This window comes from Salvelinus alpinus, chromosome 35, assembly GCF_045679555.1.
Source record: "Salvelinus alpinus chromosome 35, SLU_Salpinus.1, whole genome shotgun sequence".
In the NCBI taxonomy this organism is placed as follows: Eukaryota; Metazoa; Chordata; class Actinopteri; order Salmoniformes; family Salmonidae; genus Salvelinus; species Salvelinus alpinus.
Window position 1 is genome coordinate 11,893,805 of NC_092120.1, and position 105,263 is coordinate 11,999,067.

The 105,263-nt window shown below is 45.9% G+C and overlaps 5 protein-coding genes across 24 annotated transcripts in view; 4 read left to right on the top strand and 1 right to left on the bottom strand.

Moving 5' to 3' along the window:
• LOC139564491 (chondroitin sulfate proteoglycan 5-like) overlaps positions 1–19,719 on the top strand; it is a 34,596-nt gene extending 14,877 nt beyond the window's left edge. Inside the window, exons 3-7 of one of the 12 annotated variants that reach the window (XM_071384054.1) lie at positions 10,448–10,636; positions 13,943–14,099; positions 16,176–16,232; positions 17,571–17,672; positions 18,870–19,032. In XM_071384054.1, the coding sequence (XP_071240155.1) occupies positions 10,448–10,636; positions 13,943–14,099; positions 16,176–16,232; positions 17,571–17,657 (490 nt within the window). In that variant the 3' untranslated portion in view covers positions 17,658–17,672; positions 18,870–19,032. Of the gene's footprint in view, positions 1–10,447; positions 10,637–13,942; positions 14,100–16,175; positions 16,233–17,570; positions 17,673–18,869 lie in introns of all 12 variants that reach the window. The other 11 variants (XM_071384057.1, XM_071384059.1, XM_071384058.1 and 8 more) reach the window with 11 other exon arrangements.
• Positions 19,720–34,753: 15,034 nt separating this feature from the next.
• elp6 (elongator acetyltransferase complex subunit 6) lies at positions 34,754–38,175 on the top strand. The gene is made up of 7 exons (XM_071383717.1): positions 34,754–35,315; positions 35,403–35,481; positions 35,677–35,747; positions 35,918–36,042; positions 36,363–36,561; positions 37,185–37,346; positions 37,478–38,175. Exons 1-7 carry the CDS (start codon positions 35,262–35,264, stop codon positions 37,598–37,600), a joined length of 813 nt encoding a protein of 270 aa, XP_071239818.1. The 5' UTR covers positions 34,754–35,261; the 3' UTR covers positions 37,601–38,175.
• A 107-nt stretch (positions 38,176–38,282) lies between these two features.
• LOC139564302 (sterol regulatory element-binding protein cleavage-activating protein-like) lies at positions 38,283–72,241 on the top strand. Of its 4 annotated transcripts, none has more exons than XM_071383709.1 (21): positions 38,283–38,494; positions 49,339–49,545; positions 53,257–53,377; positions 53,593–53,750; positions 53,857–54,077; positions 56,850–57,128; positions 57,882–58,008; positions 58,568–58,680; positions 59,467–59,561; positions 59,724–59,822; positions 60,235–60,447; positions 60,896–61,290; positions 61,483–61,629; positions 65,268–65,469; positions 65,634–65,749; positions 66,117–66,618; positions 67,244–67,412; positions 68,233–68,399; positions 68,521–68,601; positions 69,167–69,373; positions 69,533–72,241. In XM_071383709.1, the coding sequence occupies exons 2-21, from the start codon at positions 49,424–49,426 to the stop codon at positions 69,776–69,778; spliced, it is 3,780 nt and encodes a 1,259-aa protein (XP_071239810.1). In that variant the 5' UTR covers positions 38,283–38,494; positions 49,339–49,423; the 3' UTR covers positions 69,779–72,241. The 4 variants fall into 4 exon arrangements, with proteins under 4 accessions (XP_071239810.1, XP_071239811.1, XP_071239808.1 ...); XM_071383710.1 differs by having other exon boundaries at positions 38,283–38,394; XM_071383707.1 differs by lacking the exon at positions 38,283–38,494 and adding an exon at positions 47,630–47,852.
• Positions 72,242–72,345: 104 nt separating this feature from the next.
• Positions 72,346–98,157, bottom strand: LOC139564301 (tyrosine-protein phosphatase non-receptor type 23-like). The gene is made up of 23 exons (XM_071383706.1): positions 97,935–98,157; positions 87,176–87,250; positions 86,924–87,051; positions 81,723–81,799; positions 81,558–81,607; positions 81,247–81,378; positions 81,030–81,110; positions 80,666–80,797; positions 80,515–80,562; positions 80,322–80,378; positions 80,120–80,178; positions 79,848–79,927; positions 79,575–79,755; positions 79,318–79,463; positions 78,913–79,233; positions 78,581–78,735; positions 78,125–78,276; positions 75,414–77,895; positions 74,928–75,112; positions 74,734–74,838; positions 74,482–74,620; positions 74,192–74,308; positions 72,346–73,564 (listed from the first exon to the last, which is right to left on the bottom strand). The coding sequence occupies exons 1-23, from the start codon at positions 98,016–98,018 to the stop codon at positions 72,989–72,991; spliced, it is 5,562 nt and encodes a 1,853-aa protein (XP_071239807.1). The 5' UTR covers positions 98,019–98,157; the 3' UTR covers positions 72,346–72,988.
• Positions 98,158–98,440: 283 nt separating this feature from the next.
• On the top strand, positions 98,441–103,854 carry LOC139564303 (GA-binding protein subunit beta-1-like). 6 transcript variants are annotated; one of them, XM_071383711.1, is made up of 9 exons: positions 98,441–98,590; positions 99,461–99,568; positions 99,770–99,937; positions 100,134–100,331; positions 100,588–100,720; positions 100,878–100,958; positions 101,146–101,310; positions 102,098–102,216; positions 102,303–103,854. In XM_071383711.1, the coding sequence occupies exons 2-9, from the start codon at positions 99,461–99,463 to the stop codon at positions 102,768–102,770; spliced, it is 1,440 nt and encodes a 479-aa protein (XP_071239812.1). In that variant the 5' UTR covers positions 98,441–98,590; the 3' UTR covers positions 102,771–103,854. The 6 variants fall into 6 exon arrangements, with proteins under 6 accessions (XP_071239812.1, XP_071239816.1, XP_071239814.1 ...); XM_071383715.1 differs by having other exon boundaries at positions 98,442–98,590; positions 100,588–100,693; XM_071383713.1 differs by having other exon boundaries at positions 98,442–98,590; positions 100,137–100,331.
• Positions 103,855–105,263: the final 1,409 nt, after the last annotated feature.

Here is a 105,263-nt window from a genome sequence, read left to right on the forward strand (position 1 = left end):
CATTTCATTGTAAAAGGCAATTACTTTATATGAACATGTATTGCAATGTGCAACATGTTTTTCTAGATTAAACACTGATTAAGTTTGGTGAAAGGGTGGTTGTGTGATTTTGTGTGTTTTACAAGGTTCCCAATCCTGGTGCATTGATACCAGGCCAACAGATCTTTATGGAGGTCACCACGAGGAGAACGTGTAAGCCAGGTTACATGAGTAGGAAAAACCATGACATGTCATCATGTTAGGTTGAGGATTAATACGGTTACTGGGGTGGATGGGGGAGGAGGGGCTGGTTGGTTGGAATAAGATGTTAGACAGAGAAATCTTGTGGTATTCTGCCTCAGCCATCAAACGAGCGGCATTGATTCATCCATTACATCAGGTAACATGGTGTTAGGTTCTAATTATCAGAGTAAGAACTCGACGGACACTATGAAAGATAAAACCAAGTTTATTCATCCCAAAGGGTCAAACAGCTGTACAGACAAAAGACATATTCACACAAGCACTGATATTTAATCCTTTCTCCTATGCTGAGTCTCCTACACATCTGAACAGCCAATGCACCTCTGTTGCTAGACAGAACCTTAGTGATACCTGTTCTTCCTCACTTCATCTGACCTGACCTCTGCCCCAAAGTGCTCACTCCTCCCCAACTCACGGCTGTCATGTTGTCTCGTACCAGACGGTGTCTTTCCTCCTCCCATAGGATCCCTGATGGCTAACAATAACATATTGACATGATGTAAACATTATAAATGACCCTCTCTCCCTCAGTGAAAGGAATAAATATATTTCATGATTTCATAAGTCAAGAAATCAGAACCCAACAATGGCATTTGAAATGAAACCTTCCCATTATGTAGATTGTGTTTCAGAAAGGGTTTCAAATCCCATGTCTGATTCAATTTCGGGTATTAGCTTGAGTTTAAATGGAATGAGGCACTAAATCCCTAAATGTCTAAACTGTTGAGGGGCACAGCAGTACCTCTGTCTAAGACCCTTCCTTCAACAAAACCCCCTCCTCCCCAAACTCATCCAACCCATTGTTATAAAACCCTTCTGCCGGTCATTATGCAGATCTATGCCAATATATTTATTTCCCTTAATCCTGTAACTCACCGAACGAACCAATCAGCAGGGAGAGATCAGAAATTAGCAAACATCTTTGTGGATTAGCATGCAAATGTATGCGCGGTAGTTAGTCCCTGGATGACCATCGCCTCCTGACTAGCGCTGATGGAGATGATGATGGCAATGAGAGCTGGCACAGATGTTTCGAACAGACAGGGTCACCATGCCAACGGAATTATGTTCACACGACAGGAGAGCTCACACAAATGTATGTGTGCACATACACTCAAGTTGAGACACACACACACACACATGCAGGTACGCATACACACGGACGCACACACACACACACACACACACACACACACACACACACACACACACACACACACACACACACACACACACACACACACACACACACACACACACACACACACACACACACACACACACACACACACACACACACACACACACACACACACACAAAAAAACACACACACGCTTTGCTTTTACCATGAGCCCAATAGAACCTCTCCCAACTCAAGGCCCTAATCATGACATAATGACCCACTGTTCTCCTCCCCCTGCAGACACACAGTTTCTCATCAGTGTGCAGCTACACAGTTCAACTGTTCAGTGATCTTGACGCTGACCTCTTGACTCTGACAGTTTCCTGTGGCAGGTCAGCAGTAGGTAATCTCCCAGCAGGCCTAATGGCCAGAGATGAGGTGTGTGATTGAGATGGCAGATGCCCGATCTTTGCAGAGATTGGTCTTATCCTTTATACTGGTTTATAATCATTGGAGCCACGGTCCATATAATCCTCATTTACAATCATTGGAGTAACAGTCCATAGAGTTGGAAAGCCAAGAGCAATATCGCAAATCACTCCCATAAAACTTAACTAGGATATTACAGCAATGTGGCGGCAGGTAGTCTAGTGGTTAAGAGCGTTGGGCCAGTAAACGAAAGATCGCTGGTTCGAAATCCCTGAGCCGATTAGTTGAAGTCTTTTAATGTGCCCTTGAGCAAGGCACTTAACCCTAATTGCTTCTGTAAGTCACTCTGCATAAGAGCATCTGATAAATTACTCAAATGTAAATGGTTATCACTGCACTTTTAGAAGACAAGGTCTTTGGTAGGCTTAAAGAGATCATAGTAAACCATAAACAAACAGTAAACAATGCACTAAGTACATTGATTTTGATGTCTGTGAGAAGTCCATATTAGATGACACTGTCCCACGAGACTGTTGGACTGAGTCAGTGAAGATCTGTGTTACACTGAGGGACAGTCCAAGTTCTGTCTGAGGTTGGGCTAAGAGGCAATATGGGTCAGTGGAGCTCTGGCACAAGTGTCTGTGTGTGTCTGTGTGTAATGGTGAACTGAGGCTGATTCATACACCAGCCCAATTGAATCACAGTGGGATGAATGCAAAGGGCTCTGCCCTCTGTTATAACACACTCCAACAAGTAGTTGGTTGTGTCTGCCCTCCACATCTCTCTCTGGGGTTTACCGACAAAGCCATGTCCTGCTGTGTGTGTGTGTACTGTAAGCGTTTGCATTCTACACGTGTGTGCACATGTGTGCGTTGGTTGGGATATGAAGTGGTTCTAATTTGAATGTTTGATCTACCTAACGTTGTCAATAGTTTACCTCTCTCTACTGTCCTAACTGACATGGCCTGAGAGCGCTAACATTTTTTATAGTTACCCCCAAAGCTGGAGGACTGAGGACAACACTCTGTAAAATGGAGTGTAGGAGGGAAAGAGAGAGAGATGGATGGAGATAGACATGGCAGAGAAAGAGAGAAAAAGAGAGTAGGAGGGACTGAGAGAGAAAATGAGTCAGAGCTCGTCCTGCCTGCCAGTATGGAAACAGATCAGGACGAGCCAGGTTGAATTAACTGTGAGCATGTGTGTGTGTGTGTGTGTGTGTGTGTGTGTGTATACAGTCATAGCTGTGTTTGTGTTTTAGTGTGTATGTGTGTGTGTGTGTCCTGCAGCTTGATTTAATTAAAAAGAGGTATTACCACTAGGAGTCCTATGTAGTCATGGCGATTTAACATTTTGGGTCGCATTATGACAAGCATACACACAAATAAACATGCATGCGCATGCACATACACACACACACACACACACACACACACACACACACACACACACACACACATACGCACGCATGCACGCACACACACACACACGCACACACACTCCCTCTCCTCTAGGATTATGGCTATATTAAGACCCCCTCCACCAATAAGCAGAAGTAAGAGAGCACAGGGTCATTCAAGAGGTCAAGAGGTCAGACACAGGAGATGAAGATCTAGTGAGAGGGCTCAGATCAGGGAACACACACACACACGTGCAAACACACAGACCCACACAAACACGGACACAGTAAGGTAGTCCAATGTATCTGATGAGCCATTCCGTGGCAGTAGAGTCTGGTTTGTTGATTTGTGTTACACACACACACACACACACACACACACACACACACACATACGCACGCATGCACGCACACACACACACACGCACACACACTCCCTCTCCTCTAGGATTATGGCTATATTAAGACCCCCTCCACCAATAAGCAGAAGTAAGAGAGCACAGGGTCATTCAAGAGGTCAAGAGGTCAGACACAGGAGATGAAGATCTAGTGAGAGGGCTCAGATCAGGGAACACACACACACACGTGCAAACACACAGACCCACACAAACACGGACACAGTAAGGTAGTCCAATGTATCTGATGAGCCATTCCGTGGCAGTAGAGTCTGGTTTGTTGATTTGTGTTACACACACACACACACACACACACACACACACACACACACACACACACACACACACACACACACACACACACACACACACACACACACACACACACACACACACACACACACACACACACACACACACACACACACACACACACACACAGCAGTTAAATGGAACATGGGGCAGATGTACTACAGTTATTTCAAATTAGGGTTCATGGCATTGTTATCACACTATGGGGAGGACAGTATTTGGTAACACTTTACTTGACATCTAGCGTCCAAACCTGTTATGACACGGTCATAACCTGTAATAATAAGGTCATAACACTGTCATGATCCATATATTTACACCTGCTGTGACATTCACTTTATATACAAAAGTATGTGGACACCCCTTCAAATTAGTGGATTCGGCTATTTCAGCCACACCCGTTGCTGACAGGTGTATAAAATCGAGCACACGGCCATGCAATCTCCATAGACAAACATTTGCAGTAGAATGGCCTTAATGAAGAGCTCAGTGACTTTCAACGTGGCACCGTCGTAGGATGCCACCTTTCCAACAAGACAGTTTGTCAAATTTCTGCCCTGCTAGAGCTGCCCCGGTCAATTGTAAGTACTGTCATTGTGAAGTGAAAACGTCTAGGAGCAACAACGGCTCAGACGCGAAGTGGTAGGCCACACAAGCTCACAGAACGGGACAGTCGAGTGCTGAAGCGCGTAGCGCGTAAAAATTGTCTGTCCTCGGTTGCAACACTCACTACCAAGTTCCAAACTGCTTCTGGAAGCAATGTCAGCGCAAGAACTGTCCGTTGGGAGCTTCATGAAATGGGTTTCAATGCCGAGCAGCCGCACACAAGCATAAGATCACCATGCGCAATGCCAAGCGTCGGCTGGAGTGGTGTAAAGCTCGCCGCTATTGGACTCTGGAGCAGTGGAAACGCGTTCTCTGGAGTGATGAATCACGCTTCACCATCTGGCAGTCCAACGGATTAATCTGGGTTTGGTGGATGCCAGGAGAATGCTACCTGCCCCAATGCATAGTGCCAACTATAGAGTTTGGTGGAGGAAGAATAATGGTCTGGGGCTGTTTTTCATGATTCGGCCTAGACCCCTTAGTTCCAGTGAAGGGAAATCTTAACACGACAGCATACAGTGACATTCTAGACTTTTCTGTGCTTCCAAATTTGTGGCAACAGTTTGGGGAAGGCCCTTTCCTGTTTCAACTTGACAATGCCCCAGTTCACAAAGCAACGTCCATACAGAAATGGTTAGTCGAGGCCTCCCGAGTGGCGCAGCGGTCTTAGGCACTGACCAGAGTGCTTGAGGTGTCACTGCAGACCCAGGTTCAATCCCAGGTTGTGTCACAACCGGCTGTGACTGGGAGTCCCATAGGGTGGTGCACAATTGCCCGGGTTAGGGAAGGGTTTGGCGGGGGGGCTTTCTTGGCACATCGTGCTCTAGTGACTCCTTGTGGTGGGCTGGGTGCCTGCAGGCAGATTTTGGTCGTCATTTGAACTGTGTTTCCTCTGACACATTGGTGCAGCTGGCTTACAGGTTAACCGGCAGGTGTTAAGAAGTACGTTTTGGCGAGTCATGTTTCGGAGGACACATGACTCGAACTTTGCCTCTCCCGAGTCCGTTGGGGAGTTGCAGCGATGAGACAAGATCGAAAATGGGGGTAACATATATATATTTTTAAATAGCAATTGGTTTGTCAAGATTGATGTGGAAGAACTTGAATGGCCTGCACAGAGCCTTGACCCCATCGAACACCTTTGGGATGAATTGTAACACCGACTGCAAGCCAGGTCTAATCGCCCAACATCAGTGCCCGACTTCACTAATGCTTTTGTAGCTGAATGGAAGTCCCCACTGTTCCAACATCTAGTGGAAAGCCTTCCCAGAAGAGTGGAGGCTGTTATAGCAGCAAAGGGGGATCAACTCCATATTAATGCCCATGATTTAGGAATGAGATGTTCGACGAGCAGGTGTCCACATACTTTTGGTAATGTAATGTATATTATGACACCTGCTAAAGAGTGTCAAAACCCACATTTATTCAAATGTATTTTTTTCCTGCGAAGAAGTTTCCTTTTGTTTGAAAGTTGGTTTCTTAAATCTATTGTTGTTGTTGTAGTAATGATTTCTTTACAGTCATGTTTTTTTCATTGTATCTTAAAGAACTTGTAGAAAATACACTTTATGACACCGTCAAGAGAAATTATGACCATCCTGCGTCACTTTACTTGGACTAAAGAAATGCACTTTTTGACACTGTCATGAAGCTTAATGACTATACTGTGTCACTTTACTTGGACTAAAGAAATACACTTTTTGACACTGTCATGAAGCTTAATGACTATACTGTGTCACTTTACTTGGACTAAAGAAATACACTTTTTGACACTGTCATGAAGCTTAATGACCATCCTGCGTCACTTTACTTGGTCTAAGCATTATAACCATCAGAATCATGTTGCCAGATAGGCCTATCACGTACATGCCCTTATGTCAGTCATCAGTTAAAAAGAGGGTGTCTTGTCCTGCTCCTGAAATCTGCTCCTGCATTCATCCCAGTCATCAGCGACAGAGCATTGGTGTAGGTGCATGTCTGACATCAATGTGTGCGCAATTACAATGATAATTTAATATGGCCAATTTCTGAAAATATTATAAAACATAAAAATACTGTTGACAAGTCGGTTATGGTGTAATGGAGTGAGGTTTGACACTCTTATGTAGGTGTCATAACCAGCCATAAAATAACGCAATATATGTCACAACAGGTCTAAATATATTTGTCATGACAGTGTTATGACCATATTATGACAGGCTATAACAAGTTATGTCAGCTGTTATGACATGGTTATGTTATGACGCTAGGTGTCAAGTAAAGCGTTACCCAGCAGGGTAATGGGTTTTGTATTGCCAGAGGAGGCATATGGGTGATAGTTTGACTGATATGTTTCCTCTATCGATAACATTTTCCCGGTCATGGTGCCACCCACCTAATGACTTCCCACATCTTCATTTGTCAATTAAATGAGTTTCAATTTATTATTTTAGTATCGATTCGGGGGCCGCCTAAGATGGGGCTCTAGTTGTTAAACTAGGGGAAACACTGCTCAATGTGGTGACAGTCATGCTGGGCTCTGATTAATGTTGCTGATCCTCCCCTCCATTTACCCTCCATTACCCTTTCATTATCCCTCGTTCTCCTTCCCTTTGTACAGTACCCCCCACTAACCTGCCCCCAACCCCCTTTCCTTCCTATCCCCCATCTACCCTTATCCTCCGTCAACCTCACCCCACAACACTGTGGGGGGGCCTCCCAGTAGGGGGGCGTCCCATCTGTGCCCCCCTCTACCTTCCAACCCACTCTGTGCCCCCCTCCTCTTGGCCAGGTTAGGGTATCTATCCCGGGGGAGTTTGGCAGTCGAGCAGCCTTTACAAGCCTAATCAAATTAATATTGAGGGGATTTGTGAGCTCTTTGTAATGTGGCTCAGGCACGGGTAATTCCATTGTGTCGCTGGGTTAGAGGGCTGTATTTGGTGGCGATTGGAGGTTGTGGTAAACCTTAATTGAGTTAAAGATGGGGTAGGGAGGGAAGGCTCTGTGGTTACACTGGGTAACTGGTTAGGGTAAAGCTGTGGGAGTCGTGAGTGTTTAAACGAGGAGCTCAGAGAGAGAGAGAACCAAGCATAGCAAGAGCCAAGCCTTTTAAGGTAAAACAAAAAAAGAGCAATGGTGAATGTTTCTACTGGGTTTATTTCAGTTGGATTGTTTCGGTTTGATTTTAACACTTGAGAAAACTTGCAACCAAAATCTTCAAGTCAAATTGTAGGGTTTTTAGGACACTGCTGTTTTAGGACACCATTTAAATGATGTCAAAACCGAAGTCAGTCAGCTAAATGGAAACAAGATTACACTCTGCTGGAGGCAGCTGGCAAAGAGCAGGAGAGCGGATGGGTAGATAGAGACATAAGGATAGTGGGAGGAGGAGAAGAATCAGTGATAAATTGGAGAGATGGAGAAACTCAAGGAGCAGAGTGATAGAGGAGGGAGTAGGAGGACATTGAGAATGAGAAATAAAGAAATAAAGAGTGATTACTAAAGCGAGAGAGAGTCTCATGAGAGCTCTGTGTGTGTGTGTGTGTGTGTGTGTGTGTGTGTGTGTGTGTGTGTGTGTGTGTGTGTGTGTGTGTGTGTGTGTGTGTGTGTGTGTGTGTGTGTGTGTGTGTGTGTGTGTGTGTGTGTGTGTGTGTGTGTGTGTGTGTGTGTGTGTGTGTGTGTGTGTGTGTGTGGTGGAATTACATATCAGTGCTGCATCTGCTTCTTGTGTGACTCAACTGGATCGCCATGGCAACCAACCATCCTCCTTACCCTCTCCTTAAATGTACTCTCTCTCTCTCTCTCTCTCTTTCCTATATAAACTACCTCTTTGTACCAACATACAGTACCCTGGCACGGAGGGTACCCTGGTACCCTGGCATGGAGCCAACGCCCCTCGGTTGGCACGTTCGGCTCAGACAGAAAGGAAGAAGGATGCAGGAAGTGGTGCTGAAAGGAATCGAGCCCCCCATCACCCGCTTACTGGGCTGAATTGAAACTGTGAATCTGAAAGGCCATACTCACACCTCCATTCATTCTACACATTTACATTCATCTGTGTGAGTCTGTAGGTCACTTGGCCTGTGTTTGGGGAACAGGGGAAGGGAGAGGTGCATTTCTGTTGCATTTCGTATTTCAAATTCTTCCAAGTGAATGTGTGTCCGTCCGTAAGTGGTGATTTCCCCCTAAAATCCACATCCAGACGTTCAACCTGGAACCTAAAGGGTTCTACCTGGAACCAAAAAGGGTTCTTCAAAGGGTTCTCCTGTGGGAACAACCAAAGAACCCTTTTAGGTTCTAGATACAGTACCAGCAGGAATATACATAGTATCTGGTTACTATTGTTTCATTCAAGTTATAAGCAGTGAGAGACTCGTCATTACCATTTCCCCTTGTTAACAAGTGTGATCGACCCAGTTTATAGAGTCTATGTCTTCTTATGCAACATGCCATACAACTCATTCTCGTAGTGGTTACAAGCATGTGAAGCAGCACATTTGGTTAGTAAGGTTCCAGTCTTGTTAAGAACTGAGATATTTAGATGCCAGATAGTCAGCAGACAAAGCCATCTGCCTCTGTCATTTTTGTCCCCAGGCGGAAACCGTACACTGGCAAACTGGAGAAAAAAGAGTCTAGGGCTCAGATGGCGGGAAGTGTGTGTGTGTGTGTGTGTGTGTGTGTGTGTGTGTGTGTGTGTGTGTGTGTGTGTGTGTGTGTGTGTGTGTGTGTGTGTGTGTGTGTGTGTGTGTGTGTGTGTGTGTGTGTGTGTGTGTGTGTGTGTGTGTGTGTGTATGTGTGTGTGTGTGTGTGTGTGTGTGTGTGTGTGTGTGTGTGTGTGTATGGAAAACAGCCTCTGGCTCTTTGTTTTTTTTCTATTTTCTTTTCTGACAGAATGATCACATTATCCCTTCAAATAGAGCCATGTTGAAGGCCTGCTGGTAACACTTAAGGCATCTGAGAGTCTGTTTTAGACTAGGAGTTGAAATTTCACTTCCATAAATGATATACACTGCTGCATATGTGGGATGTTGAAGAGCATTTTTTAGACCCCACACTCAGGGCTGGATTTAATCTGTATTGTGGAAGATCTGCGATATAGCTCGATTTAAATTGAAAGACAATGTTCCCGCATAGATTTTTATATTGTGTTCTATGATTGTACGTTCGTTTATGTGTACCTCTGTCTTGTTGCTTTTGTCGCATTGCTTTGCTTTATCTTGGCCAGGTCGCAGTTGTAAATGAGAACTTGTTCTCAACTGGCCTACCTGGTTAAATAAAGGTCAAATTAAAAAATGTAAAATCTGAGATTGTCCACGATACATTCATGATATTGAATCCGGATTGAATCCAGCCCTGAAAGCTTTCAGACTCACATAATGAAGCACTTGGGATAATTATAAACAGAAATTCTTGATTTTCTTAAACAGAGCAAATGTATGTAAATGTAAATGTGTGCCAACCATTCAAGCTTGAACTATGAATGACACAGTGGTACTGCCCTCACCCTAATCTAAATCATTTAGAGCCTGCACACACACACAGACAGAGACACACACAGACAGAGATACACACAGACAGAGACACACACAGACAGAGACACACACAGACACACACAGACACAGACACACACAGACAGAGATACACACAGACAATTTTGTTGAAGTGTTACATTTGGTAAATAAACCCTCTTCCATTTCTCACCCGCCTTCTTTTCTCTCCATCCTTGATTTATTTCCCTTTACCCTCCTCTCATGGCCTCTCTCCACTCTTACCTTATCTGGCCATTTCATCTGTCACCCATCTATCTTTCCCTGGCTGCTCTTCTCTTTTCTCTCCGTATTCCATTACACATGCCTCATTGTTTCCACTACTACTACTTCCCCTCTTCGTCTTCGTCTTCCTGTTCTTCCTCTTTCTTCTACTTTTTGTTTTTCTCTCCTCTCCATCCCTCCTCCTCCATGCAGGTGTAATGTCCAGGACTACATCTGGCACAAGGGTTCCCGCTGTGAGTCGGTGGTGACAGAGTTCCAGGTGCTGTGTCTGACCATCGGGGCGTCGGCCCTCATGGTGCTGCTGCTTTTCATGATCATCGTCTGCTTCGCCAAGAAGCTCCACGTGCTCAAGACCGAGAACAGCAAGTTGCGCAAACGCAGGTAAGCTTACGGCGTGGACCTGGACAAATACAGGGGAGTTTATGGACCAGATGAAACCAGTTAGCGCAAAGGTGTAAGAAAACCAGGAAAAACCAGGCAGTGCAACCATAGATCATAGAACCCATGGAACCTGGCTGCGCAAACGCAGGTGAGCTTATGGACTAGAAAAACCAGGCAGCAGATAGACAGGTATTTCAGCTCTTGTATTCTCACAGCATATGTATGTGAAATAAAGAAAATCACACTCACTATCAACAAAGCTTAGCATTTCTAGCACTTTTGAAAATGATCATATTTAGTATTCGAGAGAAGAGGCTGAGAGAGGGAGGGAGCCTGGACTGGAAAGAGGAGGATGGGGGATGGGTCACAAACAAGAAGAGGCGATAGACAGAACAGACAGAGGGGGAGAATTGGATGGATCAGATAAAGGGGGGAGGATATTAAATGAGCGAAGGAGACAATGAAGGAATGCGGAGGAGGAGGAGGGGGCGGAAAACACGATGACAAGATAGATGAGAGAGGAAACGCAGAAAGCGAGAAAAGATAAAGCAGAGAGAGAAAAAAAGGGAGGGATTGAGTTTGCATTGAAAGAGAACAGGATGAGGATAGCTAGAACAAGTGCAGTATGAGATGCGGCTGTGCCTTCGCTGGTCGTTTTGCCTAGCAACAGTGAAGTCATGTAGGAGGGTGGATGAGTGTGGATGCTTCCATCAGCAATGCACATTTCTTAGCTGAGGATGATGATGTTAGCATTATGATGATGATGAAGAAAAGTGGAGCAGTCATTGCGGTGGATAGCGTGCTGATGGCTAGCGCGCGGTGCTAGCTGAAAATAGTGATGTCATTGCTGCTCTGGCTCCAGCTGAAAGTAGGGCAGTCTGATCAGGAGTGTATGAGAGGGGAGGGGAGGGGGAGACAAGGCAGGGGAGGTGAAGTTGACCTACATACAGCTGTGCGACCTGAGGGGGGGGGTGTATGTGTGTGTGTGTGCGTGTGCGTGTGCGTGTGCGTGTGCGTGTATAGGGCACTGCTGATGAGGCTCATGTATCCATGAGACACCCACCTCTCTCTCCCTCCATCTGCTGCAGATAATTGCAGTGGGCTGCACAGTGTATGTGCCACAGTCAAGATGGGGTCTGCTTCCCTGTCAGAGAGAGAGGCAGGGAGAAAGATGGAGCGAGAGAGAGATGGAGGGAGAGAGGTGCTGGGGAAGGTGGGGAAAGAGAGAGGTCATGAATGGGAGGAAGGGGGAGAAAGGGAAGGAAAAATAGTAGGGATTGAGGGAGGGAAAGAGAGAGAGATGCTGGTAACGTTATCTTTGCAGAGAGGAGAGTGTGTGGGTTCTGGCTGAAGAGCCAGATTAAAACTGACACATCCTGGCTTTAGTCCCTTTTCTCCTGTGCCACGGCTTAGAAATATCTCTCTCTCTCTCTCTCTCTCTCTCAGCCCTGTAGTATCTTCCTTTCAATTCAATTAAATTTGCTTTATTGACATGATATAACAATGTATATATTGCCAAAGCTTACTTTGGAGATTTCAATATTAACATAATTAAAATAATAATAATCAACATTGTCAACTTCTTTCTGTCTCTCTATTTATTTATTTCTCTACTCCATCTCTCTAGCACACTCTCCCTCATCATTACTTGAGCTTTGATTGGCCTGTCATATGAACTCATTAAATATAGATATTGGCGCTGCATCTCAATCAGACAGTAGTAGGTTCAGAGTAGTTCAGAGGCTGTTTAACTGTGGATATGATGAGGAGAGGGAGAGAAGGAGATCGAGAAGAGACAGAGAAACTGAGAAACTCTTTCCAGCCAGCAGAGGTTTCTAGAATAACACAAAATGACAAATGACTGTTTGGGAAGTCTGTTTTGGATATCATGTTTCTCCAAGTTTTTAATTGGGTACACAAAGTGAATCACAGTGCTTCAATGGTGAGTCATTGTTGCCTGTTTGGAAAGTACCTCTCATTTTTGTTTTCAGTTGCAAAACATTTTGCTATACAGTGTGCCCTATTGAATGCAACCCAGGAGTGGGTGTCAAAGTGGCCATAGCTGTAGTCTAGTTTTGATTCACAGCTGATTTGTTGCATCACAGAGGGTATCTGTCTCTCTGTCATCTGCAAACTGAAGTCTTACACTTGCACTATACTGTAACTAACACTGCTCTCTCTTGCTTTTTCTCTCCCTCCTTCCTCCTCTCCCCACCTCCTTTACCCCCTGTTTTCACATACTTTCCCCTTGTCCTTGAATCCTGATTTTTCCCTCCCTATTCTCCGTTCATCTCTCTTTTTTCTCTTCTTTCCACCTCTCGCTGCATCCTCTTTTTCAATTTCCCCATCGACACTCTCCTTTTCCTCCGCAATGTGACCCCTCCTACTTTCCTCCTCGTTTAATCCTCTTTTACCTGTTCTCCCTCCTCCCTTCCTCTCGTCTCTGGTCCCCTCCCTGTTCTCCCTCCTCCCTCCCTCTCGTCTCTGGTCCCCTCCCTGTTCTCCCTCCTCCCTCCCTCTCGTCTCTGGTCCCCTCCCTGTCCTCCCTCCCTCTCATCTCTGGTCCCCTCCCTGTCCTCCCTCCCTCTCGTCTCTGGTCCCCTCCCTGTCCTCCCTCCCTCTCATCTCTGGTCCCCTCCCTGTCCTCCCTTCCTCTCGTCTCTGGTCCCCTCCCTGTCCTCCCTTCCTCTCGTCTCTGATCCCCTCCCTGTCCTCCCTCCCTCTCGTCTCTGGTCCCCTCCCTGTCCTCCCTTCCTCTCGTCTCTGGTCCCCTCCCTGTCCTCCCTCCCTCTCATCTCTGGTCCCCTCCCTGTCCTCCCTTCCTCTCGTCTCTGGTCCCCTCCCTGTCCTCCCTCCCTCTCATCTCTGGTCCCCTCCCTGTCCTCCCTCCCTCTCGTCTCTGGTCCCCTCCCTGTCCTCCCTCCCTCTCATCTCTGGTCCCCTCCCTGTCCTCCCTTCCTCTCGTCTCTGGTCCCCTCCCTGTCCTCCCTTCCTCTCGTCTCTGATCCCCTCCCTGTCCTCCCTCCCTCTCGTCTCTGGTCCCCTCCCTGTCCTCCCTTCCTCTCGTCTCTGGTCCCCTCCCTGTCCTCCCTTCTTCTCGTCTCTGGTCCCCTCCCTGTCCTCCCTTCCTCTCGTCTCTGGTCCCCTCCCTGTCCTCCCTTCCTCTCATCTCTGGTCCCCTCCCTGTCCTCCCTTCCTCTCGTCTCTGGTCCCCTCCCTGTCCTCCCTCCCTCTCGTCTCTGGTCCCCTCCCTGTCCTCCCTTCCTCTCGTCTCTGGTCCCCTCCCTGTCCTCCTCCTCTTCCCAGCAGTAAGTACCGGCCTCCATCGGAGCAGCACAATGATAATTTCTCCCTGTCCACCATCGCTGAGGGCTCCCACCCAAATGTAAGGAAACTGTGCGACACCCCTCCTAACGTCCCTCATGCCCGTGCTTTGGCTTACTATGATAACATTATCTGTCAGGTAACGTGGTTCTCGTCTCTCTCTCACCCTTTTCTTCCTTCCCTCCTCCGCATGGGCTTGAGTGTCACCTCTCCGGGGTACAAGGCGGGTGTTACAGTGGGGGCGTTCTCTTTCGCTATGGGACAAGTCTACAGCCAGATAGGCAGGCGTAGTACTGCACCCGGTTACTGAGGCAACACTGTTACCATGGCAACAACGTTGCTGTAAAGTCTCTACTGTGTATTGCTTCGTTGTCAGTTATTGGTTGAGTTTTTTTGTTAGCTATTGATCCCACTTGAAGGTGACACAAACACACACATGCATGTACACACACTGCAGATGTGAAAGATGGAGCAAGGAAATAAGTTGATCTTGCCTATACAGCTGCCTGACCCGGTGGTGTGGTCAGTTCTGCCTATCTGCCTAGGCTAAGACTTGACCAAGAGAGAACTCCTATAGCCCTCACTGTAACCCCCTCCACCCCATCTATCCCTGATCTGCTCTCCCTTCGATCGGTATGTCACTGCATGCCTGCTCTATCGCTCACATGGTGGCCCCCCCTGGTGGCCATGTCAGCCGCTGCAGCAGCCTGTCCGTCGCTCTGCCTCTGTATCTCTGTCCGTCTGTTTCACTCGTTTATCCTGACTTGGGCTGGATAGGTTGGAAAAGTGAAGAAGGTCTCTTGATTGGTCGATAACAGGGCTTTGGGTGGAGCGGTGAATCTGGGGGCATGAAATGTATTTAGTTTATGGGGTTATTATCAGGTTGATAGCGGATGGTGTGCGAGATGTGTGCAAGGTGGGCGGAGCTATTAAGTCAGGATAAGCATTTGAGATGCAACGTCCCCCTGCTGCCTGTAGGTGGCGGGGGAGAGTATAGACCTAGATGCACAACTAACGGAAGCATGTGGTAACATAGCGCTAACACGGTCGTAGCAGCATGAGTAGAAGTAGCGCTACGACATAAGATGTGGTGCCACATTCTCACAACTCATCAAATAGTTCTGGTCGTCATACTTGGTATAACCACAAGCAAATTGCTTCACTTAGCTTTCTTTTGCTCGTTTTTTTGTTTGTTTGTAGATGCAGTGTTATTCTTCCTTCCGGGTAATTGCGATAATGTTTCTGTAAATATAATATAGTGACAACTTGGGGGGCATCATATTGCAGTGGTTCATACCATGATACAGAACACTACTAACCGTAACCACAACCCGATACCATCCACAACCAAATAAAACACCATACGACACCCCCATCTTCCAGACATCTTCTAATCACTGAAACAGGATAGCTCTGCTCTTTGAGTCTCAACCTGGGTTTGCAGCTTAGCTCTAAGTCAATGTATTAGTACATCTCTCTATCCATAGGAGTCAATATAGAGCACCACTATAGAGAATCTGAAAAAAAGGTCCATTAAAATACATTGTAGATTCATCTGCCAACACCATGGAGACATACACTATCACTAAAAAAGCTCAGAAAACATAAACTAATATTGTGAATAACCAATACCTCAAATCCCTCCATCTAGTTCATGAACTAAAATCCCCTGTGTTTCTATGTCAACACGGTATCCTCAGAAAAGTTTCATCCAACATTTACTATGGTAATGTCAAGGCCACAAAGCACCATAGTTACTGAGCCAAATCCTTCAGTGTCCTTATATGGGCAAGTCTCTCTCTCTCTCTCTCTCTCTCTCTCTCTCTCTCTCTCTCTCTCTCTCTCTCTCTCTCTCTCTCTCTCTCTCTCTCTCTCTCTCTCTCTCTCTCTCTCTCTCTCTCTCTCTCTCTCTCTCTCTCTCTCTCTCTCTCTCTCTCTCTCTCTCTCTCTCTCTCTCTCTCTCTCTCTCTCTCTCTCTCTCTCTCTCTCTCTCTCTCTCTCTCTCTCTCTCTCTCTCTCTCTCTCTCTCTCTCTCTCTCTCTCTCTCTCTCTCTCTCTCTCTCTCTCTCTCTCTCTCTCTCTCTCTCTCTCTCTCTCTCTCTCTCTCTCTCTCTCTCTCTCTCTCTCTCTCTCTCTCTCTCTCTCTCTCTCTCTCTCTCTCTCTCTCTCTCTCTCTCTCTCTCATATATATATATAACCCTCTTCCCCCCTTCAGAAGACCATGAGCAGATACACCTGGGAGTGTAAGACCAAAGAGGAGCCCGACAGTGAGGTAAGATAAACCCCCTCAGATGGCCCGCCCCCCTCTCCCTTAAACGGCTCTCATTGTACTGTGACCCTCTCAGTCACCCTCTCGCAACTCAACGGACCAATCCACGGCCCCAAACTTGGTTAGTCAGAACCTAGTGCTGTTACTTCTAAGTGCTGATCTAAAGTCAGTTTATAAGTTAAGTTAGCCATTACCTCTTAATGGATAATTTCCGGATTCGAGTAAATGCTGATTTTAGACATGATCCATACCACATATTGTGGGCTCTTAAAATAACAACTACGAAATAAACAGATTTTAAAATATGAAATGTACAGTCTTTTATCTAGGTTAAATGGCACAGGGATAAACATTGTAGCAGAAACTCTCTTCAGATAAACACACGGTCAGAAGCTGTACACACTCCAACATGCATAAAAACACTATCATATATGCAGAAACACAGATAATACAACTAGAAAGTAAAATATTGTTGGAGGGAGAAACGTTTCTTTATTTTCAGCATTACATGGACCGAGTACAGTGGATTGTATCCGTTTACCCTTAATCTCCTATCAACATTAATACCTGTCCTTTTTATGGACCATGCTGGTTTACAGTACTGTATATATTTAACTATGGCTTGTGTCAATTCCATTCTAACTCAGTCAATTGACAAAATGATAAAGATGATAAGTAAAAGTCTATATTTAGAGTCATTAATACATGTATATGTTAATGTGCTCTGTATTGATTGAATTCAAATGGAATTGATGAAGTGATGATGATAGGATTGTACTGATACTTAGTGACATGTTTTCATAATACTGACATGTTTTCATAATACTGACATGTCCTTGTAATGTTGACATGCCAGTTCTGTGCTGTGGATTAAAGTCCCGGGATGTACAGTACCGGTGTCCCTATTGTCCAGTCCTGCCCCGTAGGCTGTGCTTTGCTGTGCTGTGCTGAGCCATACTGTACTGTGCCGTGCCAGTGAAGAGCATTGAGGTTCTCTATCTATCTGTAACAAATCTTTTGACTCAGTCCTGTCCCACCCTCTTCGTGTCCTTCCTCCACAACGCACACACACACACACACACACACACACACACACACACACACACACACACACACACACACACACACACACACACACACACACACACACACACACACACACACACACACACACACACACACACACACACAAAGCAGGAAGGATACAAAGATCTGTCCATGTTTCATCTTCATCTCAACACCCCGTATATCTCTGTTCCAAAAACTCCCCGCAAAGTCCCTCTCACCCTCGTTCCCTAATACAATGAAAAACAACAGCAAACAAACAAACACATTTTCCAGTTTCACGCTGACGGAAGGAAAGATGGCCCCTATCCTGTAACCATGGAAGTGACGTATCCCCACGTCCTGCCCGAAGTTACTATCTAGGCCATCAGCCAATGGGTAAATGCTCTCGCCATCCCTTTTGTGTGCCATTGAATAACAAGCATTCAGCTCTGTTTCGTAATGGCACAGCCCTCAGGGTCTGCAGTGTGTGTGCGTGCGTGCGTGCGTGCGTGTGTGCTTGCGTGTGTGTGTGTGTGTGTGTGTGCGTGCACATGTGTGTATATGCGTGTGTGTTTGTATGTGTGTATGCATGTGTGTGTCTGTCAGTCAGCCTGAGCACAGACAGACACTTCTACCTCAACACAGCAGGGTCGATGAAGCTATGCAATATTAATAAGGATAACAGGCTAGGAAAATCAGGTTCAAATGAATGCCAATCCATTCTTGTTCTTGACCATAATTAAATGCAGCCAAAAGGATGAATTGAAGTGAAACAGAGTTGTCTCCTAATGCATTGTTTTTCCAGCTCCAGCTGTACTGTAGGTATGTATGAAGGTGGTTCCACAGACAATGTGTTTAATGCCAATGAGGACACGGCTCATTGTGTTTTAATTGGGACAGTAGCGAGGTGAAGGGGGCTGGATGAGTGATGGGGGAGGGATTCTGGATTCTCTGGGGGTCTTGCATGTGGATGTGCATGCGCTTCCCGGTTGGCCTGGATGGGGTGCTTGTTGGTGGGTTATGACGGGTGGGAGGGAGTCGCTCATACAGCTCTCCAATCACCTCTATGTCCCTTCAACCAAAAGAAATGTGCAAAGCAAGCATGATGTTGAAACAATTGGGTAGCCACGGCCACTGTACAATGGGTCTTTTTTACGGTTAGCTGACTCACAGCTCTCTTCCGTTGACGGATAGTCAGGTAGTGTGAGGATAATATGGGATTTTGGGATATTTATATCCAAACAATATATTAAATGGGATTACAGAGAGGGATGGAGGGGAGAGGGGTGGTAAGAGGTGGAGTTAGAGGCTCTAATATCTTGAGATGTTAGGATGGTATTTCAGATATTGTCATCTCTTTAAGGGAATGACAATATGCAATATCAGTGGTCTGTCTATAAGGGGCTATAAATTGATTGGTTGAAGGTCATCTATTGGCCAATGCTGTGACAGTCCCAATAACAGGATGCAACAAAAGACCACATGGTAGACTAGAGGGAGGGTTTGGTTTATAACAGTTTTGGGCGGTCTGACTGGGTGGGCCTAACAGTGTTTTCTCCTCCCTCCGTCCATCTGTCCGTCCGTCCCTGGCAGGATGATCCTAATGCCCAGAACAAGCTGGAGGACCCCGTGAAGGCCCCGGTGCCCAAGGAGGACGACTCCCTGAACATCCACAACTCCCTGACCCCCAAACACGAGAACCACAAGGTACTGGGCGAGGAGAACTCCTCGGAGGTAAACTCACTGCAGAACAACATGATGTAGAAGCCTGGGTCGGGATGAGAGCTCCAGTCCTGCTCTCTATCCCAGCCACCACGCCTACAACTGCTACCACCAGCCAACCACCGTCTATAACACGGCAACACTGCCACCAAGCGGCCCACGCCGCTGAAGAAAAAAAACACACCACCCCAGCTGAAACTCCCCCTGACCTGCCACCGCCTATAGCGACCCCTTACGCCCAATCACGCCCCCCTGCCTCGCTGCCCTGCCCCTTCGTTGCTGTCACTCTGCTCCCCCTTACCCCCTGCCCGCACGCACATATACACACTAGAACACACAAACCGACACACCAGAACACACAAACACACACATATATGTACATACACACACTCACATATACACTCATATTCCCCTGCCTGCATTGGTGTATTTTGTAAAAAGAAAAAAATCATATGGAGTTTAAAAAAAGAAGTTAAACATTGTAAAAAATATAAAAGTTACTGAGAGGTTTCAATGTTTGTCTGACTAATTAAGTGAGTATGTATAAATATATGAAAAAAATGCTTGGATTGATATAAAAGAAACAACACATTGTGTCTTCGTTTTCATTGATGTGATTTCTAATCCTTTGATGTACTTGTTTTATTTTGTACTTTTTTGGGAATACAGACTTCAAAACAGAACAAAATCTGAGTTGTTGAAATAAACCTTTTTAACATGACACCTTTGTCCCTGTGTTTTCCTGAACAATACTGTGCCTTTCCCTCTCAAACACTTGCATGGCTTATTACATCTTGGTAGCTCCTTAGATTGCACACACACACACACACACACACACACACACACACACACACACACACACACACACACACACACACACACACACACACACACACACACACACACACACACACAGACACACACACACACCTTCTCAGTCTGCGGGACCTTTGGTTGGGTGGATTGGGGATGGAGGACCCCTTTCCCATCAATAGGGACAGAGAACTATTCAAACCACTACAGAGGAAAAGTTTGGCTATGGGAATGAACAGCAGGCAAGCAGCTACAACAGCACTTAACACATTCTCTCTATCTCTCCCTCAGTCTCTGTAATGTAAGAGAACACATAGCACCCATGGTTCAAATGAGAAGACCTATTGGCTTTGCACCTTTCTCAGACAAAATGTTAACGCTTTGCACAAACACAAACACACACATACTGAAGAGGGTGTAAAGCTGAAACGTTTGTGTGTCCTTGGGATGGACAGAGAATATAAAATCAATCAACCTGCATGAGCTATAGCTCAGCAACTTGCTCCTCAATTGTGCCTGGGTTCGAGCCTTGGTGGACCAGAGACAATCAGGAGAAAGTGGTACTTGTTAAGTAACAGCTTGACGTCCGTTACATTAGGGATTGTTATTTGGCATTTTAGCAGACCGAAGAACTCTCCAATGAATCTGTTATGTTTCTACCCTCATCTCTTTCATTTCTGCTTTATCTCCAAATCAACACCAATGACACTTGAGGAGTCAACCAGAAAGCCTCCCTTCCCTGGGGGCCACTCTGGGTTTGACTGTTTGTGTGTGTTTCTGTGTGCATGTGTGTGTGGGTGTGTGTGTATGCATGCGTGCGTGTATGTGTGTTCAGGCTTGTCTCTGGGAAGAGAGAGCACAGTGTCCATCACACCACAGGACAAGAGGTGATGGTGTGGTTGAGAGAGCTGGGCACTGAGATAGATGTCTATCTCTATTCCTCTAAAACCCGCTCGCCCTTTCTAAATATATTTTTATACAGCCCTCCACCCCCCTCCCTCTTTCCCTTTTGTTCTCTTTTGTTATTTTTATATCTCTTTTTCTGGCATCAACCTCTCCCCCTCTCTGTCTGGCTTATTCCCCTCTCTCTCCAGAAAATGTTTCACATCGTTCCCCCAGTCCTCTCTCTCCTCTATCTCTCTCTCCTCTCTCCTATCGCTCCTCTCCTCCCTGTTGCTGGAGGGTCTTTACAAATGCAGCCTCAGACAGAGGGGGCACCGTTGCCATGGAAACCAATTCTGTCGCTTTGGTCCAAGCTTGAGAGGACCAACTCAATGACCTCACCATTCCTTTCTTTCTCTCTTTCTCTCTCTCTCTCTCTCTCTCACACACACACACACACACACACACACACACACACACACACACACACACACACACACACACACACACACACACACACACACACACACACACACACACACACACACACACACACACACACACACACGACTACACACACGACTACACACACGATTAGAACAGCCAGACTGTGTCGCGTTGTACTGAGACTCAGAAGATGATGTATAATAGATATATAAAATCAAGAATGCATTATTCAGATTTAATGTTTATCTAGGAAAACATGAATTGTTGACGTTAAATACACTGATTCCACATAACCCCCTTACAATACTCCCTCTCTCTCTCTCTAGCTGACATTAACACCACTTTGTGTTCTTATAGCATTTTTACAACGTTCTGACGATGAATGCACTCCTGCTCACCTTTACCAAATCATTTATCTGGAGAGGAGAGAGGAAGGGCACACTTCAGGTAGGGAGAGAGGGGGAAGGGGGGAAGAGAGGGCACAAAGAGGACGTGTCAAGATTTTTCTCTGCCTCCCTAAGCCTGCTGGGATGTTGGATTCATCCGCACACTGCCATTGGCTGAGGATGTGGTGGAACGATGGTGTGTGAATTCCACAGGGAGCCTCAGGATTGGCCAACGCAAACACATATACACACAGACAAACATACATGCCCGCACGCACAGTCACGAGCGCACACATACACACACGAAGCACACAAAATTGCACAGAGTCAAAGTATACACAAACACACAGACTTGCAGAAAAGCTCATAGAGCAGCTGGGAAGCAAGTGTTAAAACTAAAAGGCAGGGTGTGGGTGGGTGAGTTATGTCTGATTGAACCATTTTGGCATTACTCTGGTTTATTAATGAGGATGTCTGGAATGCAGACGATCATCAGAGAAGCCTTTCTGATGGAAAGGTGCCCATACGTTACCACACTGAGGTCAAATCCTACTCTCACTTTCCCCAACGAAAGGAGAGTGGGAAAAAAGATACATTTATTCACACCACAGAGTTTGGCCTTTCTCTGATGTGTTATCCTGTGTAGATCAATGTATGGCTGCAATGGAGGTTGTGGGTAGAAGGAAAGGTTATATGTAAAGAGCTGGATGGTACAGGTAACTGGCAAAATACAAGAAACACTTGAGTAAATGGGGGATGCAAAGTAAATTGAAAGCAGGTGCTTCCACACAGGTGTCGTTCCTGAGTTAATTAAGAAATCCACATCCCATCATGCTTAGCGTTATGTTTATAACCCAATATGGGAGATTCTGGAGCGGCGTCTGAGACTGCGTTTTCCACCACCATCAATAAAACACCAACTTATGGAATTTCTTGTGGAAGAATGCTGTCGCATCCCTCCAATAGAGTTCCAGACATTTGTGGAATCTATACCAAGGTGCATTGAATCTGTTCTGGTTTGTGGTGGCTCAACGCCCTATTAAGGCACTTTATGTTGGTGTTTCAATTCTGTAGGAAACCGTTTTAGTTAGAAGTAACCACACAGATGTGTGTCTATGAGGTGGTGTGTGTGTGTGTGTGTGTGTGTGTGTGTGTGTGTGTGTGTGTGTGTGTGTGTGTGTGTGTGTGTGTGTGTGTGTGTGTGTGTGTGTGTGTGTGTGTGTGTGTGTGTGTGTGTGTGTGTGTGTGTGTGTGTGTGTGTGTGTGTGTGTGTGTGTGTGTGTGTTCTTACAGGGCGAGGTGGCCATCGAGATGGAGCTCTACCGTCCCATAAATGCCAAGCCAAGGCCCCCCTGCAGTCCCCTGATCCACTATGACGTGTACCTCTACAAGGTACCCAAAGCCCTGTCCAAAGCACCTGTTGTCAACCGGATAGGGGCCAGGCCCAGGGGGAAGGTACTGAGGTGGGAGGATGACATGTACACCCTTCACACCCCTGTCCTATGTACAGCTCCCTTAGTACACAGTCCTTACCGACCATAGACGCCAAGGGTTATAGGGCACGACCACGGACACCCAAGGTGTGCACTCCCTAAGCTCTGGGTCAAACATCGCCACACCTCTATCTATCACTGTACACGAGTATACTGACGTACAGTATACATACTGAAACAGAGTGTTGCAATGTACTGGAACTGGATACTGAAAGACTGTACTGACAAACAATGAAATATATTCATATGGACAGAGTCATACTGAACTTTTTATCCATCGTCAGTGGGTTTTTGGCGAGTTGCAAAACATAAAAGGTGGATTCTTCCATAACTGTGCAGCTGAAATATTAATCAAAAATCTTGGTCTGTATTTCAATAGTCAAAAATGGCTTTCTCTTCTTTTCTCTTCTCCTTCATCTATTACACTGATCTGGGAGAGTAAGATATTTCAGACCATTAAGGTTACTGGTCGCCGTGATTTCAAACTACCTCACATCATCTGGTGTATACTGTAGTTAGTTACATAACAGTGGCTGTAAATGCACTACAAACTTGAATACTGGCAAATGAATGTGACACAACTCAAGTGTAAAGTCTCAGACACATTGAGGATACTAGATTTTAAAACAAACAGTCGCTCGAGCAGCTACCATTGGATATACTGAACACATACAGTGCATTCAGAAAGTATTCAGACCCCTTTACTTTTTCCACATTTTGCTATGTTGCAGCCTTATTCAAAAACAGATAAAAGTTTTTTTCCCTCATCAATCTGCACACAATACCCCATAATGACGAAGCGAAAACAGGTTTTTAGAAATGTTTGCAAATTTCTTACAAATAAAAAAACAGAAATACCTTATTTACATACATATTCAGACCCTTTGCTATGAGACTCAGGTGCATCCTGATCCATTGATCATCCAAAAACCAAGCCATGAGGTCAAAGGAATTGTCCATAGAGCTCCGAGACAGGATTGTGTAGAGGCACAGATCTGGGGAAGGGGACCAAAAAATGTCTGCAGCATTAAAGGTCCCCAAGAACACTGTGGCCTCCATCATTCTTAAATGGAAGACGTTTGGAACCACCAAGACTCTTCCTAGAGCTGGCCGCCCGGCCAATCTGAGCAATCGGGCGAGAAGGACCTTGGTCAGGGAGGTGACCAAGAACCCGATGGTCACTCTGACAGAGCTCCAGAGTTCCTCTGTGGAGATGGGAGAACTTTCCAGAAGTACAACCATCTCTGCAGCACTCCACCAATCAGGCCTTTATGGTAGAGTGGCCAGACGGAAGCCACTCCTCAGTAAAAGGCACATGACAACTCGCTTGGAGTTTGCCAAAAGTCACCTAAAGGACTCTCAGACCATGAGAAACAAGATTCTCTAGTCTGATGAAACCAAGATTGAACTATTTGGCCTGAATGCCAAGCGTCATGTGTGGAGGAAACCTGGCACCATCCCTACGGTGAAGCATGGTGGTGGCAGCATCATGCTGTGGGGAAGTTTTTCAGTGTCAGGGACTGTGAGAATAGTCAGGAGCGAGGGAAAGATGAACAGAGCAAAGTACAGAGAGCTTCTTGATGAAAACCTGCTCCAGAGTGCTCAGGACCTCAGACTGAGGGCGATGGTTTACCTTCCAACAGGACAACGACCCTAAGCATACAGCCAAGACAACGCAGGAGTGGTTTTGGGACAAGTCTCTGAATGTCCTTGAGTGGCCCAGCCAGAGCCTTGACTTGAACCCGATTGAACATCTCTGGAGAGACCTGAAAATAGCTGTGAAGTGACACTCCCCATCCAACCTGACAGCGCTTGAGAGGATCTGCAGAGAAGAATGGGAGAAACTCCCCAAATACAGGTGTGACAAGCTTGTAGCATCATACACAAGAAGATTCGAGGCTGTAATCACTGCTAAAAGGTGCTTGAACAAAGTACTGAGTAAAGGGTCTGAATACTTATGTAAATGTATTTTTCCGTTTTTTTTGTATGTCCAAAAATGTATAAAAAACTGTTTTTGCTTTGTCATTATGATGTATTGTGTGTAGATTGATGAGGAACATTTAAAAATATATATATTTTAGAATAAGTCTGTAACGTAACAAAATGTGGAAAAAGTAAAGGGGTCTGAATAATTTTCGAATGCACTGTAATAACTGTGAAGTTATTCTCAATAATGATATTTTTATGATATAAAACAAAATAATTGTTTCTATACAATAAAGTAAAATCATTTCTCTGTTAACATGAACTGTGTCTTGTGTGTTTCTGTGAGGCTAGCTAAAAATTACTTTTCTATTCATAACCACAGGACCACAGAACGAAGACATACGGTATGGGAAGCACATGGAGCAGGGGATCACAGTTTCCCTGCTTCTTTCAGTTCATACAGTCTGTACTTGTGTCAGTGGCCTAATTGTCACGAATCCCGCTTCCTGAGTCTGTTTTTGCCTGTGTTCTGTCCTGGAGTGTTTTTCCGGTGTCCTGGAACGCACCCTGTCTGGTTGCCGGGCGACGTAGCTAGTTGGGAGATCTCTGATTACCCGCACCTGTATCCCATCAGCTATCTGCACACCTGGTCCTGATCATCACCCCTCCACTTCATAAGCTCTGACCTGACATCCATTCCCTGCCGGATCGTTAGCCATGAACAGTATGTTGTGCCAGCGTATCAGCCTCCAGTTTGATAGAGTTTGTTGTTTTGTACGTCTTGCTTGCCTTGAACTTACCTCCGTTTTTTCTGTCTACAGTCATTCACCCGGAACACGCATCCCATCCCTACCTGGTCGTCGGTGACTTCAGTTACTTCCTTGGATCTGCTTACTCAATTCCATCAACTCACCTCCGCTGCCCGCTCCGCTACTTGGATTTTTCTATCACTACATTTACACTTGTAAATAAATACTCACCTTCGTCTTACTCTCCTTGTCCTGGTCTGCTTCTGGGTTCTACTTTAGAGAAGCGTGACAGAACGATCCGGCCAAGGATGAACCCAGCGGACCTGGACTCCGTTTGCCATGCCATTACCCAGCAGGAGAAGATATTGGGACAACACAACACGGCGCTACAGGAGATAGCGTTTTCAGTCCGGAACTTCTCTGCTAGCTTGACGAGTATCCAGGATCAGCTCAGTTTGCCGGCGGGTCATCCACCACCTGTTTCACCCCTGCCGCTTCTGGAGCGGTTTCCTTCCGTGAGCCCAAGGTTCCGACGCCTGATAAGTACGAAGGGGATTTGGGAAGATGCCGTTAATTTCTTATGCAGTGTGGTTTAGTTTTTGATCTGCAGCCATACTCTTACGCCACAGAGAAGGCTAGGATAGCTTTTGTTATTGAACTGCTGCGTGGTAGAGCTCTGGAATGGGCTTCAGCCGTTTGGGAACGACAGGACACCTGCATGGCGTCATACCAGGAGTTCACGGCAGAGATGAGAAAGCTTTTGACCATCCAGTCCGAGGTAAGGACGCAGCTAAACGTTTGTTCTCTCTTCGCCAAGGAGCTCGCAGTGTGGCAGACTTTGTGATCTAATTCAGGACATTGGCTGTGGAGAGTGGTTGGAATGAGGAGTCACTACAAGCGGCTTTTTACCAGGGGTTGTCGGAGCAACTCAAGGACGAGCTGATCTCCTATCCAGAGCCTAGTGACCTAGACAGTTTGGTCACATTATCTATTCGGGTGGATAATAGAGTCCGAGAGAGAAGGAGGGAGAAGCAGTGGGGCCCGTCCAATCAATCAGCAACTCGGTTACCATTCGGGTCAGGAAGTGGACCAGAACGTGTTGATCATTATTCCCCACACGGGATTAGTGGAGGTGTCTTGCCACCAGATCCTGAACCCATGCAAGTGGGGCGACACGGGTTAACTAAGGAGGAGCGCCAACGTAGACGTGAGACCAACAGCTGCCTCTACTGTGGTAGCTCGGGACATTACATCTCCGCTTGTCCTCAGCGCCCGTTAAACTGCCCGGCTCGCTAGTTTTGGGAGGACTTTTAGCGAGCCAGTTTCAACCTCCCAAGAACCCTGTCAGACCCCGTTTTCCTGCGACCCTCATGAATAAGAATCAGAGTTTAGCGATGAACACTTTTATCGATTCAGGTGCCGATGGCAGCTTTATTGATGCCGACTTGGTGGAACAGCTGGGGCTTTCCAAGGAGCAATTGCCGGAAGCCATTGAAGCAACCACTCTGAACGGCAGTAGTCTGGCACGGATCACTATGAGGACTGAACCGGTTAAAATGTTGTCGGGGAATCATTCAGAGGTTATCTCTTTCTTCATTCTGCCTTCGCCCCATGTTCCTCTGGTTCTTGGTTACCCCTGGCTGAGAGAACACAATCCCTCGTTTGATTGGGTGACGGGTAAGGTAACTAGTTGGAGCATTGAGTGTCATGCTAACTGCCTTAGGACTGCCTGTTCTCATGCTGTTCCCAGTCAGGTCAGTGAGTCTGCTCCCCCTGATTTGTCCCTGGTTCCAGAAACATATCACGAATTGGGTGAAGTATTCAGTAAGCAGAAGGCTCTGTCACTTCCTCCCCACCGACCTTATGACTGTGCGATTAATCTGTTCCCTGGAGCTGCCTTTCCCAAGGGACGGTTATACAGTATCTCTCGACCTGAGCGTGAAGCCTTGGAGACCTACATCAAGGAGTCTCTAGCTGCAGGTCTAATTCGCCCCTCGTCATCACCCCTGGGAGCAGGATTCTTTTTTGTGAGCAAGAAGGATGGCTCTCTTCGACCGTGTATTGATTATCGGGGGTTGAATGATATTACGGTCAAAAACAAGTATCCCCTGCCCTTGATGAGCTCTGCTTTCGACTCTTTACAGGGTGCTACGGTGTTTACGAAGCTTGACCTACGCAATGCTTATCATTTGGTTCGGATCAGAGAGGGGGACGAGTGGTTGACTGGGTTCAATACACCTATGGGACATTTCGAGTACCAGGTGATGCCGTTTGGACTGACCAACGCTCCTGCTGTGTTCCAAAGTATGGTGAATGACGTGCTGAGAGATATGATTGGTATTTTTGTGTTCGTTTACCTGGATGATATCCTCATCTTCTAGCCACGTCCAGCATGTCAAGCAGGTCCTGCAGCGGTTATTGGAGAACTGCCTGTTCGTGAAGGCTGAAAAGTGTGATTTTCACGCCCACACTATGTCCTTCCTCGGGTACATCATCTCCAGGGGAGAGATCAAGATGGACCAAGAGAAGGTTCGGGCGGTTCGGGATTGGGCCCAGCCCGGTACGAGATTTCAGCTCCAGAGATTCCTGGGGTTTGCGAACTTCTATCGGAGGTTTATCCGTGATTACAGCCGGGTGGCCGCCCCTTTAACTGCTTTGACGTCTTGCACCAGAAATTTCTGTTGGACTCCTGAGGCAGACCGAGCATTTCTGGACTTGAAGAGCCGATTCACCAACGCCCCGATTCTCTCTCAACCTGACACTTCCCGTCAGTTTGTTGTTGAGGTGGACGCGTCTAATGTGGGGGTGGGCGCCATCCTGTTCCAGCGTAGCTCCACTGATGGTAAACTCCATCCCTGCGCCTTCTACTCTTGTCGTCTTTCACCAGCAGAGAGAAACTACGATGTGGGTAACCGGGAGCTTCTCGCTGTGAAGCTTGCCTTGGAGGAGTGGCGCCACTGGTTGGAGGGAGCGGAGCAACCGTTTGTGGTCTGGACTGACCACAAGAATCTGGCTTACGTGCAATCGGCTAAACGTCTCAACTCCCGTCAGGCCAGGTGGGCTTTGTTTTTTGGATGCTTCAATTTTTCCCTGACGTTCCGACCTGGGTCGAAGAACGGCAAGGCGGACGCCTTGTCCCGGATGTTCTCCAAGACGGAGGAGAGTGGGGCCAAGACTGAGACGATTCTTCCCCAGAACTTTGTCGTGGGAGCCGTTACATGGAGGATTGAGGAGGATGTGATGGCGGCCCTTCGGACGCAGCCCGGCCCCGGTAACGGTCCACCCGGTCGGTTGTTCGTGCCTGAGTCGGTCCGTTCTGCTGTCCTTCAGTGGTCCCACGCCAGCAAGATAGCTTGTCACCCTGGCGTTGCTCGGACTATGGCGCTACTGCGCAGACGATTTCGGTGGCCTGCCATGGGAGAAGATACCCGGAGGTTTGTTGCCGCTTGTCCTGTTTGTGCGCAGAATAAGAGTACCAATCGGCCCAGCTCTGGGCTTCTTCACCCCCTACCTATTCCCCGGCGACCTTGGTCGCATCTGGCCCTGGACTTTGTAACGGGGTTGCCCTCTGTTGGGAACACGGTCATTCTGACCATTGTGGACAGATTCAGCAAGTTTGCTCACTTTGTCCCCATCTCCAAGCTTCCATCTGCCACTGAGACGTCCGAGATCTTTGTTAGGGAGGTTTTCAGGGTCCACGGGTTGCCCAGTGACATTGTTTCTGACCGTGGTCCTCAGTTTACCTCTGCTGTCTGGAGATCCTTCTGTTTGGCCATTGGAGCTACAGTCAGTCTCACATCTGGATTTCACCCCCAATCTAATGGTCAGGCGGAGAGAGCCAACCAGAAGATGGAGTCCACGCTGCGCTGCCTTGTCTCCTCTGATCCCACCTCTTGGTCCTCTCAGTTACCCTGGGTCGAGTATGCCCATAATACTCTCCCTTCATCTGCCACTGGGATGTCTCCCTTCCAGTGCCTGTACGGTTACCAACCTCCCTTGTTTCCTTCTCAGGAGAGGGATCTCTCGGTTCCCTCTGTCCAGGCCCACATTCGTCGTTGCCACCGGACCTGGCATCGGGCCAGGAAGGCCCTCCTTAGAGTTTCTGACCGGTATCAGATCCAGGCGAATCGTCGCCGTATTCCTGCCCCCGCTTATACCGTCGGAGATAAGGTTTGGTTGGCTACACGGGATCTTCCTCTACGGACTGAGTCGAGGAAACTGTCACAGAGGTTCATTGGTCCGTTTGTGGTGGAGAGAATCATTAATCCTGTTGTGGTCCGACTCAAGTTGCCTGCAACGCTTAGAGTACACCCCACCTTTCATGTCTCCTGCCTCAAGCCGGTTCTCCTCAGTCCTCTGTTGCCCCCTCCTCCTCCTCGGATGATCGGAGGTGGTCCTGCCTACACGGTGCGCCGCATCATGGACTCCAGACGGCGGGGTCGAGGGTTCCAGTATCTCGTGGATTGGGAAGGATATGGCCCAGAGGAGAGGAGTTGGATTCCTCGGCGTCAGATCCTTGATGCTGACCTGCTTCGTGACTTCTACCGCCTCCACCCTGGCGCTCCGGGTAGTCCGCCCGGTGGCGTTCGTCGGAGGGGGGGTACTGTCACGAATCCCGCTTCCTGAGTCTGTTTTTGCCTGTGTTCTGTCCTGGAGTGTTTTTCCGGTGCCCTGGAACGCACCCTGTCTGGTTGCCGGGCGACGTAGCTAGTTGGGAGATCTCTGATTACCCGCACCTGTATCCCATCAGCTATCTGCACACCTGGTCCTGATCATCACCCCTCCACTTCATAAGCTCTGACCTGACATCCATTCCCTGCCGGATCGTTAGCCATGAACAGTATGTTGTGCCAGCGTATCAGCCTCCAGTTTGATAGAGTTTGTTTTGTTGTTTTGTACGTCTTGCTTGCCTTGAACTTACCTCCGTTTTTTCTGTCTACAGTCATTCACCCGGAACACGCATCCCATCCCTACCTGGTCGTCGGTGACTTCAGTTACTTCCTTGGATCTGCTTACTCAATTCCATCAACTCACCTCCGCTGCCTGCTCCGCTACTTGGATTTTTCTATCACTACATTTACACTTGTAAATAAATACTCACCTTCGTCTTACTCTCCTTGTCCTGGTCTGCTTCTGGGTTCTACTTTAGAGAAGCGTGACACTAATGTATATGGCACTTTCCTTCAAAGCCATGGATTGTGGGTTTGGGTCAATCTGGGTGGTTAGTAGCAGAGTGGCGCACTGGAAGCACACTGGGCCCATAACCCAGAGGTCAATGGATCAAAACTTTCCTCAGTTGTCTTTAAAAAAAAAAAGGACATACATTTAATGGGCGGATCTTCCATGCTGACGTTCCCACAAGCTTCTTACATTTGTGAGTTCAAATGATAGGTTTCGTATACGATCAAGATTCACAGAACTCAGCCTCCCCTGGCTCAGAGGGGTATACTACAAAGCTCAGCTCAATATTCAGCTCAATATTCTGACATAACTTTATATTTTTTAGAAAAAGAAGCTTGAAATGGCATGATGTAGTTGACTCCACAACCAAAAACACATATCTAAGTTTACATTTCTTAATGAACCAGAAAATCTGTGGTTATTTCTGGTTGTTTATCTTTAGTTAGCTGGCTAACTCATTGATGCTGCTTTGTAATGTACACCTCAGGTGAACCCCCCCCCTGCCAAACACACAACCAGACATTGATTGATTGGAGACAGCTTGTGTCAATTACTGAACATTTCTTAGAATTTTCTACATGCAGCGACATATGTGGCAATATGTGTAGAATTGCAGAAAATTAGCTTTAAAACAGCAACATTTTCTCTCAGCCTCATGGAAAAATTTTAGAATAGCATGCAATTATTTATAAAACTGCACGCCACTGAAGATAATCTTCATCAGTTTTTAGATATTTTTTTATTTCAATTTTAGTGATTTTTTTTGCATTCATGTAATCTAAAGAAGCACATAAAGCACATACAAGCTTCATAATTCATAAAGGTCATTACTGACTGATATTATCTCATAGAACAAAACGTATAAGATCTCCTAAACCTATGTTAACCTCAGACCTTATTTTCAGCGTTTATCCCAAAACCCCATTATTTCTGCATTAATTTCCCCCATAGGAATGGCTGAACGAACCAGAGGTATGGCTTGTTAGTGGTTGTTAGAATAACAAGCACCATGAGCGCTTTTTCCCCCCACACCCATTACAGTGTTTTAGGTGCCAAACTTATGGTCATATTGTAGCAGTGTGTAGGAGGGAGATTCCTAGATGTGAGAAGTGTGCAGGAGGGCATGAGACAAAGGAATGTGTAGTTGCAGCCTGGTCTCATAGACTAGACATAACATAGTAAAGGAAAATATGTAAAACTCAAATTAGTATGATATGTTACGTTTGGTATGGTTTCATAAGACAGATAGTTACTTAAGGAAAAAACTAAAGTAGGGTGGTTGGTAGGGGAGGATGGGTAGGTGTGTCTAGCAACCAAAGGTTGCGAGTTCAAATCTCATCATGGACAACTTAGCATTTTAGCAACTTTTCAACTCCTTACTACTTTTTAGCTACTTTGCAACTACTTGTTAGCATGTTAGCTAACCCTCCCCTAACCCTAACCCTTTTAGTTACCCTTCCCTTAACCCAGGGGTGGGCAACTCCAGTCCTCAGGTCCCTGATTGATCTTTACCAGTACAGAGGGAGGGATCCTTAGAAGAGTGGTGTGAGTTGTTGATCTGTACCAGTACAGAGGGATAGGCCAACAAGTATGTGTTAATTGTAGGGGTGCCCATGGGGCTGGGGATCAGGATGTCTTGGTCCCAGACAGACTAAATAACTTCTTTGCTCGCTTTGAGGACAATACAGTCCCACTGACACGGCCCGCTACCAAAACCTGCGGACTCTTCTTCACTGCAGCTGACGTGAGTAAAACATTTAAACGTGTTAACCCTCGCCAAGCTGCAGGCCCAGACGGCATCCCCAGCCGCGTCCTCAGAGCATGCGCAGACCAGCTGGCTGGTGTGTTTACGGACATATTCAATCAATCCTTATCTCAGTCTGCTGTTCCCACATGCTTCAAGAGGGCCACCATTGTTCCTGTTCCCAAGAAAGCTAAGGTAACTGAGCTAAACGACTACCACCCCGTAGCACTCACTTCCGTCATCATGAAGTGCTTTGAGAGACTAGTCAAGGACCATATCACCTCCACCCTACCTGACACCCTAGACCCACTACAATTTGCTTACCGCTTACCGCCCCAATAGGTCCACAGACAACGCAATCGCAACCACACTGCACACTGCCCTGCTCTGGACAAGAGGAATACCTATGTGAGAATGCTGTTCATCGACTACAGCTCAGCATTTAACACCATAGTACCCTCCAAACTCGTCATCAAGCTCGAGACCATGGGTCTCGACCCCGCCCTGCGCAACTGGGTACTCGACTTCCTGTACCCAGTTGCTGATCCTCAACACTGGGGCCCCACAAGGGTGCATTCTGAGCCCTCTCCTGTACTCCCTGTTCACCCACGACTGCATGGCCATGCATGCCTCCAACTCAATCATCAAGTTTGCAGACGACACTACAGTGGTAGGCTTGATTACCAACAATGACGAGACGGCCTACAGGGAGGAGGTGAGGGCCCTCGGAGTGTGGTGTCAGGAAAATAACCTCTAACTCAACGTCAACAAAACAAAGGAGATGATCGTGGACTTCAGGAAACAGCAGAGGGAGCACCCCCCTATCCACATCGACGGGACAGTAGTGGAGAGGGTAGAAAGTTTTAAGTTCCTCGGCGTACACATCACGGACAAACTGAATTGGTCCACCCACACAGACAGCGTGGTGAAGAAGGCACAACAGCGCCTCTTCAACCTCAGGAGGCTGAAGAGCTGAACAGCTTGTTACCAAAAGCACTCACAAACTTTTACAGATGCACAATCGAGAGCATCCTGTCGGGCTGTATCACCGCCTGGTACGGCAACTGCTCCGCCCACAACCGTAAGGCTCTCCAGAGGGTAGTGCAGTCTGCACAACGCATCACCGGGGGCAAACTACCTGCCCTCCAGGACACCTACACCACCCGATGTCACAGGAAGGCCATAAAGATCATCAAGGACAACAACCACCCGAGCCACTGCCTGTTCACCCCGCTATCATCCAGAAGGCGAGGTCAGTACAGGTGCATCAAAGCAGGGACCGAGAGACTGAAAAACAGCTTCTATCTCAAGGCCATCAGACTGTTAAACAGCCACCACTAACATTGAGTGGCTGCTGCCATACATGTACAAAATGTATCACTACATTTTTTTAACATATTCTTTATCCCAGGTAGCTGTTGTGAAATTGTTAGGTTAGATTACTCGTTGGTTATTACTGCATTGTCGGAACTAGAAGCACAAGCATTTCGCTACACTCGCATTAACATCTTCTAACCATGTGTATGTGACAAATAAAATTTGATTTGATCAGAAATGTCCCGTGCGAGAGAGGCAGGTTGAGGTTTCCAGTAGTGCAGAAGTTGTCATATGCTGAGGCAGTGAAGAAAGTAGAGGAATATGGGTCAAGGGGAAGGGATCCTGAGAGGAGTGGTGTGAGTTGTTGATCTCTACCAGTACAGAGGGAGGGATCCTGAGAGGAGTGGTGTGAGTTGTTGATCTTTACCAGTGCAGAGGGAGGGATCCTGAGAGGAGTGGTGTGAGTTGTTGATCTTTACCAGTACAGAGGGATAGGCCAACAAGTGATATATGTTTCAGTAAGATTGGATGTTTTGCATTTACAGCAATGGTTATCAACTGTATTGCAGGTATGGAAAGTAAATCGCAGAAAATTGAGGTTGTGGTGGCAGCTGCAGTGAGGTATTTGGGTGTGCGAGACTTGACATCAGAAGAGTTACAGGGTGTGTCCCATCCTTTGGTTGTTGGCCTGAGGTAGGACTAAATATATTTAAATAGTGGAGTAGGGAGATTTTGGGGGGGAGTGTAGTTTTAGATGGTAGGTGGTTTATTTTTTCAAGCAAAGTATAAGGAAGTTGTACTCCAGTCTAGAAGGTGGCGGTAATGCAACATTTATTGGATGCCAACCGCCGTTAAACCTCATCGAAGAAGAAGTCGAAACGCTTTTCACATACTCAGATTGTCCCTCTCTTCGTGCAGTAGAAACTACGGTCGTGTATCATGCTACTTTTTCACAACAAACATTCGGAAAAAGAAATAGCTATGAATAGGGAATTGTTTTAAACATATTCAATTATAGTAGTTATTATTGACGAAAAGGTAATTTGAGCTGTTATGATTTGTCCTGGATAACGCAAAAAAACCGTGTCAACAATCTAGCCAACTTCATAGCCTCCCTCGACAGTCTGCACTACTACTGCAGCTAGCTAAATGTACTTTCCTGGGAGTGTTAAGCTTTCATATATAAAGACATTGGTTAAGATATCTAGCTAGCTATTAATAAAGTAATTTATATCAATCGATGTTAGTATTTATCTAGCTAACTAGCAACTCACCAGAAGACATCCCAAAGATTCGTATGAGATAAGTCTTCATCCCTTCTCAAGATGTATGCAGAGCTCAACAGTATTCTCAATACTAGTCCCGACAGCTTCAAGCCGGTAACCCTAACCTCACCTCTAACCGTAACCAATTTAAACCCCTATGCCTAATCCTAACCTTTGTGGATTTATGTGTGTTTTTTGCAGGGAGAGTTTATTTTAGTGTCTGACAAACATACAGACGCGTCCTTCCTCATTCACCATTTCCTCTCATTTTATTTACGAGGTGAGGATTTATGTGAGTGGACTGATGTCTAGTTGACTGTCTGTAACACCGTGCCCTCTTGATGTTGACTGTAGTGTTAGGTGAAAAACAATGAAAGACAGTAATAGAGGGAACATATGGGGCCAAGTTGTGTACTATGATGCACTCTCATAAGTGGTCAAAAACGTGCTCAGAATTGTTTTGTGTGATTTACAGCGGGCTGTAAGGTGTGTTTCCTGGGTCTTGTGCAGTCCTTCAGTCACTACAGTGCAATCAGTCAACGGTTGGTGAGTATACTTATCTTCCAAAACGCTGGGTTAAACTTTCTCCCAGCCACTCTTATACATACTGTGCAAGTAAATGTGTCTTTACAGTTGTGTATGATTTGCTGTTGCTTGGTGGAGATGTATTAACTACATTTTGTATGGGTTCTTTCACTGTGTTCCATGTTAATCAGGGTGTGAGTTTGACCCAGGCAAGGGAGAAAGGGCAGCTGGTGTTCTTAGAGGGACTAAAGGAATCCTTGGGGGTACTGCTTCAGGGGGAGGCCAGCAAAGGAACCCGGACAATGGACTTCCTCAGGTACCACCTGTCTGTAGTGTTGACTTCGATTAAGCCTACTCCTGGACTAAAAAGCATGTTCATTCAGTGCAGAAGCTCCATTGAAAGTGCTTTTTGGTCCTACAATATCATAGACTTTATCTGGTTCTGGGAATCCAACCTGTATTGTTTGACACACTCATACACCTTTTTTCTGATGTAATCAATGCAGTTAATGATAGTATGAATCTGAAAATCTCTTCCTGCTTCATTTATCTCCCCCTCTATGTCCCCTTTCTTTCTTTGTCTCTCATCCCTCGCCCCCTCAATCTTTTTCCCTGTCCCCTTCCACCTCTCCACAGAGATCCCAGTTCTGGCCTGCGGGGTCTATATGACTTTGTGCGGGACAATGTAAGGGGGGCAGTGGGTGGAGGTGAGGAGTGGGGTACCCCTGTGCTCCTGGTGGATGACCTCAGTGTGGTCCTGAGTCTGGGGGTCAGTGTTGGGGCAGCGCTGGACTTCAGTCATTACTGCAGAGCCACTGTCTGCTCCGAGCTGCAGGTCAGATAATACAGTATTTTACATTTACATTTTAGTCATTTAGCGGACGCTCTTATCCAGAGCAACTTAGTTAGTGAATTTATCTTAAGATAGCTAGGTGGGACAACCACATTACACAGTCATAGTAAGTACATTTTTCCTCAAAGTAGAAAGGGTGGGGCGCTGTGGGATGATTTAAGATACTCTTTGAAGAGGTAGGGTTTTAGATGTTTTCGGAAGATGGGAAGGGTCTCTGCTGTCCTAGATCTAGGGGGAAGCTGGTTCCACCATTGGGGTACCAGGACAGAGAAAAGCTTGGACTGGGCTGAGTGGGAGTTGCTCTCCCAAAGGGGTGAGAGGGCCAAGAGACCAGAGGAGGCAGAACGGAGTGCTCGGGTTGGGGTGTAGGGTTTGAGCATAGCCTGAAAGTAGAGATGGGCAGTTCCTCTTGCTGCTCCGTAGGCAAGTACCATGATTTTGTAGTGGATGCGAGCTTCGGCTGGAAGCTAGTGGAGTGTGCGGATGAGCGGTGTGACATGGGAGGCGCACGCTATCACAAGCTCGCTGTCTCTCCATTGTCTGACTCTGTTCAAATAATCACACACATTCCTCTATCTACTATCCCTTTTCTTTTTGATCTGCAGGGCAGCATGGTGATGTTGGTGCGATGTGAGGCAGAAGATGAAGAGGAGGAGAGTGATGATGAAGGCTCAGAGCAGCTCCTGAGGGGCCTTATACACCAGTGCAGCCTCACACTCCAAGTACAGGGTCTTCCCACCGGCTACTGCAGGGACATCCACGGACAAGTCAGATGGATTACATTATTTGTGTGTGTGTGAGAGAGTGGGAAAAAAAGAGAGAAAGAGATTGCGTGTTATATGCAGTAGAAAACTGTTAAACGCATTAAGCTGAACTGTACTGTGTGCGTGTGTTTCAGGTGGAAGTGTGCTGGCGAGGACAATGTGACAGGCAGCAGACCCAGAAGAAACTCTTCCAGTACAAGGTCCATGACAAGGGGGCTTCCTTTTTCGCCAGGGGGATGTCCAGTGCAGTCCTTTAAGCCCTCAATGGATCCCTTCTACCTCCCTTCCCAGTGTTGATCCCCATTTCATCACCTCTCAGTCGCATGGCTCTATGGGCTCAAACATTGAGAATGATAGAGGCCTCTAGTGGCCAAAAGGCTATATTAGCATGTGCAGCTATTAGGCCTCCACCATTTTAAAGTAGTCAACCTCATAGAACTTCCAACTTCATTGGCTGATGAAGGTGACTCCTGGTGACTCTGTTGGAATCATGTCCAACTGGGTCATCAGAAGGGATCAGTCAATTGTGAAGAAGAAAATGGACTACTTCAAAATGGAGATGCCTCAATGGAGCTGCCTATGCTGTCATATATGTAATGGCACAGCTACAAAGATGGCCATGATCATGAAACAGGTCGCGATCAGTTTTGAACTGGAGATGTGGTATTGAATTGAACATTGGATTTCCGCTTTAAAACCAACCCAGCACATGCATTACAAAGCTGACATAGGAAGCCTGGGTGAATAGGTAATTTCTCAAGCGACATGGGAACTGACTTGACTAGGTTGCACTTGTGTTATACAAAACAAAAACAATAAACGGCACATTTAAGACCAGTGTAAGAGTTTTTTGGGGCGTTGTTGGTCATGAAGGTAAAATACTGTGTGGTTTACAGTAGTAAAACACGTTTTCAATAATATCCAGGGCGTGTCGCTATATCCTCATGCTTTCCTGTCTTGGATGAAGTAAAGGGTGAGAGGTCGACAATTCACGCTGCTGCTGAAAATACACAGTGGTGACATGGTTCTGTTGATGCAGTCAGTTTTTCCAGTTAAGTTACTATAATAAGGAGGTTAAGACCGTACACGAATAGCTCCTGGATAGCAGGACCAGCACTCTCGACGAAGACACGATAAAGTTATTCAGCCAGGCAAGTCAAGTGTAACGTAGTAGCTAGCTAGTTAACGTTGGTGTGTGTTAACTTCGGTAGCTAATTGACTCGATTAGCTAGCAAAGCGGCCCATAATAATCTTTAAGCTAGCTAACGAAGTTAGACGGGTAGAACCTAGATTGACGATATATTTTTTCGACCTAGGGTAGAACTTCTCTGGGTTTGGCGGGGGGATGAACACTGAACGCGGGACTCGCGATTAGGTGTTTTTTGGTAGTAGCAGCTAACGTTATAGCCAGCGAAGTTCGCTTAACTGTTAACTATTGACAGACGAAGTCACTGGCATTACTCGGAAAATCGCTAGTTAATGTGATTATCTAATTGCTAGTTGCCTGTCATATTAACAGCGTAAGGTCAACAACCCTGCCTTGCTGTCATGGATACGTTGCTGCTGTTGGTTGGCATCAGATAGCAATGTGTTAGCAATCATTTACCATATCTGCTAACAGTAGAAACTAGCTAACCTTAACACCATCCGTTAGCTAACGACGTTACGCTTGATTCAAGCGTTGAAGCTGATTTTACGTTCCATTTAGCAGAATTATTGATTAACATCGTTTTTGGTCGTTTCAGTTGTATATGATAATACGAAGGAAGTAAATATCGGCTAGGTAGTGGCATTCAAATTAAGTTGCCCTGCAGTCGCTAACGTTAGCTAGCTAAGTAGCACCTATTAAAGCTAACGCTACTGGTGACTCGTTTGACAGCGCGCCCTCGGGAGGCCTGTAAAGTTTGTTCTCATGGCAGAAAACTAACACCATTTATTCACCCAACTAATTAATTACCATTAATCTAAGCATCGGGAAAACTTTCACACAATTGATTTGAATGAGATCACGTGTAGGGATATTTATTGTGTTGCATCACCCTTACCTACTGTGTGCACAGACGAGGGTGACAGTGTTTCTGAATTATGTTTTAGCAGTAGTACTAACTGTAATTGATACCAAATTGTGAAATTAAAATGTAGTTAACTTTTTTTCTGTCTGGGGAATTTATATTTTTACAGAGCTGCGCCACACCAGTTGGTTAACGTTGACCAAATGCAATTTTATTGGTCAACAGCTATACATTAACTGTGTAATTGGACCTTTGTCACTAAAATTGCTTTGACATTTGAAAACGGTCTGTTTTGTAGGCCTGGCCCAAACTTGTGTACTCTGTCACCTCTGGCTGCATCGCAAATGGCCCAAAAAATACTGTTGAGGTGCCAACTTGTTAAGCACATTTGTATTCCTGAACTTATTTAGGCTTGCCATAACAGTGGTTGAGTATGTATTGACTCAAGACATTTCAGCTTCTTTTAAATACATTTGTAAAAATGTAAAAAACATAATTCCACTTCAACTTTGTGCACACATTTGTTTACATTCCTGTTAGTGAGCATTTTTTTCTTTGCCAAGATAATCCACCAACCTGACTGGTGTGGCATATCAATAAGATGATTAAACAGCATGATCATTACACAGGTGCACATTGTGCTGGGGACAAAAGGGCACTCTAAAATGTGCAAGTTTTGTCACACAACACAATGCCAAAGATGTCTCAAGTTTTGAGGGAGCGTGTAATTGGCATCCTGACTGCAGGAATGTCTACCAGAGCTGTTGCCAGAGAATTTAATGTTAATTTCTCTGCCGTAAGCGCGAGAAGTTATATTTTAGAGAATTTGGCGGTACGTCCAAACGGCCTCAACCGTAGATGGCGTCGTGTGGGCGAGCGGTTTGCTGATGTCAACGTTGTGAACAGAGTGCCCCATGGTGGCGATGGGGTTATGGTATGGGCAGGCATAAGTTACGGACAACAAACACAAACACTCAGTTCCTATGCTTCCTGGCTGATGTTTTGGTCACCCTTTGCCTTTGACAGCTTTGCATACTCTTGGCATTCTCTCAACCAGATTCATGAGGTAGTCACCTGGAATGCATTTCAATTAACAGGTGTGCCTTGTTAAATTGTGGAATTTCTTAACTTCTTAATGCGTTTGAGCCAATTTGTTGTCTTGTGACAAGGTATGGTATACAGAAGATAGCCCTATATGGTAAAAGACCAAGTCCATCTTATGGCAAGAACAACTCAAATAAGCAAAGGGAAATGACAGGCCATCATTACTTTAAGACATGAAGATCAGTCAATTTCGGAAAAGTGCAGTCTCAAAAACAATCAAGCTCTATGATGAAACTGGCTCTCAGTTTCAGGAAAGGAAGACCCAGAGTTACCACTGCTGCAAAGGATAAGTTCAGTTGATTAACCAGCCTCAGAAATTGCAGCCCAAATAAATGCTTCAAAGTTCAAGCAACAGACACATCTCAACATCAACTGTTCAGAGCAAACTGTGTGAATCAGGCCTTCATGGTTGAATTGCTGCAAAGAAACCACTACTAAAGGACACCAATAAGAAGAAGAGACTTGCATGAGCAATGGACATTATACCGGTGGAAATCTGTCCTTTGGTCTGATGAGTCCAAATTTGAGATGTTTGGTTCCAACCGCCGTGTCTTTGTGAGACACCGAGTAGGTGAATGGATGATCTCCACATGTCTGGTTCCCACTGTGAAGCATGGAGGAGGAGGTGTGATGGTGTAGGGGTGCTTTGCTGTTAGTGATTTTATTTACAGTCGTGGCCAAAAGTTTTGAGAATGACACAAATATACATTTTCACAAAGTTTGCTGCTTCAGTGTCTTTAGATATTTTTGTCAGATGTTACTATGGAATACTGAAGTATAATTACAAGTATTTCATAAGTGTCAAAGGATTTTATTGACAATTACATGAAGTTGATGCAAAGAGTCAATATTTGTAGTGTTGACCCTTCTTTTTCAAGACCTCTGCAATCCGCCCTGGCATGCTGTCAATTAACTTCTGGGCCACATCCTGACTGATGGCTGCCCATTCTTGCATAGTCAATGCTTGGAGTTTGTCAGAATTTGTGGGGTTTTGTTTGTCAACCCGCCTCTTGAGGATTGACCACAAGTTCTCAATGGGATTAAGGTCTGGGGAGTTTCCTGTCCATGGACCCAAAATATCGATGTTTTGTTCCCCGAGCCACTTAGTTATCACTTTTGCCTTAAGGCAAGGTGGTCCATCATGCTGGAAAAGGCATTGTTCGTCACCAAACTGTTCCTGGATGGTTGGGAGAAGTTGCTCTCGGAGGATGTGTTGGTACTAGAGGTCGACCGATTATGATTTTTCGATACCGATTATTGGAGGACAAAAAAAGCAGATGCCGATTTAAAAAAAATATATAAATATGATGTATTTACAGTGGGGAGAACAAGTATTTGATACACTGCCGATTTTGCAGGTTTTCCTACTTACAAAGCATGTAGAGGTCTGTAATTATTATCATAGGTACACTTCAACTATGAGAGACGGAATCTAAAACAAAAATCCAGAAAATCACATTGTATGATTTTTAAGTAATTCATTTGCATTTTATTGCATGACATAAGTATTTGATACATCAGAAAAGCAGAACTTAATATTTGGTACAGAAACCTTTGTTTGCAATTACAGAGATCATACGTTTCCTGTAGTTCTTGACTAGGTTTGCACACACTGCAGCAGGGATTTTGGCCCACTCCTCCCTACAGATCTTCTCCAGATCCTTCAGGTTTCGGGGCTGTCGCTGGGCAATACGGACTTTCAGCTCCCTCCAAAGATTTTCTATTGGGTTCAGGTCTGGAGACTGGCTAGGCCACTCCAGGACCTTGAGATGCTTCTTACGGAGCCACTCCTTAGTTGCCATGGCTGTGTGCTTCGTGTCGTTGTCATGCTGGAAGACCCAGCCACGACCCATCTTCAATGCTCTTACTGAGGGAAGGAGGTTGTTGGCCAAGATCTCGCGATACATGGCCCCATCCATCCTCCCCTCAATACGGTGCAGTCGTCCTGTCCCCTTTGCAGAAAAGCATCCCCAAAGAATGATGTTTCCACCTCCATGCTTCACGGTTGGGATGGTGTTCTTGGGGTTGTACTCATACTTCTTCTTCCTCCAAATACGGCGAGTGGAGTTAGACCAAAAAGCTCTATTTTTGTCTCATCAGACCACATGACCTTCTCCCATTCCTCCTCTGGATCATCCAGATGGTCATTGGCAAACTTCAGACAGGCCTGGACATGCACTGGCTTAAGCAGGGGGACCTTGCGTGCGCTGCAGGATTTTAATCCATGACGGCGTAGTGTGTTACTAATGGTTTTCTTTGAGACTGTGGTCCCAGCTCTCTTCAGGTCATTGACCAGGTCCTGCCGTGTAGTTCTGGGCTGATCCCTCACCTTCCTCATGATCATTGATGCCCCACGAGGTGAAATCTTGCATGGAGCCCCAGACCGAGGGTGATTGACCGTCATCTTGAACTTCTTCCATTTTCTAATAATTGCGCCAACAGTTGTTTCCTTCTCACCAAGCTGCTTGCCTATTGTCCTGTAGCCCATCCCAGCCTTGTGCAGGTCTACAATTTTATCCCTGATGTCCTTACACAGCTCTCTGGTCTTGGCCATTGTGGAGAGGTTGGAATCTGTTTGATTGTGTGTGGACAGGTGTCTTTTATACAGGTAACGAGTTCAAACAGGTGCAGTTAATACAGGTAATGAGTGGAGAACAGGAGGGCTTCTTAAAGAAAAACTAACAGGTCTGTGAGAGCCGGAATTCTTACTGGTTGGTAGGTGATCAAATACTTATGTCATGCAATAAAATGCAAATTAATTATTTAAAAATCATACAATGTGATTTTCTGGATTTTTGTTTTAGATTCCGTCTCTCACAGTTGAAGTGTACCTATAATAAAAATGACAGACCTCTACATGCTTTGTAAGTAGGAAAACCTGCAAAATCGGCAGTGTATCAAATACTTGTTCTCCCCACTGTATGTATGATATGTGTATGATAAATACATAATATATATAAAAATTGTATTTATACACTGCTCAAAAAAATAAAGGGAACACTTAAACAACACAATGTAACTCCAAGTCAATCACACTTCTGTGAAATCAAACTGTCCACTTAGGAAGCAACACTGATTGACAATAAATTTCACATGCTGTTGTGCAAATGGAATAGACAAAAGGTGGAAATTATAGGCAATTAGCAAGACACCCCCAATAAAGGAGTGGTTCTGCAGGTGGTGACCACAGACCACTTCTCAGTTCCTATGCTTCCTGGCTGATGTTTTGGTCACTTTTGAATGCTGGCGGTGCTTTCACTCTAGTGGTAGCATGAGACGGAGTCTACAACCCACACAAGTGGCTCAGGTAGTGCAGCTCATCCAGGATGGCACATCAATGCGAGCTGTGGCAAGAAGGTTTGCTGTGTCTGTCAGCGTAGTGTCCAGAGCATGGAGGCGCTACCAGGAGACAGGCCAGTACATCAGGAGACGTGGAGGAGGCCGTAGGAGGGCAACAACCCAGCAGCAGGACCGCTACCTCCGCCTTTGTGCAAGGAGGAGCAGGAGGAGCACTGCCAGAGCCCTGCAAAATGACCTCCAGCAGGCCACAAATGTGCATGTGTCTGCTCAAACGGTCAGAAACAGACTCCATGAGGGTGGTATGAGGGCCCGACGTCCACAGGTGGGGGTTGTGCTTACAGTCCAACACCGTGCAGGACGTTTGGCATTTGCCAGAGAACACCAAGATTGGCAAATTCGCCACTGGCGCCCTGTGCTCTTCACAGATGAAAGCAGGTTCACACTGAGCACATGTGACAGACGTGACAGAGTCTGGAGACGCCGTGGAGAACGTACTGCTGCCTGCAACATCCTCCAGCATGACCGTTTTGGCGGTGGGTCAGTCATGGTGTGGGGTGGCATTTCTTTGGGGGGCCGCACAGCCCTCCATGTGCTCGCCAGAGGTAGCCTGACTGCCATTAGGTACCGAGATGAGATCCTCAGACCCCTTGTGAGACCATATGCTGGTGCGGTTGACCCTGGGTTCCTCCTAATGCAAGACAATGCTAGACCTCATGTGGCTGGAGTGTGTCAGCAGTTCTTGCAAGAGGAAGGCATTGATGCTATGGACTGGCCCGCCCGTTCCCCAGACCTGAATCCAATTGAGCACATCTGGGACATCATGTCTCGCTCCATCCACCAACGCCACGCTGCACCACAGACTGTCCAGGAGTTGGCGGATGCTTTAGTCCAGATCTGGGAGGAGATCCCTCAGGAGACCACCCGCCACCTCATCAGGAGCATGCCCAGGCGTTGTAGGGAGGTCATACAGGCACGTGGAGGCCACACACACTACTGAGCCTCATTTTGACTTGTTTTAAGGACATTACATCAAAGTTGGATCAGCCTGTAGTGTGGTTTTCCACTTTAATTTTGAGTGTGACTCCAAATCCAGACCTCCATGGGTTGATAAATTTGATTTCCATTGATAATTTTTGTGTGATTTTGTTGTCAGCACATTCAACTATGTAAAGAAAAAAGTATTTAATAAGAATATTTCATTCATTCAGATCTAGGATGTGTTATTTTAGTGTTCCCTTTATTTTTTTGAGCAGTGTATATATATATATCATACACACACACACATTTTGTAATAATGACAATTGCAACAATACTGAATGAACAATGAACACTTTTATTGTAAGTTAATATAATACATAAATAAAATCAATTTAGTCCCAAATAACATGAGAACATATGTTAAAACGAACCACCAGCTTTCATGGGTTCCCAGTTAAAAAGTGTTAGGTTGTAGTGCAGAAAGCAGAGCTTGTCTGCATGGTCCCCTGTCAGTCTGCTCCTCTGCGAAACACAGACCTTATTTGAAGTAGATCAAGACATTCTTTATGGAAGACATGAACGGTAAAATAACGAAGGAACCCCTTTCAAGTTCAGCCGCAAGTTATTACAGGAATTATAACGCGTCGACTATTTCTCTCTAAACCATATACCTTTGACTAATCCGGAAACTATCATCTCGAAAACAAAACGTTTATTCCGTTCCGTATTTTATCTAACGGGTGGCATCCATGAGTCTAAATATTCCTGTTACATTGCACAACCTTCAATGTTATGTCATAATTACGTAAAATTCTGGCAAATTAGTTCGCAAAGAGCCAGGCGGCCCAAACTGTTGCATATACCCTGACTCTGCGCGCAATGAACGCAAGAGAAATGACACAATTTCACCTGGTTAATATTGCCTGCTAATTTCTTTAACTAAATATGCAGGTTTAAAAATATATACTTGTGTATTGATTTTAAGAAAGGCATTGAAGTTTATGGTTAAGTACACATTGGAGCAATGACAGTCATTGATTGATTGTTTTTTCTAAGATAAGTTTAATGCTAGCTAGCAACTTACCTCAGCTTACTGCATTCGCGTAACAGGCAGGCTCCTCGCGGAGTGCAATGTAATCAGGTGTTAGAGCATTGGACTAGTTAACTGTAAGGTTGCAAGATTGGATCCCCCGAGCTGACAAGGTTAAAAATCTGTCAGAACGTTCCTAGGCCGTCATTGAAAATAAGAATGTGTTCTTAACTGATTGCCTAGTTAAATAAAGATTAAATAAAGGTGTAAAAATAAAAATACATTCGGCAAATCGGCGCCCAAAAATACCGATTTCCGATTGTTATGAAAACTTGAAATCGGCCCTAATTAATCGGCCATTCCGATTAATTGGTCGACCTCTAGTTGGTACCATTCTTTATTCATGGCTGTGTTCTTAGGCAAAATTGTGAGTGAGCCCACTCCTTGGCTGAGGAGCAACCCCACACATGAATGGTCTCAGGATGCTTTACTGTTGGCATGACATAGGACTGATGGTAGCGCTCACCTTGTCTTCTCCGGACAAGCTTTATTCCGGATGCCCCAAACAATCGGAAAGGGGATTCATCAGAGAAAATGACTCTACCCCAGTCCTCAGCAGTCCAATCCCTGTACATTTTGCAGAAGTACAGTCTGTCCCTGACGTTTTTCCTGGAGAGAAGTGGCTTCTTTGCTGCCCTTCTTGACACCAGGCCATCCTCCAAAAGTCTTTGCCGCACTGTGTGTGCAGATGCACTCACACCTGCCTGCTGCCATTCCTGAGCAAGCGCTGTACTGGTGGTGCCCCGATCCCGCAGCTGAATCAACTTTAGGAGACGGTCCTGGCGCTTGCTGGACTTTCTTGGGTGCCCTGAAGCCTTCTTCACAACAATTGAACCGTTTTCCTTGAAGTTCTTGATGATCCGATAAATGGTTGATTTAGGTGCAATCTTACTGGCAGCAATATCCTTGCCTGTGAAGCCCTTTTTGTGCAAAGCAATGATGACGGCACGTGTTTCCTTGCAGGTAACCATGGTTGACAGAGGAAAAACAATGATTCCAAGCACCACCCTCCTTTTGAAGCTTCCTGTCTGTTATTCAAACTCAATCAGCATGACAGAGTGATCTGCAGCTATGTCCTCGTCAACACTCACACCTGTGTTAACGAGAGAATCACTGACATGATGTCAGCTGGTCCTTTTGTGGCAGGGCTGAAATGCAGTGGAAATGTTTTTTTGGAATTAAATTAATTTGCATGGCAAAGAGGGACTTTGCTATTAATCTGATCACTCTTCATAACATTCTGGAGTATATGCAAAAAAAAATGTTGCTTATATGATGGTGGTTGAAATAAAATCACCTGCTGGCCTAAAGTCAATTATAGACTTATTGACATTTTGTACACTTTCACATTTTCAGACACACTTCTCCCATTCATTCATATGTTTCATGCATGTTTATACCACACAGATCCACACATTCACGTTGTATACAGTTTTCTTTAATAAAAGCAGATATTTTATTCAACTCAGTATGTGAATGTTAAGGAGTTTAGTTTTTTTGCGCAGTACACTACGTAGTACACTACATAGGCCCACTGATTTTCCATTTAAATATTCATTGTGTCTCATCACTAAAGCCTTTATGACGGGTCGCTCAACGTTTACATTGTAGTTTTTGGACCGGGTTTTTGCCATTTTCATTGATTATAATAGTGGTTACTGATTGACTGGGCCAGTTTGCTCCCTGTGTGTTTGTAAATTGGTGTCTGTAAATGTGTTGTGTCGCAATAAAGCCCGCAGCCATTAGTCCCAGCTGACATTGACTCAAGAATGGTCTGTACAGTTATGGGGCATTAGAGTTGAGGAGCAAGTACTCAGTTCACTATGGGAGAAGGGAGCTGAAATACAATCTTGCTGCTTCTCAATGCAGCCTAAAATCTCAGCATTTCTGGTGCTACTTGCCAGGAGTCTTAGCTTTTTTACGTTGGGTTTTAAGACCCTTTACACAGGTGTGGATCATGGGAATGGACTGTATAGGATCCAGTGATGCCTTCAAACTGGGGATTTTAGGAAGCATCGTTAGGAGGTAAGCATTTATTTGGTTTATTTCAGCCACACTCTTCTTCAGAGCAGCATATCTACAGTACACACAGGCTACTATGTAAAGACGAGGTTTATGGTTTTGGGAGACATTTTTGTCCCTGACTTTCTCGCACATGTGCTTTTGGAACATAATGACATGCTCTGTTTTGTCAGAAGCTGTATTGTTTTCTGTATGAGTGGTTAAGCAAGTAGGCCTACTGAAGGTAAACTGCTGCCCCCTCCCTGAGCTGGGCTACTGGAATCCATAGTGGCACATGTCTCAAGACTTGGCATCATAAAGTCTCTGTGGTATTGCTGGCTGGGTCCAGTCGTTTTTTTTGTCTTAAAATGCCTCATAGTCTGATGTATACACTGACTCACTATCATGTGCAGACTGACTTGACTGCCTGCCTGATGTGTGTAGAGTGTTACCTGTTAAGTCTGCCTCACCCGTGTAGCTGCAGGATGGAGAGACTAGGGGAAAAGAGGTAGAGAGGGTGGGGGCGTAGACCTGTGAGCGTTGTCGTGGCGTTTCCTATCCCGGATTAACTCACTGACGGAGATGTTGTTGAGCACCTGCCAACTCAGGCCTCGCTTTCCTGCACCACAACACCAGGGAAGGACTGAGGAGATGGACGCACAGGGCATAATGGGGACCTACAGGCTAGATATCAGGTCAATATGTAGAACAAAGTAAAAATGGGGTGAGTCAAGGCACTCTAGGTCTCTTTGAATAAATTGAACCCTCGGTTTACACTCTACCCATTGTGTTGGTATGTGTGTTGTGCTGCCTGCTGTGTTTACTGTATATAGAGTATTTATAGTGGAAGATCAAGCCGCTCCAGAGGTAGGCTAATTTCCCCAGAGGAATGTTTCCAGAGTTCTCAGGGAGTAGAGCTGAGCCAGTCAGTCACACTTTGGCTGTGGTGCCTGAAATAGGGCTCTGTTGTTTTAAGTCAAGGATCTCTGTGAAACCTTTTAAAATCCGGTGCTTTTGGGGGACAAAGGCCAAACAGGCACGAGAGAGCGTGAGAGGCAGCCAAGCTTCCCCCTGAACAGGTACTGGGACAGAAAGGCACTTTTTCTGATATCTATGGTGTTTCTGATGGGACAGGGAGTTAGAGGGCTTCTCTTTGGTTTCTGCAGTGTGTGGCCATACAGGGGTTTGAGGTGTTTTGTGTAATAAATTGGTAATAAGGCAGACCCGTCCAAAGCAACATGAACACAGGCTACGTTCAGCAGCAACTGATTATGTGGTGAGTGTCCTCCAGGGTTGAGGCCAATTCAAATTCAGGAAGTAAAATTAAATTCCAATTCAATAATTGAAAAAAAATACCTATGTTCATTGCTTTAATTCAAAGCTCTTTCCATTTATTCATTTTAAATTCAAATCACTTCCTGAATTGACTGCATTCAATTTGAATTGACCCCAACCCAGGTATCATCTGAGTTTGTATTAACCCACACATCTCGTCTCTGTGGTTCCCTAGGTCCCTGGATGCCCCGCGGCGCTCCGTCCTTGCCCACCCGCGCACGGCGCCCCCTGATGGCCGGCAGCTGACCCCGCCCCACAGGATGACGGTGAGAGAGCGGCTGCGGGAGAAGATCTCCGCGGCGTTCTACCGCCACGGGCTGCTGTGCGCCTCCTATCCGGTGCCCATCATCCTCTTCACCTCCGCCAGTATCCTCGCCTGCTGGTACGTCTGAGGAAGGGATGGGCGTTCTGGGGATGGGCGTTCTGGGGATGGGCATCTTCAAGAGTTCTTGTACTGCTTTCTCTGAACACATTCATTGTTGGTTTAAGGCAAGTTGTGAAACAATTGTATCTACTTTTTTATCAACATGGGCAGAGGTGAGATGGTAGGTCAGGAGAAGAGAAGTGGATGGATGAAAATAAAAAAAGAGGTAAACAACAGAGCTGGGAGAAAAAGGAGCAGACCCTGCAAAACCCAGTCAACTAAATGAAACGGCCATAGCCATACACATAAATCAGCACTCGCGAACAGAACACACACTTTTCCACCTCAGAGTTCCACATTAGAGGTCAACCCCGTAACAGATGAGAAGTCAGGACAGGATGGAACGAATACGTTACAGCGTGGAACCATGGAGGCAGCAGTGCAGTGCCAAAAGCACGGCTGGCTGACGGCTGCACTGAGTGCAGGGAATTAAGGGGGTGGGAGCAGAGTTAAAAAGAGAGACACAGCAGAGGCTGTGAGAAAGTGACCCCTGGAGAATAGGCCTATATGTGTGTTCCTGGCCCTCCATCTGCCTCCCAGGAGGTGGGGGCTCCTGCTGCAAAACAAAAGCCCTTTGTGGCATTACAGTGACCTTAGAGAGGGAGAGCGAGCGAGTGGGAGAGAGGGTGTAGTGTCCTCAAAGAGAAATGTGTATCCCGTGGCCCCAGGCCTGACAGGCTGCCAAAGAACCAGGATGAAAGAGTGTTAAAGAACTAAGATATTGAGCAACACTGTCAGTCACGTCACTATTAAAAAAAACACAAGCATTTCGCTACACCCGCAAAAACATCTGCTTAATATGTGACCAATAAGATTTTATTTGTTGTACTATACTTTGGAACTATGCAAACTGCAGGTCAGGATACTGAGTCAGTGTTTAGTATATAGAACACCCAGAAACGTTTCAGTGTGTTAGTCCTCACATGAAAATCAATTTCCCAATGACCTGTTGGAATCTTTAGTTAATTATTCAAGAGGTTTGAAATGCTTTTGCTCGTCTTTGGAGGTGGGCTACAACTTCTCAGCAATAGAGCAAGGCCTATACCCTTCTCAGTGGGGTAGTCTGCTCTCGAGGGGTAATACAATTACACAATTGTAGATTTCCACTCATAAGGTCCGGATATTTATAGAACTAGGTGGCACAGAGATTTAAACTGGCTATGGTTGTGGCATCATCCAAATTTGTACCTACCTTCATCCCTTTGCTACAGTATTGCCAGGCTGTCATCATCATTTCCGGTCGTGGTAAAATGAACCCAATGACCTGACAGAGGCAGACAAATGCAGCACTGTCACTCTGGCTGTTTGTCTTAGCCTCGTAGCTGTCCATGAATTTTGGAGGCGCCCTTGAACTTAATGGACTTGTTGGTTTTGTGTGTGTGTGTGTGTGTGTGTGTGTGTGTGTGTGTGTGTGTGTGTGTGTGTGTTTTCTCATTGAGTTTCTCATGAGTTTGTTTGCAGGACAAATGGGCCCTAGAAAGTGGGCCTTTCTAGAAGAATGATTGAGTGAAGATGATGACAAACTGAGATAAAAGGTTGTAGTTACCTACTCATGCATTAGGGTGGAATTAGTGGGCATTAGTTAGACTCATGTTTTACAAACACACCTTCATGAGTGGATATGGTATTGGCATACATATTAAGCACTAAACCCCTTCAATCCTTTTCTCATTAAGTGTATGTGTGTGTGTTCGTTCCTGTGTCTGTGTGTGGGTGTGCAATTCGGCACGTGAGAGTGTATCGGTCTACTAAATCCTGCAAATCTGTGTGTTTCATAAGAGCAAACCCCTGTAACTGCCAGTTAGACTTACAGGTTATGTCGTTGTTTTGTGTTTGAATTGTGTAACTGACAGTTAGACTTGCAGGTTATGTCGTTGTTTTGTGTTTGAATTGTTTACGTGTCCGCTGTGCGGGGAAATGATAAGAGAAGCGGAACTACGTAGCTAATAACTGTTGTAACGGGGATCCTTATTGTAGCAACACACTTTTGGAGGGAAGGCAATCCCGCGCTGTGTTAGCTAAGTTTTTATGTCATCGGGTGTAGTTCATAAAGTTTGAAGCGTATATGTTAGGATGGTAACGTTATAATAATTAAGGATGAAGCGTGAATTCATGCCAGGAATAATAAGTGTGAAGCTTGATTATTATAACGTTACCATCCCAGGGAAACAGGGTGTCGGTCTCTAGTTAATGCCCAATCTGCCAACAAAGGACAGGGGAGGCAGTGGCACCGACTTCACACACTCAGGGATGCTTATATACACATACATGTGTTATTATACTGAACAACAATATAAATGCAACATGTAAAGTGTTGGTTTCATGCGCTAAAATAAAAGATCGCAGAATTTCTGTCAAATTTTGTGCACAAATTTGTTTATATCCCTGTTAGTGAGCATTTCACCTTTGCCAAGATAATCCATCCACCTAACAGGTGTGGCATATCAAGAAGCTAATTAGACAGCATGATCATTACACCTTGTGCTGGGGACAATAAAAATCCACTCTAAAATGTGCAGTTTTTTCACACAACACAATACCACAGATGTTTCGAGTGAGTGTGCAGTTAGCCCACATTCGGCTTCTTCACCTGTGGGATCGTCTGAGATCAGCCACCCGGACAGCTGATGAAACTGTGGGTTTGCACAACCGAAGAACTTCTACACAAACTGTCAGAAACCGTCTCAGGGAAGCTCATATGCGTGCTCGTCGTCCTCACCAGGGTCTTGACCTAACTGCAGTTCGGCATCGCAACCAACTTCCGTGGGCAAATGCTCACCTTCGATAGCCACTGACACACTAGAGAAGTGTGCTTTTCACGGATGAATCCCGGTTTCAACTGTACCAGCAGATGGCATCGTGTGGGTGAGCGGTTTGCTATTGTGAAAAGAATTCCCCAATGGTGGGGTTATGATATAGGCAGGCATAAGCTACGGTCAACAAATACAATCGCATTTTATCGATGGTGATTTGAATGCACAGAGATACCGTGACGAGATCCTGAGGCCCATTGTCGTGCCCATTCATCCGCCGCAATCATCTAATTTTTCATTATGATAATGCACAGCCCCATGTCGCAAGGATCTGTACACAATTCCTGAAAGCTGAAAATGTCCCAGTACTTCCATGGCCTGCATACTCTCCAGACATGTCACCCATTGAGCATGTTTGGGATGCTCTGGAACGATGTGTACGGCAGCTTGTACCAGTTCCCGCCAATATCCAGTAACTTCGCAATAGCCTGATCAACTCTATGCTAAAGATGTCGTGCTACATGAGGCAAGTAATGGTCACACCAAATACTACTGGTTTTCTGATCCACGCCCCTACCGTTTCTTCTCAGGTATCTGTGATCAACTGATGCATATATGTATTCCCAGTCATGTGAAATCCATAGATTTAGGGCCTGAATTTATTTCAATTGACTGATTTCCTTATATGAACTGTAATTCAGTCAAATCTTTGAAATTGTTCCATATTGCATTTTTATGTTTTTGTTCGGTGTACATTTAACTGTAAGGCAATGATCATTTTGGTAGAGGGTGTATATTTTAGTGCTGTGATAAGAATTCGCAATACTCAGGCCTGTAACTAATATTCAGACCCCGCTGTCACTTATTCTCCAATCCCACGTTCTCCCATGTCATCGCTCTCTCCCCCCTCTCTCAGTTACCCCCTGCTGCGGCTGCCTCTGCCGGGGACCGGGCCGGTGGAGTTCACCACACGGGTCCGAGATTACACCGTCCCTTCCCATGAGCCCCAGGGAGACCTCGGCGAGCGGCCTGACTGGGTAAGACTGATGGTTAAAGTACCCACATGGCTTGACTGTTTACACAGTACATTTGTAACATCAGGATCTTTAAAAATTTAACTAACACCACTAAGTACCATTTGGTACCAGGTAGTTACCAATTGCATTGAATTCTTTGAAATACCAACTGAAAAAGGGACTGTAAAATAACTAACTCATGTTTTTCAAAACCCTCTATGGCTCTGTTCCTCCAGTATCGGGGTCCTCCGGTGGCCTACATCCAGCCGGTCCTGGTGAAGGCAGCCGTGTCTCCCTGGGACAGTACGCTGGTCCCTGTGGACGTGTTCCGCTCCCCACTGGGCCGCGTGTTCAGCCTGCTGGAGGAGATCCGCAACCATGTACACGACGACGGGTATGGGAAACTAGACACGCACATCCAATGTCTCTCTCCACCTTTAGCTTGCTCTATCTTAAAATGCACCTTGACTTGACCGGACTTACCTCTCGTCTCTTTGCAGTTCTGGGGTCAGGAGCTTGGAGGCGCTCTGCCTGCAGGTGACGGACCTGTTGCCGGGGTTACGGCGTATGCAGAGAGTGCTGCCGGAGCACGGTTGTCTGCTGGTCTCCCCTGGCAACTACTGGCAGAACCAGCGGGAGCTGTTTGACTCTGACCCCGACCTGCTGAAGACCGTCCACCAGCACGAACCCAAAGGACTGCACACCTCTGCCACACTGAGAGGTAGAGAGGGGAGGCAGGGAAGGGAGGGGTGAGGTAAATGGAGGGCAGAGCAGAGGAAGTATCCTTTTGTATCCCTTTGGCTAATGCTCATTGAGCCCCAACCAGAGCGTGTGAGCAGAGCCGCTCATCGCTAATGGAGCGGTGCTTGGGCTCCATGTCCTTTCCTCTAAAAACACGCCCCAAATTTGCTCCATTTATTAAAATCACAATTTAACCAACACCCATCTATTTTTGTGACTACCTGGACCTGACTTGACCTGGACTTGACATATGCGCCGAATACAACAGGTGTAGACCTTACAGTGAAATGCTTACTTACAAGCCCTTAACCAACAATGCAGTTTTAAGAAAAATAAGTGTTCAAATATTTGCTAGTGAAAAATAACAAATAATTAAAGAGCAACAATAAAATAACAGTAGCGAGGCTATATTTAACCTTTTATTTAACTAGGCAAGTCAGTTAAGAACAAATTCTTATTTACATTGACGGCCTATATACAGGGGGTACAGGTACAGAGTCAATGTGCGGGGGCACAGGTTAGTTGAGGTAATTGGGGTAATATCTACATGTAGGCAGAGGTAAAGTAACTATGCATAGATAAACAGAGTAACAGCAGGGTGGGGGTTTCAATGCAAATAGTCCGGATAGCCTTTTGACCTGGGGGTAGCAGCTGTTAAGAAGCCTTTTGGACCTAGACTTGGCACTCTGGTACCGTTTGCGGTGCGGTAGCTGAGAGAACAGTCTATGACTAAGGTGACTGGAGTCTTTCGCAATTTTTAGGGCCTTCCTCTCACACCGCCTGGTATAGAGGTCCTGAATGGCAGGACGCTTGGCCCCAGTGATGTACTGGGCCGTATGCACTACCCTCTGTAGTGCCTTGCAGTCGGAGGCCGAGCAGTTGCCATACCAGGCGGTGATGCAACCAGTCAGGATTCTCTCGATGGTGCAGCTGTAGAACATTTTTGAGGATCTGAGGACCCATGCCAAATCTTTTCAGTCTCCGAGGGGGAATAGGGGTTGTTTGTCCTCTTCATGACTGTCTTGGTGTGTTTGGATAATGATACTCATTGGTGATGTGGACACCAAGGAACTTGAAGCTCTCAACCTGCTCCACTAGAGCCCCGTCGATGAGAATGGGGCTCTATCATCTTTGTCTTGATCACGTTGAGGGAGAGGTTGTTATCCTGGCACCACACTGCCAGGTCTCTGACCTCCTCCCTATAGGCTGTCTCATCGTTGTCGTCGGCAAACTTAATGAGGGTGTTGGAGTCGTGCTTGGCCATGCAGTCATGGGTGAACAGGGAGTACAGGAGGGGACTGAGCACGCACCCCTGAGGGGCCCTCGTATTGAGGATCAGCATGGATCAGTTGTGTTGTTACCTACCCTTACCACCTGGGGGTGGTCCGTCAGGAAGTCCAGGATCCAGTTGCAGAGGGAGATGTTTAGTCCCAGGGTCCTTAGCTTAGTGATGAGCTTTGAGGGCACTATGGTGTACCAATTGTTTTTTAAAGTATTGAAACCAAACCATATGGATTTGAATGAAAGGTATTTGAATAAACATGTAAATGTAAGAAGCGAACATAATTTCAAATAGCTACATGTCATATTAAACAGCATATAAACACTCTAAATAGGTCAGGAGCCAGACAGGGAGCCTAACAAGGAACAAAAATGAATTATTTAGGCTATTATTTCAATTATTTCAAGGCTATAGCTTATAAAGAAATACATTGTGAAGCGTTTGTGAATGCGACACCAGGCTGGTAGGGACATAAAGCGCTCAGCATTTAAATAACATTTAGTTGTATTAAATCATTATAGTCTGTTAATTGTACATTTAGGCTGTGACTTACTTAGAATTAAATACAAATTAAATGAAAAATGCCTTATTAGTCTGTCTACAGTGCCTTTTAATAAATGTTTTGAATACACGCCAGTCTGTGTCTTCATGCGATGGTGCCTGGAGAGCGGGCCAGCAGCGGAGAATATCCTCTCCACGCTTGCAGAGCAAGCTGCTAAACACCCTTTTGGCCAAAAATGTTCTATAGGTAGGCCTAAAGGTTTTTAGGCAAAATAATCAAAACGGAAAGCTCCTTGAAAGTGGGAATGTAACATTGCCAGGCCTATTGGGCCAAAATATTTATGGCCTATTTTATAGATCTCTTTTAAGAGATCAGATTTTTTTGTTTATAAATACTTTGCTGCAATGACACACTTTAGTTATCTACAAACCTCGTTCCTTTCTTTTAGCATGTACATGTAGTAAGTATACTATCATGCTTTCTGGATACGCGTCTTTTCAGATTCCACAATGATTCTGTAGTTGTAGACACTACATCACCACACTCCCTCTTTTGCTCTCGGTCCTCATCTTTGTAAGTCACCTTGATTTTGCACCTGTGTGTTCTATCAGTTTCTTTATAAAAATATTTTGTGAACTCCATAGCTGTAGCTAAAGCATGGGGCTATAGCAGCACACAAGTAGTCTACAAATGCATGCTGGGCTGGACATGCCCTGAGCTCCTGAAGTGAGCGCTACTTTTTTGGAGCGAAATTAGAGAGGGCAAGATGGCCGACGCTCCAGCCTTTTGGAAATCTCGCTCTGTGCTCCAGTCAAATTGGGCATGCTCCTCACTGCTCACGTACACTGGCCCCAACTAGTGTCAGGCAGACTGGTAATGCTGATATTGTTCCATGCTAATTGTGTGTGTGTGTGTGTGTGTGTGTGTGTGTGTGTGTGTGTGTGTGTGTGTGTGTGTGTGTGTGTTAGACCTGCTGTTTGGCGTCCCGGTGAAACACACAGGGGTGAGTCTGTATAGCAGGAAGAGAGTGGTCACCTACACCATCACCATGGTCCTGGGCAGCTACGACGCCAGGTTCCTGTCTAGCCTGCGGGCACGTCTCCGCCAGCTGCACCCCTCGATGAACTGCAGCCTGCGCGAGGACCACATGGTGCACGTGCACTTCAAGGAGGAGATAGGCATGGCCGAGCTCATCCCCCTGGTCACCACCTACATCATACTGTTCGCCTACATCTACTTCTCCACACGTAAGTCTCTGACTGGAGTCTGGGCGCCACAGGGGCATCTCAATAGTCTAGATGTTCATTTCATCTGCACTGATCTGAAAGAGTTGGCTTAGTTTCAATTAGTTTAAGATGCTTCCTTCTTTCCATCCCTTCTTCTTTGAAGTAATGTGTCCCCTTACTAAGACAGGTGGGGGAAATTAGTTTCAAATGAAATGCTGAAGTCGCCTTTCTTGCTTTGGGGGCCCCTCGTTTTCTCTAGGATATTGTGCCCAGTCAAGGCCACAGAGCCAAGACCCAGATTAGTGTGTATGTGTGTGTTTGACCGAGTCCTAGCCAAGGCTGTTCCTGTCTAGTCCAGGGATAATCCCCTATACAGGAACACTGTAGTCCACCATAATAATCTACCATGATAAGACTCGCCAACAATATGCTGGCACACACACACACACACACACACACACACACACACACACACACACACACACACACACACACACACTTCCCGCCATCTGAGCCCTAGACTCTTTTTTCTCCAGTTTGCCAGTGTACGGTTTCCGCCTGGGGACAAAAATGACAGAGGCAGATGGCTTTGTCTGCTGACTATCTGGCATCTAAATATCTCAGTTCTTACCTCATTTAAACTAAGAGCTGCATAAACTCTCATGCTCAGAGACATTCTTCTTTGTAGTGTGTGTGGCCTCTGTCTATGCTAACTCTTTCCTTCCAGTGTGTGTAGACTCTGTCTATGCTAACTCTACTTTTTCCTCTCTCCAGGTAAAATTGACATGGTGAAGTCAAAATGGGGCTTGGCGCTGGCTGCCGTGGTAACAGTGCTCAGCTCTCTGCTTATGTCTGTGGGGCTCTGCACCCTGTTCGGCCTGACGCCCACACTCAATGGAGGGTAAGAAACACACGCACACATACACACATATACATACACACACACACACACACACTAAAATCCCCTGACCATCTCCTGATCATTGAGCTGTATGGATGACTGTGGGACTGCAGATGTTAATGTACAGTGAGTGACAGGGGACTGTGTTACCAAGGGCAACAGATGTGGACTTAAAGGGCAGGAGGGATTCTTAAGAGGGCGGGGATAGATATTGATGTGGCGTACTGGGCCAACATCTACATACCCACTGTTGTGCATATTGACACAATGGCCACATAACAGGTGTGTTTAGTCTTTATCTTCTGTTTTGTCTTTCTTCATCCGTACTCTTGTCTACTAAATATCCCGTTTTCTATTTTTAACCTGTTTTTTATTTGTACGACAAACATAATGACAACAATCAAATTGAAAAACCTGACCTCTCTCCCACCCTAACATCCAAACTTGCATCTATCACCTGATCCACAAATAAGTAATCTGAGAGCACTGGTTACTCAAATGAGATTATGAAGTATTATTCACAACAGCCTTGTAATCATGTTGTCTCTCTCTCTGTCAGTGAGATCTTCCCCTATCTGGTGGTGGTGATAGGGCTGGAGAACGTCCTGGTTCTCACCAAGTCTGTGGTGTCCACCCCTGTTGACCTGGAGGTCAAACTACGCATCGCTCAGGGTAAGAGTGTGTGTGGGTTGGTTCTTCTATCATTGTGGGGACCTAAAATCCCCATAAGTCCCCACGAGGATAGTAAAACAAGGAACATTCTCTTTCCCATGGCCCCATGAGGACAAAGGATATTTTATGGTTAGAATTAGGGTAAGGGTGCCTCCTGAGTGGCGCAGCGGTTTAAGGCACTACATCGTGCTTGAGGCGTCGCTACAGACCAGGGTTCGATCCCGGGCTGTTTCGCAGCCGGCTGCAACCGGGAGAACCCTGAGGCGGCACATAATTGGCCCAGCGTCGTCCGGGTTAGGGGAGGGTTTGGCCGGCCGGGATGTCCTTGTCCCATTGCGCTCTAGCGACTCCTTGTGGCGGACTTCGGTTTCCTCCGTCATATTGATGCGGCTGGCTTCTGGGTTAAGCGAGCAGTGTGTCAAGAAGCAGTGCGGATTGGCGGGGTTGTGTTTCGGAGGACGAATGGCTCTCGACCTTCGCCTCTCCCGAGACCGTATGGGAGTTGCAGTGACGGGACAAGACTGTAACTACCAGTTGGATATCACAAAATCGGGGATAAAAAGGGGTAAAAATGACCAGAATGAATATATATATATGATAATAACAATTAGGGTAAGGGGTTAGGGTTACAGGTTAGGGTTATGGTAAGTGTTAGGTTTAGGGTTAGGGAAAATAAGATTTGGAATGGAAATTAATTTTAGGTCCCCACGAGGATAGAAGAACAAAACGTGTGTGTGTGTGAAATCCAAGCATTTGTTAATGTGGTATTGTGTTGACCCTCTCCAGGCCTTAGTAATGAGAGCTGGTCTATCATGAAGAACATGGCCACAGAGCTGTGCATCATCCTCATAGGATATTTCACCCTGGTGCCTGCTATCCAGGTAACACACACACACACCGATCTATCACACACTGGTGTATGAACCCAGGTAGACGCACACTTTCATTCACATAGACAGAGTAGAGCATACTGCCACACAACATGCACACACCCACTTCTACTGTGTATGTTATGAGCGGCCTGTTTATTTCTGTGTTTCCAGGAGTTCTGTCTGTTTGCTGTGGTGGGGCTGGTGTCTGACTTCTTCCTTCAGATGTTTTTCTTCACCACAGTTCTTTCCATTGACATCCGACGCATGGAGGTGAACACACACACACTGTCAACAGTGCTTTCCTTAGTAATTTACAGCATGGAGGTGAACACACACACACTGTCAACAGTGCTTTCCTTAGTAATTTACAGCATGGAGGTGAACACACACACACTGTCAACAGTGCTTTCCTTAGTAATTTACAGCATGGAGGTGAGGTCATAGACACACACATTTGCCATGTGAAGGTGAGGTCTCTTGAGACATGAGTCATTTCTTCAGTCTACAGTGCTCTTTAAAATATTGACAGTCTCTCTTTATGCACCTTGTTCCCCTGTTACAGTCATATACACATGTATACTCTAACACTAATCCATACACATGTACTCACATACTTGTACTCTCATACGTGTTGCACACTCCCACATGCCCGCGCACCCTAAAACTGTCCTCTCACACACAGTTGGCCGATCTGAACCGGCGTCTTCCGGCCGAGGCGGGGATGCCCCTTCCCAAACCGGGCCCCCTGCGCCCTCGGGAGGCGCCTCCTCCCCCACGGCCCTCGCCCCACACCATCACCCTGCAGACGCCCGCCTTCAGGAACCTGCGTCTGCCCAAGAGGCTCCGTGTGGTCTACTTCCTGGCCCGCACGCGTCTGGCCCAGCGCTTCATCATGGTGAGACTGGCTGGAGGCACTTCCTGAAAAGACCGTTTAAGTTAGGGTTGCACGATTATTTTGGAAAATGCACAGGCTTTTCAGAAATTAGGTTTGGAAGACTACTGATTTCCTGCTTATTCCCGTCTGATTCCGGGAATCTTCCAACTGGATTTTCCGGAATTTTGCTACCCTAGTTTCACTTAGTCCAGTGTTAACAAATGCTTGTGTGAAAGGAGGGTGAGTTAGCACTGGGATAAGAACATGCAGTGTGAAAAAGCCTTGAGGGTCTGTCTCATGGCCTTTTCACAGAGTCAGCCTGCTGGGCTGTCGTGTCTGCGTGTGCTACGGTCTGTCTCGCCTGTCAGTATTTGTCGTTCTCTGTATGACTGTCTGAACATTTACAGTACTTCCTTGAAGTAGTCCACTGTATGCGTTGACATGTCCCTCTATCCCTGTATTGTTGTAGGTGGGTACAGTGATCTGGATTGGCATCCTGGCCTACACGGACCCCGCTGGCCTCCGTACCTACCTGGCAGCCCAGGTGTCTGAACAGAGCCCCCTGGGGGAGGGCGGGGCCGGGGGTCTGCCCCCCCACCTGGGAGTAGCCCCGGTCTTCCCTGGACCAGGAGGGGACCATGCCAGCACCCTCAGTGTCCTCCCTGCCCCCGCTGAACCCACCCCGCTTCCAGAGAACCAGTCCCAGGGCCACCACGGGGCCCCCAGGGAAGGAGTACCCCACCAGGCCCCACCCCTGGTGCCCCAGATCAGCTGGGGGGCGGAGGATGAGGAGGGCTGGAGAAAGCTGTCTTTCAGACACTGGCCCTCGCTCTTCAGCTACTATAATATTACTCTGGCAAAGAGGTAGGTCAGGGGAGTTGGAATGAGTTACTGGGTGTGTGTGTGTTTATCGCATGTGTGTGTTTACTGGATGTGTGTGAGCTTATGTGCATAGTGTGTGTGTCACTGTTGACCCTACTTACCATGCTTTTGGGTTAGGTCGAATTCATTGTTTAATGTTAGGAAATGTCATTTTGTTACCTTTCTGTCCAACAGATACATCAGCATCCTGCCTGTCATCCCCATCACGCTTCACCTGAGCCCCCGGGAGGCCATCGAGACGCGTCACCCCCAGGACACACGCCACCCCCCGCTGCCCAGTCTCAAAACTAACGACCTGCCCGCAGACCTCACGCTCTACAAGTCAGTACTGACATACTCACACACACACACACACACACACACACGCACACCAACTTCTATATCCAACGCCTTCAAACTACAGATTGACTAATATTCCCCCTACCACAATCCATGCACTTCATGTTTTTCACACACACACACACACACACACACACACACACACACACACACACACACACACACACACACACACACACACACACACACACACACACACACACACCCATGCACAGTGCACACCACTTCAAAGTCCATGCTAATGCTCTTGTGCAGGCGAAAGATTAATGTTATAGTGAACGATTATGGCTTCAAGGCCAAGAGATTCAGTGATAATCCACACAGTCCAAACCCACATTTCATACAGTATAGGCTTACATTTGTCCCACATAGGGTTGCAAAACTCCGGAAACTTTCAATAAATTCCCTGGTTTTCCTCAAATCCTGGTTGGAGGATTCCTGGAATCAGGAAGGAATAAGCAGGAAATCCGGAAGCGTCCAACCAGGATTTGCAACGCTAGTCCCACACCTCTCTCTTCTTCCTCTCCTTCTAACCTTGCAAACGAAACAAGGCCAAACAGTCTGTCACTGTGTCAATGGTTATCTCAAAAAAGGTAGGAAGAAATATATATATTTTTTCCTCTTATCTCTATAGTTGAGTTGACTGGATATTGGGCGAGGTTGGTTTTGCATCGGTGCCCCCACCCACCCGGGGCACAGGGCCATGCAAAATGAACTCCCTCACTGACTCACAGACTTTGGTCCTGTCTACCGGCTCATCTGATTGGCTGTCAGGTTACTCGTAAGATGTCCGTGGGTTGATGATGTCATGGTGGAGTGGGTGATGGTTGGTGTGGTTTTTGGACTGAGTGAAACGGTCTCTCAACTGTGTTTTCCCTAGTAGGGGGCAAAGGTTCCTCAAAGTAACAGGCAGTACGGCCAACGTCAATGTTTCTATTAGAACAAACAGAATTATGCAGGGGGGTGCTGTGCTGTTTGAGAAGTAAGGGTGGTAATATTGTTTTCAAAGACCACCAGTGTTTTTCCTGCAGTATACTACATCCTTGACCAATAGCATGTTAAAATGGATCCAACTTTGGAACTGTGTCCACTGTGATGTGTAACGCCAGGGAGGCTTTTCATTGGAAGTGGGCGGTTTGAATCATATTCATCAGGTCATGGTCATCTGTGAAACCCAGATCCGTGTTCACGGTTCATATCTGAGATAAAGCTCACAGAGGTGAAGGTCATCTCTGGAACACAGGCCAGGCACAGATGGAGATTGATCTATTAGAATCGTTGGGTCAGGTCAAGGAGGAGGGGCCTGGATGGTTCTCCCAGAATAAAGTAGGATCTGTCGTCTAAAGTAGAATCTATGGCTGTCCAATCAAGGACAGCTTCCTTTGGAAGGTGGACTCAGTGTTATTTTCAGAGAATCTCCCTAAGCCTGTTTACAATAGTCATAAACAAATAAACTGGTTGCCAATCAATGTTAGACACTATTTTATTATGTTAGGCCTGTGGTGGTGATGGAGTTACGTTAGTATGATCATTTTCTAACATCATTTCAAGCCTCAAATGGAAAGGCTGCTTTCTGTTGTGTGAATGGAAAGGCTGCGTTCTGTTGTAGTGTGAATGGAAAGGCTGCTTTCTGTGGTAGTGTGAATGGAAAGGCTGCGTTCTGTTGTAGTGTGAATGGAAAGGCTGCGTTCTGTTGTAGTGTGAATGGAAAGGCTGCTTTCTGTGGTAGTGTGAATGGAAAGGCTGCTTTCTGTTGTAGTGTGAATGGAAAGGCTGCGTTCTGTTGTAGTGTGAATGGAAAGGCTGCGTTCTGTTGTAGTGTGAATGGAAAGGCTGCTTTCTGTTGTAGTGTGAATGGAAAGGCTGCTTTCTGTTGTAGTGTGAATGGAAAGGCTGCGTTCTGTTGTAGTGTGAATGGAAAGGCTGCTTTCTGTTGTAGTGTGAATGGAAAGGCTGCTTTCTGTTGTAGTGTGAATGGAAAGGCTGCTTTCTGTTGTAGTGTGAATGGAAAGGCTGCGTTCTGTTGTAGTGTGAATGGAAAGGCTGCGTTCTGTTGTAGTGTGAATGGAAAGGCTGCGTTCTGTTGTAGTGTGAATGGAAAGGCTGCGTTCTGTTGTAGTGTGAATGGAAAGGCTGCGTTCTGTTGTAGTGTGAATGGAAAGGCTGCTTTCTGTTGTAGTGTGAATGGAAAGGCTGCTTTCTGTTGTAGTGTGAATGGAAAGGCTGCGTTCTGTTGTAGTGTGAATGGAAAGGCTGCTTTCTGTTGTAGTGTGAATGGAAAGGCTGCTTTCTGTTGTAGTGTGAATGGAAAGGCTGCTTTCTGTTGTAGTGTGAATGGAAAGGCTGCTTTCTGTTGTAGTGTGAATGGAAAGGCTGCTTTCTGTTGTAGTGTGAATGGAAAGGCTGCGTTCTGTTGTAGTGTGAATGGAAAGGCTGCTTTCTGTTGTAGTGTGAATGGAAAGGCTGCGTTCTGTTGTAGTGTGAATGGAAAGGCTGCTTTCTGTTGTAGTGTGAATGGAAAGGCTGCGTTCTGTGGTAGTGTGAATGGAAAGGCTGCGTTCTGTGGTAGTGTGAATGGAAAGGCTGCTTTCTGTTGTAGTGTGAATGGAAAGGCTGCGTTCTGTTGTAGTGTGAATGGAAAGGCTGCTTTCTGTTGTAGTGTGAATGGAAAGGCTGCGTTCTGTTGTAGTGTGAATGGAAAGGCTGCTTTCTGTTGTAGTGTGAATGGAAAGGCTGCTTTCTGTTGTAGTGTGAATGGAAAGGCTGCTTTCTGTTGTAGTGTGAATGGAAAGGCTGCGTTCTGTTGTAGTGTGAATGGAAAGGCTGCGTTCTGTTGTAGTGTGAATGGAAAGGCTGCTTTCTGTGGTAGTGTGAATGGAAAGGCTGCTTTCTGTTGTAGTGTGAATGGAAGTGCAACCATAAGGTGGGGAAAAACAGCAATTTTGTCCCTGGCTCTCAACGGTCCACATTTGCATACTTCCACTGAAGTGGTCTGATTGGCTTGAACATGTGCAGCCAGTGTGCACACCACATGGGTACAACGTTTCCCTAAGGGGACAATAAAGTCAGTGTGTACACGCTGACTCCATGCATGAGCATGTGTGGGAGAGTACGTGTGCTGGACCAATCAGACTCTGCCGTGGTTTCAGGACTGGTATTGCACGTCGAGCTGGTCTCACCAGTGCGTCAGGCCCTGTTGTCATGGCAGTGACTCATTCTACACTACAGGTGCTGTTTAGGCTTCTGCCTTTACCCCCGTCTCCACTAGAGGGACACACTGGACCCATTACATACGGCTCTGCTTTCCTCACGGAGGGACAATGAACAGTCGGTCATGTTATGGAATGTCATTCTGACGAGCTGATGATTTATGTCGGTACGTCATTGCGTCAAGTTCACACCTCTCTCAACGTTCAAGTCTTTCTATTGTAAGATGCTCTGTGCGGGCTACGTGATGGCTTGGTCTCCCCGTCATTGGTACTCTCTGTTTGTCTGTAACGTGCTCTCTCTTCACACGCTTAACCTGCTCTCTATGTCAATGCAATCCAAACCAGCTTTATTGGCACGTATGGAGAAGGCAGCAAACAGGTTATTAACCCTGTCTGTCTCTCTCTCTTTAGGGTAGCAGCTCTGGGCCTGGCGGCAGGGGTTCTGCTGGTGCTGCTGCTCTTCTGTCTCTACCGGGTCCTCTGTTCACGCAACTACGGCCAGAACGGCGTGGCCCACGGACGCCGTCGCCACGGTGACCTGCCCTGCGACGACTACGGCTACTCGCCACCCATCAGCGAGATCTCCCCCCTGCTGCTGCGTGGACACAGCATGGTGAGAGCCTGGGCACACACACACGCTGACACAAATACCATTGTTCATTTGCATGAATATTTACGAGTATCTCTCCTCTGCGTTCTCTATCTCTCTCTCTATGTCTCTCTCTATATCTCTCTCTCTCTATATCTCTCTCTCTATATCTCTATATCTCTCTCTAGGATATAGAGTGTCTGGCGAGTGATGGCATGCTGTTGGCCAGTTGTTGTCTGGCAGGACAGATCCGTGTGTGGGACACTCAGACTGGAGACTGCCTCACCGTCATTCCTAAACATGGGTAAGACACGCACACACATACCATATCCACAAGGTCACCTTGGCCGATACAGGATTACATACACACACGTACATACACACACCTATGGACAGTTCATGCTTGTATTCATGCATAATGTTTACTTTTTTGGCCTGGCACCACCTACCTCTTCGGCGTACAACTTGTATTATTTTAATAATAAATGTACAATATTAACTTTACATATGTAAGTACAAGTCATTAGATGGGTTTTTTTCAGCATAGTTTTTATGTGTTCTCCCTTCGTCCCATTCCCATGTCCTTTATTTCTTCCTACATGTCTTCCAACCTGTTCTCCTATATGCATATCCAGCCTCCTGGTCTGAACATTAAACTGTCTCTCTGTCAGGCTGCGGCGGAGTAGCAGCAGTGGCTGCTGGGAGCAGCGGGATGGTTGGGACGCCGTGGGTGTGGCCGAATCTGAAAATCTGGGGGGCGGGACAGAACCAGGGGGTGGGGTTTTCGACGAGGGCTACCCCCTCAGGCGGCGGACCACCCCACGTCCTGCCCTCTTTGAGAACCAACCCGACCTCACCCCCCTCATCGACACCAACTTTGACTCCCAGCCCCCCTCCCACCACCTCCTCACCCCGCCCAGGGATGGCTTTGACTTCGGGGGGCTGGTGGAGAAGGCCTACCTGGAGCACGAGCTTCCCTCGCTGGGCCTCACTGCCTCCTACCCCTCCTCCTCACCCCTGTCGGGACCCCCTCCCCAGAGGAGACGCAGCCTGGGGTACATCCAGCCTCCTGCTCCACAGGGCCAGGGAACCCCGGACTGGGAAAGCGCCGTGTGGGCCATGGAGCTCCGGGGGAACCTCATCGCTGCTGGGAGGAGCAACGGCAAACTGGAGGTGAGACCGAATCCCAGATCATCCCCCCCTAGCCCCTACACCGTCACTAGACACTTTATTATGCTCCCTTGTAGAACAGAAAGAAACAACTGGATGGGTGCAGTGGGAGTGGATGAGATGGAAAGAGAGGAGGTAGTTATAATGAGCAAGCAGGAAACAATATTTGCAAGAGGAGAGAGAGTCAGTAGGAGAAATTGGCACAGAGAAAGTGAGAAAAGGCCAGGGCACTAATGTGTTATGTGGTTAGCTGTGGGACGCAGTGGAGGGCTCGTTACGCTGCAGTAATGTGTTATGTGGTTAGCTGTGGGACGCAGTGGAGGGCTCGTTACGCTGCAGTAATGTGTTATGTGGTTAGCTGTGGGATGCAGTGGAGGGCTCGTTACGCTGCACTAATGTGTTATGTGGTTAGCTGTGGGACGCAGTGGAGGGCTCGTTACGCTGCAGTAATGTGTTATGTGGTTAGCTGTGGGATGCAGTGGAGGGCTCGTTACGCTGCACTAATGTGTTATGTGGTTAGCTGTGGGACGCAGTGGAGGGCTCGTTACGCTGCACTAATGTGTTATGTGGTTAGCTGTGGGACGCAGTGGAGGGCTCGTTACGCTGCACTAATGTGTTATGTGGTTAGCTGTGGGACGCAGTGGAGGGCTCGTTACGCTGCAGTAATGAAGATGGCGTCTCGGGGATCACGGCCCTGGCCTTCCTCAACAACAGGCTTGTGGCGGCCAGACTCGACGGCTCTCTAGACTTCTTCACTGTCGACATCAACAAGCCTCTGGGCTTACTGCAGTACAGAGGTGAGCTTCACACACACTGTCAAACGACCCAATGATGTCAATATTCACAGAGTGTACAAAACATTAGGAACCTGCTTTTTCCTTGATATATACTGACCAGGTGAAAGCTATGATCCCTTATTGATGTCACTTGTTAAATCCACTTCAATCAGTATAGATGAAGGGGAGGAGACAGGTAAAATAATGATTTTTAAGCCTTGAGACATGGATTGAGTATGTGTGTCATTGAGGGTGAAAGGGCAAGACAAAAGACTTAAGTGCCTTTGAATGGGGTATGGTAGTAGGTGCCAGGCGCACCATTTTGAGTGTGTCAAGAACTGCAACGCTGCTGGGTTTTTCACGCTCAACAGTTTCCCGTGTGTATCAAGAATGGTCCACCACCCAAAGGACATCCAGCCAACTTGACACAACTGTGGGAAGAATTCGAGTCAACATGGGCCAGCATCCATGTGGAACACTTTCGAGACCTTGTAGATTCCATGAGTTGAGGCTGTTCTGAGGGCAACAGGGGGTGCAACTCAATATTCGGAAGGTGTTCGTAATGTTTTGTACACTCAGTGTATGTCTAATATGCTTGGAAAGTCGATTGTGTCACAATCTGTAAAATGTCAACAACTGGAGTCACCTGGTCATTTTTGGAGACGTTATTGACAGGGCAGTACAACGGTAGCTATAAATAGTGTAGTTAGCTAATTATCAAGTAAGGTGTCTCCAGACATGTTTACTTTTGACGTTTGTGACATTCTGACTTTCGGAGCGTTTTAACTCTAGACGTCTGTAATGTGTGTTATCTATGTTGGGTGTGTGTGTGTGGTGCCAGGTCCCCCCGGGCGTAGTAACATACCGCCCTCGCCCTGCTACAGCAGTGAGGATGTGATCTCATGCCAGCTGACGCGCTCGGTGCAGTGTGCCCACCAGAAACCCATCACGGTGCTGCGAGCCGCTGCCGGCAGAGTGGTAACGGGCAGCCAGGACCACACCGTCAGGGTGAGGGAGAACACGGTCACAGAAACACACGTGTATATCGTTCACCAACTGTTTCCATGATAATACAGTATAAAATCAACGCTCACACAATAAAACCCTGCTGTTTGTCCCTGTGTGTCAGGTGTATCGTCTGGAGGACTCATGCTGTCTCTTCACGCTCCAGGGCCACTCTGGGGGAATCACTGCCATCTACATAGACCAGGTTAGTCAATGGTACAGTCTGTATCCCCCCCATCGGGCAGTCCAATGGTACAGCCATGTCCCCCAAAGCTGTGTTCCAATGGCTAGACTGTTGTCTGGCTGCGTTCCAACCCAAAATCTGCTCCCTTTAAGAATTCCCCCAGAAGGTTAGTTATGCAATGGGCTCACCTTGCTCCTAAAATTCCACCTTTTCCAAACCTGTACCAGTCTTGCTGGGTGTGCAGGAGAGTCACTAAGGCACAGGCAGCCCAATATTATTATTTTTTACACTAATTGGTCTTTTGACCAATCACATCAAATCATTTCAAATCAGATCTTTTTCAGAGCTGGTCTCATTGGTTAAAAGTCTGCCTGTGTAAACGCGGCCTAAGGTACTCCTTTCCGATCAAAATCCATTCAAGTGTAAGCCCCCCTTACTAGGGCACATCGTAGCAAAACGTTTTGCAACGGAAAATTAGGATTTCTTATGAACAACTCCAGGTAGTCCCTCCCCATAGCAGTCCACTTTTTTCTGTTTGTACTTAATGAATATGACCCATGTGAAGTATGTCATTGTCGTGTTGCAGACCATGGTTCTGGCCAGTGGGGGGCAGGACGGAGCAATCTGTCTGTGGGATGTGCTGACGGGCAGCCGGGTGAGCCACGTGTACGGTCACCGTGGCGATGTGACCTCGCTGGTGTGCACCACATCGTGCGTGATCAGCAGCGGCCTCGACGACCTCATCTGCATCTGGGACCGCAGCACGGGCATCAAGCTCTACTCCATACAGCAGGTGCGTCTCTCTGTGTGTGTGTGGATAATTTGGGAGAAATCAGGTAAACTAGTCTCCTGTTATTCAACGATAGTTTTTGCCTCTTCGCCTGCTTCTATCCCAATTTTTCCTTCCTTCTTTAAACCTAACCTGTCTTTCTTTCTCCCCCCCCTCCCCAAGGAGGTGGGCTGCGGTGCCAGTCTGGGGGTGATCTCTGAGTCTCTCCTGGTGACAGGGGGCCAGGGCTGTGTGTCCTTCTGGGACCTGAACTTTGGGGACCTTCTCCAGACGGTCTACCTGGGCCAGAGCAGCGACGGCCAGGGGGTCCGCCAGCTCGTGGTGCTGAACAACGCCGCCATCGTCTGCGACTTTGGCTCCGAGCTCAGCCTGGTCTACGTACCCGCGGTGCTGGAGAAGCTGGACTGAGCAGAAGCAGAACTAGGACAGGCTCCACACAGTGGCCTGGAGGAGTAGATGAAATGGTCAGTACTGACAATGGGGATACATGCAAATGCAACTCATTTTGGCCCTACACTACGCTGCAGTTGGACAATCTTCTTGGAAAGAGTTGACGTGATTTGCTAATTTAGATTGTTAGCACTTCACCCGATTAGGTGGGAGGGCATTTCTATAGCAACACATAACGTTTTTATAAAGCTAATGTCTGGTTGGAGAGACAGATGTCCACCAGAAAGATGACCCTTGACCTTGTTGCTAGCTCAGGTGGTTTGTATCCAAGCATTGGATAGTTTGGGGTACACATCCAACAATCAGGCTGTCATTGGCGGAGTGTTTGATACCACGCCAGCCAATCAATGTAGCGCAGCTGTAGCAGGCTCATGTCGTGAGGTCTGAGGGCCGTTGGGCTAAGCAGTTACTAGCATGTGTGTGTTTTGTGTCCTGGGAAAGAAACAGTCCCTTTTTATGGTGAAAACATTGCTGACAAAAATCCTTCATTATTGTGTGTGTGTGCGAGAGAGAACTGAATACGATGACTGTAATGAAATGCACCTTGAGAGGGGGTTGTTTTTATGTTTAAATCTATTTATTAGTGATACATTTTTAAGTAACAATTTGAGATGTGCATAATATAATGTGGAGATGATGTCATAAATGTCGGGTAGGATTTTTTTTTTTAACATTGGTTATGATGAGATTAATATTTGTAATAATATTTTGGAACTGAAAACGCTAAAGTGTTTTCTTGGAGTTGGGGATTGAGGGGGAGAGGTTCCTTGCCTTACCCCAGGCTCTGATTTTAGGGCTACTGTTGCTGCAAGAGGACCCATCCCCCCTTAAGCTGTAAGAGGCTCTATACTTTCTGCTTGAATTTAAGATTTGCATCTGAAGGTGTGGTAGCTCTACATTGGCACACATTGTCAGAGTTTACATTGGCTGCTCTCTTCCCATGTTGACTGTGCCCAGGAGAAATGTCAGATCTTTTGAGATTGTGACTATATTCAATTGCACGGTTTTACGTTAGTAACATTGTCATGTTACCATTGTACGTCTTGTTTTCTGACAAAAGGTTCCATTGAGGAAATCACGTTACTTTTTTAAATACCTAAAATGGCTTCCTCTTGAAAAACATCTTACAACTGCGTTTCTCTGTCCGCTGTTTTTCCCAATTCACTGAAAATATATATTTTCTTTCCCTTATCTCAGGGTTCTCAAACTCACAAGCAGAGAATTACAATCAGGCGTAAAAGGAGAGGATGGGTAGTGTACCGGTAATGTGGTTAACTCCACCGTGGCCCATCTAGTCTTCATGTGAGCAAAGGAGTCAGCGAGGGTCTCAGACTAGGAATATGATGGTACCCTCTAGGTAGGAGCCTCTGTACTAATAACTCAACCTTTCTCCCAGCCCGTTACCTCTGAGTGACTGTAGCGCTAGCCTGCAGACACACGCAATGCAGAGAGAGCGTAGTGGACTTGACCTTAGACGTTAGCCTACTTGGTTACTTACACCCATAGCTGAATGTAGATCCGTGATGCTTGATATTGAAAAGCAAATCCACTCAACTTCAACCAACAGAAATATAACACTAACTTGTGCACTAACTCTTAACCCTCTCAAATGCACATACACACACACACACTAGGCACTTTGAAACATAATGTATAGAAAGACACACATACTGAAAACATAAAAACGCACACATCAGACTTGTGAATGCACGGGTGGACAGCTTTAGTCCTCAAGTTGCTGTGTCTGCTGGTTTATCAAGAAGATGAATTGAAAACCCAGAAGGACTGGAGTTGTGCACCCGTGTAATGGTTCTAATTTATTTCCTTTTTTTAATGTAAATAATAGGTCAACGCTTTAGAGTGTAGATTCACTTATAATTGTAAGGATATAAACTGCTGCCTGAGTTAAATATGGTTGTGTTCCAAGTCCTTTTAAGCTGCCTTTCCTTATCTCATTGCTTGCAAATAATGATACGATAGTTATTTGACACCCACACATTCTGTCACAATATGTGGCCTATGCAGGAATTAAACCTCACCACTCTGGTGTTGTGAGCACTATGCTCCAAACAACATTGCAATGTTTATGGAACAGGAGTTCTTACATTTGTTTTACAGCTTTCTGCCACTGTAGTGATGAAAGGAGATGAAGGGAAGCATTTAAGATAATTGGAGCACAGCCCATGTCCCCTTGATCTGACCCTTTTGGTTGACGGAGGGAGGGGCAGAAAGAAACCAGTGTAAATATTGTTTTTGTGGAATCATAGGCCTGCTCTGCCCCCCTCCCGAACCACCTCCCTTTGGTTGGCTAGGGTGCACAGACTGTAGTGGCGGTAGCAAATGTTCTGGGCTATTTTACTATTTTTAACACAGGAGCAAAACTTTGTACTAATTTCCAAATAAAGAGGCTTTGATACCTTGTCATGTGGTCTGTAGTGTGTGATTTTCTGTAGGGGGGGGGGGGAGTTAGCTTATGGAATGTTTGAGTATCCACTGTTGGTGTGTATTAAATACAGTAGTCAAAACCATGCCAACCTACATTTATTCAAGATATATTTACAGTGTTAATGAAAGACAAGAAAAAAAAAATTGTTAAGACGTGCTGATTCTGCTCTATGTATGCGGTTAACAAAACGAGAGCCTTCGTCTGCAAGCTCCTCCCCCACCCTTCGGCGATCATATCAGTCACTATCATCTGAGTCCACGCCAACCCCTGGCCCAGAGCGACCAGCTGTAAGAGGGAACCATAGACACTGCTGCTAGGAGTGCATGCTGGGATTGTAGTGGTGCTGAGTGGCCAGCTCTGAAGCAGCGAGTGAAGAACAGACCCATCTGGTACAGGTAGAAACACAGACAAAGAGAAGGAAAGAAAAGACGAGTGCACCATGATTTGGTCCCAGAAGCACAGCCAGGCCACCAGTGATGGGAGGCGGAATGTATGACCCCTGAAGTGCACCTAAAGCGACAAAGGCCCAGGTTCAAACCAACTCCTAGACCCTACCACTAAGCACTTCTAGTTGTGATTCTTGGAGTTTCCACCATTCTAGTCATTTTGGTTCATTAACTAAGAATCAGAGAATCAAGAAGAACTAGTACTAAAGGCTACAGGTCAGTTTGACACACGGCTATGAAGTGAGAAAGAAAGAGGGGTATCGTGGCTCCTGTGTTTCAGTTCTTGTTGAGGCTCCAGAGGGGGTCGAGGTTGCTCAGGGGGTCGTCTCCCCCCTCCTCGTGGAGGCCCTGGCCCTCGGCAGGCTGCAGGAAGCTCTGCTTAGTGACACGGTGCTTCCCCTTGCACCCACCACCCTCCATGGAGAAGGCCTCAGGAGTCAGAGAGGCCAGCAGCTCCAGAGAGTTCAGGGCTGGATCAGGGGTAACCTGGTTATTGGCTGTGGGGGGAGAGGAAGGGGCGGTGGTATCCACACCATTGGGTGGTGGGGACTGAACCTTCTCTGGGGAGGAGAGTGGGGGACTGACGGAGGAGGGTTGGGTACCGCTGGGACAGGGGTCCCGGGCGGGGGTGGCGGCTGGCTCTAGCTCTCTATCCAAGGGCAGGCCGGTGGGGGGGGTGAAGGGTTGGTCCTCTAGGCCAGAGGGGGCACCAATGTCAAGGACAGGGTCCATGGCTGGGTCAGTGGCACTGGGGGGCCGGATACTGAGTTTGGCGATGGTGGCCTGAATGGAGCTGATGGTCATGTCACCTCCCAGAACGATGTCCTGTTGGGACTCCTGGCGAGAGTAAGGCTACAGGGAGAAGACAATATTTAGACAGGAGGAAGCAGTAAAGCAGTAGCATAGAAGGGTTGGTTGTTCAGCAACAAAACCAACACGTGAACAACTATGGGGCAAAACAGACGGGGTTGGCTTAGATTGTTGACAGCATGTGAACTATATTTAGTCTCCAATGTTTATTGAAAACAATAAATGTGCACAATGAACACTTGTCTCATACATCATTACAGTTGTTGATTAGCTAGCTAGCAAATGTTTTGCCATATTGACATGAAATCAGTCAAAACACGACATGGTATCAATATATCATGTCCATGATAAAACTAGCTGACACGAGTCACGATTCCCCACATTGCAGTTTCTTGTCATTGTTGGTAGCTATCTTGACATCCAGAACCACAACAACCCATGAAATTCTTGTGAGCATGGTTTTCGTGACGTTGTCAGCTAACCCATCTATAGGGCCTCTCAATTTTAGCTTACATCGAGTACCACCAAAATCTAAGCAAATACAAATTGTATATAGGACCATATTTACGACCTCAATCACCACTACTCACTATCCATTCAGGTTTCTGAGACCTTAAAGCCTGAATGCCAAAAGGATGAAAAACTGGCTCAGTGAGAGACTGGGCTCACCTTGGTGGCAGCAGTGCTGGGTGTCTTGCTGCAGGGGGCGGTAGGGAGGTAGCCGTGTCTCTGGAGGACCTGCTCAGCGTGTTTCAGCACCGCCTCGTAACAGAACTTCAGGTGCAGCTGCGGACAGACACCAGAGAGGAGACACCTTGAAGAGCCATCACACCAACAAACAACATTGACTCAATGCACTGGGAAAGTGACATGAGCTTTTACTAGAGAACTTGCCTCTTATGAAACTGCACAGTTAACCCCTTGTAAAGCACGAGCTTGTTAGGTGTGCGTGTTCTTACCTTCTCCTGCAGCATGTTCTTCCTCTGCTGCCTCATCTTCTTGACCAGTAGAGGTAGGTCAGGGATGCTGTTCCCTGCCTCCAGCTCCTGTACCGCTGCATACAGCAGACAGAGGGCGCCAGTACGCCCCACGCCAGAGCTGAGGTCATGGAGAGAGACCGGGTTAGTGTCAATATTCACAACACACACACTTGGTTTTGATTAATCATCATTATGTTTGGTGATAGTAATAAAATAGCATGTGTGTGTTACCTGCAGTGCACAACAATAGGTGTGTGTAAGGGCCTCTGGTGCAGGTAGTATCCATGAACCTCCTGGATGAAGCAGATTAGATTGCTCTTGCTCATAGGAAGACCCCTGGGGGGAGAAAGAGAAATGGTATTCGTTAGCCAGATATTCATTTCCATGCATACAGTGGTTATTCAGTTGTTACTGTGTGGACTCACAGCTCAGGCCAGGAGGTGAACTGTAGGTGTATGACGGTGCGTTTGAGGCTCTGGTCACGGTATTGCAGGCCAATCATTCGCTCCACGTGGGTGGGCGTGGTCTTCTGCGTAGTCAGGGTGACTGTGATTGGTCCCTGAGCAAGCTGCTGGCCGCGTTCTGTCGGGAAATAGCGCAAAACCTTTCCCTACGGAAACACAGTAAAGAAACCGACTAAGAGTTGGGGTTCTTTCAATAAATTACAATGCGTCAATCAAAATATGGACTGATAACTTCAAATTAAATAATACATGTGTTTTCACAGACGTTTATGTCAATAGTCTGGAAATAAACCATCTAATCAAAGTTCTGCCTTATCCAATTCCTTACCTACCTTTTATTCCTTCTTGTGTAAAAAACAAACAGGTGGTACATCTACCACAGTAGTAAGCCTTTATGAGCCACCCCTAGAATGGCCCATTCCTTCTCCCTTCTGAGTGTGTTCATACCTTATCTAACTCCTGCTCTGAGACCAGCATGACCACCAGCGAAACCTTCTGCTCCCACACCATGAGCCAGAAGTCGGCTGCCGTGCCCGACAGCGGCGCCTGCGTGGCAATGAGGCGCGGACAGTAGGGCGACAGCTCCTCCACATAACTGCCGTTGATGTAGTCGTCCTTGCCCGAGCGCAGCAGCACGCGGTTACAGTCGTAGGGCATCACGTCCTGGTGACGGTTCTTCATAGTGTAGCAGCGAGCGATGGCGATGGACAGCTGCCTGGCGTCCCTCTCCTGCCCCTCCTGGAGCTCCTTCCAGCGGGCATCCAGCGGCGAAAGACCACCTTCGTCAACCGACGGGCGCTCAAGAGACTCCACGGCCGACCGGAAGCGTTCGAGTTCGCTGCAGAGGCGGGCAACGCGTTCGGGGGCTTGGTACGGGTCGCCCTGGATCAGCCGAACGCCCTGGGAGCTCTTCTTGCGGCGCTCCCCGTCCTGAGGGTCAGCCTTGGTGGGTTGGAGGACATTGGCGGGGGCCTTGGGGCCACCGGGCTGGCTCTCTGGGCTAGAGGAGAGCAGGTCGTCTGTGATGGAGTTCTGGTGCGGGAAGAGGGAGGTGGATAAGAAGGAAGGGAGAGAGGGTGGACCGCCAGGGGTGGGGGCCGGGGAGGGCCTCTGGGGAGCCAGGCCTTGGGAAGAGGGGCCTGGGGAGGGAGAAGGGGAAGGGGAGGGCGAGGGAAGGATGACGTTAGGTGGGAGGGCCACTGAAGGAGCTCCAGCAGTTGGTGGAATCATGTGCTGGGGAGGGGGCCGAGGTTGGCCCATAGAGGTGGGCTGTGGTGGGGCTCCAGGAGAGCCGTTCACACCTGGAGGAGTAGGGTACATGGTGGGGGTCATGGGGGCTACAGGCTGGGGAGCCTGGGACTGTTGGGGGGCTGATTGAGGCATTATAGGAGGCTGGTAGCCCTGTGGTAACTGGGGCCGATAGACATGTTGGGGGGGTTGACCAGGGTGGGGCATCTGGGGCCCCTGAGGTGGGAGGGGGCCCCTGGGCAGGTAAGCCTGAGGGAGGTGGACATGATGGGGCTGAGAAGCAGGGGGCATGGACTGGTGCAGGCCAGGGGGCATGGGCTGGCTGGTGGGGGGCAGGTAAGCCTGGGAAACTGGGGGCATCGGCTGGCTGTTAGGGGGCATCTGCTGATGAGGGCCAGGGTGCATTTGTGGATGCGGGTGCATTTTCTGGGCGTTGGGATGCATTTGTTGTTGTTGGGAAGGTAGCATCTGCTGATGAGGGTGCGGGGGCATCTGTTGGTTGGCAGGTTGCATGTATGGTTGGGAGACAGGGGGTATGGGCTGGGAAGTGGTGGGCATCTGTGGGTGAGGGCCCCTTGGGATCATGTGTGGCGGCTGTTGGGGCAGGTAGCCCTGTTGAGGGTGTTGAGGCTGATAGCCCTGTGGTAACTGGGGCTGGTAGCCATGCTGGGGTTGTGGCTGGGGCTGACCAGGATATGGCTGCTGATACTGGGGGGGCATGGGTGGCCGGGGCTGGTGCTGGGGGGGCATGTACTGTGGGTAACCTTGCTGGGCCTGGGGTCGGGGCCCGGGCAGAGCCCTGGGGGCAGACTGGTAGCCAGGGGGCAGCTGCCCAGGAGGGTGTTGGTACTGATGCTGTGGATGTTGGTGTGGCACCTGGCTGGGCGCTTGCATGGGCACCCCAGGCTGGGGCATGTACTGTGGGTACACACCCAACTGTGGGGGAACAGCGTAGCCTGCAGAGACAGTAGGTGGGTGTGAGTTATAACTGGGGATGGGGGTCTGGATACTATCTACTGTAGTAGTGGAGGGACGGAAAGGGGCACGGGCAGGCCTGACTCCCCCAGTTTGGGGGGCTTGCGGCTGGGGAGGGCCATAGCCAGAAACAGGAGTCTGCTGAGGGGGTAGCTGAGTGAAGGGTCCGCGAGGGAAACCCTGGGCGGGGAGTGGGCCGGGGAACTGGGGTGGGCGATGGTTTGGTGGGAACTGAGGGGTATAGAGCGGTGCCCCAGGCGCCCCTGGCCAGGGTAACGAAGCATTGCCACCCAGGTTGGCACCAGGAAGAAAAGCCTCAGGTCCCGGGCGAAGGGCAGAGTGTAGGGAGGGGTGGTCGGGGGGTAGACTACGGAGCTCGTCAGGCAGGTCTCCTCCCAGGCTCAGTATAGCAGCGTTGATCTGGGCTAGCTCAGCATCCTCCAGACTAGAACAGGCAGAGTCCACCTTGGACCCCAGGGACGGTTTGGCTGCAGTGGGCCGAGAAGGGGGATTCTTCTGGGTCTCCCTGTCCAGCACGGCCTTCCTCTCCTCCTCCCTGGCCTGACACAGAGTCTTAGCTCGCTCCAGCAGGCGGGAGGACTTGGTCTCCAGGTCCTCGTAGAACTCCTTCCCCTCCTGGGACTTCTTCATCAGGTCCTCGTAAGCCTCGTAGGACGCCACCAGGGTCTGCACCGTGCCGTTCCACCTGAGAGTTGGAGTGAGAGAAAGGAAGGAGGAGAGGAAGAGAAAGGGAGAGGTGAGAACTTCTTCAGTAACAATGACATGAGGCTAGTGCTTTACGTATCTAGTGTTTCCAGTGGAAACCATTCCCTATATTGGCCCCTTCCCTATGACCTTGGACTGGAACAGCGTCAAAGTCCTTTGACCAATAGTACTGGTGTCCCACTAAAACCCTTCCCAAGCCCATTGCTCACTTGTGTTCCGTCTCGGCGAGACCCTTGCGGACCGAGGCGTATTGCACGTTGGCTTCCGTCAGCGCCTTGAGGATGTTCTCCTGGGCAGACAGGTTCTGGTCGATGTACACCTTCACCTGCTCATACTTCTTCAACTGCTCCTCAAACAACCTCTATAGAGAGGGAGGGAGGGAGGGGGAGAGGGGGGGGGGAGGGAGGGGGAGAGGGAGGGGGAGAGGGAGAGGGGGGGGGGGAGGGAGGGAGGGGGAGAGGGAGCGGGGGAGAGGGAGGGAGGGAGGGAGGGAGGGAGGGAGGGAGAGAGAGAGAGAGAGAGAGAGAGAGGGAGAGAGAGAGAGAGAGAGAGGGAGGGAGGGAGGGAGGGAGGGAGGGAGGGGCAAATGTTACATATAGTGTGTTAAGAGGCATGCGTTAGTCTAGAATTTCATGAACATCCAACCCACACACATTGTCCTGTACCTTCATGTCAGTGCGCTCGGTAGTGACCAGGGAGGAAGTGATGTCGTCCTGCTGGATGAGGTCACGCAGCTGTTTCTCCAGGGTGCTCCTCTGGTCCCTCATCTCCTGCACCTTACCCAGGATCCTCTTCATGCACTGCAGCCCCGCCACCTCCTCTGTAGGAACACACACATATGTGTACATATATATACACATATATATATACATTTACATTTACATTTAAGTCATTTAAGTCATTTAATAATATATATTAATATATATATATATATTTAGAAACACACTCCAAATGACACCACAAACATCATAACTCTTTTCCACTTTCCTATACCCACCCTGGTTGAGTTGGGGCCTCGGCAGGGCTTCTCTCAGGGCATCCAGTGGTCCCCCCAGCAGCCTCAGGTTACTGATGTGCAGGTTCATGGCTCTGTGCAGCTCTGTGTTGGTGAAGCTGGCCTTTTCATGGGCCTCCATGTACTTCTCCAGGTCCCTGCGGATCTCAGCCAGGGTCTGGGCATGTGCCTGGGGGTGCAGCTCCGCCGCGGGGCCTCCTCCTGCTGCCTCTCGCCGCGCCCGCACCCCGGCCGCGTCCTCCTCCAGCACGTCCCGGATCTCCCTCAGAGACGCCTCCACGTCCGTGAACACACCAGACAGGACTGAGGCAGAGAGACACAGGGATAGTATCGAAAGGCTGTGTGTGTTTGACATGTGTATGTGTGTGTCCCAGGCCAACTACTCACCCTGCATGGACTGAATGAGGCTCTTGACGGTGTCTGGTCTGACACTGAGCGCAGCACACTTCTCCATCAGTACAGGGGGGATGTGACTGTACATGTCCAGGTTATCTACTGAGTCTGGCTCCAGACCCAGAGAGTCCATAAACTGCCTGTAAACCCAGAGCTAGATCAGTAACCACACAAAGTCACTATATTAAATCGTAAAAGGCGTACCTAGACGACACAAATACACACACAGCCCCTCCCACTCTCCTACTCACTCTAGAGTCTCATTCCTGCTGTCTATCTTGGCCATGATGTCCCGTAGCAACTTGGCCTTCTCTTCACTGTAGAGAGAGGATGCCTCGTGGGCAGCCATGGGCACCAGCTTGGCAAACAGGTCTGGGCCTGTGACACTGGGATCAGTTGGGTTCACGGGCAAGGCCTTCACCAGGGGGGCACCTAGAGAGGACATGATGACAATGAAAATCCAAATATAGTATATGAAATGCAGGAGAGGTTGTGTGTGAGGATAGGTCAGGGTTCGATGTTACCTTTGACAGAAGCAAGAGTCTCCAACGAGGGGACAGTCTCATGGTAGATGAAGTCATTGTCTTTCTTGGCAGAGTTGAACCTACAAGGGACAGGGGATAAGGAAGAGCAAAATAAAAAAGGAGAGGAAGGATCAGAGAGAAACACTTCAGCAAGAGTGCCACTGTTTGAGTGACAGAGTGTGTGTGACTGTCTACCTATCTCAAAGGGTAAAGACTGTACCAACCTACCCACAATCATAAGTGAATATACAGTAGGGAATATAGCTGCTTACTTTCCCCCTATCACGTCCATGGTGAACTTCAAGGCCTCCTGCACACTGTCTGGCTGACCCTGTTCAAACAGAGAGATTGAGGGGAAGGAGCATAAAGACAGTTACTTTGTTATTGTAAGCTTGATAACAGATACAAAAGAAACCATTTCAGAAGGCCAAATCGAAAAGGTTACACAAAGAGTCAATTGGAAGGTGACTGTACCTTAGCCAACTTGATGGCTTCACTGAGTTTGTCTAATGAGCTCTGCAGGTAAGCCAGCTGTTAAAAACACAAAGACACACAGCTTTAGAAAAAATAGGTGTATAAGGAGAGACATTGGTATGCATGTAGAGGAACGGAGGTATGCAGAGGAATATACACAGGGGGAATAGGGATAGTCAAGAAGGTGACATACCCGCTCTCCATATTTCTGTTGCTCCTCAGCCTGCTTCCCCATATGCAGCTGAAAATAAATATGTTATTCAATAACAGAGTATCCGTAAACCAAATTGAGAACACATTCGCAATATACTCCCTCACAACTGACTGTCCTGTCTCAAACTCACATGGGCGATGGAAGCAAAGTAGGAGATCTTCATCTGTACCAGTTTCTTCCAGTCCTTCTGGATCTTACCCAGCATGGAAGCCGTGTCAGAGTTCTCCAGAGCCCTGCACGCCTCCTTATAGTAGTCCACCACCTGCACCAAGCCAACAACAGAACAGTCACACACCTGGGTCGTACTCATTAGGGCACACCGTAGCAAAACGTTTTGCAACAGAAAACAATTCGTATTTTCTTATTGGACAAGTTCAGTTAGTCCCTCCCAGTTTGATGCCTATTGAGAACGACCCTGCTCTACGGCAACTAAGGTCTAGAGGGTGTTATCATGCCCTGCTACTACGTCATGTGTTGAGAGTAGAGAGATTTACCTGAGCACTGATGCGGGCTACAAGGAAACTCTTCCTGTTGTCCAGCATGGACTTCTCCAGGAGACACTCTTGAGCCTGACCCTGAATGGAGACAAATAACCATGAAGTGTGTGTGTGTGTGTGTGTGTGTGTGTGTGTGTGTGTGTGTGTGTGTGTGTGTGTGTGTCTGTGTGTCTGTGTGTGAGAACACGTGCATGTGCGAGTGTGCGATAGTTACCAGCATGAGGTTGATGTTGAGATTAAGGATCTGGTGACTCATGTCCACGCTGAAGTTGTGGCTGAAGTGGTCCCTCAGGTAGGAGAAGGCCCCCGCAGAGCACTGGAAGTGTGTACATGACACCTTCATCCCCTAGAGGGAGAGAGAAAGGGGAAGGGAGACAGAAGGGAGTGAGGATGGAAGTGAGAGAAATAGACAAAGGGACATATTGAGTTTCAGAAAGAGGAGGGCAACACAATGGATGTCAGTGTGATATGTCATGGAGAGAGAGGTTAACGTGGTAGAGATAGACGGCCATTGCTTCTGCCCACCTCTTCGGACACCCTGTTATCCATGGCTCCCAACATGGAGTGGAGAGCACCTACAGAGAAGACAACATTATGGCAATCAGGACATAGCTGTTTGACGGATGGTTTTGCCCTCAGTGCTGATCTAAGGTCAGTTTTACACTACACCATTCAAATGGTTCAACTCACCCAGGTTGTAGAGGATGCAGGCTTGCTCATAGCTGATGTCATCATGAGTGACTGTTTTTCCAGAAAATATTTCTGTCCTGGTAAGAGAGAAGGAAATTGTTGACACTGTTTTGCATACATGAGGGTGTGGTGTGTGTCTAAAGTTGAAATCGGAAGATAACACACACATTTTTTTTTTTTTTTTTACAATTCCTGACATTTAATCCTAGTAAAAATTCCCTGTCTTAGGTCAGTTAGTATCACCACTTTATTTTAAGAATGTGAAATGTCAGAATAAGAGTAGAGAATTATTTATTTCAGCTTTTATTTCTTTCATCACATTCCCAGTGGGTCAGAAGTTTACATGCTACCAAATAATAATTGAGTGTATTGCCTTTAAATTGTTTAACTTGGGTCAAACGTTTCAGGTAGCCTTCCACAAGCTTCCCACAATAAGTTGGGTGAATTTTGGCCCATTCTTCCTGACAGAGCTGGTGTATCTTAGTCAGGTTTGTAGGCCTCCTTGCCCGCACACGCTTTTTCAGTTCTGCCCACAAATTTCTATAGGATTGAGGTCAGGGCTTTGTGATGGCCACTCCAATACCTTGACTTTGTTGTCCTTATGCCACAACTTTGGAAGTATGCTTGGGGTCATTTTCCATTTGGAAGACCCATTTGCGACCAAGCTTTAACTTCCTGACTGATGTCTTGAGATGTTGCTTCAGTATATCCACATAGTTTTCCTCTCTCATGATGCCATCTATTTTGTGAAGTGCACCAGTCCCTCCTGCAGCAAAGCACCCCCACAACACGCGTTTTAATGACTCCAACCTAAGTGTATGTAAACTTCCGACTTCAACTGTACATGTATGTCTGTTTTTGTATGTATTATGGATCTCCATTAGTTCCTGCCAAGGCAGCAGCTTATCTTCCTGGGGTCTAGCAACATTAAGGCAGTTATATACAATTTTAAAAACATTACAATACATTTCACAACAGATTTTTACTATACATGAAGTGTGTTCCCTCAGGCCACTACTCTACTACCACATATCTACAACACAAAATACATGTGTATAGTGAGTATGTTATCGGGTGTGTGTGTGTGTGTGTGTCTGTGCCTATGTGTGTCTCTTCACATTCCCGGCTGTTCCATAAGGTGTATTTTAAATCCGATTTTACTGCTTGCATGAGTTACTTGATGTGGAATAGAGTTCAATGTAGCCATGGCTCTATGTAGCACCTCCCATAGTCTGTTCTGGACTTGGGGACTGTGAAGAGACCTCGGGTGGCATGTCTTGTGGGGTATGCATGGGTGTCCAAGCTGTATCCTAAAGGTTTAAACAGACAGCTTGGTGCATTCAACATGTCAATGCCTCTCGCAAATACAAGTAGTGATGAAGTCAATCTGTCCTCTACTTTGAGCCAGGTGAGACTGACATGGATATTATTAATGTTAGTAAGTCTCCGTGTACATTTACGAGCCAGCCGTGCTGCCCTGTTCTGGGCCAAATTAAATTTTCCTAAGTCTCTCTTTGTAGCACCTAACCAGACGACTGGACAGTAGTCTAGGGCCTGTAGGACCTGCCTTGATGATTGCATTGTTAAGAAAGCTGAGCAGCGCTTTATTATGGACAAACTCTCCCCATCTTAGTTACTGTTGCATCAATATGTTTTGACCATGACAGTTTACAATCCAAGGATACTCCAAGCAGCTTAGTCTCCTCAACTTGCTCAATTTCCACATTATTCATTAGTTGAGGTTTAGGGTTAAGTGAATGATTTGTCCCAAATACAATGCTTTTAGTTTTTGAAATATTTAGGACCAACTGCTTTCTTGCCACCCATTCTGAACCTGACTGCAGCTCTGTGGTAAGCGCTGCAGTGATTTCACTTGCTGTGGTTGCTGACGTGTATAGTGTTGAGTCATCAGCATACATAGACAAACAGGCTTGACTCAGAGCCAGCGGCAGGTCATTAGTAAAGATTGAATAGTAAGGGGCCTGTGTTCTGTTATACAGGTAACTCTCGATCCACAATATAGCAGGGGATGTAAAGCCATAACACCAATGCTCCATCTAAGCTGCGCGCGTGTAGCCCCAGAACTGCCATGCAGAAATATCAGCCCACAGAGAGAAGCACGAGAGCAGCGGCCACCAACCGGTCAATCTCCAAGACATTCCTAGTTGATTGCCAAACATTTATGTAAAAAAAACAACGATAAAGCCTTGTGTTCCTATTTTCTTTGTTTTAGTCTTGGGCTGTTGGCGGTAGGTGCACTCGATTCAGCTGCCCTGCGCGCCGGGTACACGAGCTGTTGCCATTCTGAACCATTGCATGTGTCTGAAAGTACAAAATATGCCTTTCCTGCGGACCCAGAGAGCAAATTAAGTGCACTATAGGCCTACCGCTGGCCAATCGGATGGCTCAGATGACCGTGTCTGCAGTAACGTAGCACGGCATAAAAGAAAGCCACAGAAAGTTGATACTGTGACATTTCTAAACATTTAAAACTATGAGTAGAGAGAGACTGTCAGCGAAAACAGCAAAGAAATGCTGTTTTTATGACTGAGTTCAAGTTCTTACTCAGCACTGTCAACACTTACGAGCCATAAAATGCGCGTTGTTCCTATTTCCACTCAGCGCTACAAGCACTGCAGCAGTAACGAATGAGTAGGAAAGTATCTATAGGCTTGCGTTGTTGTTATTATTATTAGCGGCTTGGGTCTTTTTTAATTTCGAGGAATATTTAACTTTCTTTGTTCAACATGACTTTGTGCATGAGGCAGAAATAATGCGGTGCGAGTCGAGTTTCGCCAGCTGGAAGATGGTGTCCCTTTTTGATCAGTGTCAGTGGAGGAAAGGGAGAGTGGAGGGATGTTGAGAGGCGGACCCTCAGTCTGCTCTCTCCCTCCGCTGAGACTGACCATCAGATGCAGGCACCATCAGCCCCCCCAAAAAATGTTTAAATGTATTTTTTATTTTTTATTGTCTGAACAACAATGCATTGGCAGGGCAATTCAAGCAAAGCCAATATGCAGTGATAATGTATTGGACCTATAACTTACTGCACAAACCTCATTGCTACAGAACTGTTTTTGATTGTTGCATAGGCTTACATTTTTTTAAAGTCATGCTTAAAAAAAAATCTGAGTAGTAGATCTCGGCTTGCATTTTGACTCAGTGATCTTGACTCAGACAAGGTTGGTGACCACTGTTCTTGAGTTTTCCCTGTTAACACTATCAACGTTTCCATTTCCAGTGGAAATTGTGATCGAATCAATGCAATATTACTGAAACTATGCAAGAGATTTTGTTGTAGGCAGAACGCATCAGAGTAGGATTCTATTGCATTGCCACGCACTACTCAGCCCGTACTCTACACAGACCGGTGCGGTATAAACAATCAGAGCTGCAGTAGACCTATATGCAAATAGATCATTGCCATATATGGATATGTGCCATTTACTTTGAACTGGACTGTGTTTGCAGCATGAGTGGTCGTGAGTAGATACGCTTCATTTGAGGTCAAAGTAAGAGCTGCTGTAGCCATGTGTGCACATTTTGTTCATATCTTTTGCTAGTTAGTGAGTTATTAGCCCAGTTATAGATCATTTATAGTCAGCAATAGGGGAGTGATTGCTTCCTACAAGAGCACAAAACATATACATTTCTAGACGTCTTTGAAAAGCGAGTCAGGTAAAGACCTTTTTTTATGTCTTAAAGGTGCAGTGTTGTATTTTGAGACAGGCTTGAATAACCTAAGTAGCCAATAGGCAGAGGGTAGAATAATTTGTCTGATTCTCTGTAATAATGGTATCGGAATAATAATGTATTTTATTTTGTAAAGTGGTTTCTTGCATCAAACAACGACATTTTCAGTCACCTCCTTGTCTGAAGGACAAGTGGATAAACAGGTTGATGTCAAGCCCTGCACTTTTTTCCCAAAATCTCATGGAATGTAGGCCTACATTGAGCACCACACATTGGCTGCTACGTTAGGCTGAATGACAGAACAGCTGTTTCCATGTTAAAATGTTATGGGATGTATTTTCTCCATTGTTTTGATGTTAGGCTACTCTGTTTGGCCTACATTATGATCAAATAGCCACAGTAGCCTACTTGGTCACTGTTAAAACTGTAACTTAAAGCGGGTACAGCCTCCGTGTTCACAGTAAACGTGTGCTGGAAGTTGCACAGAATTTTCACAACGTTCAGGTTTACGTTAAGCAGACCTGAAATTTGCTCAGTGCCGGAAGAAAATGTAGGGAACATTACATAACGCATACGCTTTTCCAGCAGCAGATTATTACAGATAATGTCAAAAGTTGCACTGAAGACTAACAAAACAGGTCCCACAATCTGTTTACTACTTATTATTTTATTATTATTGTTGACAACAATATTTGTTTCACCACTTCCACACTCACTTTACAGAATTACAATGCTTGTCTTTCATTATTTGGTCAGTTATGCATGGATGTGTAGGTTCAGAATTTGTTGTTGGCATGTCATGCCAAAGTTTGCTAATCTTGCCAATGAAAAAACAATTTAAGTAGTTGGCAATATCAGTGTGTTTGTGATGAATGAGCCATCTGATTCAATGAAGGATGGAGCCGAGTTCGCCCAAAATGTAATGTAAAGTGATCAAAACCTTTTTACGAGTTCGCCCAAAATGTAATGTAAAGTGATCCAAACCTTTTTACTATCATTCATCTTTGTTTCATAGTAACTGCTTTTCCAGAAAATATTTCTGTCCTGGTATGAGAGAATGAAATTGGCGACACACTGTATTGCATACCTGAGGGTGTGGTGTGTGTCTACGCGTATGGTAGGGAGAGCTTATGAAAGTGTGTGTGTGTTCGCTCATACTTTATTTGGATAGTCCAGATTGTCCATCTGTAGATGCTCTGTGGATCTGTTCATAAGCAAATGCTTGCTACGGTTACAGTTAGGGATGGTTCAGAATAAGGGTTAGGGTAAGAGTTAAAGTTAGGGCTAGGGTTAAGTTTAGGGTTAGGATAAGGGTTAATGTTAGGGTTAGTAGATAGTCCATCTGTAGATGCTCGACAGACTATCCAAATAAAGTGTTACCTTGTGTTCTTCCGGTCTTTCCGTAGCTGTCTGTGGTAGAGTTTATGAAAGCAACTGTGTGTATGATAAGGATCTCATGGGTAAGGGTGTAAATATAGGGGTCCTATGTGTACTTCATTGCCTCATACCATGAGATGGGTACTGCTGCTTCCTGCCCAGGCCCCAGAGGCACACGGCTCTGGAGGTAGTGCAGCTGCCCAAAGTACTTCCTCAAAATGCTGCAGCCCTCAAAGTCCCGCGTCACATTCACCGCACCCTGCCACAAACACTTACTTATTATATGATAGAAAGACAGTACAGTATAGTATATGACCTACATAACAAATAAATCACAACATATGACATTTGCATAGCACAACTCGCTCAGTCCCAGTTCATACCTGTCTCAGTGTCTCCAGCTTCTTCAGCTGTTCATTATAGCTGTCTGGATTCTCCCCATAGTTCTTCAGAATGAACTGAAAGGACAGAGGGAAAGCAGATAAGAGGGGCCATTGGGAGCTCAGCAAATAACCTTTATTTAACCAATAAGGTCTATTCATTCAATCAGAAATAGATTTACAGTACCAGTCAAAAGTTTGGACACCACTACTCATTCAAGGGTTTTTCTTTATTTTTACTATTTTCTACATTGTAGAATAATAATGAAGACATCAAAAGGTATGAAATAACACATGGAATCATGTAGTAACCAAAAAAAGTGTTTAACAAATCAAAATATATTTTAGATTTTTCAAAGTAGCCACCCTTTGCCTTGATGACAGCTTTGCACACTCTTGGCATTCTCTCAACCAGCTTCATGAGGTAGTCACCTGGAACGCTTTTCTAACAGTCTTGAAGGAGTTCCCACATATGCTGAGCACTTGTTGGCTGCTTGTCCTTCACTCTGCGGTCGAACTCATCCCAAACCATCTCAATTGGGTTGAGGTCGGGTGATTGTGGAGGCCAGGTCATCTGATGCAGCACTTCATCACTTTCCTTGGTCAAATAGCCCTTACACAGCCTGGAGGTGTGTTTTGGTTCATTGCCCTGTTGAAAAACACTAAGCGCAAACCAGATGAGATGGTGTATCGCTGCAGAATGCTGTGGTAGCCATGCTGGTTAAGTGTGCCTTTGCATTCTAAATAAATCACTGAGTGTCACCAGCAAAGCACCTCAACACCACCTCCTCCATGCTTCACGGTGGGAGCCACACATGCGGAGATCATCCTTTCAAGAAGAAGTTTGTTGTGCTTCTTATAGGCCTTGATTTTCCTCTAATCAACTCTCTAGGCCTACTCTGCGTCTCACAAATACTGTGGTTGGAACCAAAAATCTCAAATTTGGACTCATCAGACCAAAGGACAGATTTCCACCGGTATAATGTCCATTGCTCGTGTTTCTTGGCCAAAGCCAGTCTCTTCTACTTATTGGTGTCCTTTAATAGTGGTTTCTTTGTGGCAATTTGACCACAAAGGCCTGATTTCATACAGTCTCCTCTGAACAGTTGATGTTTACATAAGTATTCAGACCCTTTACAGTACTTTGTTGAAGCACCTTTGGCAGTGATTACAGACTCGAGTCTTCTTGTCTGCTCTGGCTGGGCCCCTCAAGGACATTCAGAAACTTGTCCCGAAGCCACTCCTGTGTTGTCTTGGCTGTATGCTTAGGGTCGTTGTCCTGTTGGAAGGTTAACCTTCGCCCCAATCTGAGGTCCTGAGCGCTCTGGAGCAGGTTTTCATCAAGGATCTCTCTGTACTTTGCTCCGTTCATCTTTCCCTCGATCCTGACTAGTCTCCCTGTCCCTGCCACTGAAAAACATCCCCACAGCACAATGCTGCCACCACCATGCTTCACCGTAGGGATGGTGACAGGTTTCCTCCAGAAGTGACACTTGGCATTCAGGCCAAAGTGTTCAATATTGGTTTCATCAGACCAGAGAATCTTGTTTCTCATGGTCTGAGAGTCCTTTAGGTGCCTTTTGGCAAACTCCAAGCGAGCTGCCATGTGCCTTTAAATGAGGAGTGGCTTCCGTCTTGCCACTCTACCATAAAGGCCTGATTACAACTGTAGTAATCCAATCCTTACTGGGTGTGCAGGCTTCTGTTCCAGCCCAGCACTAACACACCTGATTTAACTTACCAAACCTAATGAGTTGATAATAATGTGTATTATTGCTGGGCTGGAATAGAAGCATGCTCACCCTGTAGATCAGAGAGTGGAGCAAGGTTGGCCACCTCTGGTATGGACTTTTTTGTACACCTGAAATTATGCTTTAGTAATAATAGTCTAATTACTAAGATATTACTAACCTTTACAAACAAGTTAGATTGTTTGTACTTTTGAAATTATATTCTGATTCATTCCATGTTGATTCATTGAAGTGAAGTGTTTAAACTTGTTTTAATTGTTAACTTAAAAACATTATTCAAGATGAACTACAGTAGTGCCAATGTTCATTCATCACAGATCACAATTCTGCAATAAAGGTGTGAACAGGATCCGTCTCTAATTTGTCTGTGTTGCTTTCTTAAATGAACTTTTTGTCCAGTTGTGAGCTCTCCAATTTAAAGTGATACCAGTAGATAATGTATATGTAGCTAACCATGAGCCAGATTTTTTACATGATTTTTCTGACCTGAAATTGTTTAGTGCAAATCCAACCGTTATATTCTAGGTACAGTACTGTACATGAAAATAAGGAGCAATTTGTAGGCTAATAAAAATGTAAAAAAGGAAAATAATGTGGCGTGGGGAGTGTTGTACTTCTACCTTGTTTATTTGCTGAAAATAATTTTAGAATAAAGACTAAATCAGATGGTCAATTGCAGAAATGTTGGTGTTGATGGTGGGTAAAGAGAAATTTGCACAACAAAATGTACAAGTCAAAGCCCCAATTCCTTTACCCAAAGTACCCATTCATGTACATGTACGCTTATGTATTTTACAGGAAGTGAGCTATAATCATCAATTTCATGACACAAGTATAATGAAAGTGCCATAAACTATAATATATGAGAATCACGTTAAGATACCATAATCCAATTGGAAGCATATTACATGGAAAAGTCATGCTTAGTGAATCATTTACAAACTTATAATGCGTGTTTCTGGTGTTTTCTATCCTTTAGTGGGAACATTTCACAATTTAATTTACTCAACACATTCACAAATGGTGGCTCTGATCACAGTTTCGAGGTTTAAGAGCACACGCTCATTGTTGTGTAAATCTCTCTTCACCCACCATTAACACCAACAATCTCTGCAATCCTCCTACATGCCATTTACCTTATGATTTTGTCTCTGTATTCTAGCATAGCAAAATCATATAGAATTGGAAAACCAGACGCAGCGATGATTGGTTTCAGTCCAACTTTTTTGGTTGCGCTTGCTCGGAACTAATGACAGGCGGAACTACGTTTCATGAATGAAAGATTATCAAGCAAATATCTGCTCCTCACTTGATTGGTTAGCGGCAGCGGTGGCAACGTGGAATTTGCATAAAGTAGAGCAGGCCTGAACTTTTTATTTCGCTCCGCTAGCAGGGTTCGCACCGCTCACCTTCTCACAATCCCCTGCGCATGTGTTCCAGTTGAAAATTAATGGGGGCGTAACTTTTGGAAGTGGTGTAAACACTACGATAGAAGTACCTGGCCTGCTTCTCGCTAATGTCAAACGTAGGAAAGTGCCCAGCTGGGCGTATTTTACTTCACCTCACACAGTAAGTCAACAAAGACCTTTTTGTATCCATTCAAATTATTGTGACGGTATGCGAATACTTCGTTTGAATGGTTTTGTGCGTCGAAATAGGAACTGTATTTTTTTTTAAATGTAGCTATATGCAGAAAAGCCAACAGACAAGGTCTAGGTAGGCATATCAGTGGAGGCTGGTGGGAGGAGGTATAGGAGGACGAGCTCATTGTAATGACTGGAATGGTATGACTGGAACAGTATCAGACATATGAAACCTTTTGTTTGACTCTGTTCCAAAAATTCCATTCCAGCCATTTACAATGAGCCCGTCCTCCTATAGCTCCTCCCACCATCCTCCTCTGGCTTATCTCTGTTAATGTTGTGCCAATACGAAAAAGCAACACATCGTCTCCAACCTGGCATTTCCTAATTTGTTGATAAATATAAGTAATCTAAAAACAATAATGAAATGCCATGATAATAACAAAGTTATGTTAAAGTGTACAAACAGAGTTGTGATCCCCCCTGAACGGTTATGTCGGTGACCGTTTACATTGGCCTGGACAATTACCATAACCTCAAATTCCAAGATAGCCACAGTTCTACTTAAATGTCAATGATCTAAAAATGCTTAAATTGTTCTAACTTAGACCCTATTTTACATGATCTGAGGTTTTGATGTTGTGCCCAACATCGGTTGAGACACAACATGCTCTTGAATATGTGGGTGTCATGTTTGGCTGATAATTGTACTAACATTTGAATCCAGTTTTTACTTTCAAATGGTACCACAAAGATGGTTGGAGGTCCACATATCAAATAATGTTGACTTGAATGGGAATCTGTTGTCTTAAATAATACTGTCAATCCTCCAATGGAAACCAATTGAAATCAAATTTTGTTTGTCACATGCGCCAAATACAACAGTGAAATGCTTACTTACAAGATCTTAACCAACAATGCAGTTAAGAAAAAAAGAAATAAGAAATAAAAGTAACAAATAATTAAAGAGCAGCAGTAAAATAACAATAGCGAGGCTATATACAGGAGGTACCTGTATGGGGTAATTGAGGCCGAGCAGTTGCCATACCAGGCAGTGATGCAACCAGTCAGGATGCTCTCGATGGTGCAGCTGTAGAACCTTTTGAGGATCTGAGTACCCATGCCAAATCTTTTCAGTCTCCTGAGGGGGAATAGGTTTTGTCGTGCCCTCTTCACGACTGTCTTGGTGTGCTTGGACCATGTAGGTTTGTTGGTAATGTGGACACCAAGTTACTTGAAACTCTCAACCTGCTCCACTACAGCTCCGTCGATGAGAATGGGGGTGTGCTCGGTCCTCCTTTTCCTGTAGTCCACAATTATCTCCTTTGTCTTGATCACGTTGAGGGAGAGGTTGTTGTCCTGGCACCACATAGTCAGGTCTCTGACCTCCTCCCTATAAGCTGTCTCATCATTGTCAGTGATCAGGCCTACCACTGTTGTGTCATCGGCAAACTTAATGATGGTGTTGGAGTCGTGCCTGGCCATGCAGTCATGAGTGAACAGGGAGTACAGGAGGGGACTGAGCACACACCCCCATGGTGAGGATCAGCGTGGCGGATGGGGGTGGCCCGTCAGGAAGTCCAGGATCCAGTTGCAGAGGGAGGTGTTTAGTCCCAGGGTCCTTAGCTTAGTGATGAGCTTTGAGGGCACTATGGTGTTGAACGCTGAGCTGTAGTTAATGAACAGAATTCTCACATAGGTGTTCCTTTTGTCCAGGTGTGAAAGGGCAGTGTGGAGTGCATCATCTGTGGATCTGTTGAGGCGGTATATAAATAGAAGTGGGTCTAGGGTTTCTGGGATAATGGTGTTGATGTGAGCCATGACCAGCCTTTCAAAGCACTTTGTGGCTACAGACGTGAGTGCTACGGGTCGGTAGTCATTTAGGCAGGTTGCCTTAGTGTTCTTGGGCACAGGGACTATGGTGGTCTGCTTGAAACATGTTTGTATTACAGACTCAGACAGGGAGAGGTTGAAAATGTCAGTGAAGACACTTGCCAGTTGGACAGCGCATGCTCTGAGTACACCTCCTGGTAATTTGTCTGGTCCTGCGGCCTTGTGCATGTTGACTTGTTTAAAGGTCTTACTCACTTCGGCTACAGAGAGCATGATCACACAGTCATCCGGAACAGCTGATGCTCTCGTGCATGCTTCAGTGTCACTTGCCTCAAAGCGAGCATAGAAGTAATTTAGCTCGTCTGGTAGGCTCGTGCCCTGGGCAGCTCGCGGCTGTGCTTCCCTTTGTAGTCTGTAATAGTTTGCAAGTCCGGCCACATCCGAAGAGGGTCGGGACCGGTTCAGTACGATTCAATCTTAGTCCTGTATTGATGCTTTGCCTGTTTGATGGTTCGTCGGAGGACATAACGGGATTTCTTATAAGCTTCCGGGTTCGAGTCCCGCTCCTTGAAAGAAGGCAGCTCTACCCTTTAGCTCAGTGCGAATGTTGTCTGTAATCCATGGCTTCTGGTTGGGGGTATGTACGTACGGTCACTGTGGGGATGACGTCATTAGTGCATTTATTGATGAAGCCAGTGACTGATGTGGTATACTCCTCAATGCCATCGGAGGAATCCCGGAACATATTCCAGTCTGTACTAGCAAAACAGTCCTGTAGCTTAGCATCTGCTTCATCTGACCACTTTCTTATTGACCGAGTCACTGGTGCTTCCTGCTTTAGAGAAGAAAAGATAATAAAGTATAGATAATAGAATAGACATGACCATTTAAGTTGAGATTCAATGGTGGGTGGACCAGCGGCCATCTTTGTGGTAGTAATTAGAAGTTAAAATGTTTATTCAATTTCAGTGGTGTACCCACTGTACCAGATCATTTGCAATGGTCTGAGGGATAGGTCCATTCTATGAAATGTATTTCTATGATTCAAATGACACCCACCCTGCACTTAAGAGCATGTTGTGTCTCAACTGATGGCGGGCACAACACAAAAACCTCAGATGATGTAAAGTAGGGTCTAAGCTGGAGGTCGACCGATTATGATTTTTCAACGCCGATACCGATTATTGGAGGACAAAAAAAGCCGATACTGATTAATAATTTAAAAAAATATATATATATATATATATATATCATACACACACACACATTTTTGTAATAATGACAATTGCAACAATACTGAATGAACAATGAACACTTTTATTTTAACTTAATATAATACATAAATAAAATCAATTTAGTCTCAAATAACATGAGAACATATGTTAAAACGAACCACCAGCTTTCATGGGTCTTCAATATTCCCAGTTAAGAAGTTTTAGGTTGTAGTGCAGAAAGCAGAGCTTGTCTGCATGGTCCCCTGTCAGTCTGCTCCTCCGCGAAACACAGACCTTATTTGAAGTAGATCAAGACATTCTCTATGGAAGACATGAACGGTAAAATAACGAAGGAACCCCTTTCAAGTTCAGCCGCAAGTTATTACAGGAATTATAACGCGTCGACTATTTCTCTCTAAACCATATACCTTTGACTAATCCGGAAACTATCACCTCGAAAACAAAACGTTTATTCCGTTCCGTATTTTATCTAACGGGTGGCATCCATGAGTCTAAATATTCCTGTTACATTGCACAACCTTCAATGTTATGTCATAATTACGTAAAATTCTGGCAAATTAGTTCGCAAAGAGCCAGGCGGCCCAAACTGTTGCATATACCCTGACTCTGCGTGCAATAAACGCAAGAGAAATGACACAATTTCACCTGGTTAATATTGCCTGCTAACCTGGATTTCTTTTAGCTAAATATGCAGGTTTAAAAATATATACTTGTGTATTGATTTTAAGAAAGGCATTGATGTTTATGGTTAAGTACACATTGGAGCAATGACAGTCGATTGATTGTTTTTTATAAGATAAGTTTAATGCTAGCTAGCAACTTACCTTAGCTTACTGCATTCGCGTAACAGGCAGGCTCCTCGTGGAGTGCAATGTAATCAGGTGTTAGAGCATTGGACTAGTTAACTGTAAGGTTGCAAGATTGGATCCCCCGAGCTGACAAGGTTAAAAATCTGTTGTTCCTAGGCCGTCATTGAAAATAAGAATGTGTTCTTAACTGACTTGCCTAGTTAAATAAAGATTAAATAAAGGTGTAAAAAAATATATATATACCGATTTCCGATTGTTAAGAAAACTTGAAATCGGCCCTAATTTGTGAATATTTAAAAAATCTGAGTTTAAGCGTTTAGATAATTGACGTTAAAGGTTCAAATCAGTTTTCATATCTAGAAATTATTAAATAATTTGACAACCCTGTTTGTAAGCTTTTAAATTATATCAAACTCAACAGTTTATATTTTCCAGTGATTAAGACATGGCTGTCTCATGGTATGGTATGACAAATGGGTAAACTTTGAGCAGTTTTATCTTCTGAATGTTTTGGCATCGGGTAAAAAAAAAACTTATTTCATGGGCAAACATGTATGGAAAGTTTTGTTTAAACCAAAAGGGATGCTATCCAAAAGTGATTGAATTTAAATGGATTTACCCTACAATGGTTTCTATTTGCATTGAGGTCAAAGGTGACCGACACCATGATACATACACAGCAGTACTGTAGGTAACTATTTTTGTTAAAAAATACATTTTGGAAGGATGTGTTAGTTGATAAATTTTTTGATTTTGTCAGATGGATTATTGTACAGTTATTCAAATCTGGTAAGTGGTGGACAAAATTGGAATAGTATTGACATGACTACATGACCAAATGTATGTGGAAACCTGCTCGTCGAACATCTCATTCCAAAATCAAGGGCATTAATATTGAGTTGGTCCCCCCTTTGCTGCTATAACAGCCTCCACATTTGGGAAGGCTTTCCACTAGATGTTGTAACATTGCTGCGGGGACTTGCTTACATTCAGCCACAAGAGCATTAGTGTGCTGACGTTGCTTACAGAGGCAGTTTGGAACTCGGTAGTGAGTGATGCAACTGAGGACAGGAGATTTTTGCGCGCTTCAGCACTCGGCGGTCCCGTTCTGTAAGCTTGTGTGGCCTACCACTTGGCGGCTGAGCCGTTGTTGCTCCTAGACATTTTCCCTTCATAACAGCAATTACAGTTGACCAGGGCAGCTCTAGCAGGGCAGACATTTGACGAAATTACTTGTTGGAAAGGTGGCATACTATGACGTTGCAACGTTGAAAGTCACTGAGTTCTTCAATAAGGCCATTCTTTTGCCAATGTTTGTCTATGGAGATTGCATGGCTGTGTGCTCGATTTTATACACCTGTCAGCAACAGGTATGGCTGAAATAGTAAAATCCATTAATTTGAAGGGGTGTCCACATACTTTTGTGCGTGTGTGTGTGTGTATATATATATATATATATGTATATATATATATATATATATATATATATATATATATACACAGTGCATTCTGAACATATTCAGACCCGTTAACTTTTTCCACATTTTGTTACGTTACAACCTTATTGTAAAATTGATTAAATAAAACACTCTCAATCTACACACAATACCCCATAATGACAAAGCAAAAACAGGTTTAGAATTTTTTGCAAATTTATCCAAATAAAAACGGAAATACTTTATTTACATAAGTATTCAAACTCTTTGCTATGAGGCTTGAAATTGAGCTCAGGTGCATCCTGTTTCCATTGATCATCCTTGATATGTTTCTACAACTTGATTGGAGTCCACATGTGTTAATTTCAATTGATTGGACATGATTTGGAAAGGCATACACCTGTCTATATAAAGGTCCCAAAGTTGACAGTGCATGTTAGAGCAAAAACCAAGCAATGAGGTCGAAGGAATTGTCCGTAGAGCCCAGAGACAAGATTGTGTCGAGTCGGAGATCTGGGGAAGGGTACCAAAACATTTCTGCAGCAATGAAGGTCCCCAAGAATACAGTTGTTTCCTTCATTCTTAAATGGAAGAAGTTTGGAACCACCAAGACTCTTCCTAAAGCTGTCCACCAAGCCAAACTGAGCAATCGGGGGAGAAGGGCCTTGGTCAGGGAGGTAACCAAGAACCCGATGGTCACTCTGACAGAGCTCCAGAGTTCCTCGGTGGAGATGGGAGAACCTTCCAGAGGACAACCATCTCTGCAGCCAGACGGAAGCCACTCCTCAGTAAGAGGCACATGACAGCCCGCTTGAAGTTTGCCAAAAGGCACCTAAAGGACTCTCAGACCATGAGAAACAAGATTCTCTGGTCTGATGAAACCAAGATTGAACACTTTGGCCTGAATGCCAAGAGTCACTTCTGGAGGAAACCTGGCACCATCCCTACGGTGAAGCATGGTGGTGGCAGAATCATGCTGTGGGGATGTTTTTCAGCGGCAGGGACAGGGAGACTAGTCAGGATCGAGGGAAAGATGAACGGAGCAAAGTACACAGATCCTTGATGAAAACCTGCTCCAGAGCGCTCAGGACCTCAGACTGGGGGCGAAGGTTCACCTTCCAACAGGACAACGACCCTAAGCACACAGCCAAGACAACGCAGGAGTGGCTTTGAAATGTCCTTGAGGGGCCCAGCCAGAGCCCTCTTCATTCCTCTCTGGGCTGTCTTTCTCCTTCTTTACATTACTTTTCCATGGACTGTTATGCTTCATTTTCTTTCCAGATAAAATCTGTCGCTGTTATAATAAAAATCGTAACCGTCATTGAATGTCATTGACAAAGGTTGCTAGAAAATTGATCTGGGACTAAGGCAGCAAAAAAGAAGAACCAGAGAGGGCAAAAGTCCTCTAGTAATATCTGGAGCATGAGGCGGAGGAGGAAGAAAGGAGATTGGATAGTAAGGCATAAGACGTCATTGTGGTGGGTGTGTTACTTTGCAATATTTCTCAATAAATATTGTGAGGGAGAATTTCCTCAGACATATGTTATGATGACTAGGGCAGAGTTTTCCCTGGCCAGATCAGATGACCAGAAAAAACTCCTGACTCTACTATGACCCTTCACCTAACGTTACTCTGCTGTTCTCTCATTTTAAATCATTCCAGCACTAATTTCTGAATGTCTTGGCTATTTTTCACCATGCCCCCCCCCCCCCCCCCCTTAATGACAACTGACAGGGGTGTGAACATACAGGATTCCAACCTGCCAGACTTGTCTCTATATCAAAGCAAACTGGTTCAGGGTGAATGTGACAATGACATCATTATTTTAAAGACTATTTATTTGTTGTGACTGGGGTATCTGACACATTAACTACATGTTGACATAAATAGCTAACTAATTATCAACTTAGCTAACTAACTGTAAACAAAGGCGATTGTCATGGCTGACACAGCTAACCCAATACTAGCTAGCTAACTACCTTTACTTGATGCGTCAGGCTAATAACAGTCTAGTGCTCGATACTTATGATTATTTTACGTAATCCTTGTCTGCTTGACTTCCGATCTCAACCGCCCGACAGTGCCCGGTTGTCCCACTCCCTCACCCATCTCACCTGCCTCACCGACGGGCTGAACTCGAACTCCCCTGCCTCTTTCAGATCCAGCCAGATCATTGGCATACGGGGGACCGCCTCCATCGCGGCCAGCGACTGAACCGAGCCTGAGTTAAAGTGACTTCTATTTAAATATCACTTCAGCAGTTTTGAATTCAGGGGATTTCTAACTATATTGTTTCTTATAATCGCCAAACAACTGTGTCATGTCTCCATTTACACTTCAACAGGAAACGATGGATGCTAAGGGACGTGACGCCAGAAGGAATGTTCCAGTGCGCAAATGTTTATGGGAAATATAGTTCACTATATTAGATCAGACTAGTTGTTTCACCAGAGGCTTGAATTTGAAACATCTAGCTATATTCAGTATCTTTGGTTAGGCAATAACTACATGACATACTAGTATATCTTATGTAAAGTGATACTAATGTCTCTTATCATCATGTTTGAGCGTGGGAACATTTGTGGAACATTTTTGCTGCACACTACATACTATTACCACGTCCGGTGTGCCTGGCCGCCATATTTGATTCTGCAAAAACTATAAATATTATGATGTTTGTTTAGCTGTCTAGAAGTTACGAAAGTGTAATAAACACACATTCGGCGGCAGAAATTAGAAGAGTTGCACTTTTAGCGAACGACTAGCTAAGGTAAGCAACACTTGAAACCCTAATCCATAGTTAGCTGTAGCTAAATATCAACAAACCGTGTAAAAAAAAAAAAGCTCTGCAAACTTAGCTAGCTATCTAACGTTAAGCTAACGAGCTAGCTACTTGTAAAACTAAGTCATTGACATTGTTAGCTGTTTATCTAGCTAACTATCTTGCAATGTAGCTAAATACCCAAAACGCAAACGCGAAATACTATTAAGATGTTATTGATTATGGGTCGGGGATATGCTTTTTTTTGAAGTCTTGTGAAAATCAAAGCCATCTTCAGTTCTGAATGCTAGTAACTAGCTAGCAATAATAGTGCGGATGTGGAAGTAGCCAGATTTGGTGCCCACTTTGCCATCCGTAGTTTCATATTCGACTTCCACCGGAACATGCCACCAACCAAGTATCAAAGCTTATATTGTTGATTGTTACATTATTATATGTATTACTAGCTAACGAGAAAAGTTCAAGCCCAGCTAGTTGAACTGTGCGATAATTCAGTCAGTGTTTCTTCAGCTAGCCTGTGACTTGACACTGTATTTTAGCAAAATAAATCATTTCACTTTTGCCAAGTTGGTTCTTATTGTTGCCACAATTTCACATGGGTTCTGACTACGATTGCTTCAAATTTACACAAACGGAATATTTCCTAGTACTGCAATATTTCCTTCAATACAACCATCAACATTACATCAATAAAACACATTGATGCAACATGTTTCGCAGAGCAAAAACAATTCTATTTTGGCAGCAAAAACCTTTCTCTAGAGACTTTTTAGCAGTGCCTGGCTTATATTCACTCAAGGGGTTTGTCTTATTGTTTTGACACTCTTATGCAAAAGCACTCTTTCTGTCTCCCAGTAGATGTCACTGGTGGACCTGGGGAAGCGGCTGCTGGAGGCTGCACGGGCAGGGCTGGATGATGATGTCAGGACCCTCATGGTCAATGGAGCTCCCTTCACCACTGATTGGGTAAGGGTCTCACTGTAGGGATACTCACATCTACACAATTTATGATTTTACACCGCATGTAGCCTAACACAGAGATATTGTTCCTCAGATCTCTTGCGGTACATCACAAATCTACCTATGTTGCAGTGCTGGCTTCTTTCACACAATCCAGACACAGTGTTGTAAGGACTGGGTCCTCATAAACCAAATCGTGTCTTCTAGCTGGGGACTTCCCCGCTCCATCTAGCTGCTCAGTACGGACACCACTCCACGGCTGAGGTGCTTCTCCGAGCAGGCGTTAGCAGGGATGCCCGGACCAAAGTGGACAGGACCCCACTCCACATGGCGGCCACGGAGGGCCACTCCAATATAGTGGAGCTGCTAGTCAGTGTAAGGGCAGTAAGGACAGTATTCAGCTGTTTATAAGAAAAACATAACAGTTCTAAATTCATTAAAGTGACTGACAAACAAATTTTATTTTTTAAATGTTGAATGTTCACCACCCACATTTTGGAATCTAGGCTACCCGTCTCATCTTCCTATCTCTTTCCCACTACTGGGGGGGGGTGCGTGCTGTGCTCCCTAGCAGAGCGGAGCGGACATCAACGCTAAGGACATGCTGAAGATGACAGCCCTGCATTGGGCGGCCCAGCACGGTCACAGAGAGGTGGCAGAGCTGCTGCTCAAATATGGAGCAGACGTCCACTCCCTCAGCAAGTTTGACAAGACGCCCTTTGACATCGCCATGGACACCAGCAACACTGAGCTCATGATACTGTTACAGGTGAAGGGATTGTTGTTTTTATATGGCTCTGATGTTAATTTGTTTTCACAAAAATGCCCTTATGTCTGTATAAGAAGGGAAGTGAACACAGATTTTTTTTTATCTAAACACATGCAAGTATGTGCTCTTATCACTGGTTTATGTAACACGTGTTGAGGCCCTGAAGGTTAAACTGTTGCCCAGTATGTGGGAGGAACTGTATCTGTGTTCTTTTGTTAGATAACATCTTCAAGGTGTGTTTTGTGTATGTACACAGGATGGCATGCAGAACCAAGTGAATATGAACCCAGAGCCCCAGTTCATCATCTCCTCTGCTGGGGTCGTGAACCTCTCTGACCTCGTCAACACCACCGCCAAGTCAGGTATGGGCAACTGGAGCACAGGTTACAGTAAGTTAGGTACAAATTAACTAGAGGTATATCAAATATAACTCACTGACATTTATCATTTATATAAATGGGGAACCTTAGTTACCACCTGACCTCACCCAAGACACTTCTAAATGGGATGACTTGATTGAGGTTTTTCATTGTCTTATTATTCCAGGAGAATCTGTCTCTACCACCTCAGTCCTGGCAACACTGGCAGCCCTGGCAGAAGCCTCAGGTCCCATGGGTAAAAATGCAGGTAAGTGATGTCTATGCATAACCATGAGGATAACACTACAAATTACTCTGAGCTACTCATGTTACAATTAATAGTACTTTGATCTATATCATATTCTATAAAATGATAATTCTCTGTGCGTTAGGGCTCAGAGTATTATATTATAGTTCTTAGACTGCAATGGTAAGTAACTCTATCTTTCCCACAGGCAAATCTGAGGACGCAATCGCTGCAGATTCTGTGGACTCGGCCATTCAGCATGTAGTGGGCGATGGAGGTCAGAGGGTCATCACCATAGTGACGGACCAACACGGCAACCTGCAGCCAGCGGGACTTGGGCAGCAGTTCTTTGTCACTATGCAGGGGCAGCAAAGTAAGTAGGAAACCACATCTATTTATACACTCAGTGGCCAGTTTATTAGGCATACCACCCGTTCACGAAAATGGTTCGCTCCTACAAACAGTAAGTCAGGTCGCTGTAACTTGCTATGAAAAGCAGGTAGACAGGCATCGGGGCATTCAGTTACTGTTTGATTGACTGTTAGAATGGGCAAAACGAGTGACCTATGCTACTTTGAGCATGGTATGATTGTCGGTGCCAGGCTCACCAGTTCCAGTATTTCAGAAATGGCTTTTCCTGGGCTTTTCACGCATGACAGTATCTAGGGTTTACAGAGAATAGTGCAACAAACAAAAAACATCCAGTTAGCTGCAGTCCTGTGGGAAAAAACTTGTTGATGAGAGAGGTCGAAGGAGAATGGCAAGAATCGTGCAAGCTAACAGGCAGGCCTCAAACAGGCAAATAACGGCGCAGAACGGTTTCTCGGAATGCACAACTTGTCGATCCTTGTCACGGATGGGCTATTGCAGCAGACGACCACACCGGGTTCCACTCCTATCAGCTTAAAAACAAGAAAAAGCTTATTGATAGGTCCCTTGATACCAATTGAGCAACATTTGAACGCCACAACTTGTAGAATCCATGCCCTGAAGAATTCAGACTGTTCTGGAGGCAAAGGGGTGTCGACCCGGTACTAGATAGTTGTACCTAATAAACTGGCCACTGAGTGTATGTTTATTTAGTTTACATTGTGCTCATGTCAGCCTTTTTCAAGACATTACAATGAATGCATTCATGAGTTTGTGTTTTGTTTCTGTAGTGGTGGCAGTCCCGGCTGGTCAGATCACAGAGGAGGTGGTGGAACAGGAGCCTTACCCCTCTCCTGCACGCAAGAGGAGAATAGAGCCTGCAGCCATCCTAACCAGACCCAAAGACAAGGTCAGCAAAGGTCCCCATATTTGTGGCTTGGCATAATATTCTGAAATAGTTTCTCTCCTCTTACTGTGTGTGTCCATTGTTCTCAGAAAGCGAAGTCAGGGGACAGCAGTCGGGAGCAGCTCCAGAAGCAGCTGCAGGAGGCCAATCGGAAGGCCCAGGAGTACCGCACACAGCTCCTACAGAAGGAGCAGGAGGCTGAGCAGTACCGCCTCCGACTAGAGGAGGCCATAGAGCAACAACAGAGCAACAATACCAGTAGCATTGCTGGTTCTACCAGCACAGGTGTCCAGGAGGTAGAAGAGGAGGTGGTCCAAATGGAAAAACAACGCGAGACAGAGGAGATAGTTGTAGAGGAGGACAAAGTGGAAGGGGAGGAGGACGTCCCATTTCCGGAAGACACCATTCTGGTTAAAGTGGAGGAGGAGCTGGATTCAGGGGAGGGAGAACAGATAACAGTGGATGATACCGAGGAAACGGAGAAGGCTTCAACTAAGTTCACAACGACCCCCAAACGGGGGAGAGGGAGGGGACGAGGACGTGGAAGGAGGCGGTAGTCAAGCGTCCCTCTGTTCTCTTGGTTTTCTCTCATGATATGTCTTGTTTTATGCTTTTATATTAATATTAACGGTTATTACTTGTTTGTTGTTTTAGAACGATAACGTTGTACTTGTATTTGTAACTAGGTTTTGAGATAATTTTATTTACTTGCAATACTTTTGATGAAGAAGCCATTGGCGAGCACTTGTAAGCTAACGCTGAGCCCTGCGGGAGGAGTTAAGGATGCAGATGGCTCCACAGTGTACAAACATTTCTGTGAATTTAGAGAAAGTAAGAAAAAGGTATGTTTGCATAGGAGTGTAAATACTGCAATGTGGGTTTGATTGCACTGTGCATTCATTCTCCTAAGAATAAGGTTTGCAACACATTCTAAATAGGATATTCAATCCACAGCATTTCCTGTTCATGTCTTCAGCGTCATGTTTAAAATAGAATCAAGTTAGCTCAAGTGTATAGTGCTAACTGAGAAAATGTATCTGATTCTTCAGAAAATGTTCTCCAAGGCTGGCTAAGTTCTAGTTATTTGCGTACCTGTGTGTGTGGGTGAGGTCGAGGTGTGGGATATCGGTGTTTCTTTGCTAGATGGCCAGCTTTCTTAAATCTGTCTTGAATATCCTATTCTAGTACTATTTTAGCCGCAGACCACTCAGACACTAAGATACTGTAGGTTTTCATTTTTTGTTCCAAGTAGTGTTAGATTTTAATGTGTAAGTTACTGTTATTCTTAAGCTCTTATTTTTGTTCCTTTTGTAATTTTAAAGCATTACACTCTGTATAGACCAGCATCTGTCAATAGACATTGATCTGTCATCGCACTCCAGTTTAAACTAATACTCTCAGAAAAATATTGTTTACATATGCTCTCTTTATATGGCTGGTTAGTTTGACACTAAGTGTTTCTTTATGAACATTATAAAAGCACAATCAGGGGTTATCTTCCAGTTGGTTAGGAGAAACAAAAATCAAATTTTGCTACAAAATAATGTTAGTGAGAAAATATGGGAAATTGTGGAATACCCCTTTCTTAAATGTATTTTTAGAATTCAATAAATAAGCAGTTATTGTTATTCTATCCATGCATGCTACTTGTCCTTTTGATTTATTTATTATATGACTATTGCTCATCGACAAACTGCATCTACACACACTGAGTGTACAAAACATTAGGAACACTTGCTCTGTCCATGACAGACTGACCAGGTGAACCCAGGTGAAAGGTATGATCCCTTATTGATGCCACTTGTTAAATCCACTTCAATCAGTGTAGATGAAGGGGAGGAAACAGGTTAAATAATGATTTTTATGCCTTGAGACATGGATTGTGTATGTGTCCCATTCAGAGGGTGAATGGTCAAGACAAAAGATTTAAGTGCCTTTGAACCGGGTATGGTGGTAGGTTTCCCATGTGTATCAAGAATGGTCCACCACCAAAAGGATATCCAGCCAACTTGACACAACTGTAGGAAACATTGGGGTCAACATGGGCCAGCATCCCTGTGGAATGCTTTCGACAGTTAGAGTCCATGCCCCGATGGGGGGGTGCAACTCAGTATTAGGAAGGTGTTCCTAATGTTTTGTACACTGTGTATACCTGCAGGCATATACAATCGTATGTGTTTTGAATTAGTCCTGACTGACTAGTTTTAATGATTTTTTTTGGGTTGCATAAGGTTCACCACACAGCTTCTGTAAGTAATTGGCACAATAGGGCATTTATTTTTTTGTCTCGTTGAGCCTGAGAGGTTTATTTTAATTTCATATTTTCTCTGGAGGACTGCTTAATAAGCTCGTCCAACCTCACCTCTATTTATAGCATTCATTTCACAATGATGTCCCTGGTGACCAATCAGGAAAATTACAAGCAATTTTTTTAACTGCTTAGCTATACATGTACAGTGTCTATTCTGTTCTTTTATACAGCTGTGATGGTTTCAGCAATGTACCATAGTACATCAGTCTCTCTATATGGTCAAGGTATGAGCTGTGCACCATGTTTCAACCCAAGAAGCTTAGAAGAAAGAAGTAATATAAAGTCCATGTACCTTAAAGGCCCAGGAGTCTTCAAAGGATATTGGTTAGATTCATTTTCCCTTTTTACCTACTGGACATGTATCCTGTAGCTAGTTTTCTCTACGCCCATTTCTTCCTCTTGTCAGTAAATGGAGGTAAGATAAATGTTGTACCCCAACGGAGGAATCATTCCCCTGCACTGCAAAATTGATTGTGCAATTCCAATAACCTCTATAAGTCCTACTCATGGCCATTCCCACTCACAGGGGAACATTCCCAAGAAAACTGTTTACGGACCATTAAATAAACTTGCATAGATTACAGCAGAAAAACTAAAACAGCCCCTTTGGGAATGAAATATAGTCCGTACATACAGTATATGTAAGGTGGCTGAGTGTGTGTAGTAGACCTTAAAGAGCCACTAAACACACAGATTGGTATGTATGGGGAGGGGGAAGCTGAAAATGTAACATCATTTT

Excerpts from the sequence above, each read along its gene's own strand:
- elp6 (XM_071383717.1), top strand. The coding sequence starts at position 35,262 with ATGTATGCAGAGCTCAACAGTATTCTCAATACTAGTCCCGACAGCTTC. Across the intron at positions 35,316-35,402 it reads GTCCCGACAGCTTCAAGCCG|GGAGAGTTTATTTTAGTGTC; the intron begins GTAACCCTAACC and ends TGTTTTTTGCAG. Across the intron at positions 35,482-35,676 it reads CCTCTCATTTTATTTACGAG|CGGGCTGTAAGGTGTGTTTC; the intron begins GTGAGGATTTAT and ends TGTGATTTACAG.
- LOC139564302 (XM_071383707.1), top strand. The coding sequence starts at position 47,785 with ATGGGAATGGACTGTATAGGATCCAGTGATGCCTTCAAACTGGGGATT. Across the intron at positions 49,546-53,256 it reads GCCAGTATCCTCGCCTGCTG|TTACCCCCTGCTGCGGCTGC; the intron begins GTACGTCTGAGG and ends CCCCTCTCTCAG. Across the intron at positions 65,750-66,116 it reads ACCGTCATTCCTAAACATGG|GCTGCGGCGGAGTAGCAGCA; the intron begins GTAAGACACGCA and ends TCTCTCTGTCAG.
- LOC139564301 (XM_071383706.1), bottom strand. The coding sequence starts at position 98,018 with ATGGAGGCGGTCCCCCGTATGCCAATGATCTGGCTGGATCTGAAAGAG. Across the intron at positions 87,052-87,175 it reads AGCTGGAGACACTGAGACAG|GGTGCGGTGAATGTGACGCG; the intron begins GTATGAACTGGG and ends TGTTTGTGGCAG. Across the intron at positions 79,756-79,847 it reads GACTCTTGCTTCTGTCAAAG|GTGCCCCCCTGGTGAAGGCC; the intron begins GTAACATCGAAC and ends TGTCCTCTCTAG.
- LOC139564303 (XM_071383711.1), top strand. The coding sequence starts at position 99,461 with ATGTCACTGGTGGACCTGGGGAAGCGGCTGCTGGAGGCTGCACGGGCA. Across the intron at positions 99,569-99,769 it reads CTCCCTTCACCACTGATTGG|CTGGGGACTTCCCCGCTCCA; the intron begins GTAAGGGTCTCA and ends CGTGTCTTCTAG. Across the intron at positions 99,938-100,133 it reads TAGTGGAGCTGCTAGTCAGT|CAGAGCGGAGCGGACATCAA; the intron begins GTAAGGGCAGTA and ends TGTGCTCCCTAG.